We start from the raw sequence: 144,179 nt of genomic DNA on the forward strand, positions 1-144,179 counted from the left end.
ACTCATTGCTCGAGAAAACTTGTTGTGCTTTGGCTTGGGTTGTTCGCCGACTAAGACAGTATATGTTGAATCATACCACTTTATTGATTTCTAAGATGGATCCTATCAAATATATATTTGAGAAACCTGCTCTCTTCGGAAGAACAACAAGATGATTACTGAACTCTGCACACAGTTCAAAATAAAACACCATAACTCTTCTCCGTACCGGCCAAAGATGAATGGCGCCGTAGAAGCTGCTAATAAGAATATTAAGAAGATCATACAAAAGATGACAGTAACATACAAAGACTGGCATGAGATGTTATCATTTGCTCTTCATGGTTATCGCACTTCAGTACGCACTCCGACAGGGGCAACTCCTTTCTCTTTAGTCTACGGAATGGAAGCCGTTTTACCAGTGGAAGTTCAGATTCCCTCTTTAAGAATTATGAAAGATGCAGGTTTAGATGAAGATGAATGGATTCAGACTCGACTCGATCAGATAAATTTGATTGATGAAAAGAGACTTGCGGCTGTGTGTCATGGACAAATATATCAGAAGCGCATGACCCAGGCATTTAATAAAAAAGTCAAGAGACAGGTGTATCAAATTGGCAACTTGGTGATAAAGCGTATCATTCTACCAGAAGGTGATTCTAGAGGCAAATGGACTCCCACATACGAAGGGCCATTTGTAGTTAAGAAGGTATTCTCTAGTGGAACCCTGATGCTTGCTACAATGGATGGCGAAGACTTCCCACATCCCGTGAACGCGGACATAGTTAAAAAATACTACGCATAAAAGAGACCCGCTAGGTCGACGTATCTAGGCAAAAGTAAGGACATCCCGGCGAACCAAAAGGGTTCGGCCAAAAATTAGGGATAAACATATAAAAATGTACACCCGGCAAGTCGAAAACCTGAAAAGGCGGCTTGGGCAAAAAAGGGTATCCTGGTGGACTGAAAACCTGAAAAGGCGGTCCAGGCAAAAATTAGGGATTAAAGCGTATGACTATGTCCCGTTCTCAGTCAGCTTCACCAAAGGCAAAGGGACTGAACAAGCCAATCACTTCTATCCGACAACAGGGGATGAGAGGCTTGAAGACATAATGACAGTAGTAGAATTAAAATCAACAGGGCTTTTCCTTCATAGCTTTTTCTTTATGTTCTCGACAATTTCCTCTTACTAGGATTTCTGTCTCCTTGTACACAAATTGCCTGTTTATAGGCCCTCTTTCAAAATCAATACAATTTCATTTCCAAAAAGATGCTTTTGTTTTACTTTCTCTGTTTTGTTTGCATAAACGTCCATTGATTTAATTCGAATTAATATATGCATTTGAATATGATTGATGTTTACCGAAAATACATGCATAAAACGGAAATAGCAATTACTAAAAGACTTCAGGATCGAGGAGAAGGTCTAACCATGCTTTCCAATGAATCCGGTTGCTAATTCTATTCCCCAGCAAAAACCAGCTATTCCCAGAAGAAATTGGCAAAACTAGACAGACTGGTCCTCTCTTCCATCCCCAGCCAGGCTCTGTTGAATATTTCTACCATCAGACAGAAATCAAGTATCCCCAGCTAAGAAAGGGTCATCAATACAAATATCTCCAACCAGAATATGGGGATTTATTTTCCCCTGGCAAAAATTCTCAGACGCATAATTCATTCATGCATCATTTTACATCATATACATGCATGCAATGTTCGCATTTATTTTCACAAGCATAAAACATCTCATGCATCATGACATGACATGAAGCTAACTTTATTTTTCAGGTTAATTATCCTCCTAATGGTGGCATCTTTAAGCCCATCCCAGACATTTATTGAAAATGCAACAGATACAACATATGATTCCTTCAACTAGTCCAATACGGTCTAGCGTACGACCCATTTGGATGTTCTTTCCTCAGATACTACCTAGCGTACGGTACATTCCGAGGTGTAGTCTAGCGTACGACTACTTTTGGTCGGATACAGCCTAACATACGACTCATTCTGCAACTCAGATACGATCTAGCGTACGATCCATTCTGATCTTCTTTCCTCAGATACTACCTAACGTACGGTACATTCCGAGGTGTAGTCTAGCATACGACTACTTTTGGTCGGAAACAGCCTAACATACGGCTCATTATGCAACTCAGATACGATCTAGCGTACGATCCATTCTGATCTTCTTTCCTCAGATACTACCTAGCGTACAGTACATTCCGAGGTGTAGTCTAGCGTACGACTACTTTTGGTCGGATACAGCCTAACATACGGCTCATTCTGCAACTCAGATACGATCTAGCGTACGATCCATTCTGATCTTCTTTCCTCAGATACTACCTAACGTACGGTACATTCCGAGGTGTAGTCTAGCATACGAATACTTTTGGTCGGATACAGCCTAACATACGACTCATTCTGCAACTCAGATACGATCTAGCGTACGATCCATTCTGATCTTCTTTCCTCAGATACTACCTAACGTACGGTACATTCCGAGGTGTAGTCTAGCGTACGACTACTTTTGGTCGGATACAGCCTAACATACGGCTCATTCCGCAACTCAGATACGATCTAATGTACGATCCATTCTGACCCTTATTTTTCGGATACAGCCTAATGGATGGCTCATTCTGCAACTCAGATACGATCTAACGTACGATCCATTCTGACCCTTATTTTTCAGATACAGCCTAATGGACGGCTCATTCTGCAACTCAGATACGATCTAGCGTACGATCCATTCTGATCTTTCATCCCCAACGAAGTCACCTGCCTAATGGGCAACTCATTCTGCTACTCAGATACGATCTAGCGTACGATCCATTCTGATCGTTACCTCTCCAGATGCAGCCTAATAGACGGTTCATTCTGCAATTCAGATACGATCTCGCGCATGATCCCTTCTGATCTTTTATCCCCAGCAGCATACGATCCATTCTGATCTTTCATCATCAAACTTCTCGGATGGCATCTCTAAGCCCATCTCCATCGAGACTAACTTCTAATTAGCAAGTGAAATTTTTTGGGGCATTCTAAGTGTTCAATAATCTTCCACCTCCAGACCGCGAATGGCGCACATACCATTCTAACTCTCTCGGTTTAAGAATATTGAATAGGAGCAGCTGTCATACCCCAAAATTTGCCCGTTAACCGTGCAAGACATTTTTCAAGGCACTCCAACTCATTTTTCAAGACATTGATATTAAAGGAACAAAGACCCAGCACACAGGTTGCCAAATCCAGAAAATGACTTAAACTGGCTTGCTCGCTAGGCGAGCAAAATCCTTCGCCTAGCGAACTCTACGCTGCACTACTCGCCCAGCGAAGCTTACGAATACCAGAAATTTTGGGCTTCATTCTGAGCCCATTAGGTCACAAAAACTATTATAAATACCAAGACCTCATTCAGAAAAAGGGAGGAGAAAAAACAGAGACAGACAGCAAACCCTGGAGGCTAACCCAGAGAATTCAGAGCAACCTTGAAGGAAACCTTGAAGGAAACTCATCTGCATAAAGGTACTTCCGCCCACTCGATCCGGTATAAACCCTAAGAGTGATCTGCCAATTCAACGGTGCAATTCAATTGCAAACAGGTTTTCTATATCTCTACTATTTTTATACTTCCAATTTGAAATTACTAAATACATAAGGCATTGAATTTCTGAACGTATCTCAGGTTTTGCCTGTGGGTTTAAGTATGTATGAATGTGGAAAACAATATCTTGAATGTTTAACCATGTAATTTCTGTAAGGGATGCCATAGGGTTTGGAGCTTGCTGAAATCGTACTGTTATTAAACTCAAAACCCGCAACCGTTCGCTAGCACATCGCCAAGCGATCATGTAGCGAGCGTTCGCCAAGCCTTCGCTAGGCGAGGCAGGAGCGAACATGACAGCCGCTGTTTTTTTTTGTTCTGTTCTATTATGTGCTTATCTGACATATTCTATCATAGTTGTGTATTATTTGCCTGACATTACTACTGCTGCGATTCCTTTGTTTGGTGCAACTCTTGATTGCACCTCATTTGGTATTCTGACCTGTTTGCTGAATTTTGTGAGGGGCTCACATACTCCAGAAGAAGGTAGCTTGCTAGGTATTCCACCTTATTTGTGGGATACCCTTATGGAGATTCCTCCTAATTACCTAACCAATTACAAACATTGCCTTTGAATATATGATCTTGACCCCCTCTTTGTCGCCTTACGGTATTGCGGTCATGTCCCGCGAATGTGGGGATACACCTAGCAAAGACCCTTCGATTAAATCATCATGTCCCTATAAGATAAATCATAGTCCCTCGGATGTTGCCTGCGAATATATGATTTTGTCCCTCGATGACCCTTCGTTGTATCCTACGAGTTAATGATGATTGTCTCTCTGAATGCTAAGGTATCCTTACAAATGTTGCCTTCAATGACCAATCGACGACCCTACGATGTCCCTTTACATCCAAAGGGTAAGACTACTTATTTCTCAATAGTAAGGACAGTTTTACCCTCCTAAGGACAGGAAATACCAATAAAGACCTTGGGTAGGTATAACTCTTAAATGCTGACTCACAACTTAAAATACTTTTCACACCTCACACTTTGCAAAACATCTATTGGAAAATCACCACTTGGTATACATTCGTACTAGAATCATTGCCAAGTTATATTTTTCTAAACAACTTTCAAAATTAAACGAGATAAATACTTTGTATACATTCGTACAAGAATCATTACAAAGTTAAACTCTCTTTTCAAAACATTTTCTAAGCAGTTCACAAATACTTTTTTCAGACAAGAAAGACATAAGTGATCAAGCAATTAAGAGCCCATGGATAACCATGGGTACAAAGGGTGCTAACACCTTCCCTTTGTATAATATACCTCCCGAACCCAAAATCTAATCAAGGTCTTTCCTGTTCTTTTCCGCCTTTCCTTATTGGATAAAAGAAAAGTCGGTGGCGACTCTTGCTATCCGCGACATTTGCTTTCCAAAGCAAAAACACACAAAAGTCAGTTCATCGTATGACAAGATGTCCTCCTCCCCCCAATCAACTTTCTCAAATCGGAGACGTCCTTCATCCATCATTCTCTGAATCGTCTCCCTCAGCATTACACACCCATTTATAGTGACGGTGCAGGCAGCACAACGATTATCACAACCAGGGAAAACACCACTCTTCATCAGAAGTCTCTTGACCACAGACATTGGAGTCCTCAACTGGTTCACATCCATCACCTCTATTTTTCTCTTATCCCCTGACATCACATTCACCCCCATAGGGCCATGTATCGGCATGGGGTTAGTATTAACATCTGGCATCGGTGCAAAATTGATGGCTTTAGAATCCACCAAATCTTGAACGACATGCTTAAAAACTTTACACCTCTCAATGTGATGTCCGGGTGCGCCAGCATGGAACTCGCACCTGACATTCTCATCGTAACTTGCAAGCCTCTGATCTGGTCTCACTGGAACCAATGTCCTTGGCTGCACCAACCCAAGATCCTTCAACCTTTTAAACAGAGAGGCATAAGTCACGGGCAGCTTATTAAAATGACGATTTATCGTCCTTCTTCTCACTTGGCACCCAGCTTTCTGTGTTCTCTGTTGAGGTGACTGCCATTGCTGTAGTACAGATGAATTACCAGCAGGAATAGCCAATGCAGCAGCATACGGGTGATAACGATCTTTACCCCTTTTGGCATGCACATCCCTTGATTCAACCTCCTTCTTGTGCTGACTACTGCCAGAGGATTTCGTTACTCCAGACGACAGAGAATCTCCCTGGATTTCCCCCATTCTCAGCCACTGTTCAATCCTCTCCACCTTCTCGGCGATTGCTTTCTGTCCCAAAGCGAGCCCTCGCACAACATTGAACAACTCCCTCATCATCTCTTTCAATTCGAGAATATCGGCGTTGGGTGGATTCATCATTCCTAAGTCAATCAAACATGTTAGAGACTGACACTTGCAAAATAGAAGACAAGTTATTATGATTCATGCATGAATGCAATGTCTATCCATATGAGGAACACTCTGTCTTTCGATCCTGGTTTCATCAAGACAGATAATAACTCGGCAGCAACATTCTGACATTCATCGAATGAGTTCACCATACGGATCAGAGATATATGATTTAGCAAAGGTACCACCTAACCATGTGTGTGCCATGAGAGAGCATACAGGAAAGCAAATAAAGCCTGAATATCAATCACTGAATGAAAATAACCACTGTATATCAAAAGTGCACAATAAGTGCAAGAGTCATACATCAGGCTGATACAAGTCAAATACAATTCTCCAGAATCAGAAAGAAAATACAAGCAAGTGAATTCTGTCAACAGGCCTGACGTTAATCCACACAAATGATAAAAAAGACTACACTGAAGAACGTCCCACAGACGGCTCTGCATCATCAACCATCTTGGTAAACTTCACCGCGAACCTAAGCTCAGTGTTTTCCTGCTGCCATCTCCCTATCTCCTTCTGGCAAATCTTCATCTGTCTGAAGTAATGATCTCTCTCCGCAATATAATGATCTCTCTCAGCAACGATCTTCACTTTCTCAGCTTCCCATTATGTAGCAAGAACTTTGGCTCTGGCATCTTTCTGATCCCTCACAAGGATTTGTCTCCTCTTCTCATCTTCAATGACCTTCGAAGCTCTAGCCAACCTCTCATTGGTGATGTCGTACTCCTTTGTAGACGACTCCAAAGCTTGGCTGATCTTCCGGTAATAGGCAGTGTCTATCTCAAAGCGCTTCGCTTCCATGGCATGTTTCTTATCCTGATCTTCCATCCTCACTCTAATCTCCTGATTAGCCATCTGAATCCTAGCAACACTCATCTCCAATTCAGTCTTCTCTGCTTGCAGCTGATCTCTGGCTTTCTTCATCTCAAGGAATTCTTCCACACTGACAGAAGAACATGGCCCCTCAATCAAAGGACACCAAGGATCACCTCCAGGAAATGATAGATATGTGAGCACAATCCTCTTCCTAAGCCAATCATCAAATGGAGGAAAAGACCTGCTGTTAACCTTGCCAAAAGGAACCTTTCCCTTCCTCTGAATGTCACGCCACTGATCCGACACTTGCCTCAACTTTGTCTGATTGCCCTCAATTGGGAAGTATAAAAACTCCTGAATCTCTCACCCGAGAGGAGGACCCTCCACAGCAAATCCCATCTGTCTCCTAAGAAGCACCGGGTTGTAATTAATGCAACCTTGAACTCCTATAAGAGGCACATTGGGAAGACTCCCACAACTGTAAATGAAATCTCGTCCAGCCATACCATTGTGAGTCCAAGCTATGTCCTTGGCCCGCAAACCCATCAACCTGACTGACCACTTGACAGTAGGATCAAGAGCGACAAAGGCACCTCTAGAAGGCAAATACCCCAAGAACCATTTGTACAACAGCTGAGCACAACATCGGATCAATCCCCAACGCCGCTTCTCGTTCCGATTATGGACCGAGTAATATACATCCCCCACCAGAGTAGGAACAGGATTCCTCTGCATAAACAGCCTGATAGCACTAATGTCCACAAAGTTCTTCTGATTAGGAAACAGAATGGTCCCATAGATGCTCACAACGATCAAAGCACAAACGGTCCTCCAATCACCCACAATAACATGCTCCTTGGCTTTAGCCTCCAAGAAACTCAGATGAAAACCGGGTAACTTTCCCTTCTCCTTCAAACCCCCCTTGGTCACCTCTGGGCTCAAATAAAGAGCACGAGAAATCTCAGCCATATCAGGCTCCCCCTTAGTGGCATAGAAAGGAATCTGATCTCTGATCGAAATACCCAGGATGTTGGCATAGTCTTCCATCAAGGGTCCCAACAAGTAATCCGAGAAAATGAAATATCTCAAGCCTGGGTCATAAAACTAGAGAAGAGTATGGATGGCGCTCCTATCACTGTCTGTGAGCCTGAAAACCGACATCAGAATACCACCGTATGCCTCCCGGAACATCCCCACATGGTCAGGTGTAATCAATGCTATCATATCTCTCAGCACACTTATCTCTGGGTCGAAGAAACTGTAGACAACATCGTCCTTCAAACCGGTCCTCATGTCTGGAACAAAGAAGTCTCTCAACCAGGATCTCAATCAAAAATGTCCCTGCATATGGATAAACATGAGTTAGATGCAGATAAATGCAAAATGTGAATGATGTTGATGCATGAATGCAATGCATTGTGCCATCCTCCAAGTCATCTGAACAACCACTGCACTGAGTTACAGCCTCTGAACTGATCATCACCCTCTGAGATACTGAGCAACCACAAATCCAACTTGGGAGTTCCGAAATAAACGGAACTTGAAAGATACATCACCATCATCACCAGAGATTCTCTGAACAGATAACCATAAGACTCTCTGAACCAGCCCGGGGAATCCTGAAATAAACGGATCTCCACTGATAAATAATACGGATAGAACTCCGGCGTCTCAGAAATAAATGTCCATAAATCCGACTTATAAATAGGACTCTGATCAATAACGAAACCATTAATCACCATCAAAGTCACCATCAGAACATGCATCTGTAAGAATCAACCCTCCCCTCACAGGTGAATTCTAATCAGGTCATCCTAAGGCGGATAATGGTCTCGACAATCGGGCAAAGATACTCAACGGGTTTGCCCTTTTGGGTGTGCCGTTGTAGCTCTCTTAAAATCGTCTAAACCAAAGATCCGGGAAAGAACGGTCACCGAAGTCAATAGTTCGAATGAAGTGACTCAACCAAAGTGGATACTCCAAAAAGGAAGAGCACCCTCAAAAGAACCTCGTCCGGCTTGTGGTATGTCACGTCGCCAAAAACATGTTGACCTAACATGAGAGGCAACATGAGACCACGCTAATCCTAGGTGTATACTCGGGCCTGGGTTTTAGCTCCACTCAGAACACCCCCCCAAATTAGAGGAACCACCTGTACAGAAGACAACACAATGATAGTATGATGCATGCAAACATTTATGCAAATATATACACAACATAATAATCATAAATGCAATAAATATAGCAACACAAGCAACCTAAACTACCCTAGAGAACGCTAGGAGAGACTCGCTTCGGGAAGATGGACCAACAGAGGTCAACTTCTAGTCCCCAGCAGAGTCGCCAGCTGTCGCATCCGCGAAAAACAACTGGCGGGCAAAAACAAAACAAACAGAGCCGCCACCGTGCGTTATTTATCCCAAAAAGGGAAAGGAAACGCTCGAAGTAAACCTGGAAAGGAAATGGTCTTACGACCGGAGATTATAAGGTACGGGAGTCGGTTATGCGAAGGGAAGGTATTAGCACCCCTACGCATCTGTCGTACTCGACGGGATCCACGCTCAAAAGGATAGAAGAAAGGTTGCTAAAAGAAACTGCTCAAAACAATGCACACACACACTGGAAACAACGCAGGTGGGAGAAGAGGGGAACGGGCTCGCTAGGATATCGCATCCTATGCCTACGTATCTCATCTGGAATGAGAATCAGAGCTACCGTAGTTCGGCTCACGCACGCCGAAACAAAACACACACAAACAGGCAAACATGGAAACCGAATGCCAATCGCTGGACTTACATCAGACTCCGAACCAACAAACACACACAGGAAACAAACTGCCAATCGCTGGACTTACGTCAGACTCCACACAAACAAACACCAATAGGATACGGAATGCCAATCGCTGGTCTTACATCCATCTCCTAACACACACAAGGAGGATAACAAACAAACAAGTTAATAGGGAGTCTGGAACTCGAGCCTAATAACTGTCAAGCAAACACACACAAAAAGAAAAAGGGTGCCCGGAGAGATCTCATACGATCTCCTGCCTACGTACCTCATCTGGTATGAGGATCAGGGCAACGTAGTTCCCCTTAACAGGGGAACTTTCTCCTAACCAGAGACTGGGAAATGACAAACTAAAAGGGAGACTGACTCGAGCCTAATAGTCATCATGCAATCCACAATGGTCCTAAGTTGAGGTTTCTATCTAGCTTGCACAGGCAGCAAGCTATCCTAAACAACACAGGCAAAATCATACAAGCACAAAAAGCAAGCACACACACTATATGCAAACAATTGGGCTCATACAAGGTTAGGCTGTGAAACACAAGCCCACTGGAATCGGGTGTAGTTAGCTCTTAACCCTAACATTGAGAGTTAGGGTGAAGCAGATGAAATGGGAAGTGAGGGTAAGACCTCACAGCTCTTATCCCTGGCCTGGGAGAGCTTCAGACAAATGAAAGTGTGGGAGTTCAGAAAGTTGGAACTCTTCTCCACATATGACTGACACAACAAAGATCTTGGGTTATATCCACAATGCATCAACACAAGGTGTGTGAGCAAAGTGGATGACACACTGAATAGCAGGAGATGGATTGCACATCTCTTTTATCTGCCAATTGCCTTATCAAAGGACTTTTCCTGCTTGGCACAACAATAAACATTCACAAGCATTGCCTCTTAAGGAGGGCTTCAGACAGGTGCCCACCCAAGTAACAGGACAGGTCTTCCAGACTACATGAAGTCAGAAATATTATACCTATGTGGTTAAGCAACCAAGCAAAAGCAAGTTCAAAATGAACTTAAGCAACTTATGTACATGTGGAAACATCAAACAAATCAGTTCAATTGTACAGACAAACAGACAATCATGAATATCAAACAATCAAACCCAATGAGCAAAGGCATAAGCCAACAAGTCAAACTCAAATGAGTTAACAACCCTACAAAACACACAAGGTTAGTAGTCAAAAGTAAACATCAAATGCTCAAGTGATAGAGCACCAACAATTATGGAATTTGAATGCTCCACCTGAAATCAAAGCTCAAACATGAGTAAACAACCACTAGGTCAAAGCCTAGGGTCAAAGATGGAGAAAAAAATCAAAACAGAACATGAAATTTCACATGAATCAACTTCAATCCATCAAGAACTCATTCCAAAAGGTCTCATGTCAATTTCATTCACCAAATCCATTTCATGAACCAAACATGGCAAGGTATGCACATTGTAACCACATTGTGACATCAGAATGAACAAATGCACATTAAATCAAGAATGCCTCAAATAATCTTGGCAAAATTCATGGGTAAACAGAACATACAACATGATCATCACAAAAAAAATTAGAGCATTTGGACAACATTAGGCATGGTAATCAAATTGCATAAGCCAAGGCAAGCATAATAAGCACATGTGTGACACCAACTTGTCATACCAACTTAGGACAAGCATAAAACAGAGATGAAACATGGTAAAAACCTCAAACCAAAGCCACAACAACATTCAACATGTCTAGAAATAATGTGCAAAATTTCACATTCATTGGATAAAGAACAAGCATTTCATGAATGAATGAAGTTCAAGGCAAATTGAAAGCTCAAATGTGACCAACCAGAATGAAAAATCTCAATTAAATCAGAAATGATCCCAAAAATTCCAAAGAAATTCGTGCACATTCACAACATCCATAACATGCATCATACACAAAATCAGGACATTTAGAATTCATTTGGCATGGAAAATTCATCAATCAAGTTGAGCATCACAAGGTGTGACACAAATTGTCACACCTAACTTAGAAAAATCATAAATCAGCAATGGCAATTGATAAAAATGCAAACTCAACACCAAAATTTCAAGCAAGATGTCTAGTTTCTACATGTAAAATTTCATGAGCATTGGATTAAAATTGAGCATTTCACAAAAGATATGGCAAGGCAATGTCAAGAATGCATACATGTACACAAACCCTAACACAAATTATTTTCCAACCAAGCACAATTTATGGAAAAATAATGACAAAAAACTAGAGAGAAAATGCGACATAATGCAAAAAACCTCATATTTTTTGGATCAAAACTCAATTTGATATGATTTTTTAAAGATTGAAATGAAATGAAATAAAATGTAGCAAATTAAATGGATTAATTGAAATTATTTAATTAATTTGAAAAAAGGATTTGGCGCCAGCAGCGAAACGCTGCGTTCCACTTATGTGGTGGCAGCCAGGCGCGCATTCAACAGGAACCGGCCAATCAGAACGCAAGCATGGGCGTCTCATGCAGCCAATCACGTTCCAGCCCTAACCAAACACATATGGCAACGCTTTTCCATGGCAGAATGAATCAAAACCGTTCCCTTAGACCTGGAAATCATCTTCTTCATCGTGTTCATCACTATTCATCAACCTCAAGAGCAATTTTCCCAGTTTTCACAATTAAGCATATGAACATGAAGATCTTTCAATGTACATCACGAATCCATGCCTAGTTTATCCTAATTCCATCTAACATGAGAGAATCGAAGCCAACAAGTTTCATGCATGAATCTTTAAATCAACATAACTCAATGAATATGGCATGAAAAATCACGACTCAAAGCTCAGTGTTACCAGCGCAAAGAACTCTACAAATATATCCTAACAATTTTAAGAATTAGAGAGATCGAAATTGTGACCTCTTGATGAGCAGTTTTGGAATTCAATGGATTCAAGCCTTGCAATGCTCCAATGCTTCTCTATGATGCTTGCACAGTTGATTGGAAGAGAAATTGAGGATTAATTGTGCTTGATTCCACTAGAATTTCAATTTTCCATTGTTGTTTCCAAGCTTCATATGCTTCAATGCTGCACGATCTCCTTTGGATCTTCCTTCAAACTTGCTCACAAATGCTACCAGATGATGAATTGATCAAGAAAAATGGAGTGTGTTTGAAAAATTTGAAAGAAAAAAGTGAGAGAAATTTTTGATGAACTTTGTGATTCTAGATCTAAAATTGGGAATTGTGAAAAACAGTTAGAGATTAGGCTTATATATGCAATGCTAAACATGATTAGGAAAGGATTAAGGCAATGCTAATGGAATTAGTGAATTAGGGAGTGTAAGTGCAAAAATGAATTTTCACCCTATGCATGAAAATGTATGGTGAATAGTGCACGAAATTCCCTTCAAATTCACTTCAAAAAATGTTTTTGAGCCAATGGTGATGGTCATATGTGCAAATGATGTACAAAATTTAAATTCCAATTTTTCCCTCCAAAAATGCAAGAATTTGCAAATGATTATGTGATGACAATTGGTGTAATGCAATGTATTTTTTGGAAACTATAGGTTAAAAGGAGAATTTAGCAAAAAGAACCACTTGAATTGGAGTTTTGGTTGAGAAGTTATGCCCATTTGAAGTTCCATGTTCACTTGGCCAAGATTGAACCATATCTCCTTAACCACACATGCGAAATTGATGATCTTGGACTTTTTGGAAATGGGAGAGAAAGATCTACAACTTTCATGTTCAAAAAAATTTCATTTGAAGCTTTTTTCATGATGTAATCTTGAGTTGAAAACCTTTCTATTTTTGGCAATTTCAAATTACAGGTCACTTACTATTTTTGGAAAGTTTTGACCTGACTTTATTTTCTTCAATATTGATGTTTGAAATGTCAAATGAGACTTGTTTGAACATGAATGAAGTATTTCTAATCACTTCCCACCTCCAAATCCAACAGTTGACCATGCAGTTGACTTTTGCAGTTGATAGATGACTTGGCCATGCACTGATGATTTTGAGCCTCAACCTCTTGATGAAATGGCTCCAAGATGAAACCCTAGCTTATACAAGCTCAATAAAATCACATGATGATCTCCATCTCAAAAAAAAAACCTCATCTCCTTGAAAAACCCTGATTGGCATAATGCAACTGATTAGGGTTGACCAGAGGTCAAAACCCTAATCTCAAGGAACATGATCAGAAACAATGAACCAAGATGATGATGATGTGCCATTTCAACCAAGATAATGATCAATCTCCTTGAGTAACCAAGAACCCTAATTGAAGCACAAACCCTCAGATGATTGGTGACCAATTCATGAAACCCTTAGGCTTGCATAACCTCTCTATCTTCTGAGAAAGACTTAGGAGGATGACTTGCTCATTGTTTCCACATGATATGCAAAGATGTAATGCCTAATGTCCTACAAAATGAAATTCAATATGCTAAGCTAGTCCCAAGAGAGAAGGGAAAATTTTGAGGTGTTACACTGTTATGGTTCAGTATTTATCACAAGCTATTTTTCAGGAGAATAACAGACCCAGCATATAGCCTAGTGTATGGATGTCAAACTGAATGTTATGACATATATTCCTAACAGCATATGCTAAAGTGTAGGCTAGTTAGTTTTTTTGTTGTGCTTAAGGATTTATTTTAGGCTGTTTTTCAGGGATCTAACAGTTGAGCTAAAATCCAGGAAACTAACAACTATGCTACAATTAAGAGGCCTAGCAAATAGCCTATTTGTTAGCACCCTAATATATGGAAATTAGGTTAACTTGCTTAACCTTAATTTTAGGAAATTCAAGTACAAGGCCCAAGTGTTGCATTATAAAAGGAGGGCAATCCTACTTTCAGCAACTCAGGGGTTTGAAGCGTGAAGCATTTATTAGATCATCATATTTCATTGCCGTACTTTAATTGTGTTTTGTATTAGGTCGTATTTGTGATCCAAGCAATTATCACCTAGATGATTACATTGGACTAGGGTGTTCATTGAGTTGTAATTGTTGTGTCACTCTAAGCTTTTAAGTGTGAGTGCTGTGTTTCTTGATTAAAGCTGTTAAGCACAATCAAGAGTTGTTTGAAGTATAACTTCGCCATTAACTTTAAACTTATTAAAGGTTGTAATCACTATGGTGATTGAGGGGGAGTGAGTAGGAACTTTGGTCTTAGTTTAAGATTGAAATTGCATTGGGTAGGTCTTAAGTGATAGGATTAAAAAGTTGGTTTAAGTCCTGAATTAATACTGCTTATAGTGGATTTCCTCCCTGGCTTGGTAGCCCCCAGACGTAGGTGTGTTTGTCACCGAACTGGGTAAACAATTCTCTGTGTTATTTATTATCCTTTACATTTACCTGCTGTATACATTCCTGTCTGTGCAGAATTGGATGTCATAACATCCAGTGTGACATCGATAGTCTGTTACTAGAATTTCATTTTTTAAATATTATACATTGATATAGTCAAATTAATAGGTAACTATTTTGTGTTTTAATTCACAATTTCTTCGTAATATATTAGTTCATTTTATGTTAAATATTTGAATATTATTTTATACAATATCGACATGTAATCCAAAAACATATTAAAGTATTTATAAAATTAATATAGTAATTAAATATCGACATGTTAATATTATAAGGTTTTTCTTTTACTTTTTTTGTAAAAAATTATTTTAAAAAACTCGTCTAAGGTCTGGTAGTCCGAAGCCTGTATGGGGTCAGATTCTGGTAGTAATATTTGAGCCGATATTATAATATGTTTTTTTTTGACATGGTCCTTAAAAGTCTGAGGTCCACCAGGACCAGCTCATTTAGGGTCGGGTAATCCGTTTTAATATTTTGATATGCATTGCACCAATTCTGGTACGTACTCAGTACGATTAAATATGTAATTTTGTATGTCAAAGTAGTGTGTGTTTGACAGAGTCGAATTGAGTCTATATTAAGTATATTCTATAGAAATTCAAAAACAACTTATTGAAATTTATGTTAGTTAGTTACTTAACAACTTTTATTGAGAAATGGAAAAAGTTTACTTAAAATCCGTTACTTAATATTTTTGGAATACGAGTAGTCGTTTCTCCGATAATATCCGAAAGATGGGATGATGACTATGGGAACCTCTTGTAGAACATGTTTGGCAGGTTAAAACCTAGTACACTCCCTTTGGGTGGTTCCTAACCGAGACCCCATGCTCGTGACTTGCAACAAACCCTTGATTCATGGTTGATCCGTTCATGTATCCTTAATATCAATGGAACTTGGGTGTTGATAAAGTGTGAACCATAATCCACCAAAATGGATGATTGATATTAAGGATAATATGATCCATCCCATGACCTTTGTTTGGTGTGCTTTATTTGATCCATGAGTGTGGTTGTTACATTCATGCACCCATTTGCATCCATATCATCAAAATAATAAGAAAATTTTCAAGGATCTTAAGAGGTCTATTTGCAAAATTTTCAGACATGGAAAGACAAAGAAGGAATACAAAGAAGTACAGCTTCAGATAACCAGACTTGAAAGAGCTAAGGAATTTGACATCCTATGTATTAGATCCTTTGGGTTTCAAAGCTCGTTTTGGGAAGCTTCTTTCTCTTTTGACTACTCAAGTGGACGAAGGATTGATGAGTGTATTGGTGCAGTTTTATGATCCTTTGTACCGTTGCTTCACATTTCTGGATTTTTAGCTTTTGCCTACGCTTGAGGAGTATGCCTATCTTATGGGTATACCTATTCTAGACCAGTTGCCGTTCAGTGGCTTGGAGAGTATTCCTTCTTCTCGAGAGATAGCTGATATGTTGCATATTAATGAATCTCTGGTTGGTGCTCATATGACTACCAAAGGTGGAATTCAAGGTCTCCCTTCTGAGTTCCTCATTGCTCAAGCTACTATGTATGGGAAGGCCATGAGTGAGGATGCCTTTGAAGTCATATTTGTACTTCTCATCTATGGGTTAGTGTTATTCCCCAACATCGACAAGTTTGTGGACGTGAACTCTATTAGGATTTTCTCTACTCTTAATCCCGTTCTGACTCTGTTGGGTGACACATATTTTTCTTTGCATATGAGGAATGCAAAGGGTGGTGGTGTCATTGTGTGCTGTTTGCCTCTGTTGTATAAGTGGTTTATTTCTCACTTACCACAGACGTTCGCTTTCAAGGAGAACAAGGGATGTCTACGGTGGTCCACGAGACTTATGTCTCTCACTAATGATGATATCTCTCGGTACAACCGCGTGTATGATGGTGTGCATATTATCGACTCTTGTGGAGAATTCTCCAATGTTCCTCTTCTTGGTACATGTGGTGGGATTAACTACAACCCTATTTTGGCACTTCGTCAGCTTGGGTTCCCCCTAAAATATAAACCCAATAACATTCTGTTAGAGGGTGTGTTCTTTCAGGAGGGTAAAGATCCCCAAGGCTTGAAAGCTAGGATAGTCCGCGCTTGGCGCAAGATTCATAGGAAAGGAAGGAAGGAGCTGGGACCAAAGAATTGTGTCACTTTGGAGCCTTACACTGCTTGGGTTAGGAAGAGAGCTTCTCAGTACCTCATGCCGTACAAGTATCAGAGACCTACACCTATGGTTATGGCTGGGCCTTCAACGCTCCCTGACCAAGGAGTAGAGGAGTTGAGAGATGAAGACCGTTCACGTGCTTGGATCCGTGAACGAGAAGAGTTGCTTCAGCAGATTAAGGAGAAGGATGCTTTTATTGAGTTTCTCGAGCATCAGGTTATTGATGATCCTGATGATGCATGGACTTCTCTACTTCCTCAGTCTTCTAGGTTCTGGAAGAGGAAGTACGATCGACTCACCAAGGAGAAGGCAGATATGGAGGCAGCCTATGAGGAAGAGGTGAAGAGACTTCGTGCATCTTATCCTCCTGTGTCCCGAGCTTTAGATGATTGTTTCTAGGGATCCATAGGACGATCATTTTCCTTTTCTCTTATATTGTATTTGGTTACCAATGCTGTACTTCTTTGGTGTAAAAATATTTTCCAGATATTATTGATGAGACATTTCCATATGTGATAAAAGCATAATATTTCCCAAAATTTGCAAATAGAACCCTAAAAGTTCCTTTGATATAAAAAACAAATCATATGCACAAACATTGCATGCATCATGTGCATAAGCAGGTTTTGTTCCAGGCTTATTGTCCTAAGGTCTAACTCTGTGTTCTTCATTTATTTTGAAGACAAGCTGACTCACCAGTACTACACCAGAGCCAATTCTTCGAGACTGATGGATCATATAGAACAAGAGAACCGCGAGCTGAAAGAAGAGGTAGCTAGGTTGACTGCCTTGATGGAGTCATTCTTGGCCGCTCAGAGCCAGTCTTCTCCAACGCCATCAACTCCTCCCCAGAGGACGATCATTTCTGAGGTCGTGACTTCTATTGTGCCTGCTGCAACTGCTCACTTTGCACCATCTATGCCAGTCGGGTTCCCGTGGGGAATGCCCGCCAACTTTGTACCAGAGGGTTTCGCCCCTACTCTTGCTTCTTTGCTGGCATCTAGCCCAGTCCTTTCAGTGCCACCTCCCGTTGTGCACACTTTACCAAGGGTTGAAGATACCATCTATCATTCTGAGCCATCTGAGGGCCTAGACGTTTATGAGAAGATGGATGATATGAAGGACCAATTCCTTGAGCTTCGCAAGGAACTGAAGACTTTGAGGGGGAATGACCTCTTTGGTAAGAGTGCTGCTGAGTTGTGCCTTGTGCCCAACGTGAAGATCCCTATTAAATTCAAAGTGCCAGACTTTGAGAAATATAAGGGAAACACATGCCCTCTCAGCCATCTTGTGATGTATGCTCGCAAGATGTCAACGCAAACTTATAATGATCAACTGCTCATCCAATATTTCCAGGACAGTCTGTCCGGTGCCGCTCTCCGGTGGTACATGGGTATGGAGAGTTCGAACATCCGATCTATCAACGATCTTGGCGAGGCCTTCGTCAAGCAATATAAATACAATGTGGATATGGCCCCGGATAGGGACCAATTGAGAGCAATGTCACAGAAAGAGAAAGAGACCTTCAAAGAGTACGCCCAGAGGTGGCGCGAATCGGCAGCTCAGATAGTGCCTCCCCTTGAGGAGAAGGAGATGACCAAGATTTTCTTGAAGACCTTGAGCTCGTTTTACTACGAGAGAATGATAGCCAGTGCTCCCTTGGACTTCACTGAGATGGTGAATATGGGAATGAGACTGGAGGAGGGGGTCCGTGAAGGACGTTTAACTCGAGATGAAGGCTCTTCAGCAAAGAGATATGGAAGCTTTGCGAAGAAGAAAGAGGGAGAGGTGCATGTTATGTCTTCCCATGTCAAGAGAAGACCCTCTGTGAAGAGGAAGATTGCTCGCCCGGTCAATAGTCAGCATCAAGTGGCTCATATAGCACCTGTTTTCAGGGAAGCTCAACATTATCAACAACAACCACAAACTCAGCAATATCAGCAACAACAACAGCGGGCCTACCAGCCTCGAAACAACAACAACAATGCCAACACCAGCTATGAAAGGAAAATGGTCACTTTCGATCCAATTCCGATGACTTATGCTGAACTCTATCCATCTCTGATTGATAGAAAGTTGATCACTCCGCGAGACCCTCCCGCTGTACCTACTAACCCCCAGTGGTGGTACAAGCCCGAGCTTCATTATGTATATCATTCCGGTGCCCCCGGACATGACGTGGAAAATTGTTATCCCCTGAAGACCAAGGTGCAAGACCTTGTGAGAAGTGGGATTTTTTTTTCGAGGACGTAGGTCCGAATGTGAAAAAGAACCCATTGCCCGAGCATGGGAAATCTGTTAATATGGTCCAGGGCTTCCCTGGCAAGTACAAAGCCAAATACGTCAGCCATATCCGACAATCGTTGGTTGAAATGCGTCGTTTGCTATGTGATTATAGTCATTATGAGCATGACCACGACGGATGTCGAATATGTTCTGTCAATCAGAGGGGTTGTTGCCAGGTGCGTAGAGATGTGCAAGAGATGTTAGATGAGGGAGTTATTGAGATCCTTCAGAATAGAAATGTTGATGAAGATGCTCTCGAAGTCAATGTAATTTCTCCGGTATTCCGGATACCTGAGCCTGTTGTTATCAAGTATGATGGTAGCAAGCAGAAAGTTTCTCCTACTCCCGTCATCAAGCCTGCCGGTCCTGTACCGTACTCTTCTGAGAAGGCGGTTCCCTATCGCTACAACGCTATAGCAGTAGAAAATGGGAAAGAGGTGTCCTTGCCCTCTTCGTCTGTTGTTAATATTGTTGATGTCAGTGGATTGACCCGTAGCGGTCGTGTGTTTTTGGCTCCGTTGAAGCCTCAAGCTGATGCTCGAGGAGGTGTTGATACTGATTTTGTTGAAAGCCCGATTGGGAATGCCGTGAGCACTCCAAATCCGGCACTTGTTGTTAAGCCCTCCTCTATATTGAAAACTCCTGTTTCTATTGGCCCAAGTGGCAATGTGAAAGAAGACTGTGATGAGATGTTGAGGCTCATCAAAAGGAGCGAGTACAACGTTGTAGACCAACTTCTACAAACGCCATCCAAAATATTTGTGTTATCACTGCTTTTGAATTCAGAACCACGCCGAGAAGCTCTGCAGAAGGTGTTGGATGTGGCGTATGTGGATCACGACGTCACGATAGAACAATTTGATAGCATTGTTGCAAACATCACCGCTTGTAACAATTTGAGCTTTTGTGATGCTGACCTCCCCGAGGAGGGAAGAGACCACAAATTGGCATTACATATATCTATGAGTTGTAAAGATGACGCCATGTCCAATGCGTTGGTAGACACTGGGTCATCATTGAATGTATTGCCGAAGACCACTCTCGCAAAGTTGTCATATCAAGGGCCTCCCATGAGGCAGAGTGGAGTAGTTGTGAAGGCTTTCGATGGGTCTCGCAAAACTGTGATTGGTGAGGTTGATCTCCCAGTCAAAATTGGACCAAGTTATTTCCAGATTACCTTCCAGGTTATGGACATTCACCCATCGTATAACTGTCTCTTAGGCAGACCTTGGATTCACGAGGCAGGGGCCGTGACATCCACCCTACACCAGAAATTGAAATTTGTAAAGAATAAGAAGCTGGTGGTGGTAGAGGGGAGAAGGCTCTCCTGGTAAGCCATTTGTCTTCCTTCTCTTATATAGATGCTGAGGATGAAGTTGGAACTCCGTTCCAAGCTTTATCTATTGCTGAACCTGTTGAGAAGAGAACTCCCTCATTTGCTTCCTATAAAGATGCGAAGTTGGCCATTAAGCATGGTGCAACTGCTGGATTGGGGCAAATGATCAAGTTGGAAGACAACAAGTCCCGGGCTGGCATAGGCTATTCTTCTGGGGTCTTCAATAAGCATGGTTTGTTCAAGAGTGGAGGCTTCATCCACACCGGTCAAGAAGAAGAGGTTGCTGCCATTTTGGAAGAGGACGAAGAGGATTTTGGCAATTTCATCATCCCTGGAGGGATCTGCAATAATTAGGTCGTTGTGGATATTCCAACAGTTATCTATAAGTCGAAGTAATGTTCATTGTGTTTAAAACCCCCTCTCCCATGCCAAAAGAAGAAGTGATGACATTGTTGGCGCATAAATTCAATGATATTTTCATTCAATAAATTCATGTTACATGTTTGTTTTTCCAATTATTTTCCCTTTTCGCTTTTTGCATGAAATTGGTGATCACAAAAAACCCTAAAAAAAAGAAGAATAAAACCAATCTTTTCATCTGCATAATGATTTGCCTTGTTCGAATTCTAAAATCCTTTCATATCCAAAATCATTATGCAGGTTAATCAAACCCATTGAACATAATGATCCAACATCATCTCCCAACTTTGAATTCCCTGTATTTGAGGCAGAAGAAGATGATGTTGAAGAGATTCCTGACGAGATTACCCGTCTACTTGAGCATGAAGAGAAAATCATTCAGTCGCATCTTGAGAATCTGGAAACAGTCAACTTGGGGTCTGAGGATTGCGTGCGAGAAGTGAAGATTGGGGCACTCCTGGAAGAGTCTGTTAAGAAGGGGTTGATTGAGTTGCTACGAGGATACGTTGACGTCTTTGCCTAGTCATATGAAGACATGCCTGGTTTAGATACTGATATCGTGCAACATTTCTTGCCTTTGAAGCCTGAGTGCGTGCCGGTGAAGCAGAAGCTCAGAAGAACTCATCCCGATATGGCAGTAAAGATCAAGGAGGAAGTTCAGAAGCAAATTGACGCGGGGTTTCTGGTGACTTCTACATATCCTCAATGGGTGGCCAATATTGTGCCCGTGCCTAAGAAAGATGGAAAAGTCCGGATGTGTGTGGAATATAGAGACTTGAATAAAGCTAGTCCGAAAGATGATTTTCCTCTACCACATATTGATATGTTGGTAGATAATACAGCTAAATTCAAGGTCTTCTCGTTTATGAACGGATTTTCTGGATATAATCAGATTAAGATGGCACCCGAGGATATGGAGAAGACAACATTCATCACACCTTGGGGAACATTCTGTTATCGAGTGATGTCGTTCGGTTTGAAGAACGCCGGAGCCACGTATCAACGAGCTATGACTACCTTGTTTCATGATATGATGCACAAGGAGATCGAGGTTTATGTTGATGATATGATTGCTAAGTGTAGCGGTGTATTCGTCGCTATATGATTTATCGATTAAACCATAAGCAAAGCATACAATGAATTTCGAGTCGCCACCGCACTTTTATTTATCCAAAGGACTGGCTAAAAAGCGAACAAAAGCCTAAGAAGTTTTACACGTAGAAAACTAATAAAAAGATCAGAGAGTCTGGGTAAGGGGTAAATTACGCAATGGGAAGGTGTTAGGCACCCACTACGTCCTAGGTACTCCTAGGGAGCCCTTTTCACACTTGTTGTATAAAATTGTTATTTGTTATGACATAAGTATTGTGCAAACATGATTGGGATGATGAGAAAAGAATGTACAAGTTAGTTATTTTTGTGTTCGAACGGATGAACCCGTTGCCTACGTACCTTCCATCAAAGGTAAGGATCAAAACGCCGTAGTTCGGCTAAAAGATTTCCAAAAGTTAGTGGATTCAATTTTAAACACAAGCCCTAAGGTCTTACGTTATCCACGGGAGAAAACTCAACCTTATGAAACCACAGGTCCACCATGTGAGAAAAGCTTCAACTTGCTAGTGAGGGGTTAACCCTATAATAAGCAAGGAAGACTTACAATTCAATCAACTAAGGACAAATAGGTGAGATTGACATCAACCAACTAGAATAAATCAAACCTATAGCTCATGTATGAAAACTTAGCAAGAATGGACAAAGCCAAAACAATTGAATGGGTGAAGTTAATTGATTATGATTATGAAAGTGGAGTCAAAGTATGATTAAGATTAATTCAAAGAAGTATTATGAAATGGAGTTTGAAAAAAAGTCAAGGACTTGGGGTCCAGGTTTTTAATTTGAAAAACATGAAGAAGTTTGCACAATATCTATGTCAAGTTTGAAAAGTAAAGTGTGAAAAGGTTTAGGACCTAATGGGATGAATGGATGAAGATGGAAAGTAAAACTTCTTAGAAGGTTCACCTCTTGAAATCATATAGGAAATGATTCAAGTGTGTCCTTTGGAATGGCAATGAGTAATAACAAACAAAGCAAAGGAAGAAAAGAAAAGTCAACAAAAGCGGATACCGGATGCCAATCACTGGTCTTATACCAATCTCCTAAAACAAAACGGGATATCAGAAGCCACTCTATGGACTTACACTAATCTCCTTAACAAAGAAATGAAAAGAAAGTGGATACCGGATGCCAATCACTGGACTTATACCAATCTCCTAAAACAAAATTAAACTGGGATACCGGATGCCAATCATTGGGCTTATACCAATATCCAACATATGGTCATGGGAAAACAACTGCCAAACTACACGGACTTACAATTGTATCCTCACATACAAACAAACAAAACAACATATGATCATAGGAAAGCAAATGCCAACTTACAGGGACTTATAATTGCATCCTCACATAAACAAAGAAAAGCAAAATATGGATGTCAGATGCCAATCTATCTGGGCTTACTCTAACCTCCACAGTACGGTCCTAGGAATACAAATGCCACATTACAGGGACTTATAAGGAAACACCCATGCTGGGGAAAACTGCTGCTGGAGAAAACGAAGTCTTCAACAACACTCTGCTTGCGACTATACTGGGGAACAACCCCACCAACAACTCTGTTTGAGGAACAACCCCAACAAAGATCTGAAGAAAGAAGATACAACCAAACCAGGAATATGAACAAATGTCTTACCTGTTGGAAATCATGCCACCCTCGGGAGAGCACTGAGATATTCTTGAGTATCCTTTCAATCTTGTGAATGTTCACTTTGTTTTAAAACAATATTTTTAAAAAAAATTTATTTGTTTAAAACAATGATATTTTATCAATTAAAACATGCAAAACATTTGTTGATTTGAAACAAATAAGAGTGCAAATAATTGGATAAAAAGCTCAAATTGATTTGATGGAATGGTAGCCTGCAAATGGCAAGACTCCGTAGATTTGTACAAATTTGAAATCAGTGATATATATTGGAAGAGGGCTACATTGAACATAATGATCCTTTCTCTACCAATTTGAATCTCGATGTATCCGAAGCTTCGGTTGACGACGAATCGAGAATCTTCTGACGAAATGACGACTGTGGAACAGAAAGTCTTGTCAGGATGCAGTTACTTGCCAAATCCCTAATTTTTGCCTAGATTGCCCCAGGGTGAGGTACTCAATCTAGCGGGATGCAAACATTCTCTTTTTTTTCAAGTCTCTAATTTTTGCCTGGATTACCCTTGCGGGTTCTCCACCGAGACGCTCATTTTTGCCTAAGCCGCCCTTTCGGGTTTTCAACTTAGCGAGCTATTCTGTTTTTTTTTTTCATTTGCATATACTTTTTTTTTCTAGGCAAAGTATCTCTTGACTGCATCTGAATTCACAGGACGAGTGAAATCCTCCCCATCCATTGTTGTAAGCATCAAAGCACCGCCTGAAAAGGCTCTCTTAACAACATATGGACCCTCGTAGTTTGGAGTCCACTTGCCCCTAGAATCGGGCGCGAAAGACAAAACTTTCTTGAGCACGAGGTCACCTTCTCGGAACACACGAGGCTTGACCTTCTTATCGAATGCTTTCTTCATTCTCTGCTGATATAACTGACCATGACACATGGCAGTTAAACGCTTCTCTTCAATAAGATTCATTTGGTCATAACGACTCTGAATCCACTCAGCATCAGTCAACTAGGGACTTGAGGGTATAATTTTTCTTTTTTCTTTTGAAAAGATTTGAAAAAAAATTCCTGATTTTTGATTTTTCTCTTATTTTTCACCCTCTTTCTCTTTTTTTCTTTTTTTTTTTTTTTTTGATTACATTTGTAATGCCCCAGTTTGACTGTTTTGCTGATTCTTCATGATACAGCTGAATGAGCTTCTTTTGTGCTCAAGAAGACGGGTAATCTCGTCAGGAATCCCCTTCGACATCATCTTCCTCTGCCTCAAATACAAGGAATTCAAGATTGGGAGATGGCGTTGGATCATTATGTTCAATGGGTTTAGAAATCCCTGCATAATGATTCTGGATAATGAAGAAGCTTTTGTATTTAAACAAGCAAATCATTTATGCTGATGAAAAAGTTGTTTTCTTGTTTTTCAGGGTTTTTTGTGATCACTGATTTCATGCAGAAAAGCAAAAAGTGAAAACAAAGGAAAAACAAATGTTTAACAATGCATTAATTGAATGAAAACATCATTGTATTAAATGCTTTGCCAACAATGTCATCACTTCTCCTTTTGGCATGGGAGAAGGGTTTTGAACAAAGTGAACAAATCACGCTGACTTATGAATGACCGTAGGAACATCCACAGCGACCCAATTGTGGCAGACACCACCAGGAATGATGAAATTGTTCAGGTCCTCTGCATCCTCTTCCAAGATAGCAGCAGCAGCCTCTTCAGGTTGATCATCACGGATGAATCCTCCACTTGTGAACAAACCTTGCTCATTACATGCCCCAGAACAGTAGCCAATGCCAGCCCGGGATCGGTTAACCAGGAATAAATCCATCAACAGCATTTAGTCTGGCAAATATCTCTCTGAGTTCACAACTCTCTTGTTCAAGATAATCCATAATCTGGCAGAATCGGCTCTGGTATAGTACCGGCGAGGTGCGTCTTCAAAATAAATGAAGATCGCAGGGTCAGACCATAGGACAGGAGACCGGAACGAAACACCCTCTGATGCAAATGATGCATGAAGTGTTTGTGCATATGCTTGTTTTTTTATTTCAAAGAAACTCGAGGGTTTTATTTGCAAACTTTGAAATATTTAAGCATTTTGATCATATATGAGAATATCTCATCAGATATATCAGGTGAAATTTTTTTCCCGGTTTTTTCATTTTTGAGAATTTTTGCAAATAAACTCCTTTGAGTTCCTTGAAAATTTTCTTTTTTCTGATGATATGGATGCGGATGAATGCATGAATGCAACAATCACACTCAAGGATCAAGCAAGTCACACCAAACAAAGGTCATGGGAAAGCTCATTGTATCCCTAATATCAATCATCCATTTTGGTGGATTTAGGTTTTCACCTTATCGACACCCAAGTTCCATTGATATTAACGGTACATGAACCGGCTCAAACATCCTTAATATCAACCAGCCGCTTTGGTGGATTTTAGGTTTTACACCTGATCCGGGTTCCATTGATATTAAGGTTGCTTGAACGACTCAACCACGAATCACGGGTTTGTTGAGAGTCACGAGCATGGAGTCTCGGTTAAGAACCACCCAAAGGGAGTGTACTAGGGTTTAAACCTGCCAGACATGTTCTATCAGAGGTTCCCATAATCATCGTTCCATCTTTCGAATATTATCGGAGGAACGAATACTCGTATTCCAAGAATATTCTCAAGAGAAACTCTTATGAGTGTAGTATCGCGTGACAATCGTATCAGAACTGACATCTGAACGACCTCCGCACTACGGTCCTAAAAATAGGCCAAGATGGGTTTGGTAAACTACGGTCCTTGGCTTCTGCGGCACATGATTGAAAGAATAATGCCTAACCACAAATAACTTGTGTGACATTATTAATTCAACATGACCTCCACCAAGTGAATGGACTCGCAAGTCAACTGGCTAAGGAATACTCCACACCAGTCAACAAGACTATGCCATTCTCCTATCCTAGAGTGCACTCGAGTTCGGGTATAGAACTCATCTCACAGATCACCAAAGCAAACAGCAATTGTATATCAAGCAATTCAAGCATTACAATCAATACAGTCATCCCAAATTGTACAAAAATATGTCAAATAACAGATAACAAAATAGCACAACAAGGGTGAAAAGTAGGCAATACCACCAAGGATCGGTTCTCTCCCCAGTGAAGTCGCCACTTTTCTGTAGCGGTGTATTCGTCGCTATATGATTTATCGATTAAACCATAAGCAAAGCATACAATGAATTTCGAGTCGCCACCGCACTTTTATTTATCCAAAGGACTGGCTAAAAAGCGAACAAAAGCCTAAGAAGTTTTACACGTAGAAAACTAATAAAAAGATCAGAGAGTCTGGGTAAGGGGTAAATTACGCAATGGGAAGGTGTTAGGCACCCACTACGTCCTAGGTACTCCTAGGGAGCCCTTTTCACACTTGTTGTATAAAATTGTTATTTGTTATGACATAAGTATTGTGCAAACATGATTGGGATGATGAGAAAAGAATGTACAAGTTAGTTATTTTTGTGTTCGAACGGATGAACTCGTTGCCTACGTACCTTCCATCAAAGGTAAGGATCAAAACGCCGTAGTTCGGCTAAAAGATTTCCAAAAGTTAGTGGATTCAATTTTAAACACAAGCCCTAAGGTCTTACGTTATCCACGGGAGAAAACTCAACCTTATGAAACCACAGGTCCACCATGTGAGAAAAGCTTCAACTTGCTAGTGAGGGGTTAACCCTATAATAAGCAAGGAAGACTTACAATTCAATCAACTAAGGACAAATAGGTGAGATTGACATCAACCAACTAGGATAAATCAAACCTATAGCTCATGTATGAAAACTTAGCAAGAATGGACAAAGCCAAAACAATTGAATGGGTGAAGTTAATTGATTATGATTATGAAAGTGGAGTCAAAGTATGATTAAGATTAATTCAAAGAAGTATTATGAAATGGAGTTTGAAAAAAAGTCAAGGACTTGGGGTCCAGGTTTTTAATTTGAAAAACATGAAGAAGTTTGCACAATATCTATGTCAAGTTTGAAAAGTAAAGTGTGAAAAGGTTTAGGACCTAATGGGATGAATGGATGAAGATGGAAAGTAAAACTTCTTAGAAGGTTCACCTCTTGAAATCATATAGGAAATGATTCAAATGTGTCCTTTGGAATGGCAATGAGTAATAACAAACAAAGCAAAGGAAGAAAAGAAAAGTCAACAAAAGTGGATACCGGATGCCAATCATTGGTCTTATACCAATCTCCTAAAACAAAACGGGATATCAGAAGCCACTCTATGGACTTACACTAATCTCCTTAACAAAGAAATGAAAAGAAAGTGGATACCGGATGCCAATCACTGGACTTATACCAATCTCCTAAAACAAAATTAAACTGGGATACCGGATGCCAATCATTGGGCTTATACCAATATCCAACATATGGTCATGGGAAAACAACTGCCAAACTACACGGACTTACAATTGTATCCTCACATACAAACAAACAAAACAACATATGATCATAGGAAAGCAAATGCCAACTTACAGGGACTTATAATTGCATCCTCACATAAACAAAGAAAAGCAAAATATGGATGTCAGATGCCAATCTATCTGGGCTTACTCTAACCTCCACAGTACGGTCCTAGGAATACAAATGCCACATTACAGGGACTTATAATTGCATCCTCACATACAAAAAACAAGAGCAAAGAAGATATGAGTGACCAATGAGGTCTTACACTCTATCCTTCCATATCATAGGAGCAATGGCCAATGAATGGTCTTACAATTGTCCTCAATGGGCAAGCAACAAAGATATGTCACAGAGACAAATGAAATGATCATGCATTAATGAGCAATTAATGATGATGATAAATGCATAAAGCATGCAAGCAAACATGTGCATATGAAGCAAGCAATCAATCAATGAAGTCATTCAGCACACACTATAACCAAACAATGAGGCTCATACAAAGGGTAAGGCACTGAGGCCAACTGGAATAGGGTTACTGGTGCTCTTAACCTTGCCATTGAGGGGTTAAGGTGAAGCAGATGAGAGGATATGAGGGGTGTGCCTCATTGCTCTTATCCCTGGTCAGGGAGAGCATTTGAATATCAGAAGGTGTGGGAGTTCAGAAAGTAGGAACTCTCTCCACAGATTATTGACTCGATAGATCTTGGGTTTGGATCCCAATGCTACAACCATGTAATGGGAGCAAGGAGAAGACTCACAGAATAGTAGGAGATAGGTTACATATCTCTTTGATCTACCAATTGCCTTATTTAAAGGACTTTTCCTGCTTGGGACAAATGTAAACACACACAAGCATTGCCTCTTAAGGAGGACTTCAGACAGTTGCCTGGCCAAGTAACAGGCCAGGTCTCCCAGACTACATGAAGAAAAGGGATTATACCTCAATGCAAATTGCTATTAAAGCAAAGCAAAGCAAGTTCTTAAAGAACTAAGCAACTAAAGGTACCTGAAATAGTCAAACAGAATCAGTACACAGCTCAAAGTTTAAATCAAAAGGAGATAAGATCAATAGTCAACACAATTGATTAAAAGGTGCAATGCACAAGGCTCAAAGCTTGTGAACCAAGCAACCTACAAAAACAACAAATTAGTCATGATAAACAATCAAGCTTAATCAAATTTGTATGATCTCTTTGAAGCAATGTTGCTTAACCTGAAAAAATGAACTCAAACATGAGCAACAGGACCACTAGGACAAGCCTAGGGTCAAAAGGGGATGAGAAAGTCAAAACAGCAAGTGATATCCAATCAAAATCAAGTTTAAACAATCAAGAAGCAAACTCAATTGGTTTCATGTTCATATCATTCATCATTATGATTTCATAAACAAATTAGGTCAAAACATGGCAAATGAAAGCTCATAGAAGTCAACAGCAAGACTTGACTCAAAACCAATCATAAACAAATCAATAAATTATCAAATAATTCATGATCAATCATAATCCATAACATGACATGCATATCAAATTTCAACTCATTTGGATCAAGGGAAGTTGGTCAATGAAAATCAGAAAGGCAAGGCAAGTTTAAGCATGCTCAAAGAAGTCAACCAAACATGTACCAACTTCAATAAATCATAAATCAGTGATAACATATGAGAAATGAATGGGATCAAAACCATGACAAAGCTTAAGATGTCTACTAATCACATGTCAAATTTCAAGTTCATCCAATAAAGTATGAGAATTTCACAAATGAAATGGGAACATGTATCACAAAAGTCAACATTTTGGTCAAACAGGGGAGAAAATCCCAAAAAATTAGGAAATGCCACAAATAATTCCAGAAAAAATTCACATGTAAACTAGACATCCACAAGTATGTTCATGCAAAAATTCAAAGCAATTTGAGGTCAAGAAGCATGGTAATGAAAATCATCAAGTTGTACATCAATGGTGTGACACAAATTGTCACACCCTAATTCAAAAAATCACAACTCATAAACCAGAATAGATAAATTCACAAACTCTATATCAAAATCACCATGAATGTGTCTAGTTTAAGCACAAAAAATTTGGAAGCCATTGGATAAAGCATCATCATTTCACAAATGTTTTGGCAAAGTGTACATAAAATGAGCACATGTCACAAACCCTAGCACAATTTAAAAACCATTCATCCAAAAATTCTGGAAAAATCATGACAAATAACTAGAGATCGAGATGAACAATTAGCAAAAAGTTTCATTAATTTTGGATCAAAGATGAATGAGCTATGATTTTTCAAAGATGGTGTAACAAATGAAATAAAAATTGTGGAATTAAAATGATTTAAATAAAAAATAATCCGGCAATGGCATTGTGGTAATTAGCTGAACGTTTTAATGAAACGCGCGTATGGTTTAGGGAGGTGTCACGCTGGGATAGGTCATGGCAATGTAACAGTAGCATACAGCATGCAACACGTTCAAAATAATTCTGGGAATTGGCATGAAGAACTAGGGTTCATGTACAGTAGACCTTCATCATCCTCACCAAATCGAAAAAAATTTCTTGCCCAGAAATGGACCAAAAGCATACCATTAGACTCAGCAAGCAACACACATCATGAATCCAACAATCATTTTCTATGAATCAAGCTATCCAGCACGAATCGAGCAGAAACAACAATGCACAACAAAATTCATTTCAGCATAACTTCCTAATTACTCAACCATTTTTAATGATTTAAAGCTTAAAATGCTCATGGCAAGGAGATCTATAAGAAGCATATCATGGTTTTGCAAATAGTGAAAATCGAATTCTTACTTGATCTTGAAGAAAATGATGAAACAGGTGTTGTTTGGATGTGTTAGCTCAAAACAGATGCACAGGGAGACTCCAGGAAGTGAATGGATGAAGGGTTTTGGCCCAAGCTTGCTCGATTCAGCTTCAACTCAAAACTGCCATGGGAGGAGGTCGAGGAAACAGAGCTGGGAAATGGCTTTACAGCTGGGGAATAAGGCTTGCAATGAGCTCAACAAGGATGGTACATGATGCAGCAGCCAAGGCCAACTCGAGTTCTTTGCAATTTTTCAGTAAAAGTATCAAAAATGAAAAATGAGAAATTGAGAGAACAAGGGTTTTCTCTGTTTAGAATGTGGCTGCTAGGGCTTCTGCAGAGAGAGATTGAAGAATATATATGCTGTTTAAGGTTCTAAACATGATTAGTTTAGGTGGTAATTGGCATTTTGCAAAATGAAGGTATTTTGGCTAATTTGATGATTTTCACTCAAGTGACATGTGCAAGGCTTACAGCTGCGAAATTGGGCCTCTAACAAATCCAAAATATCATTTCAGAACTTATCCAATTGGTAGAATTGGTTGGAAGTGGTTATTTTGCAAAGTCATTTTTCCACCTCACTTGAAATAATTCATGCTAGTTCAAAAATGCCATTTTGATTGGTGAAGTTTTGGTGAATGATGATGACATATTTGGAAAGAGGGGATCAAATGTGACTTGTAGGAAAAAACCCCACCCAATTTGGCCAAATGGTTTGGAAGATATGGCCTTTTGAAGTTCAAAATTTTTTGAGAATGATTTGATCATAACTTGCCAACCATACATGGGAATTGAGTGTTCTTGGACTTTTTGGAAATGGGAGAACAAGATATTCAACTTTCATGTTGGGCAAAAATTCATTTGAAGCTTGTATGATGATGTAGATTGAGGATCAAGAAGTTTCCATTTTTGGCAAATTCCAATTACAGGTCAACTTTCTATTTTGGGAAATTTCTTGTTTGACTTCAAATTCTTCAATGATGATGCTTGACATGACATATGAGGCTTATATGGACATGAATGAGACCTCTCAGACCAAATCCCATCATCAAATCATTGATTAAATGGACAGTTGACCAAGGTTGACTTCAGTTGACTTTTCTAGGGTTTTGCTTGACTGAACCATGTTCTGATGAATTCCAAACCCTGATTCCTTGAGATCTTGATTCCAAATGATAAAACAACTCACATGAACTCTTGATGAATGATCATGGTGCCCAAATTCTGCAAGAATGGCCACCATCCATTGCTTAATGAATGATTTGACTGTTTGACTGTAGATTGCTTCGGCTGCAAGTAACATGGTTAGATGACAATATTTTTGTACTTTTGGTTAGTAAATAAATGAAAAGCAAAGATATACAAATGCAAAACATGCTTGGTGATCAAGAACCACACTCACAAGGTAACCCACCCACTAGGAGGGAAGCTAGGGCATGCAATGATCCTTGAGGCCATGATATGATATGATATGGGCCATGAGGGATCTTAGGGCCAAAATTGGGGTCTTACAGATGCCCCTATTTAAGGTCATTCTTGCCGGAGAAATGAAGTTTAGAAATCTTCATCTCGACGCGGTAGAATGGGCTTAAATAACAGTAATGAGACAAATTTTGGTCCCTAAGAGACCTCATGATGCAAATGCATGTATGCAAAAGACACAAATTCTGTGGGGAATATGATTCACACAGAAGAAAAAGACGATCCATCGGAGTAGTACACTCACCAGGAACAGAGACTCTACAGGACTCTAGTTGGGGATAGTAAAAGAAGAAGAAATGCGTGAACAAGACACGACTCTGATTAGGAGAACAAAAATCAGACTGGAGACCTCACTGGGGGAGTGAAGGACTCACACTGGGGAAAAGAATTCCAAAGGAAAATAAATTCATTGAAGAGACACAAGCTGACTCCTGGGGAGAAGCAAAAGGGAACTTCACTGAGGAAGCACCAAAGAAATGAGATATTACCGGTATAAGGGTAACAAACTCAGGAAGAATGAATATCTAAGACCGGTATAAGGGTGAGAGATATCAATCAACCGAACATCTGAGAAAGACCTGAAAAAGGTACATAAACTCAGGAAAATCTGACTCCACAAGGGACCAAAGTCATAATAGGGAGCAGAAAAGGGAGGAACACCAGGGATACCGAGGTATATAATAGGTGACCGACCGAAGCGTGAATTGGTATATATGCCAAAACACTCGTCATCCGAAAGGAGGGCTTGAAAAAGCAAATCGACTTACAGGATGGACATTCGAGTCCGCAACGGGAAAACGAATCTTACTCTAATGGGGACACAAACCCAAAGAGTGCATGAGATACAATATCCATTACCGGCAGACCGTGGATAAGAAACTCGCATGAGATGTATTATCTATTACCGTCAGAACGTAGATAATAAACTCGCATGGTAAGAAACACCAGAGATACCGGTTACTGGGTATATAATAGGTGATCTACCGAAAACATGAGTTGGTATTTATGCCAAAACACTCATCATCCAGAACATAAACTGGTTAAAGGATGGATATTCGATTCTACAAAGAATACGAATCTTGCTCAGCTGGGGAAAATCAACAAAGGATTCCAACTAAAGAGCGCATGAGATATATTATTCATTACCGGCAAACCGTGAATAATATACTCGAAAGGAAAAGACACCAGAGATACCGAAGTATATAATAGGTGACTATCCAAAACAGAGAGACAATCGATACCAAGCATCCGGGTAAATGAAAGACAACTCAAAGGGATAAATTGCAAGCATCCGGCAATTATCCGACAACAAAGGAATATTCGATTCCACAAAGGGGAAATAACGAATCTTACTCAACAAAGAAAACACAAAAGGCTTCGACTGAAGAGTGCATGAGATATATTATTCATTACCGGCAGACCGTGAATAGTATACTCGCATGGAAGATTATCCACAACCGGTTACTGGGTTAATAAAGGATAAATCAACCGAAAAGAAAGGCATCGGGATACCAAACTAGGTATATAATGATGACCAGTCAAAGGGAGCAACAAACATTTCCAACAAGAGGGTAAATGAAAGAAGACTCGCTGGGATGCATTGATGACAATCAATGATCCGGGGAACACAATCACTGACAAAAGGTGAAAGGACCCGCTGGGGATAAAATTGCTAGCATACGGCAATTATCCACAAAAGACTTGATGGGGATATAAGTGCTTATCTGAGCAACTTATCCAAGCGAAGGAAAAAAATCAACATCAAACATTAGATGAAGATAACCACCAAGAGGGAATTGTCATCGGTTGGGATGAACAACAAAGTTAACTCTGCTAGTGGAGAAAACAGGGTTTATGACTACCGGTTTGTAGGTAGAAAAAACCGCAAAGATAGGACTTACGACTGCTGGTTTGTAGGCAGAGGGCCAAACTCTGGTGGGGATAACCACAAAATTAGGGTTTACATCTACCGAATACGGGGTAGAAGACCAACAACTCCGCGTGGGGATAGGACAAATCACAAATCCGCACGGGAAACCAAGATAGGGTTTATAACAAACCACAAACTGCTGGAGAGCAGGAAAATAGGATTTACAACTACCGGTATGAGGTAGAAAACCAACAACTCTGGCTGGGGAATAAAAGGTGTATAACCACAAATTCCGCCAAGAAAGCCAGGAAACATAGGACTTATAACTACCGGTATGAGGGTAGAGGCCCAAAAACTACTCCACTGGGGAACAACCCACTGGGAAGCACAAGACTTTTGACAAATGGCCAATTCGGGAATAATCCGAAAAGACGGACTGAATCAAGACATGTCCTAATGAGGATGTAACTCAAATAGGAACATCCATCCCAATACATGTGTTGGGGAGGAAACGGAAGAAACCGTCATTCACGAGGATATATCTCGGTGGGGAACTGCAGAAGGAAAGACAACAGACATTTTCTGCTTATGGGGATGACTCTATATGGAGAGATTTATAACACCCGACATCTGCTTTGGGAAGATCTATAAAGAGATCTATATCACCCGTTGTAGGAGACACGACAAACAAAAGATATATGGCAAGAAATGCAACATGAATATCTGAATGTTTATGAATATGCATGAATATGCGTGATTTATGTTTGATGAATGCTGACAAAACAGACAATTCTAACACAACAGGTCCAAGAATCAAACGCCCGGTATTATACTTCCAGGGGAAAAACCAACTGGAGAGCCAATCTGTGGAGATCCATATGCTGTAAAGCAAAGATCTGCGGGTACTGCTGGAGAAGCAGAGGATCAGAGATATCAGGAAACAACCCAATCCAGGTACAGAAAGTCACAACGGGAAAAGCAGCCACCAAGACAAATCTGTAGGGGAACAAGAGAAGTCCCAAAGTATCTGCAGGGGATCCCAGTGTCAACTGAGAAACAAAAAGTGCGTTGCACAAGCACGAACTGCTGTAGAAGCAAATCCATATAACTCCGCTGGGGAACAACCCACTGAGGGAGAAAGATATCATCCAAATAGAATCTGACTGCATAAGCAACTCTACTGGGGAAAACTGTCGGCTACTTTCTTGGGGAACAAGCCACTGAGGGAGGACAGATCACACAAGTAGATTCTGCAACAAACCACTCTACTTGGGGAGAATACACATATCAAACTGATCACAACAAGTAGATTCTGCAATATAAGCCACTCTACTGGGGATCACAAACAGTCAGGAAATCAATCCGTTCTCTGGATGCTAGAGCCATCATCCTACCATATTGGGGATTGAAGGAGCATTCAAAAGGCGAAACTGCCACAACAAATGTTATGCACACTATGTTGAGGAAAAGATGGATGAACATATTGGGATATCAACCCAATCAACCACCGATTAGGAAAATAAATCCTGCTCTACTGAGGAGAATAACTCTGATGGAGAGATAGCAACAATTCCGCAGCCGACTTCGCCGGGGAAAAGGTAAAGTACCGGGTATCAAACCGCTGACTTACCGAGTCTTTAAAAAGAAAGCGATCGTGCCGAGGAAACAGACAATTCCGCTGGCAACTGCACTGGGAAGAGTGACAACAACTCTGCTCGCGACTCCGATGGAGATATCAATAACAGCTCTACTCGTGACTGTGCTGAGGAGACAAATAAAGTCTGGGGCAGGCGACCCACTGGAGAAAGTGACGGGGCACCAAGATGACAAACCAATCAACCGCCGAAACTCACAAGGAAACACCCATGCTGGGGAAAACTGCTGCTGGAGAAAACGAAGTCTTCAACAACACTCTGCTTGCGACTATACTGGGGAACAACCCCACCAACAACTCTGTTTGAGGAACAACCCCAACAAAGATCTGAAGAAAGAAGATACAACCAAACCAGGAATATGAACAAATGTCTTACCTGTTGGAAATCATGCCACCCTCGGGAGAGCACTGAGATATTCTTGAGTATCCTTTCAATCTTGTGAATGTTCACTTTGTTTTAAAACAATATTTTTAAAAAAAATTTATTTGTTTAAAACAATGATATTTTATCAATTAAAACATGCAAAACATTTGTTGATTTGAAACAAATAAGAGTGCAAATAATTGGATAAAAAGCTCAAATTGATTTGATGGAATGGTAGCCTGCAAATGGCAAGACTCCGTAGATTTGTACAAATTTGAAATCAGTGATATATATTGGAAGAGGGCTACATTGAACATAATGATCCTTTCTCTACCAATTTGAATCTCGATGTATCCGAAGCTTCGGTTGACGACGAATCGAGAATCTTCTGACGAAATGACGACTGTGGAACAGAAAGTCTTGTCAGGATGCAGTTACTTGCCAAATCCCTAATTTTTGCCTAGATTGCCCCAGGGTGAGGTACTCAATCTAGCGGGATGCAAACATTCTCTTTTTTTTCAAGTCTCTAATTTTTGCCTGGATTACCCTTGCGGGTTCTCCACCGAGACGCTCATTTTTGCCTAAGCCGCCCTTTCGGGTTTTCAACTTAGCGAGCTATTCTGTTTTTTTTTTCATTTGAATATACTTTTTTTTTTCTAGGCAAAGTATCTCTTGATTGCATCTGAATTCACAGGACGAGTGAAATCCTCCCCATCCATTGTTGTAAGCATCAAAGCACCGCCTGAAAAGGCTCTCTTAACAACATATGGACCCTCGTAGTTTGGAGTCCACTTGCCCCTAGAATCGGGCGCGAAAGACAAAACTTTCTTGAGCACGAGGTCACCTTCTCGGAACACACGAGGCTTGACCTTCTTATCGAATGCTTTCTTCATTCTCTGCTGATATAACTGACCATGACATATGGCAGTTAAACGCTTCTCTTCAATAAGATTCATTTGGTCATAACGACTCTGAATCCACTCAGCATCAGTCAACTAGGGACTTGAGGGTATAATTTTTCTTTTTTCTTTTGAAAAGATTTGAAAAAAATTTCCTGATTTTTGATTTTTCTCTTATTTTTCACCCTCTTTCTCTTTTTTTCTTTTTTTTTTTTTTTTTTTTTTTTTTGATTACATTTGTAATGCCCCAGTTTGACTGTTTTGCTGATTCTTCATGATACAGCTGAATGAGCTTCTTTCGTGCTCAAGAAGACGGGTAATCTCGTCAGGAATCCCCTTCGACATCATCTTCCTCTGCCTCAAATACAAGGAATTCAAGATTGGGAGATGGCGTTGGATCATTATGTTCAATGGGTTTAGAAATCCCTGCATAATGATTCTGGATAATGAAGAAGCTTTTGTATTTAAACAAGCAAATCATTTATGCTGATGAAAAAGTTGTTTTCTTGTTTTTCAGGGTTTTTTGTGATCACTGATTTCATGCAGAAAAGCAAAAAGTGAAAACAAAGGAAAAACAAATGTTTAACAATGCATTAATTGAATGAAAACATCATTGTATTAAATGCTTTGCCAACAATGTCATCACTTCTCCTTTTGGCATGGGAGAAGGGTTTTGAACAAAGTGAATAAATCACGCTGACTTATGAATGACCGTAGGAACATCCACAGCGACCCAATTGTGGCAGACACCACCAGGAATGATGAAATTGTTCAGGTCCTCTGCATCCTCTTCCAAGATAGCAGCAGCAGCCTCTTCAGGTTGATCATCACGGATGAATCCTCCACTTGTGAACAAACCTTGCTCATTACATGCCCCAGAACAGTAGCCAATGCCAGCCCGGGATCGGTTAACCAGGAATAAATCCATCAACAGCATTTAGTCTGGCAAATATCTCTCTGAGTTCACAACTCTCTTGTTCAAGATAATCCATAATCTGGCAGAATCGGCTCTGGTATAGTACCGGCGAGGTGCGTCTTCAAAATAAATGAAGATCGCAGGGTCAGACCACAGGACAGGAGACCGGAACGAAACACCCTCTGATGCAAATGATGCATGAAGTGTTTGTGCATATGCTTGTTTTTTTATTTCAAAGAAACTCGAGGGTTTTATTTGCAAACTTTGAAATATTTAAGCATTTTGATCATATATGAGAATATCTCATCAGATATATCAGGTGAAATTTTTTTCCCGGTTTTTTCATTTTTGAGAATTTTTGCAAATAAACTCCTTTGAGTTCCTTGAAAATTTTCTTTTTTCTGATGATATGGATGCGGATGAATGCATGAATGCAACAATCACACTCAAGGATCAAGCAAGTCACACCAAACAAAGGTCATGGGAAAGCTCATTGTATCCCTAATATCAATCATCCATTTTGGTGGATTTAGGTTTTCACCTTATCGACACCCAAGTTCCATTGATATTAACGGTACATGAACCGGCTCAAACATCCTTAATATCAACCAGCCGCTTTGGTGGATTTTAGGTTTTACACCTGATCCGGGTTCCATTGATATTAAGGTTGCTTGAACGACTCAACCACGAATCACGGGTTTGTTGAGAGTCACGAGCATGGAGTCTCGGTTAAGAACCACCCAAAGGGAGTGTACTAGGGTTTAAACCTGCCAGACATGTTCTATCAGAGGTTCCCATAATCATCGTTCCATCTTTCGAATATTATCGGAGGAACGAATACTCGTATTCCAAGAATATTCTCAAGAGAAACTCTTATGAGTGTAGTATCGCGTGACAATCGTATCAGAACTGACATCTGAACGACCTCCGCACTACGGTCCTAAAAATAGGCCAAGATGGGTTTGGTAAACTACGGTCCTTGGCTTCTGCGGCACATGATTGAAAGAATAATGCCTAACCACAAATAACTTGTGTGACATTATTAATTCAACATGACCTCCACCAAGTGAATGGACTCGCAAGTCAACTGGCTAAGGAATACTCCACACCAGTCAACAAGACTATGCCATTCTCCTATCCTAGAGTGCACTCGAGTTCGGGTATAGAACTCATCTCACAGATCACCAATACAGTCATCCCAAATTGTACAAAAATATGTCAAATAACAGATAACAATATAGCACAACAAGGGTGAAAAGTAGGCAATACCACCAAGGATCGGTTCTCTCCCCAGTGAAGTCGCCACTTTTCTGTAGCGGTGTATTCGTCGCTATATGATTTATCGATTAAACCATAAGCAAAGCATACAATGAATTTCGAGTCGCCACCGCACTTTTATTTATCCAAAGGACTGGCTAAAAAGCGAACAAAAGCCTAAGAAGTTTTACACGTAGAAAACTAATAAAAAGATCAGAGAGTCTGGGTAAGGGGTAAATTACGCAATGGGAAGGTGTTAGGCACCCACTACGTCCTAGGTACTCCTAGGGAGCCCTTTTCACACTTGTTGTATAAAATTGTTATTTGTTATGACATAAGTATTGTGCAAACATGATTGGGATGATGAGAAAAGAATGTACAAGTTAGTTATTTTTGTGTTCGAACGGATGAACCCGTTGCCTACGTACCTTCCATCAAAGGTAAGGATCAAAACGCCGTAGTTCGGCTAAAAGATTTCCAAAAGTTAGTGGATTCAATTTTAAACACAAGCCCTAAGGTCTTACGTTATCCACGGGAGAAAACTCAACCTTATGAAACCACAGGTCCACCATGTGAGAAAAGCTTCAACTTGCTAGTGAGGGGTTAACCCTATAATAAGCAAGGAAGACTTACAATTCAATCAACTAAGGACAAATAGGTGAGATTGACATCAACCAACTAGGATAAATCAAACCTATAGCTCATGTATGAAAACTTAGCAAGAATGGACAAAGCCAAAACAATTGAATGGGTGAAGTTAATTGATTATGATTATGAAAGTGGAGTCAAAGTATGATTAAGATTAATTCAAAGAAGTATTATGAAATGGAGTTTGAAAAAAAGTCAAGGACTTGGGGTCCAGGTTTTTAATTTGAAAAACATGAAGAAGTTTGCACAATATCTATGTCAAGTTTGAAAAGTAAAGTGTGAAAAGGTTTAGGACCTAATGGGATGAATGGATGAAGATGGAAAGTAAAACTTCTTAGAAGGTTCACCTCTTGAAATCATATAGGAAATGATTCAAGTGTGTCCTTTGGAATGGCAATGAGTAATAACAAACAAAGCAAAGGAAGAAAAGAAAAGTCAACAAAAGCGGATACCGGATGCCAATCACTGGTCTTATACCAATCTCCTAAAACAAAACGGGATATCAGAAGCCACTCTATGGACTTACACTAATCTCCTTAACAAAGAAATGAAAAGAAAGTGGATACCGGATGCCAATCACTGGACTTATACCAATCTCCTAAAACAAAATTAAACTGGGATACCGGATGCCAATCATTGGGCTTATACCAATATCCAACATATGGTCATGGGAAAACAACTGCCAAACTACACGGACTTACAATTGTATCCTCACATACAAACAAACAAAACAACATATGATCATAGGAAAGCAAATGCCAACTTACAGGGACTTATAATTGCATCCTCACATAAACAAAGAAAAGCAAAATATGGATGTCAGATGCCAATCTATCTGGGCTTACTCTAACCTCCACAGTACGGTCCTAGGAATACAAATGCCACATTACAAGGACTTATAATTGCATCCTCACATACAACAAACAAGAGCAAAGAAGATATGAGTGACCAATGAGGTCTTACACTCTATCCTTCCATATCATAGGAGCAATGGCCAATGAATGGTCTTACAATTGTCCTCAATGGGCAAGCAACAAAGATATGTCACAGAGACAAATGAAATGATCATGCATTAATGAGCAATTAATGATGATGATAAATGCATAAAGCATGCAAGCAAACATGTGCATATGAAGCAAGCAATCAATCAATGAAGTCATTCAGCGCACACTATAACCAAACAATGAGGCTCATACAAAGGGTAAGGCACTGAGGCCAACTGGAATAGGGTTACTGGTGCTCTTAACCTTGCCATTGAGGGGCTAAGGTGAAGCAGATGAGAGGATATGAGGGGTGTGCCTCATTGCTCTTATCCCTGGTCAGGGAGAGCATTTGAATATCAGAAGGTGTGGGAGTTCAGAAAGTAGGAACTCTCTCCACAGATTATTGACTCGATAGATCTTGGGTTTGGATCCCAATGCTACAACCATGTAATGGGAGCAAGGAGAAGACTCACAGAATAGTAGGAGATAGGTTACATATCTCTTTGATCTACCAATTGCCTTATTTAAAGGACTTTTCCTGCTTGGGACAAATGTAAACACACACAAGCATTGCCTCTTAAGGAGGACTTCAGACAGTTGCCTGGCCAAGTAACAGGCCAGGTCTCCCAGACTACATGAAGAAAAGGGATTATACCTCAATGCAAATTGCTATTAAAGCAAAGCAAAGCAAGTTCTTAAAGAACTAAGCAACTAAAGGTACCTGAAATAGTCAAACAGAATCAGTACACAGCTCAAAGTTTAAATCAAAAGGAGATAAGATCAATAGTCAACACAATTGATTAAAAGGTGCAATGCACAAGGCTCAAAGCTTGTGAACCAAGCAACCTACAAAAACAACAAATTAGTCATGATAAACAATCAAGCTTAATCAAATTTGTATGATCTCTTTGAAGCAATGTTGCTTAACCTGAAAAAATGAACTCAAACATGAGCAACAGGACCACTAGGACAAGCCTAGGGTCAAAAGGGGATGAGAAAGTCAAAACAGCAAGTGATATCCAATCAAAATCAAGTTTAAACAATCAAGAAGCAAACTCAATTGGTTTCATGTTCATATCATTCATCATTATGATTTCATAAACAAATTAGGTCAAAACATGGCAAATGAAAGCTCATAGAAGTCAACAGCAAGACTTGACTCAAAACCAATCATAAACAAATCAATAAATTATCAAATAATTCATGATCAATCATAATCCATAACATGACATGCATATCAAATTTCAACTCATTTGGATCAAGGGAAGTTGGTCAATGAAAATCAGAAAGGCAAGGCAAGTTTAAGCATGCTCAATGAAGTCAACCAAACATGTACCAACTTCAATAAATCATAAATCAGTGATAACATATGAGAAATGAATGGGATCAAAACCATGACAAAGCTTAAGATGTCTACTAATCACATGTCAAATTTCAAGTTCATCCAATAAAGTATGAGAATTTCACAAATGAAATGGGAACATGTATCACAAAAGTCAACATTTTGGTCAAACAGGGGAGAAAATCCCAAACAATTAGGAAATGCCACAAATAATTCCAGAAAAAATTCACATGTAAACTAGACATCCACAAGTATGTTCATGCAAAAATTCAAAGCAATTTGAGGTCAAGAAGCATGGTAATGAAAATCATCAAGTTGCACATCAATGGTGTGACACAAATTGTCACACCCTAATTCAAAAAATCACAACTCATAAACCAAATAGATAAATTCAAAAACTCTATATCAAAATCACCATGAATGTGTCTAGTTTAAGCACAAAAAATTTGGAAGCCATTGGATAAAGCATCATCATTTCACAAATGTTTTGGCAAAGTGTACATAAAATGAGCACATGTCACAAACCCTAGCACAATTTAAAAACCATTCATCCAAAAATTCTGGAAAAATCATGACAAATAACTAGAGATCCAGATGAACAATTAGCAAAAAGTCTCATTAATTTTGGATCAAAGATGAATGAGCTATGATTTTTCAAAGATGGTGTAACAAATGAAATAAAAATTGTGGAATTAAAATGATTTAAATAAAAAATAATCCGGCAATGGCATTGTGGTAATTAGCTGAACGTTTTAATGAAACGCAGCGTATGGTTTAGGGAGGTGTCACGCTGGGATAGGTCATGGCAATGTAACAGTAGCATACAGCATGCAACACATTCAAAATAATTCTGGGAATTGGCATGAAGAACTAGGGTTCATGTACAGTAGACCTTCATCATCCTCACCAAATCGAAAAAAATTTCTTGCCCAGAAATGGACCAAAAGCATACCATTAGACTCAGCAAGCAACACACATCATGAATCCAACAATCATTTTCTATGAATCAAGCTATCCAGCACGAATCGAGCAGAAACAACAATGCACAACAAAATTCATTTCAGCATAACTTCCTAATTACTCAACCATTTTTAATGATTTAAAGCTTAAAATGCTCATGGCAAGGAGATCTATAAGAAGCATATGATGGTTTTGCAAATAGTGAAAATCGAATTCTTACTTGATCTTGAAGAAAATGATGAAACAGGTGTTGTTTGGATGTGTTGGCTCAAAACAGATGCACAGGGAGACTCCAGGAAGTGAATGGATGAAGGGTTTTGGCCCAAGCTTGCTCGATTCAGCTTCAACTCAAAACTGCCATGGGAGGAGGTCGAGGAAACAGAGCTGGGAAATGGCTTTACAGCTGGGGAATAAGGCTTGCAATGAGCTCAACAAGGATGGTACATGATGCAGCAGCCAAGGCCAACTCGAGTTCTTTGCAATTTTTCAGTAAAAGTATCAAAAATGAAAAATGAGAAATTGAGAGAACAAGGGTTTTCTCTGTTTAGAATGTGGCTGCTAGGGCTTCTGCAGAGAGAGATTGAAGAATATATATGCTGTTTAAGGTTCTAAACATGATTAGTTTAGGTGGTAATTGGCATTTTGCAAAATGAAGGTATTTTGGCTAATTTGATGATTTTCACTCAAGTGACATGTGCAAGGCTTACAGCTGCGAAATTGGGCCTCTAACAAATCCAAAATATCATTTCAGAACTTATCCAATTGGTAGAATTGGTTGGAAGTGGTTATTTTGCAAAGTCATTTTTCCACCTCACTTGAAATAATTCATGCTAGTTCAAAAATGCCATTTTGATTGGTGAAGTTTTGGTGAATGATGATGACATATTTGGAAAGAGGGGATCAAATGTGACTTGTAGGAAAAAACCCCACCCAATTTGGCCAAATGGTTTGGAAGATATGGCCTTTTGAAGTTCAAAATTTTTTGAGAATGATTTGATCATAACTTGCCAACCATACATGGGAATTGAGTGTTCTTGGACTTTTTGGAAATGGGAGAACAAGATATTCAACTTTCATGTTGGGCAAAAATTCATTTGAAGCTTGTATGATGATGTAGATTGAGGATCAAGAAGTTTCCATTTTTGGCAAATTCCAATTACAGGTCAACTTTCTATTTTGGGAAATTTCTTGTTTGACTTCAAATTCTTCAATGATGATGCTTGACATGACATATGAGGCTTATATGGACATGAATGAGACCTCTCAGACCAAATCCCATCATCAAATCACTGATTAAATGGACAGTTGACCAAGGTTGACTTCAGTTGACTTTTCTAGGGTTTTGCTTGACTGAACCATGTTCTGATGAATTCCAAACCCTGATTCCTTGAGATCTTGATTCCAAATGATAAAACAACTCACATGAACTCTTGATGAATGATCATGGTGCCCAAATTCTGCAAGAATGGCCACCATCCATTGCTTAATGAATGATTTGACTGTTTGACTGTAGATTGCTTCAGCTGCAAGTAACATGGTTAGATGACAATATTTTTGTACTTTTGGTTAGTAAATAAATGAAAAGCAAAGATATACAAATGCAAAACATGCTTGGTGATCAAGAACCACACTCACAAGGTAACCCACCCACTAGGAGGGAAGCTAGGGCATGCAATGATCCTTGAGGCCATGATATGATATGATATGGGCCATGAGGGATCTTAGGGCCAAAATTGGGGTCTTACACTAAGTCAAGAACGGAAGTTGAACATGTAGAACACCTGTTGAAGCTTTTTCAGCGCTTGAGGAAGTACAAGCTTCGTTTGAATCCCAACAAGTGTACATTTGGAGTCCGTTCTGGCAAGTTATTGGGCTTCATTGTTAGTGAAAGAGGTTTTGAGGTTGATCCTGCAAAGGTCAAAGCGATACAAGAGATGCTTGCGCCCAAAACTGAGAAGCAAGTCCGAGGTTTTCTTGGCCGCTTGAATTATATTTCTAGATTCATATCCCACTTGACTGCCACATGTGCGCCGATATTCAAGCTCCTCCGGAAATATCAGTCTCATGATTGGACCGAGGATTGCCAGAAAGCTTTCGACAGTATTAAAGAGTATTTGTCTGAACCTCCAATTATGTCTCCGCCTGTCGAAGGGAGACCATTGATTATGTATCTGACTGTTCTTGAAGACTCGATGGGTTGTGTCCTTGGTCAGCAAGACGAATCAGAAAAGAAAGAGCATGCCATCTACTACTTGAGTAAGAAGTTTACTGATTGTGAGTCTCGATACTCGATGTTTGAGAAGACATGTTGTGCTTTGGCTTGGGCTGCTAAGCGCTTACACCAATATATGTTGAATTATACGACTTGGTTGATATCCAAAATGGATCCAATCAAATACATTTTTGAGAAGCCTACTTTAATTGGGAGGATTGCCCGTTGGCAGATGTTGTTGTCTGAGTATGATATCGAGTATCGAGCTCAGAAGGCTATTAAAGGTAGCATTTTGGCTGACCACTTGGCACATAAACCAATTGAGGATTATCAGTCAGTTTAGTATGACTTCCCAGATGAGGAGATTCTGTATTTGAAAATGAAAGATTGCGATGAGCCTACACTTGATGAAGGGCCAGAGCCTGGTTCCAGATGGAGTATGGTGTTTGATAGCGCTGTAAATCAATATGGAAATGGTATTGGGGCAGTGATTATTACTCCTCAGGGCACACATTTCCCTTTTACAGCAAGGCTAACTTTCAAATGCACGAATAATATGGCTAAATATGAGGCATGTATTATGGGATTGGAAGAGTGTATTGATCTTAGGATCAAGCATCTTGATTTTTATGGTGATTCGACCCTCGTTGTTAATCAGATTAAGGGTGAATGGGAAACGAATCGGCCTGGCCTTATTCCATATAGGGATTATGCGAGGAGGATTTCAACGTTCTTTACTGAGGTTGACTTCCATCATATTCCTCGAGATGAGAATCGGATGGCGGATGCTCTTGCTACGCTTGCTTCGATGATTGTGGTCAAACTTTGGAATGAAGTCCCCAATATCACTGTGATGCGCTTGGATAGACCAGCCCATGTATTTGCAGTTGAAGAAGTAAAAGATGATAAGCCATGGTATTATGATATCAAATGCTTTCTCCAGAGCCAGATTTACCCGCCTGGGGCATCTATGAAAGATAGGAAGACTTTGAGGAGATTGTCGGGCAGTTTCTACCTCAATGGCGATGTACTTTACAAGAGAAATTTTGATATGGTGCTGCTCAGATGCGTGGATAGACACGAAGCAGACCTATTAATGACTGAGGTCCATGAGGGTTCATTTGGTACTCATTCCAATGGGCATGCCATGGCTAGAAAGATATTGAGAGCAGGCTACTATTTGCTGACAATGGAAGCTGATTGCTGCAAATATGTGAAGAAATGCCATAAGTGTCAGATCTACGCGGATAAGATTCATATTCCTCCGACACTCCTGAATGTGATTTTATCACCATGGCCCTTCTCCATGTGGGGAATTGACATGATTGGCATGATAGAGCCAAAAGCGTCCAATGGACACAGATTCATTCTCGTAGCAATTGATTACTTCACCAAGTGGGTTGAGGCGGCGTCATATGCAAACGTGACCAGGCAGGTGGTAGTTAAGTTTATTAAGATACAACTCATATGCCGCTATGGTGTGCCAGATAAGATCATTACTGATAATGGATCTAACTTTTACAACAAGATGATGAAAGAGTTGTGTAGTGAGTTTAAGATAGCACATCATAATTCTTCTTCTTATAGACCCAAGATGAATGGGGCTGTTGAAGTTGCTAATACGAATATCAAGAAAATTATCCAGAAGATGGTTGTCACGTATAAAGATTGGCATGAGATGTTGCCATTTGCTTTACATGGATATCGTACTTCTGTCCGCACTTCAACAGGGGCAACCCCTTTCTCTCTTGTTTATGGCATGGAGGTTGTGCTCCCAGTAGAGGTGGAGATCCCATCAATGAGAGTCTTGATGGAAGCCAAGTTGACTGATGCTGAATGGGTTCCGAGCCGTTATGACCAGTTGAATTTGATAGAAGAGAAGAGATTGACTGCCATGTGCCATGGTCAGTTATATCAGCAAAGAATGAAGAAAGCCTTTGATAAGAAGGTAAAGCCTCGTGTGTTCCGAGAAGGTGACCTTGTGCTCAAGAAAGTTTTGTCTTTCGCGCCCGATTCCAGGGGCAAGTGGACTCCAAACTATGAAGGTTCGTATGTTGTCAAGAGAGCCTTTTCAGGCGGTGCTTTGATACTTACAACTATGGATGGGGAGGACTTCACTCGTCCTATGAATTCATATGCAGTTAAGAAATACTTCGCCTAAAATAAAAACAGAATAGCTCGCTAAGTTGAAAACCCGAAAGGGAGGCTTAGGCAACAATGAGCGTCTCGGTGGATTGAAAACCTGAAAGGGCGGTCCAGGAAAAAGTTAGAGACATAAAAAAAATGATGAATGAATATATCCCGCTAGATTGAGTACCTCACCCTGGGGCAATCTAGGCAAAAATAGGGATTTGGCAAGCAACTGCATCCTGACAAGACTTTGCTTTACGATTGTCATCCGTCAGAGATTCTCACTCAATCGTCATCAACCAAAGCTTCAAATACATCGGATTCAGAATTGGCGGAGAAATGGTCATTATGTTCAATGTAGCCCTTTTCCAATATATCACCAATTTCAAATTTGAAAAGGTCTATGGAGTCTTGCCATTTGCAGACTACCATTCCATCAAATAAATTTGAGCCTTTATCCAATTATTTGCACTCTTATTTGTTCCTATTTCTACAAATGTTTTGCATGTTTTAATTGAAAAATATCATTGTTTTATTCAAAACTTTCATAATTTGTTTTAAACAAAGTGAACATTCACGAAGATGAGGGTATACTGAGGATGTCTCCAGTGCTCTCCCAAGGATGGTAAGATTCTTGACAGGGTAAGACATTTGTTCATGTTCTTGGCATGCTTGTATCCTTTTCCTCCGGAGCCTTTTGTGGTTTTATCCCGAGCAGAGTGATTGGTAGGATTATTCATTCCTCTTTCCTGCAGCAGAATGGTGTTTCTTCCTCCTCAGCAGATGTGATCTCATTATTTGGGACAGTATTTGATGACCCTTGGAGACTTCTGATTGGTGGTTGTTCCCCACGGAGTTCCATGATCCCCTCTGATAATTTCCCCAGTTGAGTGCTTCCATGGTAGATTTCATTTGTATAATGATCCTTGCCCCAGTTGGAATGAATGATGCTCATTCCCCTGCAAAGATCTTTGTGGTCCTGGCTTTCTCTCTCGAGATGTAGTAGCGGATGTTTGTGCACTTGTTCGTTAGACTTGTTTGTGTTAGAAATGTCTGTTTGTCAGCATTCATCATACATAAACCATGCACATGTGCATATTGACAACATTCATGTCGCATTTGTTTGACATATACCTTTGATTGTTATCTCTTTTTGAGGGTATTTTGCTCCCCAAGCAGATGTTGGTGTCTGATCTCCCCATGTAGGGTCAGCCCCATAAGCAGGAAGTATTTATCTCTCCTTCCATATTCCCCACTGAGTTATATCCTCATGGATGTTGGTTGTTTCTGTTTCCTCCCCAACACATACATTGGGATGGAATTCCCCATGAAGTTATATCCTCATAGGGACAAGTTTTGTTTCAGCGTGCCCATCTAGTTTGATCCTAGACTGGCCCCTTTTGGCTGTTTCTTGCTCTACCGTGGTGTAAATGAATGTCTGCTCAGTAACCAGTAATCGTTCATCTCATCCCCGGCGGAGTCTGTGGTTTTCTACCTTCATACTGGTAGTTGTAAACCTTATTTTATCCCCCTGCAGAGTTAACTGTTTTGCTCATCCTAATTGATGACGGTTACTTTTCTATGGTTTTCTACCCATTATCCGGTAGATGTAATCCCCTCCTTGACGGTTATCTTTATCCAATATTTGGTATTGATATTCCCTCATCTTTTGGATTATTGCTCTGATCAAGCAATTTATCCCCAGCGAGTCATCTCTCGTCTACCCTTTGATGTTGGTGACGATTGCTTCTCCCCTGGATTGATCATCATTATATACCCAGTATTCGGTATTCCAATGCCTTTCTTTGTCGGTCGATTTATCCTTTATTAACCCAGTAACCGGTTGCGGATAATCCTCCATGCGAGTATGTTATCTACGTTCTGACGGTAATAGATAATATATCTCATGCACTCTTCGGTCGAAGCCTTTTGTTCTTCCCCAGTCGAGTAAGATTTGTATTTCCTTTTGGAATCGAATGTCCATCCTATATTTGAGTTTGCTTTTATCCCTCTTTTGGATGATGAGTGTCTTGGGAATATTCCCCAATTCAGGCTTTAGTTGGTCACCTATTATATGCCTAGTAACCGGTATCCCTGGTGTTCCTTCCTCCCTGCTCCCTATTATGACTTTTGTCCCTTGCGGAGTCAGGTTTTCCTGAGCTGAAGTATACCTTTTAGATCTTCCTCAGATGATTTCGGATGTCTGATATCTCTCACCCTTATACCGGTCTTAGATATTCATTCTTCCTGAGCATGTTGTTCTCTCACCCTTATACCGATGTTTAGATCACATGTCTCTTTGAGCTTATTACCCAGTAACCGGTAATACCTCATCCCGTTGCTTCCCCATAGGAGTTTTTGTTTGGGATTTCCCCAGCGAGGTCCCTTAGTGGATTCTCCCAGCCTGAGTCCGGATTTTTATCTGAAGTATCCGTTACGGATTATTTTTGCTGTATTGGCATATTCCCTAATACATGCGCCTTTGAGTCATCTCGGGTCTTTCCATTGATTTACTCCTTTTGGAATTCTGCCCCAAGCTTTGAGTCGTGCCCTGCTCACGCAATGTATCCCCTCTTCTATCCCCATAGGAGTCCTAGAGTCTCTGTCCCATCTGTGAGTATGTCGCTCAAGTGGATTTTCGGTTATTCCTAATTTCTTTCTTTGTGGACACATGTCTCCACAGAGTGTTACCTTTTGCATACATACATTTGCATCATGAGGTCTCTTAAGGGCCAAAATTCGTCTCTTTGTTATTATTTAAGCCCATTCTACCTCGTCGAGACGAAGATTTTAACCTTCACTTCTCCGGTTAGAATGACCCTAAATAGGGGCATCTGTAAGACCCCAATTTTGGCCCTAAGATCCCTCATGGCATCATAACATTGCATTTGCAAAGCCTCAAGGATCATGAGCATCTTGGTTCCCTTTGCCTTTGGGTGGGATCCCTTGGGAGTGGTTTGAGATCACCAAGCATGCTTGAATTGTATATTATTGCTTTTCTTATTTTGTTTACTAACCAAAAGCACAAAAATATGTCACTAACATTTCTTGTTTGTAGCTTGAGCAATCACAAGGTCAAAAGCTTCTAGGAGATCATTGGTGCAATGTTATGGCTGAGAGAAGATGAAAGAAAGCATGGTAATGGTTCCCAAAGCTCTCATCCATCAAATATGCCTCCCTAGTATCTCAATTCATCATTTTGATCAAAGCAAGTCAAAGGGTTTGAGGTTTGTTTCTCAAGGAAACCCTAATTCATCTATGTATCAAGTGTGCCTTGCTCATGAAGCAACCTCAGCCCATGGTCAAAAACAATCAAGGGAAGTTCTTTAATTCATAATTTCATGCATATTTGAACTTATTTTAATGCCCTCAATCATCAATTCATCAAGATATGAGTTGTGGATTTGAGAAGTTGATCAGTCAATTCATCTGACTATTTTGAAATGCACTGAGACCTAACTTCTTATGTGTTCGTCAAATGGAGATGATCCTAAAAGAAACAATGTTCTTAAGGACAATATGAACAACTTTCATGTTCATCAAAAATTTATTTGAAGCTTGTAAGGTCATCATCCATTCCAATACATTATAGGTCATTTTGACTGAAACCCTAATTTTGGGTCAACTTCCCAAGAACATAACTCATTCATTTTTTATGATTTTGAGGTGGGATTAAATGAATTGGAAATTTTAAGATGTCTACTTCAAATGTTATGTTGAATAAAGTTTCATAATCTCAAAGTAAATATATGTGATAATGCAAAACATTATAGGTCACTTTGGATCAAATGCATTGAAAGGCAAAAAAGTCCAACTTCAAGTGCCCATAACTCCTTCATCAAAAATACAAATGATGCAAAATTTAAGTCCATTTTTATTGTCTTGAATATATCTACAACTTTTATATTGGAGGTTTTCCCATTTGGGGCTTGCATCATCAAAACAGAGGGGCTTGAAGTTGGTCCAATTTGGCAAAATACTCAAAGGCATGTTTTGCACTATGAACTTCATGGCCTGTTTTCATAAATTTCCACATTCCAAATGAGTTTTGGTCCAACATAACATTTGTTCCTTATGTCAAGACCTTTCCAACCATTACCCACATGCCTATGTTTCAATTTTTCAAGTGGCATTTTCGAAGAGGTGAAGTTTTAGGCATAATTATGCATAACATGTTGAAACTCATTGCACAAGCCATTGCCTTGCCAACTACATGTCCATTTCAAGTTGTTTGGTCATCAACATGCAAATGCAATTGAGTTTGGGCCTTCTACATGATCATGCAAGCCCATGCAAGGAAAATCCACTTGCCATGCACACGAGGAAACTCACTTGTTCAGCCAATTCCATCTATAAATAGAGGTGCATACCTCCCTCATAATTCAACCTGAAGGCGCTTGATATGCTGCACAATTGAATCCCTAGCCATACCTAAAGGAACTAGTTCACATTTCTTCAAAATTTCATATCTGAAATTCAACTGAATTTGGTTGAATCTTTAGATCTAAAGTTCCTAAACCTTCCTCATCCAGTCCATAGAAGTTCTGTTTGGCAAAAGGAAGCAAGGAAGGTAGCTTAAAGCTTCACAATTCAAAGGTGTTCATCAACTGGTTTTTTCTTCGAAACTCCTTAATCTTTGATCTATTTGCCTGGTTGTTGTGTTGTCTGAAGTCCCCTCTATAGAGGCACCATTGATGTATGCTCAATTTTTGAAATCCATGAAGTTCAGCATGAACACCATATTTTTTCTCCTTCTGATTTCTCTTATTATGGGGATCTAGAAGAGAAATTAATGGTACAGGGGTGATGTACATCACCCCAGCTTTCCAATGATATGAGGATCGCTTCATTTGGTTAAGTTTTTATTGTCTGCAACTTTGGCCGGAAAATACAAGCTCGCCGGAGAAGACGGTGGTGTACACCACCGTCTCTTTGCCAAATCAATTGTGAGCCCTTGGATCTGATCTCCAGTTTGTATCATAGCCATCAGATCTTATGACTTTTAATAATGTCATGTGTTTTGCAGTTGACTTGGACTCACCATGAGCGCGTGCATGTGGAGCGTCTGATCAGCCACGTCAATTAATGAGGCTTGATCAGACGCTCCTGGTTTTTTATCTTTTTCTAATTTCTGTTTTATTTTCTTTTATTCCCTTTATTTTCAAAAATTCATAACTCTTTCATTTTTAATTCAAAAAATATGGGACCAATTGCATTCTTCTCCATTTTAATTCTAGTTTCTAAAAATGATTTTTAATATTTTTTATTTTATCATTTGATATTTTTTGTGAATTTTCTCTTTTCAGGTTATTTTTAATTTATTTTAAATAGTTTTTGATATTCAAAAAATACAAAAATATTTTCTCAACCTATTTGAATGATGATGGATCTATGAAAAACATTCTCATCAATTTTTTAATTGATTTGAGATTTATTTGAGATTTTAGTTCAATTAGGTTATTTTTATTTATTTTTTTAATTGATAAAAAATAGTTTCTGACTTTTAAAAATGCTGAAATTTTTTGTCAAACTTTGTTTGACCTTGTTGAACTTAGGATAAATCACTTGGACTTTTCAAAGTTGATTTGAAGTGATTTTGAAGTTTGACCTTTCTTTAATTTTTTAATTCAAGTTTATTTTAATATTAAAAATGCCTAAAAATATTTTGTTCATTTCTTGACTTCCAATCTTCATCTCACTTCTGTTTTTGATTGTTTGATTATGATCCTCAATGTCATTGGTCAACACTTGTTGATTGGTACATTCTATCTCATTTAATGCACTTTATTCTTTTCCATTTCCATTATCCATTATTCATCTTCTTCTTCTTCTTTTTTATTCCTTTTGATCAATGAGTTGAAGGTTGATAAGTTAGCATTGATTAGGGAAATTTAATCTTCCTTCATTCAAATCTAATTCATGTTGATCAATTGATCAAGTGAATGGCTTTGCATTAAGGATAGGTTGTTTCCTAAATCATGCAAAGGACTTAAACCAATACAATATCAATTCTCTTTTTCTTTTGGCATGGCAAGTTGTTGGAACTTGGTTCACTAATCAAGACTTCTAACTTATGTTGTTGCCTACATTATTATTGACCGGCCTCAGATAGTTGTGACTTCTACATAAGTCCAATTACGATTGCTTAACATAGCGCTAAATTTGCCTTATGGCACACTAACCACTAACCACTAACTATTAACATTCACTTTTTGCACTTTACATTTATGCAATTTACTATTCTTGTACATATTATTCATTTGCTTTTTCCTTTTCTCATTGGAGCACATGTTTATGTTAATGCCATTTGCCTTTTGCTCACTTGAGCATATAATTGTGTATATATCATTTGTGTTTGTGTTTGTCTGTTTGTTGTGAACCAAAATGCAAAGAATTGGACAAATGGACTTAGACTTTAGGACTTCACCCAAGCTAATGGAGTTTGAAGAGCAACTAGGCCTCATGCCTTTAGAGTGCTTAAATGTCAAAGAGCAACTAGGCCTCATGCCTTTAGAATGCTTAAAGCTTGAAGATGAACTTTGAAAGGACCATATTCTAAACTCCCTCTTGTCCATTCTTTGATTGTTGATAGAACCTTTTGATGTGTGTGCTTTTGTGCTAAGGATTCCAATATTGAGCCAAGTTGAGGAACCATTACCATGAGCTTCTAAGAGAGAGGGATCCAAGATACCTTGAGGAGCTTTTCCAAGAATTCACTGATTGTTGATTGCTTGAGTTTACCATTATTGTGATTGCTTATTACAAAGGATGGGAGCTACTTGGATCATCAATATGATCTCAAGAGAGGAATTCCCTTTGTGGTTTTGTTTCTTATCCCTTACCTCTTGTATGCTTAGAACTTTAGCCTTTCTTCTTCTTCTCTCCACTCTAACCCAAGCCAAAACTTTTGTGCAAACATTTAACACTTCCTTTCAAACATTAGAAACCTAAGCCTTATGCTTTTGATTTTCAAACCTTCTTTTCATAATACTTATTTTAAATTGAATCTTTTTAATCCACTTTGACTATATTTTGTAAATACTTTTCATTGGTAAATATAACCCATCCAAATGACTTTTTTTGTGGTTTCATTGGCCACTTCCTTAATCAAAAAATTTCATAACCTTTAGCTATTAGGTTTGAGTTATCCTTGAGATAGATGTAATACTCACCTTTATCCTTAGTGATGGACAATGAGTCTTCCATGCTTATTATAGGGTTAACCCCTCACTAGCATGTTGAAGCTATCCTCACATGGTGGATTTGTGGTTCTGATTTGAGTTTTCTCCCTTGGATAACAAAAGACCTTAAGGCTTTTGGACCAATCAATTCACTCATTTGTTTTGAGATTTTTACCCCGAACTACGAGGTTTTGATCCTAATCTTTTTTAAGATGGTACGTAGGCAATGGGTTCATCCATTCAAACACAAAAATGTAAATAAACCTATATATTCTTTTCTCATCTCTTCAATCATGTTTGCACAAATAAATTTTCACAAAATACCAACCTTACAACAAGTATGAAAAGGGCTCCCTAGGAGTACCTAGGATGTTTTGGGTGCTTAAAACCTTCCCATTGCATAACCAACCCCCTTACCCAGATCTCTGACATTTTTACTAGTTTTTGATTCGATAAAACTTTTAGGTTTTTGTTCGCTTTCTAACCATTCCTTTGGATAAATAGAAGTGCGGTGGCGACTCGACTTGTATGGTTTACCATGGATTTAGTCAATATCTCTAATGGCAACGAATACCCCGCTACACTGAGTGTATTAGCTAAATTGATTCTCTGCTTGGATGTGTGCTTTCTGCTGCTGTGAACTCTGTTGTGATGCCAAGTTGTTTTAGCCAAAAAGTTGCCAAAGGGGGAGTTTGTAGATGTTTTTGATTGGCTGCATTTTGTGTTAAAACAATTACTGTACTTAGATGTCTTGACTGATGTCATGACATGCTTAAGTAGTATGCTGCAGGATTAGCTAATACAAGATTTACTGAATGTCAAACTAGATCTTATGACATTCATCCCTGACAGCAGATACTGAATTATAGACTAATCAATTTTTCTGTTATAGTTCAGTATTTATTTCAGGCTGATTTTCTGTTCTGTTATGACAGTCATTCATGACAACAGTCTCTGAATGTCAAATTGAATGTTATGACATTCATTCCTGACAGGCCAATTAGTTTTTCTGTTATTTATCTCAGGCTGATTTTCAGGAAACTAACAGCAGGCTGATTTTCTGTTCTGTTATGACAGTCATTCAATACAGGATTTACTGAATGTCAAACTGGATGTTATGACATTCATCCCTGACAGCAGATACTGAACTATAGGCTAGTTGGTTTTTCTATTATGGTTCAGTATTTATCTCAGGCTGTTTTTCAGGAGAATAACAGACCCAACATATAGCCTAGTGTATAGATGTCAAACTGAATGTTATGACATATATTCCTAACAGCATATGCTAAAGTGTAGGCTAGTTAGTTTTTCTGTTGTGCTTAAGGATTTATTTCAGGCTGTTTTTCAGGGATCTAACAGCTGAGCTAAAATCCAGGAAACTAACAACTATGCTACAATTAAGAGGCCTAGCAAATAGCCTATTTGTTAGCACCCTAATATGTGGAAATTAGGTTAACTTGCTTAACCTTAAGTTTAGGAAATTCAAGTACAAGGCCCAAGTGCTGCATTATAAAAGGAGGGCAATCCTACTTTCAGCAACTCAGGGGTTTGAAGCGTGAAGCATTTATTAGATCATCATATTTCACTGCTGTACTTTAATTGTGTTTTGTATTAGGTCGTATTTGTGAGCCAAGCAATAAACACCTAGATGATTGCATTGGACTAGGGTGTTCATTGAGTTGTAATTGTTGTGTCACTCTAAGCTTTTAAGTGTGAGTGCTGTGTTTCTTGATTAAAGCTGTTAAGCACAATCAAGAGTTGTTTGAAGTATAACTTCGCCATTAACTTTAAGCTTATTAAAGGTTGTAATCCCTATGGTGATTGAGGGGGAGTGAGTTGGAACTTTGGTCTTAGTTTAAGATTGAAATTGCATTGGGTAAGTCTTAAGTGATAGGATTAAACAGTTGGTTTAAGTCCTGAATTAATACTGCTTATAGTGGATTTCCTCCCTGGCTTGGTAGCCCCCAGACGTAGGTGTGTTTGTCACCGAACTGGGTAAACAATTCTCTGTGTTATTTATTGTCCCTTACATTTACCTGCTGTATACATTCCTGTCTGTGCAGAATTGGATGTCATAACATCCAGTGTGACATCGATAGTCTGTTACTAGAATTTCATTTTTTAAATATTATACATTGATATAGTCAAATTAATAGGTAAATATTTTGTGTTTTAATTCACAATTTCTTCGTAATATATTAGTTCATTTTATGTTAAATATTTGAATATTATTTTATACAATATCGACATGTAATCCAAAAACATATTAAAGTATTTATAAAATTAATATAGTAATTAAATATCGACATGCTAATATTATAAGGTTTTTATTTTACTTTTTTTATAAAAAATTATTTTAAAAAACTCGTCTAAGGTCTGGTAGTCCGAAGCCTGTATGGGGTCAGATTCGGGTAGTAATATTTGAGCCTATATTATAATATGTTTTTTTGACACGGTCCTTAAAAGTCTGAGGTCCACCAGGACCAGCCCATTTAGGGTCGGGTAATCCGTTTTAATATTTTGATATGCATTACACCAATTCTGGTACGTACTCAGTATGATTAAATATGTAATTTTGTATGTCAAAGTAGTGTGTGTTCGACAGAGTCGAATTGAGTCTATATTAAGTATATTCTATAGAAATTCAAAAACAACTTATTGAAATTTATGTTAGTTAGTTACTTCACAACTTTTATTGAGACAGTGAAAAAAGTTTACTTAAAATTCGTTCCTTTTTAAATGTCATTTTTTCTTTACTTTTACCACATACCAATAAACCTAATCATTAGAGATGGCAATGGACAGGGTTTGAGCAATGTACTATAATACTCATTCCCATACCCGCGATTTGAAAAAATCCTCGTGTTCGAGCCCATACCAGCTTGGGTGTCAAAGTTAACACATGTACCCGTGCCCTATGGGTATGTAAGTATTCATACCCGTACCCGTGACCCGCATTCGTATTAAAAATAAATAGATCAATTATAAAATATCATATAATTTTAAGTTTTTAAAAACATTAAAAATATTTTCAAGCAATTTATTATTGAAATAAATGAATACTTATATTAAATATGTAATGGCTTAACATTAATATACATTTTATAATTGATAGACATACATTTTTATACAATAATATAAACTAAAATATATAAATAAAAATAAAAATACATAAATATATATTGTGCGGGTATGAGGCGGGCAGGGAACCAAGGTGCCTATACCCGCGCCCTCTTTTTTTATGGGTAGTTACCTGAGTCATGCCCGTATCCATTTTACGGGTTTTTACCCTACCCGTTGTGGGTAAATTTACGGGTGCCCATTGGGGATGAGTCAAATTGTCATCCCTACTAATTATTATTGTTATTTTTTCAACAACAATTCTTCTTTTTACCTAAAATACCCTTAGCTATTTATTATATTCATTTTACTTTTTCTCTCTCTAATAATTTTGACAAAATACAATCAATACTACCTTGAACTTTATAAATGACACTTAAAAAGAAGAAGTATCGATTTACATCAACCTTTATATTTTATTATACATTTTGATTTATTATCGATTATAAAATCATATCTATTTAACTTTCAATATTATCGATTTATTATCAATTACTAAATCATATCAAATATTTACACATCAATAATATAATCATATTTATTTGATTTTCTTGTACCCTATACATTTGGATTTATTATCAAGTATAGAATCACATCTATTTAATTTTCAATAGTACAGATAAAATGAATATAAATTTCATGTAATAGTATTGATATATTTTTTTTAATATCAATTATAAAATCATATATAATACAATATTTATCTATTTCATATTTAGTATTACCCTCTAAAAACAGTAAAATTAATAATATTTGTGTCCACAATTATTCAAATTTTATTTTAATTGTTTACATAAAACACAAAATTATAAATTATACATGATTATATATATATATATATATATATATATATATATATATATATATATATATATATATATATAGATCTATATATATATAGATCTATATATATATATATATATATATATATATATATATATATATATATATATATTAAGATGATACTTATTTATATTAACATAATATTCATGTAATTTCTGACAATAAACTAACCTCTTCTAAATTAAATTAATATTCATACCATATTCAGAATTTAAAACTACTTTTTCATTTATTTAAAGATTTTATATGTACATATTAACCATCACCATACTATATTTATTTACTATTTATTACGATATTGCGCAAACCGTGCGAACACAGAAGTAGATGACTACTTAATTATTTAATTTATGTTTTCTACCCAAATATACATTTTCGACATGCCGAGACAACTTAATTTGTGTATCTTTTATAAAAATTTATTAACCATCACTGTAATATATTTATTTACTATTTATAAAGACATTTCACGACCCGTGTGAGCGCACGGGTAGATGACAACTTTATTATTTTATTTATTTTTCTACTAAAATATACATTTTCGACGGGTCAAAAATACATAATTTATATATCTTTTCTATACATTTATTAACCACCACTATACTATATTTATTTACTCTTTATAACGATATTGTGTGACCAGTACAAACACATGAGTAGGTGACTACTTATTTTATGTATATTTCTTAAAACTCACTATATGATATTAATTTACACTTCTAACAACTTAAAAAAAATGACATATTTCATTAACAAAAAATATAAAAAGTTGGTGTTGAGAATCGAAGCAAGTGACCATCAATCACAACGGTTGTTATTAAGAACTATGATGAGATGTATTTCAATAAAATAATAAACAAACTTAAGACGAGCAAAAATAAGATATTATTATATTTTTTTAAACGGCCGTTGTAAGATAGTGGTACCAAAGATATATTTTGTAATAGTGACTATTATTCCTTGGTCTAAAGTTTAGAATAAGGCGGTTACGTCAAAAGTGGTGTGGAGAATATTTCAACATAAGATCCCAACCAAAGATAACCTTGCTAAAAGGGGAGTGATTTATCATAGGTGTGTGAGTTTCTCACCTTTTTTTAGTGCCCTAATTTTGTAGGTGTGTGGAATTGTATCCATTATTAGTTGGGAGTGTCTACTGCTATGCATAATGAATGTTGACAACATTTATTGCAGTTTGAATGGTTGTTGAGCAGAGGTAGTCAGTCGCCATCGAAGAATGTGATGTTATGGTTCGTGTGTGTGGGGACAATATGGGACGCCAAAAACGAAATAACTTTTCAAAATGAGGAAATAACTATTGTGAAGATGGTAAAGAGGCAAAAATTCTATCTTGGAAAATACTTTTCAAGCAGCACGTTGAATAACATTTCGCCGTGGTTCACACATCCAAGGGTGTGTCTCAGAATTTTGTATGATTGTTGACAGGTGTTATGGAATAACATTATATCTTTGCTTAATTTTGTTGGGGTTTAACATTGGTAATCGTGTATAGGTTGTTCATCAGTAGGAGAGTGTTCACTTTGTTCAAATATGAATGCATCAAGAACCATTTACTTTATCATTCCCGTTATTCTTGATATTTAGTGTGACTAGAGGAGAAAACTGATTGTTTAATAGTCTCCTGAAGCTAAGGGACTCACCCTTTGAATAAAGCCCCCTTCATCTAAGGAACTCACTTCAGGTTGAGAGACTCCCCTTTTTAGGGACACTATCAACCCAGAAACTCACTACTAAGGCAAGGGGCGCATCCTGAGCAAAAATGAGGTTTTAAAAACACTTAGTCCTTAGTAAAACCCCTAATGCGTGAGGTATTATGTAGTGTTATATTTATGAGCATACTATATTAGGACGCCCTCACCCAAGTATAGTATCTCTTGGGGGAGGTATCCTGACTAGAATAGGGGACTGATCTATGACTGGTGACGTGTATAAAGCCGCTGGTCAAAGGAAATAGAGTCCACCACCATTTCTTGAAGAATAGATAGTCAACAACCTCTCATGATCATGAGGAAGCCATTGCCGCCACTCAAGGGTACCCAAGCCCTTTGCCCGAAGGCCTCTATAAATACCTCCCTCATAATGGAAAATGGGAATCTTAAGCCATACCGATCATTACACCTTTTAGGAGCTTTTACCTAAGCAGTCCATATATCTATGTGGTCTTTCACCTCACGTGAGCATGACCCCGGAAAGAACCTTACAACACAACCATACATGGCTTCTCACCGTCGTGGGTAAACTCCACCATCGTACACATGTATTTTTTGACCAATAAAAAACATAAATCATTTCGTTTAATTATTTTGAAAATACATGGTTGTTTAATTAATTTTTTTTTCTACTAATCATATTATTTCATTTTAAATATATCAAATGAATCACATACTATATTAATTTGTTTAGTAAAATATATTACATATTATATATTTTATGAATAATTAAAAATGATATTTATAGGAAACCTGTACGAAAGCATGGATGTTTGCCTAATTACAATGAAAACGTAAATTAAGTAATGCTAATATTTGTTTAAAAATATACTAAATTATTAATTAAAAAATATCTGAACAAGCTCACTTATAAATTCTTTTTGGAGAGGACTTGTGAAAAATATCTATTAGTTTATCACGTTACAACTATGCTAATCTAATTTGATAATAACTATTAAAAGTTATAATTATACTGTATTAAATTTATTATATTAAATATCATTTATTAATACTAAATTGATGTTGCAAATTAGTTATCGTCGTCTTCAATTTTTAAATTTTTTATTCAATGTCAATCATATATCCACGTGAAGATGATCTTGTAAAACATTCTATTTTCTGTCCAATAGAACAATGTTTTAAAAACCGGATCGAACCGGTCGGTTGGTCAAGAATCATAGATGAATTCAATTGGATCAATATTTCAAAATTGTTAATGAGTCAAAATTGAAGTAAAACTGAATTGAACCGTCCAAAATCATTCGAACCAAAGTCAATTATGTAAAACCGATTAAAAAAACATAAAATTAATAATATTTTTATTTTTATTTTTATTTTAATACGTCAATGTCAAAATTTAACATTGTGCAATCACAAAAAGAATTTCATATTTCTTTTACAACCATATAAATTTCTAAATTTTGTCACTCAATTATAGTTTTTCTTTCAACTCCACTCAATCATTATCATGTCGTCTCTTTTAAGCATAGTCACGATGTATTAATTAATGTTCAAGTCAATATTATTTATTGTCAATTAAGACTTGTTTGTCGTACTTCAACTCAAATTCATTTTTTTGTTTAAAGAAATATATTATATTATTTATTTTTGATACTCTTCTTATTTAATTTATGTATTCTTAATTATTTTAGCTTTATTTTAGATATTATATGCTATTTTTTTAATTTTGATTTGAATTAGTTTAACTATTTTTATTATAATTTTTTAATTTGATCAAATTATTCTTAAGTGATGGTTGAAATGATTGTAGAACTATGTTATGTTATTATATGTATTACTGATATTATTGTATTAACTTTGTAATAGATTTTTAAAATATTTCTTTTATTAACCTATTGAACCAATTAAACTTTAAATCACAAGTTTCATTGGTTCAATCTCCAATTCGATTTTTAAAACATAGCTATAGAACACTAAACTAATCAAATTCAAACACTTAAAATTTAAACTATTATTTTTAATTAATTTTTGATATTTTTTGTATTTCAAAAATCTATAAACCATCTTCACAAATAAAAGTTTTTGAAGACGTTAAACAGATAAATATCAAATTTAAAATATAATTATATAAAAAAAGTTTTTTTTCTAACTTACATCATATTGTTAGTTTTGTCTCAATTTTAACCATAATTATTTTAGGATTTTTTTTAAGGAGTAAGAAATTTTAAAGAAAAAAATTACATATTGTTAAATTAGTACAAATGTTTGGGGACTATTTCATGCACTATACATGAAATAGTGCTTGGATGAGGGGATTTTTTTAAGACATGAGTTTGGTAAGAACAGGTCTTTACTTTTCCTATATAAATTTCTATATTAAATACTTACATCTAATACTATTCACGTATTTTATATATTAAACAGTATTTTTATTTATTTTTAAATAAAAATAATATTAATAAAAGAATATTAATATTTTTAAAATTATATTTATAACAATAAAAAATTATGATCAATCAATTTAATTATTATATTAACCATAAAAGTATAAATTATTAACCACATGTTTTACTTATAATTTATTAATCAAATTTATTACTTTATTAGTTAATAAATTTCATAATATTAACTAAATTTAACATTAAAATATTAAATAGAATAGAATATGATTGATTATTGTATGTCATAACTTAGTTAATGTTATAAAATTTATTAATTAATGAAATAATAAATTTGATTAATGAATTATAAATAAAATATGTGTTTAAGGACCTATATTTTGTGCTTAATATAATGATAATATTAGTTAATCACAAATTTTATATATATTTTATAAAATAATTTTAAAAATAAATATATTTTCTTATAAATACTATTTTTTATTTATAAATAAAATGAAAACATAAAAGTGTTTGGTGTAATACATTCTAAATATAAATAGTGAAAGGTGCAAATAAATTTGTGACAACTCATAGTTCAACCATCAATTAATATTGAGTTTCTTCAATAAAAACAAAGTTGAGAAATCTGTTTTAGAAAACACAATTTTCCATCATTTATAAAAAACTTACAAATCTTTGTAAGAGAAAACAATTTTCTACTTATATCTTTTTGATTAATATTTTTTTTTTATTATTTAATTATTTAATCTTAATTATTCTAACTAATCCCTACAGTTACGCTAATTAAAACCCTAACACTATCCTAATCAAAACCCTAATATTATCCTAATTACCAAATACTAATCACTTATTATTTTTTGGATTTTTATGTTAATTATAAGATGAAATGTTTTATTATAAAATGTTTAGCTATAAATTATATTAACTAATAAATTAAATTAACTAACTCTAATTATCCTAATTAATTATTTAAGATTAACCTAACAATGATCCTAAATAATAGTTATTAAAAAACAAAACAAAATAAATAAGAAAATAAACAAAGTCCTAAGGGGGTGCAGACCTAGTTATATTTAGTAAATGGGCTAAGCTGAGGTACGTGAATAGCAAAAAGAGGAAGCCCATTAGCTTCTTGGGACCCAACGTTGAGTGTGGTCTAGGAGAGAGACTCAAAGTTTAACTCTCTATGTGACGTGGGATCATGATCAGAAGGACCCTGTTGTGTGAGATCATAGCCTTTTATTAATCCTACTAGTTAAGGTATGTGCAATGGAGCACAAAGATGCAAAGTCACAGAAGGAGCATGGTAAGCGTGGATCCACTATGCCTCGTCAGAGTCAGCAAAATAATTGAATGGAAACATGTCACTTAAGCATGACCTGGACATAGACAGAGGGGGTATTTTAGTGTGAAACCTTCAGAACCATTTCATTTTTTCTTTCCTTTTCTCTCTCCTTATCTCACCTCTATCACTTTATTCTTTCTTCGTTCTCTCAAACGCACTTCTACAGTCACCCTCTATTCCTAACAAACAGTCATAAAACCACCTTATTCTCTAGTTTCTGGTTGAAGTTCAAGATGAAACTTCATACCTTCATCCAAAACTCCCATAACCCATTAAACCATATGAACCTTAACCTGAACTCTTCAAACCCTAACCCCGGGTGACAGACCCTAACCTTAACAATGAAGAACCCTAACCCTACTACATTTGTCCCAGACGAACCCTATCATGAAGAAGATGAAGATTTATCTTCTTCCCTCTAACTCTAACCTAATTTAACCTATATTTATCCATAAACCACCAAGATAAAGCCCCCGGTAACCCTAAACAATAGATCCAACCTTATTTGCAACCAATTAACCCCTCAAACATTTAACCTAAATCAAACAGAAACAAAACCTTGATCTACAATTCACACGCAAGCAACATCCATCAACACACTAATACAATATATGCAAGGATAACAATTATCATCAGGCAACAAGTAATGTAACCAACCTACTAAGAGGAGGGATTCTCCGGTGAAAAAGGTAAAACTTTCTTTGAATCTTCTTTTGTTGACCCGCTTCCCCTTTCCCTTCTGATTCTTTCATTCTTGATTCCAGGCCATGAATCCATTCAGATCCATTGACTTATCCCTTAAGAAATAGATAAAATCAGGTTAAATGAAATATTTCCTAAACGATTCAACCACATTCATTTTTAAACCTAACTTTTATCTATAAAAAACACATGTTTTCTACATTATTTCTCATCCACAATTTACATATTCATTTGAAAATAAATAGATAGATTAGAAACAAATAAAAGAGAAAAAACACTAAAAATAAGAAATGTGAGATTCAAACTCATAACCTCTCATACTCATAACTCCTTACCCATACTCTACCAACCATTAGACTATTGTACTCATTCAAAATTAAATTGACACTTCTAAATACTTAAATAAAAATAATAGTTTTATAATAATTTAAATACTTAGATAGCTAAAATATTTCCAGGAAATAATAACTAAACTTTTTGCCTAATTTTTAATAATAGAAAAGACCTCCTCAACCATTAATTTACAATTTCATTAAATAAGTAACAACATAATATAATATTTGTATTTAATTACCTTCTTAATAATATAATCTAATGAGATATAATATTCTAATTACTAATCCTATTTATTTTTCCTAAAAAATAATTTTAATAGTTATAAACATTTTTTTAGCATAATCCTACAAATTTTATTATTTTGAAAAGTCTAAATAATACCTCTAAACTAAAATCAACTCGTAAGAGGAACTAAGAAGTCAAAACGCCCCCCTTGACTTTGTAGGTCCCGAGGTTGAATATCTGACTATGTTAGCATGAAAGAAGAGGTGGTCAAAATTTATGGTACAACAAATGATATTAATAATAATACTATTAATAATTATAATAATCATTTAATTATCCATAACAATAAACATCTTTCAATATTATAAAACCAATGAGAATATAATAATATTATTATTAATTTTATCAATGAATTAAATATACTAATTACCCTTTAATTATCAAATAATAATTATCTTAATAATACCTAAATGATTAGTTTTAAATAAAGAGATTGATTTTCCCAATTAAAATATTTTTCTAGCAAGCTAATAATAATAACCTAGTAGCCTAATTCTTATTCTTATTAAATAATTGAATAAAAACTATCTATTAAAAGTAAAGTCCTTAAAAAGTCCTAAAATAACAACTAAACCGTAGTATAAAATCAAATTCCTTAAGGGGGTTAAAAAGTCTAAATAGTATCTCATTGACTTTTTAGGTTATTGGGGTTAACCAGATGACATACATGAGATTCTACTAAGTCAATGTACTATGTTCTAAGTCGGATAAAAGAGGAAAATGAGTGGTCAAAATTTGGGGTACGACGACAATAAAGGTGAATGGACATGCACTTATTTTTATCAAAAAAAGGGAAAAATATTGATGTTGGGATTCAAAGCTTGTCATCAAAATTCTATGACCACAATTGTTTTTAGGAACCTTGATGAAAAGTTTCTTAATAAAATAAAAAAACATGCGCGTAAAAATATGATATGACTACGGTGGAAAAGTGGTTATTTTAATATTGTGTCACCGAAGGTATATTTTCTAGTTGTGATTCCTAATTTCTTTCTCAATGTTAGGAATCTGTCGATCTTCAATCCTTTGGTGAAAATATCGGCCATGTGTGCTTCACTCGAGCAATGCCTCACTTCATGTTCACCTTGGTTTACCTTCTTCCTTAGGAAATGAAACCTTGCCTAAATCTGCTTACTCCTTCTATACAGAACTAGATTCCTTGCAAGATTAATGGCTGACTTGTTGTCAATCTTCCACACCAGAGGTTTCTTCACTTCGACCTCCATCTCTTCCAGCACAGATCCAATCTAAATTTTTTGACACACAATATTGCATCCTGCTATATATTCAGCCTCACATAATGATAATACCACCACAAGTTTCTTTCTCAAGCACCATAATATTGGGGCCCCAAATACTTGAAAGAAATAACCAAGTGTGCTTCTTTGATATTCCTTATCTCTACATCAATCAACATCTGAATAGCAAGTAATCTTAGCTTCTTTGCTTTCAGAATCTCATGGAAATAGAATTCTATAATTTATTGATCCTTTAAGTATCTCAAGATTCTTCTTACAACATTCGTTTGCGACACCTTTGATGTATCCATGTATCTACTCACTCATCTGACTTAGAAACTTATATCAGGTCGACTGTTTCGCACATATCTCAGAGATCTGACATTTTGTTTGAACAAAGTGACATCCACTTTATTTTCCTCTCCATGCTTCTCCATCTTCAAATTTGATTTGACAGGCGAAGATGTAGGATTCAAGTCTTCCATCACGAATCTCTTGAGTATCTTTTTGACATACTTTCTTTGATGTAGCACCATACCTTACTTTGAAATTTGAAATTCCATGCCTAGGAAGTATGACAACTTTCCCATATTCGACATTTCAAATTCCTTTTTCATAATCTCTTTGAACTTTAACATGTTCTCCAAGCTATTTGCAGTTACTAACAAGTCATCAACATATAAGCAGATGATTGTTATATCTTGTGCCACAAAATGAAAATAGACACCATACTTAGATCTGCATTTGATGAATCTCAATTCTACCAAGTATGAGTCGATCTTCTTGTTCCATGCCCTAGGTGCCTGCATGAGACCATATAGGGGTTTGTGAAACTTTTACACTTTTCCTTGCTTCCTCCTGTATCAGAAACCCGGGAGGTTGTGTGACATACACGACTTTATCTAGGGGACCATTCAAAAATTTTGATTGCACATCTAAGTGAAATTATTACATTCCTTGCTTGCATGCCAAGGCTACGACCAATCAAACAGTCGTGCATATGTTTCACATTAGTCATGTCATGCTCTCTGAAGAAATCCCCGAGCTACTAATCTTACCTTGTGTCTTGTAATCGAACCATCAGGATTTTGCTTCAGTTTGAACACTCACTTCACTTTGATAGCTTTTGTGTGTGCTGGCAATTCAACTAGCTCCCATGTATTGTTTCTTTTGATCGGTTGTAACTCTTCGACCATAACCTTCTTCCATTGTTTGTCTATAAAGGCCTCGCTATACTTGATTGGTTCAACACCTGCATGTAAAGAGAAATGAACCAAATCTCTATCTGGTGTGACTTAATCATCACCAACCACTTCACAGTCTTGAAGCCTTTCTAGGTGTAATATGGTTCTTTGAGGTCTTTGGCTTGTGCTACCCACACCCTCTTCAACTTTGATTGTGTCTAGAATATCAGTAACTGTTTCGACTTCGACTTCACCAGTTTCTTCATCGGCTCCATAACTCATCAAAGGCTTACTGATTGCATAACTTGAATTCCAAGTCAAGTCAGTGTTTTCATCAATCACAATTTATCGACTCATCATGGTTTTATTGTTTATTGGATTGAATAAATTCTATGCTCTAGTCTTGTGATATCCTACCAGAGTCATAGGTTCACTTTTCTCATTAAGCTTCATTCTCCTTGCATCAGGAACATGCTTGTAGAAATTAGAGCTAAACATCTTCAGATGACTCACTGATGGTCGTTTTCCACTCCACACTTCTTCAGGAACCTTATTCTCCATCTTCTTGGTAGGTCACCTTCTCAAAATATAAACAATACTAGTGACAGCTTCACCCCATAAGGATTTTGGCAAATTCTTTTGCTTCAACATGCATCTCTCCATATCCAATATGGTCATGTTTCTTCTTTCGGCTATTCCATTATGTTCAGGCGTGTAAGGAGAAGTTATCTCATGATCAATAACATGTTCTATACATAACTCCTCAAATATCTTGGATGTGTATTCACCATCTCCATCTATTCGCAGAATCTTGATCTTCTTTTCACTATGGCTTTCGACAAGCATCTTGAATATCTTAAAGATTTGAAATACTTCATCCTTTCACTTAATCACATAGATCCAAAGCATTCGACTATACACATCGACAAATGATACAAAATACATGTTTCCACCAATGGCATGATCTGCGAACTAGCCACATACATCTGAACGTACTACTTCTAATATGCAAGAGGACCTCATCGGCATAGTCGAAACAAAAGACTTTCTGGATTGCTTCCCGACCAAGAAACATTCACAGAGTTTGTTGGGTATATCAAGACTTGGTATACCAGTTACCATATCTTGACTAGTCAGTTGATCGAGTGACCTAAAATTCAAATGGCCAAACCTCAAAGGCCACAACCAGTTATTCTTATGGTCGGCAACTATTTTGATGCATTGTACCTCAGTCGAACTGATCATGATCTTAAATGTCATGTTCTTTGACAAAGGAGATTTTAAGACCAAACTATTATGGGTTTCGAACTGTTCAAAGGCTCCATCTTTCATAACCACTGAGAAACCTTTTTCGACCATTATCTAACACTTAGCATGTTGCACTTTATTCCAGGTACAAAGAGTACATATTTGATCATAGATTTTGCTCTATTGCTCCTTTAAATATCTATGTTGTTAGTGCCTTCTATTTGCAATGAGATTTTATCAACAAGTTTGACCTTGCTCTTCTAGTAGCCTATATCGAGGAACTAGATTTTGGAGTCGACATGGTCATTTGTGATTCTAGTCATAACCACCATATCTTCATAATCATCTGAATCTTGGCGTGCAAGGTTTGCTCCTTCATTCTTCCCTTTATTGTACCAATAATTCTTGGCCAAGTGACCCTATTTTTCACAGTGATAGCATTACACACCTTTTTTTATCTTCTTTGTCTTTTTGATATGAGTTTCCTTCTCCTCTTTTCGAGGATTCATAAGTCATATCACTGACCTTACATTTTTTAGGGTTCGACCAAGACTTCTTGCTCTAAGTCTTTTATCCCTTTCCCTTGAACTTGTTGGAACTGTAGCACCTCAAATTTGCACCCCCCATTTGTACACTCATTTCATTTTTAGGTCATTGACATTACACTAACATTTCATTAACATTGCATATAGCATTGCATCACATTCAACTGGCATGGGCATCAGGAGAATTCCTCAGTGCAAAAGAGCAAAGCATTTCATTGAGAAAAAGGCCCTATGGGTGTTCCAATGAGCTTATGTGAACCCAAGGTTCATTTTGAAACAACTTGACCAAGTATCAGAGGTTCAAAGTCCACAGTGCAGTTTCAGGTCATCTAGGGCCCATAAAAGTCAACTGCAAGTCAACTGAGGGCTAGGAGGTAGAGAAATGGTTTGAGACACTTCACTCATGTCCCAAAGAGGTTTATTCAACATGTCAAACATCTACCCTGAAGAATTTGAAGCCAGATCAAAAGTTTCCAAAAATGGAAAGTGACCTGTAATTTCAAGTTTCCATAAATGGAAAGTTTTTGGACCAAATTCAACTTGACTTTCCAACATCAAATAAGCTTCAAATGAAATTTTGTCCAACATGAAAGTTGAAGATCTTTCTCTCCCATTTCCAAAAAGTCCAAGATCATGAGCATCTGATGAATGGTTGAGGAGATATGATCAAATCATTGCCAAGTGTGCATGGAACTTCAAAAGGCCATAACTTTTGACTCATAACTCCAATTTGAGTGCTCCTTTTTGACAAATTCTTCTCATGACATGAACTTTCAAAATCAATCATCACATTCCATGAAAATTCATCATATGATCATATGCATATTCATGTCCATTTTGGAGGGAAAATCATGAATTCAAAATTGGTGCATCATATGGGCTTTTTAACCATTCCAACATGTTCATCACATGGTTTTAAGTGAAAATGCATGGCCATTGTTACTGTTCACGTGCATGTTGCATGCATGGGGTGAAAAAACCAAATTTTGCATAACACCTCTTTTCTCATTAAAGTTTAATTAGCCAAGCCTAAACATGATTAGGAAATGGATTAACATGTCATATAAATAGTTAATTATAACAAAATTTTCAGAATACATAATTCTAGATCTAGATCCAAAATTTCCCTCCAAAATTTCTCTTCTCCCAAATTCAAAAATTCTTCAAAGAACACTTGATTTTTATTGCATATTTGTGTTCTTGGATCATGATTCAGTATAGATCAAGCCATTGATTGCAAAATTTGGTGAAGAATTGAGCACTTGAAGATCAAGAACATGATAATGGAGATTCAAATCTAAGCTAGATCCAAGCCATTCCAAGCTTCAATTTCAACTTCAGAAGTCATTACAAGGTTGATAGAAGGGATTTGGATGCTTTTGGACACTTGAATCTACCACTGCCATTGTTGAAGCTTCAAGAAGGTCAGAATTTCGCGCGTCATAATTCTTGTTTTTATTTCCCTACTCTTGTAGTGCTTGTTCTCCTGATTACACTGATATAAAGAACTTGAAAAACGGTTAAGAAATGGCTAAGTTATGAGAAATCAAAGTTTGGATGTTAGATCTTTCTTGCTTCGATTTGCATTCGTTATTAGGAATCAAGTTTAATGGAGGTTAGATTTGTAATCCTCTTAACGAGAGCTTTCCAACCATCTATAGCATGTAAGTTTCTGCAAAAAATGGAGAAGGTTCATATGAAGCATCGCCGACGTTCATGGGGAAGACGGTGGTTTCCACCGTCTCCCACCGTCTGAACAGTACGCGCGCCCCCTGGTTATTAATGCTAGGGCTTGCTGCGTCATCAACCATGTGTGCACTTCGTTGGCATGTTGATTGGCTTTGGAGCGCTTTGACCAATGCCACATAGGCATTGAATTTGACTGGACGCGCCAGCGTGTTTATTTAAACTCTGCGTTTTGGACACCAACACGGTTCGAATCCTGGTGGTAGCACATCCACTCTTTTCAGTTCATTTCACTTATTTTCATGATTTCAATTTTTATTTCAATATTTCCATGATATTCAAAAAATCCTAAAAAATAGTAGAATAATCCAATTAATTCCAGGTTTTTTCCTACATGATCCTTAAAATGTCTAGAATTTTATGGTATTGATTTTGTGATTTTATCATTTCTGGAAATTAAATTGTGCTAGGCTCTTTGAACATGAATGCTTTTGTGACATAGCTCCATTCATCCTATCATAAAATGCTCAATATTGATCCAAATGCCATGAAATTTTGCATGATGATTGCTAACATGATGATGGATTTGTGTGATTTTATTTGTCATTTTTTGCTATTATCTTCACTGTTTGGGACACATGTACTTTAGGTGTGAAAATTTGTGTCACACAATTGGATGTCTTGCTTGTACATTTTCATTGCCTAGCCAATTAAGCTCCTCTATTTATGATTTTTGGAATGATGATTATGTTTGACATGTTGATTTCTCATGAATTTTTCCATGATTGTTTGAGTCGTTTCTGATTTAATATGGAATTTTGATTCTGGTTGACCAATTGTATGCACCTTTTGCTTGCCTTGCCTTCTCTTGCACATGAAATGACTTTGCCTAATGCTTTTGACTTGGTCCTTTCTAGGACATGTTCACATGTGTTTAAAGTTGCTTTAGGTTGATTATTAGCTTCTGTTTTGAATTTTCTCCCCACTTTTGACCCCAGGCTTTGACCTAGTGGTTTGGACTCACATTTGAGCTTTGAATTTCAGGTTCAAGCATTCATCTCCATGATTGATGTTGCTCCATCATTTGAGCTTGGCTATTTGATATTGTTTGCTAACATTTGGTTGTTTTATAGGCTTTGATGATAATTCACTTGAGTGTTTGCCTTATGGCTTGTTGTACATATTGGGATTGTCTGTCTGTTGAGGTCTATTAACTGTTGATTGTTTATCTGAACATAGTACTAATTGTTTAGCTTTTCTCACAGGTACTTTAGCCGCTTTAACTCATTATTTGAGTTGCTTTGCTTTGTTTGTGGTTGGCATACCACCTAGGTAACTTCCTATTCTTCATGTAGTCTGGAAGACCTGTCATGTTACTTTGGCAGGCACCTGTCTGAAGCCCTCCTTAAGAGGCAATGTTTGTGGTTGTTTATCTTTGTGCCTTGTACATTCAAAGACCTCCTAAGTGAAGAGGCATTGGCAGATAGAAGGGATGTGCAATCCATCCCCTGCTATTCAGTTGAGTCATTCATCTTTCTCACACCAGGTGTTTATGCACTTTGAATAAAAACCCAAAATCTTGTTGTGTCAGTCATAGTGGAGCAGAGTCCCACATTCTGGACTCCCACACTTTCATTGTTTCAAGCTCTTCCAGGCTAGGGATAAGAGCTATGAGGTCTTACCCTCATTTCCCATTTCATCTGCTTCACCCTAACTCTCAATGTTAGGGTTACGAGCTAATAACACCCCTTTCCAGTTGGCTTGTTTGTCGAGGTTGATATGACCCCTTGACTAAAGCCCAGCCACATGTTTGAGCCCCCTTGTTGGTGTTTACTCCATGTACATGTTTTTATGTGGTGAGTGTATCCCCATAGGATTGCTAGACTTCGTATAGTCTCTCGTTTGCATGTCAATTAAGGTAGCACGGTTCCTTCGTCTAGGACTTTCTTTCTTGCGTGGGCTGTCCTAAAACACAAACAAACATTATCCCCTCTTAAGAACACGTTGACTCCTTCTACTACAGGTGAGTAAGTCTCCCAAGGTCGAGCATCCGGTAGATTGTGTAGTAACGTTGTTCACTTAAAAAACACAAACCAACAGGAATAGTTAAGCCAAACTACGGCAACTCTGATTCTCATGTCCAGATGAGATACGTAGGCACGAGATGCGATGTCTTGTCGAGTTTGACTAACAACTAACTTTGATCCTTTTCTCTTGCCCCGGTTGCAATTGAGACCCTCCCTCTTGTGAGTGTGTTTGGAGTCTGATGTAAGTCCAGCGATTGGCATTCGGTTTCCAATTTGTTTGTTGTTTGTTAGGTGTCTGATGTAAGCCCAGCGATTGACATTCAGTTTCTTGTTAGCGTTTCTTTGCCTGGAGTTGGATGTAAGACCATCGATTGGCATTCCGTTTCCAGTTGTGTGTTCTGTTTGACGTCTCAGCGTCTATTTCAGTGTCTTTGTTTGGCGTGCGTTAGCCGAGCTACGAGTGCTCTAATTCTTTCTCTGGTCAGAGAAGATACGTATGCATGGGATGCGACATCCTAGCGAGCACGTTTCCCCTATCCCTGAACTACGTCGACTCTGATGTTTGTGTCTGACAAACTACGTAGGCCCAGGATACGATATCCTGCCGAGTCCGCCTTCTTCCGTCTTTCATCTGTGTTTCCTTCCAGTGTGTGTGTAGTTTTGAGCAGTTATCTAGCAACCTTTCTTCTATTCTTTCTGAGCGTGGATCCCGTCGAGTACGACGGATGCGTAAGCGTGCTAATACCTTCCCTTCGCATAACCGACTCCCGATCCCATCAATCTCTGGTCGTGAGACCATTCCTTTCCAGGTTTACTTCGAGCATTTCCTTTCCCTCCTTTGGGATAAATAACACACGGTGGCGGCTCTATGTCTTTTTCCCGCCGGTTTTTCGCGTAATGCGACAGTTGGCGACTCTGCTGGGGACATTAATTAAGTTGACCTCTTGCTGGTCCATCTTCCCTAAGCGAGTCAATCCTAGCGCTCTCTAGGATAGTGTTGGTTGCTTTCTGCTTTATTTATTGCATTCATTGTTATGATGTGATTGTATATATGTGCATTATGTGTTTGCATGCATCATTTATCATTGTGCTGGCTGTGTATCTGTTTCTCTGTTGGGTGGGAGTTATCAGAGGTAAAAGGCCCAATACCCAGGCTATGAGTGAACTTTAGGACACCTAGGAATAGAGTGATTCATGGGAAGTAGGTGGTATAGCGCCACTTAGCGGAACATGATATCACGAGCAGTTCAGATCCTGATGGGGTATTATCGATGCATACATCTGGTGTGTATATGATGATATTCTTGAAAGGGTTGTTTATCTTACATTTCTCTTGACCTTACCCTGGCCTAGATGACACCCGTGAGTGGGGAGGAAATGAATCATTGCAGGTACAGTTGGTGACTTGATCTGTTGGTGACTTGATCTGTTGGTGACCGTATCCTGTTGGTGACCTAGTTTTGAAGTATTGGGTCCCAGATGACCTTGGGTTCCAGATGACTTTGATCTGTGGTTTCCGGTTCCGAATTCATGCCGAAGCTCTGAACCTGTGCCTTGAGATGCACGACCAACCAATCATAGTTGCATCATTTGCATCACAGCATGTTTATTTTCGAAAAAATAATGCAAAAAAAATGATGATGGAAAAAGAAGAAAAGAGTTAACCCGCATGTGCATATCCTTTCTCAGGATCATTCTTGATAAAAAATAGTACCCATATCATGCATGTCATATGCATATCATTCTTGCATTGCAGACATGCTTGGGAGAGACTTCTCACTCTGGTTCCTGTCTTAGGCAGGATTGCTGATCGTCGTCCGCACCGCTACGCTACCAGGCTGAATCAACAGAGAAGTATGAACCAAGTTCAAGCTGAGTTGGCAGAGATGAGGGCTAACATGGCCCAATTTATGACCATGATGCAAGGGGTCGTTCAGGGGCAAGAGGAGCTGCGAGCCTTAGCCCAGAGACAGGAAGCGGTGATTCCAAATGTTAACCGTACTTCACCAGAGGGGGTCCTTGTTAATGACAACGTTGTTGCTGCCACTATTCCCGTCAACAACTATGTTGTGGGTGATGCTTTGAGGGGTATCAGAATCAATGGACAACTTATTTCTCCAGAGACTGCTATTGTTAGAGCAACCCATGCTCCTGTTCGTCATCCTGCTCCGGTGGTTGACAGACAGGAGGATATGTTTACTCTCCTCAGCGATGATGATGAGGTTGTAAGGACTGAAGAGAGGGATAGAAAAGTGGATGCCCTTGTTGAGAAAATCCGTGCCATGGAGTGTCAGAACTCTTTGGGCTTTGATGTCACCGATATGGGATTGGTTGATGGATTGAGAATCCCTTACAAATTCAAGGCGCCGTCCTTTGACAAATACAATGGCACTTCCTGTCCTCGCACTCATGTGCAGGCTTATTACTGAAAGATCTCCGCATACACTGATGATGAGAAGATGTGGATGTACTTTTTCCAAGACAGCTTGTCTGGAGCGTCTTTGGACTAGTACATGGATCTGAAGAAAGAATCAGTCAGAAGCTGGAGAGATCTGGGTGAAGCCTTTCTGAGGCAGTACAAACACAACATGGATATGGCTCCGAGCCGAACCCAACTATAGAGCTTGTGTCAGAAGAAGGGGGAAAGCTTCAAAGAGTACGCCCAGAGGTGGCGTGAGCTAGCCGCAAGAGTGCAACCTCCGATGTTGGAGAGAGAGTTGACTGATATGTTCATCGGGACCTTGCAGGGTGTGTTCATGGACCGCATGGGGAGTTGCCCGTTCAGTAGCTTTTCTGATGTCGTTGTCTGTGGGGAGAGGACTGAGAGTCTCATTAAAGCAGGAAAGATACAAGATCTTGGCTCTTCAAGTTCTTCGAGCTCCAAGAAACCATTCCCTGGGGCACCTAGAAGGGGAGAGGGTGGGACTAATGTTGTGCATCATCGGAGGAGTGTGAACAGAGGACAATATCGTCAGGTTGCTGCTGTGACTATTCCAGCAACTCAACCTCAACAACAGCAGAGAAGACCAACTCAGCAATATCAACATCAACAACAGCATCCTCAACAGCAGGCTTACAATGGTAATCAAACCAGTACGAGTAATGAGAGGAAGAAGATCACTTTTGATCCGATCCCTATGTCGTATGTAGAACTGTATCCCTCTTTGATAGAGCGGAACTTGATTACTCCCAGGGACCCACCGGCTATACCTGTCAACCCTCGGTGGTGGTATAAGCCTGATCAGCATTGTGTGTATCATTCGGGTGCTCCTGGCCATGATGTGGATAGCTGCTTTCAGTTGAAGAATAAGGTGCAAGACCTTATGAGGTCAGGTATTATGAGCTTTGAGGACTTAGGTCCCCATGTTAATCGAACTTGAAGACAGCAAATCCCGGGCTGACAGTGGCTTTTCTTCTAAGGTCTTCAACGAAAAAGGTTGTTGAAGAACGGAGGTTTTATCCACGTCAATCAGAGTGGGGAAGCTGCTGATGCAAAGGATTTTGACATTTGTCGTCCCTGGCGGGGTCTGTCACAATTGGGTCGCTGTGGGTGTTCCTACAGTCGTTCATAAGTCAGAGTAATAATCACTTTGTTTAAAAACCCTTCTCCCATGCCAAAAGGAGAAGTGATGACATTGTTGGCAAAATAAATACAATGATATTTTCATTCAAGTAAAAGCATGTTAAACATTTGTTTTTCCAGTCGTTTTCCCTTTTCGCTTTTTACTTGAAATTGGTGATCACAAAAAACCCTAAAAACAAGAATAAAAGCAATCTTTTCATCTGCATAACGATTGTCTCGTTTGATCTCAAAAAGCTTTTATATTCAAAATCATTATGCAGGTTGACTCTTAAACCCATTGAACATAATGATCCAACGCCATCTCCCAATTTTGAATTCCCTGTATTCGAAGCGGAAGAAGATGAGGTTGACGGGACTCCTGGCGAGATTTCCCGACTTCTTGAGCAAGAAAAGAAGATCACTCAGCTGTATCTCGAGAATCAGCAAGACAGCCAAACTGGGGCATTACAAATGTAATCAAAACAAAAAAAAAAGAAAAAAGAGGAGGGTGAAAATCAAATCAAAAAAAAAAATCAAAATCAAAATCAAAATCAAGGAAAAAGAAAGAAAGAAGCAAAAGAGAAATAGCACCCTCAAAGTCCCAAGTTGACTGATGCTGAATGGATTCAGAGTCGTTACGACCAACTGAATCTGATCAAAAAGAAGAGATCAACTGCCATGTGTCATGGTCAGTTATATCAGCAGAGAATGAAGAAAGCATTCAATAAGAAGGTTAAGCCTCGTGTGTTCCGAGAAGGTGACCTTGTGCTCAAGAAAGTCTTGTCTTTCGCGCTCGATTCCAGGGGCAAGTGAACCCCAAACTATGAAGGTCCATATGTTGTCAAGAGAGCCTTTTCAGGCGGTGCTTTGACACTTACAACAAGGGATAGGGAGAATTTCACTCGTCCTGTGAATTCAGATGCAGTCCAGAAATACTTCGCCTAAAACAAAAAAAAAGAGCAGAATAGCTCGCTAAGTTGAACACCCCAAAGGGCGACTTAGGCAAAAAGGAGCGTCTCGGTGGATTGAAAACCCGAAAGGGCGATCCAGGCAAAAGTTAGAGACATTGAAAAAAAGAATTTGCATCCCGCTAGATTGAGTACCTCACCCTGGGGCAATCTAGGCAAAAATTAGGGATTTGGCAAGTAACTGCTTCCTGACAAGACTGTGGTCTACATCTGTCATCCGCCAGAGATTTTTGATTCGTCGTCGACTGAAGCGTCGAATACATCGAAATTCGGAATTCGTATAGAAAAGGTCATTATGTTCAATGTAGCCCTCTCCAATATATATCACCGATTTCAAACTTGTACAGATCTATGGAGTCTTTCCATTCGCAGACTACCATTCCATCAAATCAATTTGAGCTTTCATCCAATTGTTTGCACTCCTATTTGTTTCAACTTAGCAAATGTTTTGCATGTTTTAATTGATAAAGTATCATTGTTTTCAAAATAAACAAATATTTCACAAATTGTTCTTAAACAAAGTGAACATTCACGATGATGGAAGGATACTTAGGAGATCCGCAGTGCTCTCCCAAGAGTGGTATGATTCCCAACAGGGTAAGACATTTGTTCATATCTCGAGCATAACTGTATCTTGTACTGTAGAACCTCTTATGGTTTCTCCTCAGCAAGGTTGCTCAGTGTAGTGTTGGTTGAAGTTGTTTATCTTCATGTCCCCGGCAGTGCAGCATTCTTCCTCCAAGCCCTATTAGCCCTACTATGGAGGGTCATCCCTAGTAGTTTGCTGCTTGAACACTTTTGTGGGTCGGTTCCCAAGCAGAGTGTTCGTTGAAGACTTCAACTTTCCTCTCTCCAGCAGAGCAGTCTTCCTCTCTCCCCTAGCATGGGTGCCCTTCTTTGAAGATTCAGTATTTGGTGGATTGACATCCCAGTACTCCGTCATTTCCTCGGATAGATCCTCAGCGGAGTTTTTGGCATGATGAGCTTTATCAATGCCTATCTATCCCCATCAGAGATCTGGTTTCTTCTTGGTATCTCTGATCCCTAGCATGAGTTGCTGTTGTAGCAGTTCCTGCCTGTATATTAAACTCGTTTCTTCGGTTGTGACTGATGATCCCTCCGGAAACCTCTGGTGGCCTTCCTCCCCTGCAGGATGTTGTTGTTCCCTGATATCCCAGTCTCCTGCAGATCTCGTTTTCTCTCTGGTGACTTTGGCCTTCCCTCCGGAAGAGTAGTACCGGGTGGTTGATTCCTGGATCTATGTGTGTTAGACATGTCTGTCTGTCAGCATTCATCATACATAAATCATGCATAATGCATACGCGCATAATCATACCATTCGGATATTCATGTTGCATCTGTTGCCATATATCTGTTGATTGTTGTCTCCTGCTAATTGGTGATACAGATCTCCCCAGTAGATCTTGTCGCATCACGCGAAAAACCGGCGGGAAAAGAAGAAACAACAGAGCCGCCACCGTGCGTTATTTATCCCAAAAGAGGGAAAGGAAACGCTCAGAGTAAACCTGGAAAAGACATGGTCTCGCGACCAAAGAGAATGGGTTCGGGAGTCGGTTATGCGAAGGGAAGGTATTAGCACCCCTACGCATCCGTAGTACTCTACGGGATCCACGCACAATAGAAAGGAAAATGGTTGCTAAACACTGCTCAAACTCACACACACTGGCTGAAAGAGACACAAGAAAACAGACAAGGCTGACTTGGCAGGATATCGCATCCTGGGCCTACTTAGTCTATCAAGCATAGACATCAGAGTCGAAGTGGTTCGGACTGGGGAAACGACACATGCTCGCTAGGATATCGCATCCTATGCATACGTATCTTCTCGGACGAGAGAAGAATCAGAGCATTCGTAGCTCGGCTGACACGCACACAAACAAACACAAATGGGCAAACGTGGAGCCCGACTGCCAATCACTGGACTTATGTCAGCATCCGAACCTAAACACCCACAAGAAAGCAAACATGGAGCCTGAATGCCAATTGCTGGACTTACATCAGCATCCGAACCAAACACACGCACACTGGAACCCAAATGCCACTCGATGGACTTACATCAGCTTCCGAGCACACAACAGCACAACAAGTTAATAGGGAGTCGAGGACTCAGCCTATAACTGTCAAACACACACAAAAAAGAAAAAGGGCGCCCGGAGAGATCAGCTCAATCTCCTGCCTACATACTTCATCTGGTATGAAGTTCAGGGCGATGTAGTTCCCCTACGGAGGGATAAAGGACTAGCCTAACCAGATAACAGAGGGAGACACAACTAGGGAGACTACGACTCGAGCCTAGATGTTATCATGCAAAATCAACCCTAAGTTAAGGTTTCTAGCTAACTGGCACAGGGAGCCAGCCTATCCTAAGTATGGCTTGCACAGGAAGCAAGCCACACACACATTTGACTTGCACAGGAAGCAAGCCAAGCAAAACCTACTTGCACAGGAAGCAAGTCTAAACTAATCCTAACTTGCACAGGAAGCAAGTCAAACAATCCTAACTTGCACAGGAAGCAAGTCAAACAATCCTAACTTGCACAGGAAGCAAGTCAAACAATCCTAACTTGCACAGGAAGCAAGTCAAACATACAAGCACAGATAGCACACACTATACACAAGCAAGTGGCTCAAACAAGGGTTAGGTTTTAGTCGAGGGGTCATATCAACCTCAACAAACAAACCTCTGGAATGGGGTGAGTGTTGCTCTTAACCTTGCCATTGAGGGGCTAAGGTGAAGCAGATGAAAGGTGAGTGAAGATAAGACTTCACAGCTCTTATCCCTGGCCTGGGAGAGCTCAAGACAAGAATGTGTGGGTTCAGAAGGTGGGAACCCTTCTACACATTTGATACTGACTCAACTGTACAATTGTACAAGATCTTGGGTTTGTATCTGCAATGCATCAACACAGTGGTGTGAGCGAAGCAGATGACACACTGAATAGCAGGGGATAGGTTGCATATCCCTTGGGTTCTGCCAATTGCCTCTTCACTTAGGAGGACTTTGACTCTATGCAAGGACAAAATTAAACATCCACAAACATTGCCTCTTAAGGAGGACTTCAGACAGTTGCCTGGCCAAGTAACAGGCCAGGTCTTCCAGACTACATGAAGACAAGGAGACATACCTCAATGCAAATTGCTTATACAAGCAAAGCAAAGCAAAAGTTCACAAGGAACTAAAAGCAACTAAAGTACCTGAAATCAGTCAAGCACAGTTAGTATACAAGTCAGAGTTAAATCAAAATGAAACAGACATCAACCAGTCAACACAAGCTAGTGAATGTGCAAGGCACAAAGCTTAAGGCATGTGAGCCAAGCCACCTACAGAACAAACAAGTTAGACAATGATATTTGAGCAAGCTCAATCAAATGAATTGGTCTCAATGGCCATTTGATGGTCAACCTGAAAACACAAACTCAAAGGTGAGTAACAGGACCACTAGGGCAAGCCTAGGGTCAAAAATGAATGAGAAAGTCAAAGCAGCAAAGGGCAAGTATCCAAAATCATGTTCAAACAATTAGGAAACAAAACCAGTTGGGCTCACATCCATATCAATCACTATCATCATTTCACGAACCATTTAGGTCAAAGTATGGCAAACAGAAACTCATAGAAGTCAACAGCAAGACTTGCTCAAAAGCAATCTTAAACATTTCCAAAAAATCACCAAATAAATCATGACCAATCCTAACACATAGCATGGTAAGCATGTCAAATTTCATCCCATTTGGACAAGTTTAGGAGGTCAAAAACATTTAATCGGGACTTTGTCAAAATTAAATCGAGCATTGTGTGCAAAATTACCCTAAGTGTCTAAGGGGACATGTTCCTACCCTAAATTGATTTCACACAAAAAATCCTAGGTCTGAAAGATCAAAATAACCACATGAAACGCACAAGATGACATTTAATCGATAGAACTCATAAAATCGGGATAAATTCACAAAATGGCCTAAAACGTCAACAAAGTCAAACATTCATATTTTTTTTTGTCATTTTTTCATGTTCACATATTTATTTCATGTTAAGTAAAATAAAAATCAAGAATAAAAATCAAAATGGAAATTTAAAAGAAAACATAAAAAATGCACATTTTTAAAAGGTAAAAATCACAAATGGGGGAGGTAGGATTCGAACCCCTCCCCCTGATAATTCAAATCAGCGCGCCCACCACTGGGCTATGTGTCACTTGGTGATTCATTTTCGCTTCCAGTCAAAACAAGCCAAGCAATATTTCTAAATTTAAAATTCGCGCGCCCTGGCTTCATCTTCTTCCTCAAACTCATACGAAAACATATTTTTTTCAAACTTCAACACCATGTACCTTCCTCTACAGTGCACGAAATTAAATGAAACAAAAACCAAAATTCATCTACTTCATGTGCTTAACACAACCATGGCCATGAAATTCAAAATGGTGCACTGTGCCTAGAGATATATCATGATGAGCACAGAAACCCTAACATCTAGCAGCAAAACTCAAAATCACACACAAGCAAAATTGGATGAAAATGGGCATTCAGTCATGTTCAGGGGGTTGAATATAGCATTTCCCATTTACACATCAAGACATGAAAATCATTCTATCAAGCATTTCGAAGGCAAATTGCTAACCTGAACAGGGCAATGTTGAATGTGATGCTGGAGATGCTTTCAATGCTTGACAGGTATCCAAATAGCTTCAAAGGGTCCAAGGCAAGCTGTTTGACACCTTACTTGAACTTGAATCAAGCTGGAAATGAAGATGGCCACTGAACTGGTTTTGCTTGATTTTTGAGAATGGTGATGTTTTTGATTTTCAAACAGTGAGCAATGGAGGTTTGAGACAGCTTCAATATACCCTATGGACCATGACAAACTAATTTGCTAAGCTCGGAATGACCTGAGAGTGAAAGTAGCTTTGAAAATGCAAATTTGACACAATGTGACAAGTTGAAAAGTGATTTTGAGTTCTTGATGTTTTCTGCAGGTTTTGAGGCTTTGGACATTTGCTATGTGATATTTGAGATGTGTTTGCAATGCTCTTTTGATCAACAAATGCTTAGAACAAAAGCTGTCATGTTTTGGCTATTTTGTGGCTTTTTTGAATGAAATGTGAAAATGAGATTAGAGGCTCTTTTGTTGGTTTGTGGCTGTTAGCAAGGTTTGGCAATGATGAATGGATGGTCAAAACACAATGCAAGGCTTGGTAACTTTTTGGAAGTTCTTGGACAGGTTTCTTTTGAAGTGCAAAAGCAAAGTGAATGCAGTTTTTAGGAGGAGTGATTTCTGTTGTGATGGATGCTAGTTAGGAGCTTCATTTGACAGAAAATGAGGAAGGGCCATGCTATTGGGTGTTGCTTTGTGGTCAGGTCATGCTTTCACTTTGGGAGTCTTGACAGATTTTTTTGATAAATGCTAAAGTGGAGTTTTTTGGAGAGTGAGTGAGCCAAGGCCTTTTTAGTTGATTATGTTGGCTGCAACTGGTTTACCATGGCAGGGAATGAGGTTCTTGATCTTCTGTTTGGTGTTCCTTCTTGTTTTTGATAGAATTTGCCATTTTGTCCAAATGCCAAATGGGAGAGAATGAGGATTTTAGCATGAGTCAGTTCTGTTTGATGGCTGCAGCTAGTAGTGCTAAGTGACAGAAAATCATGGTCTATGTCTGCTATGAGCAGTACCAAGCATGGCAAGGTTCAAGTTCTTTTGAAGTTTTGACAGCTTTTTTTGGAAAAATGGCCAAGGATGATTTTCTAGAGAGTGAAGTTCTATATTTTTTACTGTCAAAAATGTGGTTTGTGTGCCTGCCACTAGCCTTTGTCCTTGACAGAAAATGATGACCAAAAGTCTGCTGTCTTGTGGTCCTGCATCAAAAGTCATGAAAATGTGGATATGGCTATTGAAACATGTACTTGTTCTCCACATTTCAAGCAGCTAGGGCATGGCCTTCTTTCTGTTGTTTTGAGGCTGCAAATGAGGTTTTAATGACAGCAAATGATCTCTTAATTTTCTGTCTTAAGAGTACAAAGCAAGGTATGGTCCATGGACATGGTGAAAGTGTACCTTTCTTCCAATTCAAGCAACTAAGTATGGATACATGATGGGTGCAAGTACTGCATAATTTGACTTGGCAAACATGTTTTAAATGACATTTCTGAGCTATTTCAATTGGCCAAATGGTAGAAAAATGATTAAATCAAAAAGTCAACTCTTGGTCAAACTTGCATTTAAATGAGATAAGTCAAAAAATGCCATTTTGATTGGTGAAGTTTCGGCTCATGAAATTTATATTTTTGGAAAGAGGGGATCAAATGTGACTTGTAGGAAAAAACCCCACCAAAATTGGCCAAATGGTTTGAGAGATATGGCCTTTTGAAGTTCAAGATTTTCTGAAATCGATTCGATCATAACTTGCCAACCACACATGGGAATTGAGAGTTCTTGGACTTTTTGGAAATGGGAGAACAAGATCTTCAACTTTCATGTTGGGCAAAAATTCATTTGAAGCTTGTATCATGATGTAAGTTTGAGGATCAAGACTTTCCATTTTTGGTAAGTTTCAGTTACAGGTCCAGTTTCCATTTTTGGAAATTTCTGATCTGGCTTTAAATTCTTCCATGATGGTGTTTGACATGATATATGAGGACTATTTGGCCATGAATGAGCTCTCACAAACCAATTTCCATCATCAAATCACTGATTAAATGGACAGTTGACCAACAGTTTACTTTTAGGGTTTCTGCCTGATTGTGCATTGACTGATGAATTCCAAACCCTAATTCCTTGAGAACTTGACTTCAAATGATGTCCCAAGTTGTATGAACTCTTGATTATTGATCATGGTGCCCAAATTCCACAAGAATGGCCACCATCCACTGCTTTGACTGACTATTGACTGTCTAGGGTTCTTTGCCTGACTGTGCATGAACTGATGACCTCTGAGCCTTCAACCCTTGACTTTAACACTTCAAATGAACCCTCTAGTCATGTGAACTTGTTGGACAAACCCTAGGGCCTTGGCTCCTTGAGAATTGTGCTTGCTTGCTTGGTTGACTGATCTCCTGATCAGTTTGACCTAATTCTTTAATTGGCTTGCACTTGAGGCAAAAGGGGCAATGCAATGCTATGCAATGGACCATGATATGCTATGACCCAATATGAAAATGTATGTACGATGATAGGCGCAAATTTGAGGTGCTACAGCTGCCCCTATTCAATCAGCTGGGAACCCGAATGGATGAGAGCAACGGCTGTCAGACTTTCAGGGTAAACAGGGATTGAATACCAAAGAACCGTAGAATTTGCACAATACAGGGATCCACCAATGGAAACGTCCACTGGGATCTGATACTTATTACTGGGTATATATTTTTTTTGGTTTTGTTTTCAAAGGGTACGGCCACATCCAGACATCGCAACGACGATGAATGGGAAAAGAAATCACAACTAGATGCCAACGGACAACTAGGAAAAACTCGACGTTTACCGAGACCAACGGAGAGGTGACCAGACGTTATTGAATAACTGGAAGGGATACAACCATACGTCAACGGACGAAATAGGAAAAACTCGACGTTTATCAAGACCAACGGAGAGGTAAATCCACATGGGGATAGGTACAACTAGACGTCATAGGACGAAATAGGAAAAACTCGACGTTTATCGACACCAACGGAGAGGAGGAAACTCTACTGGGGAGAGTGAACACAACCAAATCATCGGCGGATGACCGGGAAAAAACTCGACGTTTATCGACACCAACGGAGAGGAGAATACTTCACTGGGGAAGAAGGACACAACCAAATCATCAACGGATGATCGGGAAAAACTCGACGTTTATCGACACCAACGGAGAGGAGGATACTTCACTAGGGAAGAAGGACACAACCAAATCATCAACGGATGATCGGGAAAAACTCGACGTTTATCGACACCAACGGAGAGGAGGATACTTCTTCGATTTGAGAATCGGAAATTGGCCTGAACGCCACTTCGGTCTGAATACCGGAATATTGGCCTGAGTGCCATAAGTACATCGACCTGATCGTCGGAAACTTCTTCGGTCTGAATACCGGGAAATTGGCCTGAGTGCCATGAGTACATCGACCTGATCGTCGGAAACTCCTTCGGTCTGAATACCGGAAAATTGGCCTGAGTGCCATGAGTACGTCGATCTGATCGTCGGAAACTCCTTCGGTTTGAATACCGGAAAATTGGCCTGAGTGCCATGAGTACATCGACCTGATCGTCGGAAACTCCTTCGGTCTGAATACCGGAAAAAACATAAGTACATCGACCTGATCGTCGGAAACTTCTTCGGTCTGAATACCGGAAAAACATAAGTACATCGACCTGATCGTCGGAAACTTCTTCGGTCTGAATACCGGAAAAATATAAGACATATTATCTATAGCCGTCCAAACATAGATAATACACTCGCATGGAAGATTATCCATAACCGGGTTGTAGGTTGTTAAATGGATAAACGACCGAAAAGAAAGGCATCAGGGTACCAGGCTAGGTATGCAAAAGATGACCAATCAAAAGGGGATAAAGCTGCTTACTCGGAGCAAGTATCCAAAAAGAAGGGGAAGACCCAATGGGGACAATACTGCTTGATCAAGGCAAGTATCAAAGGGGACGAGACTATCAATACCACAAAGAGGGGATTACATCTACCGGTTAGTAGGCGGGAAAACCACGGAAAAGTAACCAGTCATCCATAGGATGAACACACAGGGTTAACTCCACCAGGGGGATGAAAGTGGGATTTTACAACTACCAGCTAGTAGGTAGAAAACCACAAAGATAGGACTTACAACTACCGGGTTGTAGGTAGAGGCCAACAAATTCCGCTGAGGATGAAATGAATGAGTGCCGGTTAGTGAGCGACTATTCATTTATGCCCCAGGGCAGCACAAGAGATAGTCAACAAGAAGCCAATTTAGGATCGATCCAAAAAGGCAGACTGAATCAAGACCCATCCTAATGAGGAAAGAACTCAATAGGGAAAACCCATCCCATTAGGGAGGGAACGGAAGCAACCGTCATCCACGAGGATGTATCTCAGTGGGGAAATGGCAGGAAAAGATTGACACTTTCTGCTTAAAGGGTAGACTCTACATGGAGAGATCAGACACACCCATATCTGCTTAAGGAAAAAAGACCCAAGCTGGCAAGACGCTAACAATTGGGGAGTAACACTGCTGGGGATACCCACTCGACTGAGGAATCACCTGTTGGGAAAACACCAACCTCTCAACCATGCTGATGAACCCAATCCTGAAGCCGATCCAATGGCGCGATGCTAAACTCTTTCCAACAACCCGAGCTCGGCTGGTCACCACGGCCTAGGGTTAATGGATATGCTTGCTATGTTGATGCATGAGTTTTTCTTGTTTTACACAATGCCCCAGGATCATGGAAATGCTATGCACTAATGATGCGATATGCTATGCTTATCTAAATGCTGAATGCATAAACACACGTCTCCTTCAGAGACAACACCGGGGAACTCCAGGAACTGTGCTGGGGATCCTATAACCATGTCAACTCCCATCCCGCTGGGGGAAGACAAACCTTTGCTGGGGAAAAACCATCAACACAACCTCTGCTGGGAAGACAGCTTCAGACTTGGAAAACAGTCACAACTCCGCTGGGGATACGGCCACCTTTAGGCTTGCTGAGGAGACACTGATCTCGAATCTGTTATGGAGGTAACGCTCTCATACCTACTGGGGAAATACAACTTATAGACACGGAACACCTGTCGAGTCGCCGAACAGCGGCATCCATCGTCCACCCACAGTGTCGGCTTTCCTCTTTTACGAACTCCCAGACGCTTCTGGACTTTTCTGCTCCATCATCTTGTATTCCCAATCTCGTCCGTACTCCACGGGGATCGAACTCCTGGTATTCATACAAACTTTCCAATCATCAGACTTTGAAGAGTCTTCTTGATTAACTTTCCAGGACTGTCGTCGTAATCCTTCACTGTCTTTTCACCGTTCAACTATCCCTTGCCCCTGATTTGGCTCTGCAGGGATCTCTTGTCATGAAGGCTTCACATCACCACTGACAAGTGAATGAATACATCCAACAGTACTTGCACAAGAGATTGTTAGATAAAAACGTGCCCCAGGTATGACCCAGGTGTTCTGATATTTCAATACTTAGGTTACTCAAACTTCCGAGTAATATTTCCAGATTTCAATCTCACAAGCATGCATCAGAAGGGACCTCTATGTTTCAAAAATGCAAATATTCTTATCAAAATGAATAGATGTTTTCGTAATCAAAACAGTAATGACACAAAAACAAAATTTATTTGACCGAACACACGCTTTATTGACTGAAACAAAAGATGGCTCAGAATTGAGCAACACACAAGAAGCAAACCCTGGAAAGAGGTGATTGCGCACAAAGGAAAAAGTCTACCTTATTGGCAATGCGGAACCGTGATCTCATCGGGTTCCAACTCGGTTATACCTCATATGTCCTCAAGACTTTCTGCACTTTCTGTCTTCTGAACGAGACGCTTCCGATCGGTCTCTGTCGGAGATTAGCCAAGTCATCAAGAGCACAAACGATCATGCTGGACGCAGTTGTTCGTTTCATTCCCTCTTTTGCCTGGACCGCCCTTTCGGGATTCAGTCCACTGGGATACCCTTTTTTGCCCAAGTCGCCCTTGCGGGTTTTCAACTTGCCGGGTGTACAGTTCTTTTCTTTTATTTTTATCCCTAACTTTTGCCCGAACCTTTCTCTTTTTCTTGGTTCGCCGGGATGCCCGTTTTTGCCTGGACTCTTTATTCTTTTTGTCCAGCGGGTCTCTTTTACGAAGTATTTTCTAACTGCGTCCGCACTCACAGGGAATGGAAAATCGTCGTCATCCGTGGTCATAAACAACAAGATTCTGTCAGATGGGACCCTCTTGACCACGAATGGACATTCATAACTGTTTGTCCATCTGCCCCACAGTCGTCTTGAGGAGGAAGGATCCTTTTCAACCAATTCTTCCACGTGGTACGCGCGAGGTCACACTTCTTGGTTAACAACATGCTTCGTTCACTGGGTACCACTGCCCCATGCCAGGTAACTGTCAGCCCTCTCTCCTCAGTTGGGCTTAACGTGTCATACCGAGTCCTTATCCAATTAGCATTCTCTGATTTCTCGTACATCTGTGAGGAAGACACTGCCCCCGTTAGATACACATCCCTAGGTTCAATATCTAGGATACAGACTTTATGTTCAGCCTCCATTGTTGGTGCAACCAACTGTGATCCGGGAAGCACTACCTTATTCACCTCATCTCATTCCCCCTTAGACATCGGAATCCCTTCGGATTCGGGGTCAGACCCCTCCTCCGGGATCGGTCACTCTCAATCTTTCGATTTGAGTACCTCGAGATGTCCTCATCAGGGACCTCAAACTTCCTTGGTTGATAACTTTTCCATGGGTCGCTACTAGCTTATCAAACACATATCTGATCAGATCCATTTTGGACATCCACAAAGTGGTATGAATCAACATATACTGTCTCCGTCGGCGAGCAGCCTATGCCGAAGTACATCAAGTTTTTTCGAACAGTGAGTGTATTGTTTCACAGTCGATAAACTTTTTGCTTAGGTAAATTGCATACTCTTTTCGACAAGACTAGTCATGCTGACTCAATACGCACCTCGTAGACCCCTCGAGGGTTATCAAGTACCGGATTAACAGTTATTTCTTTCGCTGAGGTATCGGAATCAGAGGTTCCTACAACTTACCCTCTTTTTTTTTTTTTTTTTTTTTTTTTTTTTAGCAGGATCGACCTCGATTCCTCTGATTCGCTCACAACAAGCCTCGGTAGCTTGATGGACAACACTCCATAAGTGCACTGATTCAGACTCAAAAGTATGAGTTATCTCAACTGGTCAAACAACTTGCCCCAAGTCTACCGGATGCCCCTGCTCTGCTTGGGACTTCACCATCATGTCATCAACATGGCATCTGCTTTCACGATGAATCACATCATGAAACAAAGTCAACGTAGACCTCTGATACGTGGCACCGGCCTCATGTGACGGAACGATATTAACTTAGAACAAGAAGGTGCCCCTTGCGCGATGGACCTGGTTTACTTCATATCATCTGGCAACAATTCAATCTGGTCTTGGCCAAGAAGCCATCCACGAAGATAAACACTGAGACCTGAGCCATATGATCAACCAATACCTCATTGCGATGTACCGGGAATCCATCTTTCAGATTGGCTCTGCTCGCATCTTGATAGTCTCTTCACACCTTCTCTCTTTCTCATCCTTTGTCAGCCTCAGCTTTTGTACAGTCTCCTCCTGATGGTAGTTTATGCCCCAAAACACTGGTATCCCACCTTGGTGTATCTAGATACAACCAGACACATGTATCAACCTTCCCTTTCAAAAGGGGCTACCATTCTGCTCTTGACTTGCCTCTGAAGCGGCCTCAATTTTCACTTTCCCTTCTGACCTCGGCGGTACTTGGGATGACAAACTTGACTCGCTCCTCGCGCGGTTGAATCACCTTCTCCTCTTGTTTCAGCAACCTGGCTAATTCCAGCAAATCCCAATCTTCTTCGTCTTTTTCTCTTGGCATGATAGCTTGGATTGTCGAAGTCATATAGAGGTGTAACCAAATTGTTATCGATGAGCTCAAGAGAATCACTTTTAAGGTCGGAACCAAATGAATCAAAAGGAAAGAGAATAAAAACATTGCCATTTTTATTTATTTTTTTTTAAAAAAAAAACTGCAAAAATGAAAAACAGGGAACGCCGCTTTTAATTACAAAAAAACATCCATTTATTACTGATGTAAAATGTTGCAAAATGAAACACATGAGGTGGCCCTTACAATGGACCAGTACGCTTCGGGCAAAACGTATGGCTTTCATGCAAACAAAATTAAAACACAGAAATACTACACTCCTGGATGAGTGACAGTGATGCTCTTGGAGGCCTTCCAGTTGCCTGGTACGCACGACTTTATCCACGCCTCAAGCTCGCGGTTGCTGTCAACATCTTCATCCACTGAACGGGCATGACCAGGATCCAACATCCCTGCACTGACGAAGGTGTACGGCGGACGACATCCTCTGTTTGGTCTAGACGACTCTAAATCCGGCTGATATCCGACCCCAAACATGTCTGCTTTTATCACGATGTCAATGATCCTTCCCCAGCCTTGCGCCTCTTTGTTTCTCACCACTTCCAGAGCTTGTTTATAAGAAGAAATGGACAACTTCTTCTCTTTCTCAGCAACAAGGGCCTTCTCTACCTGGACGGTTTCAACTGCCAGACGGGGTGCTCCACACCTTACATCGTCCATTTCTACTTCCTTCATCTTCTGGGTCGTGTCTTTCATCAATACACTTCCTTCCATGGTGACGATCGCACAAGAATTATCACTAACAGGGAAAACTTCATCCTGCTCCAGAGGTTTTGGGACCACAGCCATTGGAACCTTTAGCTGATCCTCTTCAATCATCTCTATTCCTCTCTTGACCTTCTTAACCATCTTGACTTTTACAGGACCCCTTCTGGGCGCAGGGTTGACATCCCCCTTCATAATCTGGGCCAAGTTAATGGTCTCGGAGTCCACCATGTCCTGGACAACATGCTTAAAAGCTCTACAGCCCTCAATGTTGTATCCGGGTGCCCCAGAGTGAAACTCGCACTTGGCATTCTCATCATAGTTTGGTGGCCTCTTCTGCCGTTCTATAGGAATCAATATCCTTGGCCGTACTAAAGCAAGATCCATCAACCTTTGGAACAGATGGGCGTAAGTCACGGGTGGTTCCTCAAACTGACGATCCTCTTTCTTCTTCTTCACCTGGCTTTCAGCTCTCGGTGTCTTCTGTTGAGGTGGCAGTTGTTGCTGTTGAACAGGTGGATTGCTGACAGGAGTGGATACAGTGGTAGCATAAGGGTGATAACGATCTTTACCACATTCTTTCTTTGCGGGCACACCAACTGGCTCAAACTTCTTCTTGGATGGACCACTGTCGGAGGGTTTCCTTGCTACAGTACCGGAAGGTTTGTTCACTTCGGAGGACGGAGCCTTCTCCTGAACTTTCTCCACTATCAGCCATTTCTCAATTCTTTCCAATCTCTCAGACATGGCTTTCTGTCCCAAGGCAAGTCCTTGCACAACACTGAACAGCTCCCTCATCATTTCTTTCAGTTCAAGGATGTCGGCGTTGGAAAGATCCATCGGCTTGAATTTGTTGACCCCCAGCAGGTTATCTGAACAGACAAGCTATGCGCACCGGTTGAATACTGAAACCTACAAAACAGCAAACGGGTTAGTATGACTCACGCATGCAATGTTTGTCCGTACTAGGAATATTCAGTCCTCTTTTTTTTCTGGTTTCATTGAGACAGATGAAATTTAATCAACAACATTTTTTAACATCCGGATGTCTCTCAACCTGAGTCTTAGTTAAAAAAATAATGGACCCTGAGTACGGACAGACATGAGTTGAATGCAGATGAATGCGAGATGATATGATGCAAATGCATGAATGCAGGCCCTTGTGCCACCAAGTCAACTGTAGACCCTCTGCTTTTCTGAATCAGTCAATCTGTGGGATCAAGTCACCATAAATCCAACTTGGGGGGTTCCGAAATAAACGGAACCGGAGATTATATCACTTATCTTTACAGGAACAACCACTGAACGGGTGACAAACGGATCCTCTGAACAAGTATTCTCAACTCAGCCCGGGGATCCGAAATAAACGGAACCCGCTGATAAACCACGGACAGAACTCTGGCGTCCCAGAAATAAATGCCCCATAATTCACAGTCACCATCAGTACCAAGAGTCACCAACAAATCACCAATCAATCAGCAACTGTACCTGTAATGATCAAACCCTCCCCACTCACGGGTGTTATCTAGGCCAGGGTAAAGTCGAGAGAAACGCAGCATAAATAACCTTTCGCAGAATATCATCCTGTGCACACCCGATGTATGCACCAATAATATCCCACCAGGGTCTGAACTGCTCGTGATATCAATGTTCCGCTAAGTGGCGCCATACCACCCGCTTCCCATGAATCACTCTATTCCTAATCATCCTAGATTTTCACTCATGGTCTGGGTATTGGACCTTTTACCTCAACTGACTCCCCCCCACACAGAGAAAAACAGACAGCCAGCCAGTAATGAATAATGAATATGAATGCAAACATCAATGCACACAATCAATGCAAACAATAAATGTACATATATACAATGAATGCAATAAAATACAACAAGCAGAAAGCAACCAAAATCCTAACCTAGGGAGCGCTAGGAGAGACTCGCTCAGGGAAGATGGACCAGCAGAGGTCAACTTCTCTACGGTCCCCAGCAGAGTCGCCAGCTGTCGCATCACGCGAAAAACCGACGGGAAAAGAAGAAACAACAGAGCCGCCACCGTGCGTTATTTATCCCAAAAGAGGGAAAGGAAACGCTCAGAGTAAACCTGGAAAAGACATGGTCTCGCGACCAAAGAGAATGGGTTCGGGAGTCGGTTATGTGAAGGGAAGGTATTAGCACCCCTACGCATCCGTAGTACTCTACGGGATCCACGCACAATAGAAAGGAAAATGGTTGCTAAACACTGCTCAAACTCACACACACTGGCTGAAAGAGACACAAGAAAACAGACAAGGCTGACTCGGCAGGATATCACATCCTGGGCCTACTTAGTCTATCAAGCATAGACATCAGAGTCGAAGTGGTTCGGACTGGGGAAACGACACATGCTCGCTAGGATATCGCATCCTATGCATACGTATCTTCTCGGACGAGAGAAGAATCAGAGCATTCGTAGCTCGGCTGACACGCACACAAACAAACACAAATGGGCAAACGTGGAGCCCGACTGCCAATCACTGGACTTATGTCAGCATCCGAACCTAAACACCCACAAGAAAGCAAACATGGAGCCTGAATGCCAATTGCTGGACTTACATCAGCATCCGAACCAAACACACGCACACTGGAACCCAAATGCCACTCGATGGACTTACATCAGCTTCCGAGCACACAACAGCACAACAAGTTAATAGGGAGTCGGGGACTCAGCCTATAACTGTCAAACACACACAAAAAAGAAAAAGGGCGCCCGGAGAGATCAGCTCAATCTCCTGCCTACATACTTCATCTGGTATGAAGATCAGGGCGATGTAGTTCCCCTACGGAGGGATAAAGGACTAGCCTAACCAGATAACAGAGGGAGACACAACTAGGGAGACTACGACTCGAGCCTAGATGTTATCATGCAAAATCAACCCTAAGTTAAGGTTTCTAGCTAACTGGCACAGGGAGCCAGCCTATCCTAAGTATGGCTTGCACAGGAAGCAAGCCACACACACATTTGACTTGCACAGGAAGCAAGCCAAGCAAAACCTACTTGCACAGGAAGCAAGTCTAAACTAATCCTAACTTGCACAGGAAGCAAGTCAAACAATCCTAACTTGCACAGGAAGCAAGTCAAACAATCCTAACTTGCACAGGAAGCAAGTCAAACAATCCTAACTTGCACAGGAAGCAAGTCAAACAATCCTAACTTGCACAGGAAGCAAGTCAAACAATCCTAACTTGCACAGGAAGCAAGTCAAACATACAAGCACAGATAGCACACACTATACACAAGCAAGTGGCTCAAACAAGGGTTAGGTTTTAGTCGAGGGGTCATATCAACCTCAACAAACAAACCTCTGGAATGGGGTGAGTGTTGCTCTTAACCTTGCCATTGAGGGGCTAAGGTGAAGCAGATGAAAGGTGAGTGAAGATAAGACTTCACAGCTCTTATCCCTGGCCTGGGAGAGCTCAAGACAAGAATGTGTGGGTTCAGAAGGTGGGAACCCTTCTACACATTTGATACTGACTCAACTGTACAATTGTACAAGATCTTGGGTTTGTATCTGCAATGCATCAACACAGTGGTGTGAGCGAAGCAGATGACACACTGAATAGCAGGGGATAGGTTGCATATCCCTTGGGTTCTGCCAATTGCCTCTTCACTTAGGAGGACTTTGACTCTATGCAAGGACAAAATTAAACATCCACAAACATTGCCTCTTAAGGAGGACTTCAGACAGTTGCCTGGCCAAGTAACAGGCCAGGTCTTCCAGACTACATGAAGACAAGGAGACATACCTCAATGCAAATTGCTTATACAAGCAAAGCAAAGCAAAAGTTCACAAGGAACTAAAAGCAACTAAAGTACCTGAAATCAGTCAAGCACAGTTAGTATACAAGTCAGAGTTAAATCAAAATGAAACAGACATCAACCAGTCAACACAAGCTAGTGAATGTGCAAGGCACAAAGCTTAAGGCATGTGAGCCAAGCCACCTACAGAACAAACAAGTTAGACAATGATATTTGAGCAAGCTCAATCAAATGAATTGGTCTCAATGGCCATTTGATGGTCAACCTGAAAACACAAACTCAAAGGTGAGTAACAGGACCACTAGGGCAAGCCTAGGGTCAAAAATGAATGAGAAAGTCAAAGCAGCAAAGGGCAAGTATCCAAAATCATGTTCAAACAATTAGGAAACAAAACCAGTTGGGCTCACATCCATATCAATCACTATCATCATTTCACGAACCATTTAGGTCAAAGTATGGCAAACAGAAACTCATAGAAGTCAACAGCAAGACTTGCTCAAAAGCAATCTTAAACATTTCCAAAAAATCACCAAATAAATCATGACCAATCCTAACACATAGCATGGTAAGCATGTCAAATTTCATCCCATTTGGACAAGTTTAGGAGGTCAAAAACATTTAATCGGGACTTTGTCAAAATTAAATCGAGCATTGTGTGCAAAATTACCCTAAGTGTCTAAGGGGACATGTTCCTACCCTAAATTGATTTCACACAAAAAATCCTAGGTCTGAAAGATCAAAATAACCACATGAAACGCACAAGATGACATTTAATCGATAGAACTCATAAAATCGGGATAAATTCACAAAATGGCCTAAAACGTCAACAAAGTCAAACATTCATATTTTTTTTTGTCATTTTTTCATGTTCACATATTTATTTCATGTTAAGTAAAATAAAAATCAAGAATAAAAATCAAAATGGAAATTTAAAAGAAAACATAAAAAATGCACATTTTTAAAAGGTAAAAATCACAAATGGGGGAGGTAGGATTCGAACCCCTCCCCCTGATAATTCAAATCAGCGCGCCCACCACTGGGCTATGTGTCACTTGGTGATTCATTTTCGCTTCCAGTCAAAACAAGCCAAGCAATATTTCTAAATTTAAAATTCGCGCGCCCTGGCTTCATCTTCTTCCTCAAACTCATACGAAAACATATTTTTTTCAAACTTCAACACCATGTACCTTCCTCTACAGTGCACGAAATTAAATGAAACAAAAACCAAAATTCATCTACTTCATGTGCTTAACACAACCATGGCCATGAAATTCAAAATGGTGCACTGTGCCTAGAGATATATCATGATGAGCACAGAAACCCTAACATCTAGCAGCAAAACTCAAAATCACACACAAGCAAAATTGGATGAAAATGGGCATTCAGTCATGTTCAGGGGGTTGAATATAGCATTTCCCATTTACACATCAAGACATGAAAATCATTCTATCAAGCATTTCGAAGGCAAATTGCTAACCTGAACAGGGCAATGTTGAATGTGATGCTGGAGATGCTTTCAATGCTTGACAGGTATCCAAATAGCTTCAAAGGGTCCAAGGCAAGCTGTTTGACACCTTACTTGAACTTGAATCAAGCTGGAAATGAAGATGGCCACTGAACTGGTTTTGCTTGATTTTTGAGAATGGTGATGTTTTTGATTTTCAAATAGTGAGCAATGGAGGTTTGAGACAGCTTCAATATACCCTATGGACCATGACAAACTAATTTGCTAAGCTCGGAATGACCTGAGAGTGAAAGTAGCTTTGAAAATGCAAATTTGACACAATGTGACAAGTTGAAAAGTGATTTTGAGTTCTTAATGTTTTCTGCAGGTTTTGAGGCTTTGGACATTTGCTATGTGATATTTGAGATGTGTTTGCAATGCTCTTTTGATCAACAAATGCTTAGAACAAAAGCTGTCATGTTTTGGCTATTTTGTGGCTTTTTTGAATGAAATGTGAAAATGAGATTAGAGGCTCTTTTGCTGGTTTGTGGCTGTTAGCAAGGTTTGGCAATGATGAATGGATGGTCAAAACACAATGCAAGGCTTGGTAACTTTTTGGAAGTTCTTGGACAGGTTTCTTTTGAAGTGCAAAAGCAAAGTGAATGCAGTTTTTAGGAGGAGTGATTTCTGTTGTGATGGATGCTAGTTAGGAGCTTCATTTGACAGAAAATGAGGAAGGGCCATGCTATTGGGTGTTGCTTTGTGGTCAGGTCATGCTTTCACTTTGGGAGTCTTGACAGATTTTTTTGATAAATGCTAAAGTGGAGTTTTTTGGAGAGTGAGTGAGCCAAGGCCTTTTTAGTTGATTATGTTGGCTGCAACTGGTTTACCATGGCAGGGAATGAGGTTCTTGATCTTCTATTTGGTGTTCCTTCTTGTTTTTGATAGAATTTGCCATTTTGTCCAAATGCCAAATGGGAGAGAATGAGGATTTTAGCATGAGTCAGTTCTGTTTGATGGCTGCAGCTAGTAGTGCTAAGTGACAGAAAATCATGGTCTATGTCTGCTATGAGCAGTACCAAGCATGGCAAGGTTCAAGTTCTTTTGAAGTTTTGACAGCTTTTTTTGGAAAAATGGCCAAGGATGATTTTCTAGAGAGTGAAGTTCTATATTTTTTACTGTCAAAAATGTGGTTTGTGTGCCTGCCACTAGCCTTTGTCCTTGACAGAAAATGATGACCAAAAGTCTGCTGTCTTGTGGTCCTGCATCAAAAGTCATGAAAATGTGGATATGGCTATTGAAACATGTACTTGTTCTCCACATTTCAAGCAGCTAGGGCATGGCCTTCTTTCTGTTGTTTTGAGGCTGCAAATGAGGTTTTAATGACAGCAAATGATCTCTTAATTTTCTGTCTTAAGAGTACAAAGCAAGGTATGGTCCATGGACATGGTGAAAGTGTACCTTTCTTCCAATTCAAGCAACTAAGTATGGATACATGATGGGTGTAAGTACTGCATAATTTGACTTGGCAAACATGTTTTAAATGACATTTCTGAGCTATTTCAATTGGCCAAATGGTAGAAAAATGATTAAATCAAAAAGTCAACTCTTGGTCAAACTTGCATTTAAATGAGATAAGTCAAAAAATGCCATTTTGATTGGTGAAGTTTCGGCTCATGAAATTTATATTTTTGGAAAGAGGGGATCAAATGTGACTTGTAGGAAAAAACCCCACCAAAATTGGCCAAATGGTTTGAGAGATATGGCCTTTTGAAGTTCAAGATTTTCTGAAATCGATTCGATCATAACTTGCCAACCACACATGGGAATTGAGAGTTCTTGGACTTTTTGGAAATGGGAGAACAAGATCTTCAACTTTCATGTTGGGCAAAAATTCATTTGAAGCTTGTATCATGATGTAAGTTTGAGGATCAAGACTTTCCATTTTTGGTAAGTTTCAGTTACAGGTCCAGTTTCCATTTTTGGAAATTTCTGATCTGGCTTTAAATTCTTCCATGATGGTGTTTGACATGATATATGAGGACTATTTGGCCATGAATGAGCTCTCACAAACCAATTTCCATCATCAAATCACTGATTAAATGGACAGTTGACCAACAGTTTACTTTTAGGGTTTCTGCCTGATTGTGCATTGACTGATGAATTCCAAACCCTAATTCCTTGAGAACTTGACTTCAAATGATGTCCCAAGTTGTATGAACTCTTGATTATTGATCATGGTGCCCAAATTCCACAAGAATGGCCACCATCCACTGCTTTGACTGACTATTGACTGTCTAGGGTTCTTTGCCTGACTGTGCATGAACTGATGACCTCTGAGCCTTCAACCCTTGACTTTAACACTTCAAATGAACCCTCTAGTCATGTGAACTTGTTGGACAAACCCTAGGGCCTTGGCTCCTTGAGAATTGTGCTTGCTTGCTTGGTTGACTGATCTCCTGATCAGTTTGACCTAATTCTTTAATTGGCTTGCACTTGAGGCAAAAGGGGCAATGCAATGCTATGCAATGGACCATGATATGCTATGACCCAATATGAAAATGTATGTACGATGATAGGCGCAAATTTGAGGTGCTACAGCTGCCCCTATTCAATCAGCTGGGAACCCGAATGGATGAGAGCAACGGCTGTCAGACTTTCAGGGTAAACAGGGATTGAATACCAAAGAACCGTAGAATTTGCACAATACAGGGATCCACCAATGGAAACGTCCACTGGGATCTGATACTTATTACTGGGTATATATTTTTTTTGGTTTTGTTTTCAAAGGGTACGGCCACATCCAGACATCGCAACGACGATGAATGGGAAAAGAAATCACAACTAGATGCCAACGGACAACTAGGAAAAACTCGACGTTTACCGAGACCAACGGAGAGGTGACCAGACGTTATTGAATAACTGGAAGGGATACAACCATACGTCAACGGACGAAATAGGAAAAACTCGACGTTTATCAAGACCAACGGAGAGGTAAATCCACATGGGGATAGGTACAACTAGACGTCATAGGACGAAATAGGAAAAACTCGACGTTTATCGACACCAACGGAGAGGAGGAAACTCTACTGGGGAGAGTGAACACAACCAAATCATCGGCGGATGACCGGGAAAAAACTCGACGTTTATCGACACCAACGGAGAGGAGAATACTTCACTGGGGAAGAAGGACACAACCAAATCATCAACGGATGATCGGGAAAAACTCGACGTTTATCGACACCAACGGAGAGGAGGATACTTCACTAGGGAAGAAGGACACAACCAAATCATCAACGGATGATCGGGAAAAACTCGACGTTTATCGACACCAACGGAGAGGAGGATACTTCTTCGATTTGAGAATCGGAAATTGGCCTGAACGCCACTTCGGTCTGAATACCGGAATATTGGCCTGAGTGCCATAAGTACATCGACCTGATCGTCGGAAACTTCTTCGGTCTGAATACCGGGAAATTGGCCTGAGTGCCATGAGTACATCGACCTGATCGTCGGAAACTCCTTCGGTCTGAATACCGGAAAATTGGCCTGAGTGCCATGAGTACGTCGATCTGATCGTCGGAAACTCCTTCGGTCTGAATACCGGAAAATTGGCCTGAGTGCCATGAGTACATCGACCTGATCGTCGGAAACTCCTTCGGTCTGAATACCGGAAAAAACATAAGTACATCGACCTGATCGTCGGAAACTTCTTCGGTCTGAATACCGGAAAAACATAAGTACATCGACCTGATCGTCGGAAACTTCTTCGGTCTGAATACCGGAAAAATATAAGACATATTATCTATAGCCGTCCAAACATAGATAATACACTCGCATGGAAGATTATCCATAACCGGGTTGTAGGTTGTTAAATGGATAAACGACCGAAAAGAAAGGCATCAGGGTACCAGGCTAGGTATGCAAAAGATGACCAATCAAAAGGGGATAAAGCTGCTTACTCGGAGCAAGTATCCAAAAAGAAGGGGAAGACCCAATGGGGACAATACTGCTTGATCAAGGCAAGTATCAAAGGGGACGAGACTATCAATACCACAAAGAGGGGATTACATCTACCGGTTAGTAGGCGGGAAAACCACGGAAAAGTAACCAGTCATCCATAGGATGAACACACAGGGTTAACTCCACCAGGGGGATGAAAGTGGGATTTTACAACTACCAGCTAGTAGGTAGAAAACCACAAAGATAGGACTTACAACTACCGGGTTGTAGGTAGAGGCCAACAAATTCCGCTGAGGATGAAATGAATGAGTGCCGGTTAGTGAGCGACTATTCATTTATGCCCCAGGGCAGCACAAGAGATAGTCAACAAGAAGCCAATTTAGGATCGATCCAAAAAGGCAGACTGAATCAAGACCCATCCTAATGAGGAAAGAACTCAATAGGGAAAACCCATCCCATTAGGGAGGGAACAGAAGCAACCGTCATCCACGAGGATGTATCTCAGTGGGGAAATGGCAGGAAAAGATTGACACTTTCTGCTTAAAGGGTAGACTCTACATGGAGAGATCAGACACACCCATATCTGCTTAAGGAAAAAAGACCCAAGCTGGCAAGACGCTAACAATTGGGGAGTAACACTGCTGGGGATACCCACTCGACTGAGGAATCACCTGTTGGGAAAACACCAACCTCTCAACCATGCTGATGAACCCAATCCTGAAGCCGATCCAATGGCGCGATGCTAAACTCTTTCCAACAACCCGAGCTCGGCTGGTCACCACGGCCTAGGGTTAATGGATATGCTTGCTATGTTGATGCATGAGTTTTTCTTGTTTTACACAATGCCCCAGGATCATGGAAATGCTATGCACTAATGATGCGATATGCTATGCTTATCTAAATGCTGAATGCATAAACACACGTCTCCTTCAGAGACAACACCGGGGAACTCCAGGAACTGTGCTGGGGATCCTATAACCATGTCAACTCCCATCCCGCTGGGGGAAGACAAACCTTTGCTGGGGAAAAACCATCAACACAACCTCTGCTGGGAAGACAGCTTCAGACTTGGAAAACAGTCACAACTCCGCTGGGGATACGGCCACCTTTAGGCTTGCTGAGGAGACACTGATCTCGAATCTGTTATGGAGGTAACGCTCTCATACCTACTGGGGAAATACAACTTATAGACACGGAACACCTGTCGAGTCGCCGAACAGCGGCATCCATCGTCCACCCACAGTGTCGGCTTTCCTCTTTTACGAACTCCCAGACGCTTCTGGACTTTTCTGCTCCATCATCTTGTATTCCCAATCTCGTCCGTACTCCACGGGGATCGAACTCCTGGTATTCATACAAACTTTCCAATCATCAGACTTTGAAGAGTCTTCTTGATTAACTTTCCAGGACTGTCGTCGTAATCCTTCACTGTCTTTTCACCGTTCAACTATCCCTTGCCCCTGATTTGGCTCTGCAGGGATCTCTTGTCATGAAGGCTTCACATCACCACTGACAAGTGAATGAATACATCCAACAGTACTTGCACAAGAGATTGTTAGATAAAAACGTGCCCCAGGTATGACCCAGGTGTTCTGATATTTCAATACTTAGGTTACTCAAACTTCCGAGTAATATTTCCAGATTTCAATCTCACAAGCATGCATCAGAAGGGACCTCTATGTTTCAAAAATGCAAATATTCTTATCAAAATGAATAGATGTTTTCGTAATCAAAACAGTAATGACACAAAAACAAAATTTATTTGACCGAACACACGCTTTATTGACTGAAACAAAAGATGGCTCAGAATTGAGCAACACACAAGAAGCAAACCCTGGAAAGAGGTGATTGCGCACAAAGGAAAAAGTCTACCTTATTGGCAATGCGGAACCGTGATCTCATCGGGTTCCAACTCGGTTATACCTCATATGTCCTCAAGACTTTCTGCACTTTCTGTCTTCTGAACGAGACGCTTCCGATCGGTCTCTGTCGGAGATTAGCCAAGTCATCAAGAGCACAAACGATCATGCTGGACGCAGTTGTTCGTTTCATTCCCTCTTTTGCCTGGACCGCCCTTTCGGGATTCAGTCCACTGGGATACCCTTTTTTGCCCAAGTCGCCCTTGCGGGTTTTCAACTTGCCGGGTGTACAGTTCTTTTCTTTTATTTTTATCCCTAACTTTTGCCCGAACCTTTCTCTTTTTCTTGGTTCGCCGGGATGCCCGTTTTTGCCTGGACTCTTTATTCTTTTTGTCCAGCGGGTCTCTTTTACGAAGTATTTTCTAACTGCGTCCGCACTCACAGGGAATGGAAAATCGTCGTCATCCGTGGTCATAAACAACAAGATTCTGTCAGATGGGACCCTCTTGACCACGAATGGACATTCATAACTGTTTGTCCATCTGCCCCACAGTCGTCTTGAGGAGGAAGGATCCTTTTCAACCAATTCTTCCACGTGGTACGCGCGAGGTCACACTTCTTGGTTAACAACATGCTTCGTTCACTGGGTACCACTGCCCCATGCCAGGTAACTGTCAGCCCTCTCTCCTCAGTTGGGCTTAACGTGTCATACCGAGTCCTTATCCAGTTAGCATTCTCTGATTTCTCGTACATCTGTGAGGAAGACACTGCCCCCGTTAGATACACATCCCTAGGTTCAATATCTAGGATACAGACTTTATGTTCAGCCTCCATTGTTGGTGCAACCAACTGTGATCCGGGAAGCACTACCTTATTCACCTCATCTCATTCCCCCTTAGACATCGGAATCCCTTCGGATTCGGGGTCAGACCCCTCCTCCGGGATCGGTCACTCTCAATCTTTCGATTTGAGTACCTCGAGATGTCCTCATCAGGGACCTCAAACTTCCTTGGTTGATAACTTTTCCATGGGTCGCTACTAGCTTATCAAACACATATCTGATCAGATCCATTTTGGACATCCACAAAGTGGTATGAATCAACATATACTGTCTCCGTCGGCGAGCAGCCTATGCCGAAGTACATCAAGTTTTTTCGAACAGTGAGTGTATTGTTTCACAGTCGATAAACTTTTTGCTTAGGTAAATTGCATACTCTTTTCGACAAGACTAGTCATGCTGACTCAATACGCACCTCGTAGACCCCTCGAGGGTTATCAAGTACCGGATTAACAGTTATTTCTTTCGCTGAGGTATCGGAATCAGAGGTTCCTACAACTTACCCTCTTTTTTTTTTTTTTTTTTTTTTTTTTTTAGCAGGATCGACCTCGATTCCTCTGATTCGCTCACAACAAGCCTCGGTAGCTTGATGGACAACACTCCATAAGTGCACTGATTCAGACTCAAAAGTATGAGTTATCTCAACTGGTCAAACAACTTGCCCCAAGTCTACCGGATGCCCCTGCTCTGCTTGGGACTTCACCATCATGTCATCAACATGGCATCTGCTTTCACGATGAATCACATCATGAAACAAAGTCAACGTAGACCTCTGATACGTGGCACCGGCCTCATGTGACGGAACGATATTAACTTAGAACAAGAAGGTGCCCCTTGCGCGATGGACCTGGTTTACTTCATATCATCTGGCAACAATTCAATCTGGTCTTGGCCAAGAAGCCATCCACGAAGATAAACACTGAGACCTGAGCCATATGATCAACCAATACCTCATTGCGATGTACCGGGAATCCATCTTTCAGATTGGCTCTGCTCGCATCTTGATAGTCTCTTCACACCTTCTCTCTTTCTCATCCTTTGTCAGCCTCAGCTTTTGTACAGTCTCCTCCTGATGGTAGTTTATGCCCCAAAACACTGGTATCCCACCTTGGTGTATCTAGATACAACCAGACACATGTATCAACCTTCCCTTTCAAAAGGGGCTACCATTCTGCTCTTGACTTGCCTCTGAAGCGGCCTCAATTTTCACTTTCCCTTCTGACCTCGGCGGTACTTGGGATGACAAACTTGACTCGCTCCTCGCGCGGTTGAATCACCTTCTCCTCTTGTTTCAGCAACCTGGCTAATTCCAGCAAATCCCAATCTTCTTCGTCTTTTTCTCTTGGCATGATAGCTTGGATTGTCGAAGTCATATAGAGGTGTAACCAAATTGTTATCGATGAGCTCAAGAGAATCACTTTTAAGGTCGGAACCAAATGAATCAAAAGGAAAGAGAATAAAAACATTGCCATTTTTATTTATTTTTTTTTAAAAAAAAAACTGCAAAAATGAAAAACAGGGAACGCCGCTTTTAATTACAAAAAAACATCCATTTATTACTGATGCAAAATGTTGCAAAATGAAACACATGAGGTGGCCCTTACAATGGACCAGTACGCTTCGGGCAAAACGTATGGCTTTCATGCAAACAAAATTAAAACACAGAAATACTACACTCCTGGATGAGTGACAGTGATGCTCTTGGAGGCCTTCCAGTTGCCTGGTACGCACGACTTTATCCACGCCTCAAGCTCGCGGTTGCTGTCAACATCTTCATCCACTGAACGGGCATGACCAGGATCCAACATCCCTGCACTGACGAAGGTGTACGGCGGACGACATCCTCTGTTTGGTCTAGACGACTCTAAATCCGGCTGATATCCGACCCCAAACATGTCTGCTTTTATCACGATGTCAATGATCCTTCCCCAGCCTTGCGCCTCTTTGTTTCTCACCACTTCCAGAGCTTGTTTATAAGAAGAAATGGACAACTTCTTCTCTTTCTCAGCAACAAGGGCCTTCTCTACCTGGACGGTTTCAACTGCCAGACGGGGTGCTCCACACCTTACATCGTCCATTTCTACTTCCTTCATCTTCTGGGTCGTGTCTTTCATCAATACACTTCCTTCCATGGTGACGATCGCACAAGAATTATCACTAACAGGGAAAACTTCATCCTGCTCCAGAGGTTTTGGGACCACAGCCATTGGAACCTTTAGCTGATCCTCTTCAATCATCTCTATTCCTCTCTTGACCTTCTTAACCATCTTGACTTTTACAGGACCCCTTCTGGGCGCAGGGTTGACATCCCCCTTCATAATCTGGGCCAAGTTAATGGTCTCGGAGTCCACCATGTCCTGGACAACATGCTTAAAAGCTCTACAGCCCTCAATGTTGTATCCGGGTGCCCCAGAGTGAAACTCGCACTTGGCATTCTCATCATAGTTTGGTGGCCTCTTCTGCCGTTCTATAGGAATCAATATCCTTGGCCGTACTAAAGCAAGATCCATCAACCTTTGGAACAGATGGGCGTAAGTCACGGGTGGTTCCTCAAACTGACGATCCTCTTTCTTCTTCTTCACCTGGCTTTCAGCTCTCGGTGTCTTCTGTTGAGGTGGCAGTTGTTGCTGTTGAACAGGTGGATTGCTGACAGGAGTGGATACAGTGGTAGCATAAGGGTGATAACGATCTTTACCACATTCTTTCTTTGCGGGCACACCAACTGGCTCAAACTTCTTCTTGGATGGACCACTGTCGGAGGGTTTCCTTGCTACAGTACCGGAAGGTTTGTTCACTTCGGAGGACGGAGCCTTCTCCTGAACTTTCTCCACTATCAGCCATTTCTCAATTCTTTCCAATCTCTCAGACATGGCTTTCTGTCCCAAGGCAAGTCCTTGCACAACACTGAACAGCTCCCTCATCATTTCTTTCAGTTCAAGGATGTCGGCGTTGGAAAGATCCATCGGCTTGAATTTGTTGACCCCCAGCAGGTTATCTGAACAGACAAGCTATGCGCACCGGTTGAATACTGAAACCTACAAAACAGCAAACGGGTTAGTATGACTCACGCATGCAATGTTTGTCCGTACTAGGAATATTCAGTCCTCTTTTTTTTCTGGTTTCATTGAGACAGATGAAATTTAATCAACAACATTTTTTAACATCCGGATGTCTCTCAACCTGAGTCTTAGTTAAAAAAATAATGGACCCTGAGTACGGACAGACATGAGTTGAATGCAGATGAATGCGAGATGATATGATGCAAATGCATGAATGCAGGCCCTTGTGCCACCAAGTCAACTGTAGACCCTCTGCTTTTCTGAATCAGTCAATCTGTGGGATCAAGTCACCATAAATCCAACTTGGGGGGTTCCGAAATAAACGGAACCGGAGATTATATCACTTATCTTTACAGGAACAACCACTGAACGGGTGACAAACGGATCCTCTGAACAAGTATTCTCAACTCAGCCCGGGGATCCGAAATAAACGGAACCCGCTGATAAACCACGGACAGAACTCTGGCGTCCCAGAAATAAATGCCCCATAATTCACAGTCACCATCAGTACCAAGAGTCACCAACAAATCACCAATCAATCAGCAACTGTACCTGTAATGATCAAACCCTCCCCACTCACGGGTGTTATCTAGGCCAGGGTAAAGTCGAGAGAAACGCAGCATAAATAACCTTTCGCAGAATATCATCCTGTGCACACCCGATGTATGCACCAATAATATCCCACCAGGGTCTGAACTGCTCGTGATATCAATGTTCCGCTAAGTGGCGCCATACCACCCGCTTCCCATGAATCACTCTATTCCTAATCATCCTAGATTTTCACTCATGGTCTGGGTATTGGACCTTTTACCTCAACTGACTCCCCCCCACACAGAGAAAAACAGACAGCCAGCCAGTAATGAATAATGAATATGAATGCAAACATCAATGCACACAATCAATGCAAACAATAAATGTACATATATACAATGAATGCAATAAAATACAACAAGCAGAAAGCAACCAAAATCCTAACCTAGGGAGCGCTAGGAGAGACTCGCTCAGGGAAGATGGACCAGCAGAGGTCAACTTCTCTACGGTCCCCAGCAGAGTCGCCAGCTGTCGCATCACGCGAAAAACCGACGGGAAAAGAAGAAACAACAGAGCCGCCACCGTGCGTTATTTATCCCAAAAGAGGGAAAGGAAACGCTCAGAGTAAACCTGGAAAAGACATGGTCTCGCGACCAAAGAGAATGGGTTCGGGAGTCGGTTATGTGAAGGGAAGGTATTAGCACCCCTACGCATCCGTAGTACTCTACGGGATCCACGCACAATAGAAAGGAAAATGGTTGCTAAACACTGCTCAAACTCACACACACTGGCTGAAAGAGACACAAGAAAACAGACAAGGCTGACTCGGCAGGATATCACATCCTGGGCCTACTTAGTCTATCAAGCATAGACATCAGAGTCGAAGTGGTTCGGACTGGGGAAACGACACATGCTCGCTAGGATATCGCATCCTATGCATACGTATCTTCTCGGACGAGAGAAGAATCAGAGCATTCGTAGCTCGGCTGACACGCACACAAACAAACACAAATGGGCAAACGTGGAGCCCGACTGCCAATCACTGGACTTATGTCAGCATCCGAACCTAAACACCCACAAGAAAGCAAACATGGAGCCTGAATGCCAATTGCTGGACTTACATCAGCATCCGAACCAAACACACGCACACTGGAACCCAAATGCCACTCGATGGACTTACATCAGCTTCCGAGCACACAACAGCACAACAAGTTAATAGGGAGTCGGGGACTCAGCCTATAACTGTCAAACACACACAAAAAAGAAAAAGGGCGCCCGGAGAGATCAGCTCAATCTCCTGCCTACATACTTCATCTGGTATGAAGATCAGGGCGATGTAGTTCCCCTACGGAGGGATAAAGGACTAGCCTAACCAGATAACAGAGGGAGACACAACTAGGGAGACTACGACTCGAGCCTAGATGTTATCATGCAAAATCAACCCTAAGTTAAGGTTTCTAGCTAACTGGCACAGGGAGCCAGCCTATCCTAAGTATGGCTTGCACAGGAAGCAAGCCACACACACATTTGACTTGCACAGGAAGCAAGCCAAGCAAAACCTACTTGCACAGGAAGCAAGTCTAAACTAATCCTAACTTGCACAGGAAGCAAGTCAAACAATCCTAACTTGCACAGGAAGCAAGTCAAACAATCCTAACTTGCACAGGAAGCAAGTCAAACAATCCTAACTTGCACAGGAAGCAAGTCAAACAATCCTAACTTGCACAGGAAGCAAGTCAAACAATCCTAACTTGCACAGGAAGCAAGTCAAACATACAAGCACAGATAGCACACACTATACACAAGCAAGTGGCTCAAACAAGGGTTAGGTTTTAGTCGAGGGGTCATATCAACCTCAACAAACAAACCTCTGGAATGGGGTGAGTGTTGCTCTTAACCTTGCCATTGAGGGGCTAAGGTGAAGCAGATGAAAGGTGAGTGAAGATAAGACTTCACAGCTCTTATCCCTGGCCTGGGAGAGCTCAAGACAAGAATGTGTGGGTTCAGAAGGTGGGAACCCTTCTACACATTTGATACTGACTCAACTGTACAATTGTACAAGATCTTGGGTTTGTATCTGCAATGCATCAACACAGTGGTGTGAGCGAAGCAGATGACACACTGAATAGCAGGGGATAGGTTGCATATCCCTTGGGTTCTGCCAATTGCCTCTTCACTTAGGAGGACTTTGACTCTATGCAAGGACAAAATTAAACATCCACAAACATTGCCTCTTAAGGAGGACTTCAGACAGTTGCCTGGCCAAGTAACAGGCCAGGTCTTCCAGACTACATGAAGACAAGGAGACATACCTCAATGCAAATTGCTTATACAAGCAAAGCAAAGCAAAAGTTCACAAGGAACTAAAAGCAACTAAAGTACCTGAAATCAGTCAAGCACAGTTAGTATACAAGTCAGAGTTAAATCAAAATGAAACAGACATCAACCAGTCAACACAAGCTAGTGAATGTGCAAGGCACAAAGCTTAAGGCATGTGAGCCAAGCCACCTACAGAACAAACAAGTTAGACAATGATATTTGAGCAAGCTCAATCAAATGAATTGGTCTCAATGGCCATTTGATGGTCAACCTGAAAACACAAACTCAAAGGTGAGTAACAGGACCACTAGGGCAAGCCTAGGGTCAAAAATGAATGAGAAAGTCAAAGCAGCAAAGGGCAAGTATCCAAAATCATGTTCAAACAATTAGGAAACAAAACCAGTTGGGCTCACATCCATATCAATCACTATCATCATTTCACGAACCATTTAGGTCAAAGTATGGCAAACAGAAACTCATAGAAGTCAACAGCAAGACTTGCTCAAAAGCAATCTTAAACATTTCCAAAAAATCACCAAATAAATCATGACCAATCCTAACACATAGCATGGTAAGCATGTCAAATTTCATCCCATTTGGACAAGTTTAGGAGGTCAAAAACATTTAATCGGGACTTTGTCAAAATTAAATCGAGCATTGTGTGCAAAATTACCCTAAGTGTCTAAGGGGACATGTTCCTACCCTAAATTGATTTCACACAAAAAATCCTAGGTCTGAAAGATCAAAATAACCACATGAAACGCACAAGATGACATTTAATCGATAGAACTCATAAAATCGGGATAAATTCACAAAATGGCCTAAAACGTCAACAAAGTCAAACATTCATATTTTTTTTTGTCATTTTTTCATGTTCACATATTTATTTCATGTTAAGTAAAATAAAAATCAAGAATAAAAATCAAAATGGAAATTTAAAAGAAAACATAAAAAATGCACATTTTTAAAAGGTAAAAATCACAAATGGGGGAGGTAGGATTCGAACCCCTCCCCCTGATAATTCAAATCAGCGCGCCCACCACTGGGCTATGTGTCACTTGGTGATTCATTTTCGCTTCCAGTCAAAACAAGCCAAGCAATATTTCTAAATTTAAAATTCGCGCGCCCTGGCTTCATCTTCTTCCTCAAACTCATACGAAAACATATTTTTTTCAAACTTCAACACCATGTACCTTCCTCTACAGTGCACGAAATTAAATGAAACAAAAACCAAAATTCATCTACTTCATGTGCTTAACACAACCATGGCCATGAAATTCAAAATGGTGCACTGTGCCTAGAGATATATCATGATGAGCACAGAAACCCTAACATCTAGCAGCAAAACTCAAAATCACACACAAGCAAAATTGGATGAAAATGGGCATTCAGTCATGTTCAGGGGGTTGAATATAGCATTTCCCATTTACACATCAAGACATGAAAATCATTCTATCAAGCATTTCGAAGGCAAATTGCTAACCTGAACAGGGCAATGTTGAATGTGATGCTGGAGATGCTTTCAATGCTTGACAGGTATCCAAATAGCTTCAAAGGGTCCAAGGCAAGCTGTTTGACACCTTACTTGAACTTGAATCAAGCTGGAAATGAAGATGGCCACTGAACTGGTTTTGCTTGATTTTTGAGAATGGTGATGTTTTTGATTTTCAAATAGTGAGCAATGGAGGTTTGAGACAGCTTCAATATACCCTATGGACCATGACAAACTAATTTGCTAAGCTCGGAATGACCTGAGAGTGAAAGTAGCTTTGAAAATGCAAATTTGACACAATGTGACAAGTTGAAAAGTGATTTTGAGTTCTTAATGTTTTCTGCAGGTTTTGAGGCTTTGGACATTTGCTATGTGATATTTGAGATGTGTTTGCAATGCTCTTTTGATCAACAAATGCTTAGAACAAAAGCTGTCATGTTTTGGCTATTTTGTGGCTTTTTTGAATGAAATGTGAAAATGAGATTAGAGGCTCTTTTGCTGGTTTGTGGCTGTTAGCAAGGTTTGGCAATGATGAATGGATGGTCAAAACACAATGCAAGGCTTGGTAACTTTTTGGAAGTTCTTGGACAGGTTTCTTTTGAAGTGCAAAAGCAAAGTGAATGCAGTTTTTAGGAGGAGTGATTTCTGTTGTGATGGATGCTAGTTAGGAGCTTCATTTGACAGAAAATGAGGAAGGGCCATGCTATTGGGTGTTGCTTTGTGGTCAGGTCATGCTTTCACTTTGGGAGTCTTGACAGATTTTTTTGATAAATGCTAAAGTGGAGTTTTTTGGAGAGTGAGTGAGCCAAGGCCTTTTTAGTTGATTATGTTGGCTGCAACTGGTTTACCATGGCAGGGAATGAGGTTCTTGATCTTCTGTTTGGTGTTCCTTCTTGTTTTTGATAGAATTTGCCATTTTGTCCAAATGCCAAATGGGAGAGAATGAGGATTTTAGCATGAGTCAGTTCTGTTTGATGGCTGCAGCTAGTAGTGCTAAGTGACAGAAAATCATGGTCTATGTCTGCTATGAGCAGTACCAAGCATGGCAAGGTTCAAGTTCTTTTGAAGTTTTGACAGCTTTTTTTGGAAAAATGGCCAAGGATGATTTTCTAGAGAGTGAAGTTCTATATTTTTTACTGTCAAAAATGTGGTTTGTGTGCCTGCCACTAGCCTTTGTCCTTGACAGAAAATGATGACCAAAAGTCTGCTGTCTTGTGGTCCTGCATCAAAAGTCATGAAAATGTGGATATGGCTATTGAAACATGTACTTGTTCTCCACATTTCAAGCAGCTAGGGCATGGCCTTCTTTCTGTTGTTTTGAGGCTGCAAATGAGGTTTTAATGACAGCAAATGATCTCTTAATTTTCTGTCTTAAGAGTACAAAGCAAGGTATGGTCCATGGACATGGTGAAAGTGTACCTTTCTTCCAATTCAAGCAACTAAGTATGGATACATGATGGGTGCAAGTACTGCATAATTTGACTTGGCAAACATGTTTTAAATGACATTTCTGAGCTATTTCAATTGGCCAAATGGTAGAAAAATGATTAAATCAAAAAGTCAACTCTTGGTCAAACTTGCATTTAAATGAGATAAGTCAAAAAATGCCATTTTGATTGGTGAAGTTTCGGCTCATGAAATTTATATTTTTGGAAAGAGGGGATCAAATGTGACTTGTAGGAAAAAACCCCACCAAAATTGGCCAAATGGTTTGAGAGATATGGCCTTTTGAAGTTCAAGATTTTCTGAAATCGATTCGATCATAACTTGCCAACCACACATGGGAATTGAGAGTTCTTGGACTTTTTGGAAATGGGAGAACAAGATCTTCAACTTTCATGTTGGGCAAAAATTCATTTGAAGCTTGTATCATGATGTAAGTTTGAGGATCAAGACTTTCCATTTTTGGTAAGTTTCAGTTACAGGTCCAGTTTCCATTTTTGGAAATTTCTGATCTGGCTTTAAATTCTTCCATGATGGTGTTTGACATGATATATGAGGACTATTTGGCCATGAATGAGCTCTCACAAACCAATTTCCATCATCAAATCACTGATTAAATGGACAGTTGACCAACAGTTTACTTTTAGGGTTTCTGCCTGATTGTGCATTGACTGATGAATTCCAAACCCTAATTCCTTGAGAACTTGACTTCAAATGATGTCCCAAGTTGTATGAACTCTTGATTATTGATCATGGTGCCCAAATTCCACAAGAATGGCCACCATCCACTGCTTTGACTGACTATTGACTGTCTAGGGTTCTTTGCCTGACTGTGCATGAACTGATGACCTCTGAGCCTTCAACCCTTGACTTTAACACTTCAAATGAACCCTCTAGTCATGTGAACTTGTTGGACAAACCCTAGGGCCTTGGCTCCTTGAGAATTGTGCTTGCTTGCTTGGTTGACTGATCTCCTGATCAGTTTGACCTAATTCTTTAATTGGCTTGCACTTGAGGCAAAAGGGGCAATGCAATGCTATGCAATGGACCATGATATGCTATGACCCAATATGAAAATGTATGTACGATGATAGGCGCAAATTTGAGGTGCTATAGATCTCCCCAAGCAGATGTTGGTGTGTCTGATCTCTCCATATAGAGTCAGCCCTTTAAGCAGAAAGTGTCTGTCATTTCCTTCTGCACTCCCCACTGAGTTATATCCTCGTGGATGACGGTTGTTTCCGTTCCCTCCCTACACACATAACGGGATGGGTTTTCCCTATTGAGTTCTTTCCTCATTAGGATGAGTCTTGATTCAGTTCGCCTTTTTGGATCGATCCTAAATTGGCTTCCTATTGACTGTCTCTTGTACTTCCCTGTGGTATAAATGAATAGTTTCTCACTAACCGACACTCATTCATTTTATCCTCAGCGGAATTTGTTGGCTTCTACCTACGAATCGGTAGTTGTAAGTCCTATCTTTGTGGTCTTCTACTTACCAACCGGTAGATGTAAACTCCATGTTCTCCCCTTTGTGGAGTCAACCCTTGTGCTCATCCTAGTCGATGACGGTTTCTTTTCCGTGATTTTCTACCTACTAACTGGTAGATGTAATCCCCTCTTTGCGGTTATCATTACCCAGTTTTCGGTATTGATATTCCTTCTCCCTTTTGGATATTTGCTTTGATTAAGCAATCTTATCCCCAGCAGGTCTTCCCCTTCCTTGTGGATAATTTCTCTAAGTAAGCAATTTTATCCTCAGCGGGTCCTCTTTCATTCACCGTTTGCCGGTAATGTTTGTTGTTGTCCCTTTTGATTGGTCATCTTTACATACCTAGTCTCGGTATCCCGATGCCTTTCTTTTTCGGTTGATTTATCCTTTAACAACCTACAACCCGGTTATGGATAATCTTCCATGCGAGAGTATGATCTATGTTTTGACGGCTATAGATAATATATCTCATGCGCTCTTCGGTCGAAGCCTTTCGTGTTTCCCCAGTCGAGTAAGATTCGTTGTCCCTTTGCAGAATCGAATATTCATTTTACCCCAGTTGTTTGGATAATGGCCTTGTTTGTGCAAGTTATCCCCAGTGAGTCATATCTCGTTTACCCTGTTATTGTTGGTAACGATTGTTTTTCTTTTCGGTTGATTTATCCTTTAACAACCTACAACCCGGTTATGGATAATCTTCCATGCGAGTATATTATCTACGTTTTGACGGCTATAGATAATATATCTCATGCGCTCTTTAGTCGAGGTCTTGTCCTTCCTCGTTGAGTAAGATTCGTATTCCTTGTGGAATCGAATATCCATCCTTTAACAAGTTTGCTTTCGCTCTCTTCAGGATGATGAGTGTTTTGGAACACACACCAATTCACGATTTTGGTCGATTTATCCTTTGTCAACCTACAACCCGGTTATGGATGATCTTCCATGCGAGTATATTATCTACGTTTTGACGGCTATAGATAATATATTTCATGCACTCTTTGGTTGAACCCTGTGTTTGTTTCCCCAACTGAGTAAGATTCGTATTCCTTGTGGAATCGAATGTCCATCCTCTAACAAGATTGCTTTGCAAGCTCTCTTCAGGATGATGAGTGTTTTGGAACACAAACCAATTCACGCCTTGGTCGGTCACCTGTTACATGCCTACAACCCGGTATCCTTGGTGTTCCTTCCTGTCTGCTCCCTATTGCGACATTGGTCCCTTGTGGAGTCAGATTTTCCTGAGTCGAAGTATGCCTCTTCAGGTTTTCCTCAGACGTTTGTTGGTGGATTGATATCTCTCACCCGTACACCGGTCTTTGATATTCATTCTCCCCGAGTCTGTTACCTGCTAACCGGTAACACCTCACCCCTGTCTCTTTCTCCCAGTCATCCGTTGATGTCTGGTCGATTTTTCCTATTCGTCCGTTGGCGTCTAGTCGTGGTTTCATTCTCCCAGTCATCCGTTGATGTCTGGTTGAGTCCTTCCTATTCGTCCGTTGGCGTCTAGTAGTGGTTTCTGTCTCCGAAAAAATATCAAAATCCCCAGTAGGGTCGTCGGTAAACGTCTTGTATGGTTCCTGTTGTAAATATCTTGTTCATCTCCCGCAGAGCGCAAATTCCAGGTTCTTTTGGTATTCAATCCCTGATTACCTTGAAAGTATGATAGTCGTTGCTTTCATCCATTCAGGTTCTTAGTTGATTGAATAGGGGCAGCTGTAGCACCTCAAATTTGCACCCCCCCATTTGTACACTCATTTCATTTTTAGGTCATTGACATTACACTAACATTTCATTAACATTGCATAGAGCATTGCATCATATTCAACTGGCATAGGCATCAGGAGAATTCCTCAGTGCAAAAGAGCAAAGCATTTCATTGAGAAAAAGGCCCTATGGGTGTTCCAATGAGCTTATGTGAACCCAAGGTTCATTTTGAAACAACTTGACCAAGTATCAGAGGTTCAAAGTCCACAATGCAGTTTCAGGTCATCTGGGGCCCATAAAAGTCAACTGAGGGCTAGGAGGTAGAGAAATGGTTTGAGACACTTCATTCATGTCCCAAAGAGGTTTATTCAACATGTCAAACATCTACCTTGAAGAATTTTAAGCCATATCAAAAGTTTCCAAAAATGGAAAGTGACCTGTAATTTCAAGTTTCCATAAATGGCAAGTTTTTGAACCAATTCAACTTGACTTTCCAACATCAAAGAAGCTTCAAATGAAATTTTGTCCAACATGAAAGTTGAATATATTTCTCTCCCATTTCCAAAAAGTACAAGATCATGAGCATCTGATGAATGGTTGAGAAGATATGATTAAATCATTGCCAAGTGTGCATGGAACTTCAAAAGGCCAATACTTTTGACTCATAACTCCAATTTGAGTGCTCCTTTTTGACAAATTCTTCTCATGACATGAACTTCCCAAATCAATCATCACATTGCATGAAAATTCATCATATGATCATATGCATATTCATGTCCATTTTGGAGGGAAAATCATGAATTCAAAATTGGTGCATCATATGGGCTTTTTAACCATTCCAACATGTTCATAACATGGTTTTAAGTGAAAATGCATGGCCATTGTTACTGTTCACGTGCATGTTGCATGCATGGGGTGAAAAAACCAAATTTTGCATAACACCTCTTTTCTCATTAAAGTTTAATTAGCCAAGCCTAAACATGATTAGGAAATGGATTAACATGTCATATAAATAGTTAATTATAACAGAATTTTCAGAATACACAATTCTAGATCTAGATCCAAAATTTCTCTTCTTTCAAATTCAAAAATTCTTCAAAGAACACTTGATTTTTATTGCATATTTGTGTTCTTGGATCATGATTCAGTATAGATCAAGCCATTGATTGCAAAATTTGGTGAAGAATTGAGCACTTGAAGATCAAGAACATGATAATGGAGATTCAAATCTAAGCTAGATCCAAGCCATTCCAAGCTTCAATTTCAACTTCAGAAGTCATTACAAGGTTGATAGAAGGGATTTGGATGCTTTTGGACACTTGAATCTACCACTGCCATTGTTGAAGCTTCAAGAAGGTCAGAATTTCGCGCGTCATAATTCTTGTTTTTATTGCCCTAGTCTTGTAGTGCTTGTTCTCCTGATTACACTGATATAAAGAACTTGAAAAACGGTTAAGAAATGGCTAAGTTATGAGAAATCAAAGTTTGGATGTTAGATCTTTCTTGCTTCGATTTGCATTCGTTATTAGGAATCAAGTTTAATGGAGGTTAGATTTGTAATCCTCTTAACGAGAGCTTTCCAACCATCTATAGCATGTAAGTTTCTGCAAAAAATGGAGAAGGTTCATATGAAGCATCGCCGACGTTCATGGGGAAGACGGTGGTTTCCACCGTCTCCCACCGTCGTGAACAGTACGCGCGCCCCCTGGTTATTAATGCTAGGGCTTGCTGCGTCATCAGCCATGTGTGCACTTCGTTGGCATGTTGATTGGCTTTGGAGAGCTTTGACCAATGCCACATAGGCATTGAATTTGACTGGATGCGCCCGCGTGTTTATTTAAACTCTGCGTTTTGGACACCAACACGGTTCGAATCCTGGTGGTAGCACATCCACTCTTTTTAGTTCATTTCACTTATTTTCATGATTTCAATTTTTATTTCAATATTTCCATGATATTCAAAAAATCCTAAAAAATAGTAGAATAATCCAATTAATTCCAGGTTTTTACCTACATGATCCTTGAAATGTCTAGAATTTTAAGGTATTGATTTTGTGATTTTATCATTTCTGGAAATTAAATTGTGCTAGGCTCTTTGAACATGAACGCTTTTGTGACATAGTTCCATTCATCCTATCGTAAAATGCTCAATATTAATCCAAATGCCATGAAATTTTGCATGATGATTGTTAACATGATGATGGATTTGTGTGGTTTTATTTGGCATTTTTTGCTATTATCTTCACTGTTTGGGACACATGTACTTTAGGTGTGACAATTTGTATCACACAATTGGATGTCTTGCTTGTACATTTTCATTGCCTAGCCAATTGAGCTCCTCTGTTTATGATTTTTTGCATGATGATTATGTTGGACATGTTCATTGCTCATGAATTTTTCCATGATTGTTTGAGTCACTTCTGATTTAATATGGAATTTTGATTCTGGTTGACCAATTGTATGCACCTTTTGCTTGCCTTGCCTACTCTTGCACATGAAATGACTTTGCCTAATGCTTTTGACTTGGTACTTTTTAGGACATGTTCACATGTGTTTAAAGTTGCTTTAGGGTGATTATTAGCTTCTGTTTTGAATTTTCTCCCCACTTTTGACCCTAGGCTTTGACCTAGTGGTTTGGACTCACATTTGAGCTTTGAATTTCAGGTTCAAGCATTCATCTCCATGATTGATGTTGCTCCATCATTTGAGCTTGGCTATTTGATATTGTTTGCTAACATTTGGTTATTTTGTAGGCTTTGATGATAATTCACTTGAGTGTTTGCCTTATGGCTTGTTGTACATATTGGGATTGTCTGTCTGTTGAGGTCTATTAATTGTTGATTGTTTGTCTGAACATAGTACTGATTGTTTAACTTTTCTCACAGGTACTTTAGCCGCTTTAACTCATTGTTTGAGTTGCTTTGCTTTGCTTGTGGTTGGCATACCACCTAGGTAACTTCCTATTCTTCATGTAGTCTGGAAGACCTGTCATGTTACTTTGGCAGGCACTTGTCTGAAGCCCTCCTTAAGAGGCAATGTTTGTGGTTGTTTATCTTTGTGCCTTGTACATTCAAAGACCTCCTAAGTGAAGAGGCATTGGCAGATAGAAGGGATGTGCAATCCATCCCCTGCTATTCAGTCGAGTCATTCATCTTTCTCACACCAGGTGTTTATGCACTTTGAATAAAAACCCAAAATCTTGTTGTGTCAGTCATAGTGGAGCAGAGTCCCACATTCTGGACTCCCACACTTTCATTGTTTCAAGCTCTCCCAGGCTAGGGATAAGAGCTATGAGGTCTTACCCTCATTTCCCATTTCATCTGCTTCACCCTAACTCTCAATGTTAGGGTTACGAGCTAATAACACCCCTTTCCAGTTGGCTTGTTTGTCGAGGTTGATATGACCCCTTGACTAAAGCCCAACCACATGTTTGATCCCCCTTGTTGGTGTTTACTCCATGTACATATTTTTGTGTGGTGAGTGTATCCCCTTAGGATTGCTAGACTTCGTATAGTCTCTCGTTTGCATGTCAATTAAGGTAGCACGGTTCCTTCGTCTAGGACTTCCTTTCTTGCGTGGGCTGTCCTAAAACACAAACAAACATTATCCCCTCTTAAGAACACGTTGACTCCTTCTACTACAGGTGAGTAAGTCTCCCAAGGTCGAGCATCCGGTAGATTGTGTAGTAACGTTGTTCACTTAAAAAACACAAACCAACAGGAATAGTTAAGCCGAACTACGGCAACTCTGATTCTCATGTCCAGATGAGACACGTAGGCACGAGATGCGATGTCTTGTCGAGTTTGACTAACAACTAACTTTGATCCTTTTCTCTTGCCCCGGTTGCAATTGAGACCCTCCCTCTTGTGAGTGTGTTTGGAGTCTGATGTAAGTCCAGCGATTGGCATTCGGTTTCCAATTTGTTTGTTGTTTGTTAGGAGTTTGATGTAAGCCCAGCGATTGGCATTCGGTTTCCTGTTAGCGTTTCTTTGCCTGTAGTTGGATGTAAGACCATCGATTGGCATTCCGTTTCCAGTTGTGTGTTCCGTTTGACGTCTCAGGGTCTATTTCAGTGTCTTTGTTTGGCGTGCGTTAGCCGATCTACGAGTGCTCTGATTCTTTCTCTGGTCAGAGAAGATATGTATGCATGGGATGCGACATCCTAGCGAGCACGTTTCCCCTATCCCCGAACTACGTTGACTCTGATGTTTGTGTCTGACAAACTACGTAGGCCCAGGATGCGATATCCTGCCGAGTCCGCCTTCTTCCGTCTTTCATTTGTGTTTCCTTCCAGTGTGTGTGTAGTTTTGAGCAGTTATCTAGCAACCTTTCTTCTATTCTTTCTGAGCGTGGATCTCGTCGAGTACGACGGATGCGTAGGGGTGCTAATACCTTCCCTTCGCATAACCGACTCCCGATCCCATCAATCTCTGGTCGTGAGACCATTCCTTTCCAGGTTTACTTCGAGCGTTTCCTTTCCCTCCTTTGGGATAAATAATGCACGGTGGCGGCTCTGTGTCTTTTTCCCGCCGGTTTTTCGCGTAATGCGACAGGAACCACCATGTTTCTTCCATGTCCGAGCTTGTAGATCTTGTATCCAATCTTGAACACTTTTCCTTTCGATAATCCTCATCTCATGTGCCTCAAACAAACCAATAAAATCTTCCAATTTCAATATTTCAAGATTGTTGGATTCTTGAATAGCAACAATAATATGATCAAAGTGAGAGGTCAATGCACACATTACCTTCTCAACTATCATCTTATCATTTAGGGTTTCACTACAACCTTTCAAGATATGGACCTAATTATACACCTTCGAGAAATATCCTACAATCTTTTCTTCTTATCCCATCTTCAGTAATTCATACTACCTTCACAACTTCTATGATTTGACGACTTTAACCTTCCTACCTCATTCATAATTCTTGACAAGAATATCGCATGCCTCCTTCACCGATTCAGCATGACAAATCCTATCAAAGTTTGCCGCGTATAACACCGATTAAATACAAAATAAAGTCTTGCAATCTTCCTTCTTGGCCTCCTTGTTTGTGACTCTCTGAGCTTAAATTGCATTCTCAGCAAGCTCAGGGACGTCATTAGTAACCACTTCAAGGATTTCATGAAAGTCAAACAAATATTGCATCTGCTTTCTCCATCGGATCCAATTCTTGGCGTCAAGAATTGGAAGAGAATTTGAAATTCCATAATTACCATTCATCTTTTTAGCAAACACGATTAACAACCCACGATCCCGGAAACATGATCACCAACGTGTGATTCTTGAAAAGACAATCAAGAAACTAATCGAGCTCTAGATACCAATTTGTTAGTGCATGGGGGCACTTTTAGTAAGGAGAGAAAGAAAGGGAGTATGAATATATAAGGATTGTTATTATTGAAAGGCTAATAATTGATTTACAAAGTATCTATTTATATACAACTAAGTGACTTGACTACTAAGTAACAAACCCTAACCCGAACTAACTTGGGCTTGGGCCACAACTTGGATTATATCATAATATACCCCTTATAACATACCCAAGTTGTATCAATATTATCACAAAAGGGTAGGGATTTTAGATGGAATTCCATGTTCACCTAAAATATTTGAGAGCCACATAATTTAAAAATTGGTGAGAATTAAATGATCTCTGTGCATTTGGGACATTAATTGCAATCATGGATTATCGAATGAGTTATTGTTGTTAATTAATCCAAAAAGGGTGTGATGTTGAACAGAATTTCATGCAATGAGATTAGAGATTAGTATGGCTAGTTATAAGGTTCCTCTTCATGTAAAAATTATTGCATAAATCCCTTTACATGTTACATAAAAATTGTCTGTATTGATATACGATTCCCCCACATGTAAAAATTGTTGAATGTTGTTGGACTAGTTTTGCTCTTCTCTTACTCCTTGTTCTATCTCTTTTATTAAACAATATTTCATCACATAAATGACACCATATTGCATCAATTGCAAGCTTTCTGTCTCATATGCTACTGTTGATTTTATTGTTATGCATGTGATTGTAGGTTACATCCAAACAATGTTGTTATCGCGGCGATTCCAAAAATTGTAGAAAAGATTATTGGGGAACGTTCAACGTGAGCTTAAAGTCCAAGGAAGGGAAAAAGAGAGAAAAAAGTGATTTGGTATGTTTAAAGTAAGAAATGTAATTTCTTTTTTAGTAGTTTGATGATAATAATGTAGATTTTTTAGAGTTTGACTTACTAGTAGATTTTGGCAGTCGCTTGTATCATTAGAATATTATGATGATGCTAAAATGAAATACTTGTTTCATTAGAAATATATCAAACGAGTGATTGATATATTTAAAAAGGTTAGAGATAAGAATGAAAGGTCGCCTGGGACAGGTGTAGATGCACAAACATATCTTCTTTATGAGTGGAAGAAAGAAGACTTCAAAAAACTCTTTCAACCAAATAAGACTAATTAATCATCAAGCAGAGGTGGGGCAGTCCATCTGACAAGTCGTAGGGCTCACCATGGTGTTGCTCTGAAATTGATGTATATTCTATTTGTAATTACAATGCGTTAAGATAATTATATCTAATATACATTATAATCATATATATTGTCTTTGAGTATAGTCTAATAAACTCAACCGAACCACACATTTGGATGACCTCTTCATCGCCACCCATAAAAAGAAGAATGGGGAGTGGGTTAACATTCGTGCACAACAACACTTGTAATTTTATTAGCATGACAATAAGCCTATTAGGATGAATGTAAATTGAAATCTCTATGTGAACTTAACTTAGCAATTATTTCTTCGTATCTAAAAAAGATAAAATGAGTTAGGCAAAACCTCTCTTTCAACTAGTAAATCTTTTTTTTTTCAAAAAATGCCTAGTCTACATGAAATATCAAAGGGGTGGCAAGTGGATCCATTAAGACAAAATTCATCCATCAACAAATCCATCGAATTCATCCACTACATAAAAACTAAGTTAATGGATTGAATTAAATCCATCCATCTATGAGTATGGATTGATCCAATCCATCCAACACATTTTAATAATCCAATATATTTTTTATATCTAGTTTTATAAAAATGTTTTTTTTTAAATATTAAAAAATTATATTTTTAAAAAAATACAAAATTATTTTTTTTTCGGAAAAAAACGATTTTTTTTAAAATACAAAAAATTGATTTTTCCCAAAAATTAAAAAATCGTTTTTTTTAGAATTACCAAAATTCTATTTTATTTTCAATTTTTTTTTTACGAATATGAAAAAATATTTGTTTTCGAAAAAAAAACAATTTTTAAATTTATTTTTCTGAAATTACAAAAATATGTTTTTTTCCCAAAAAAAACTTAATTTTTTTCATTAAAATATAAAAAATTAATTTTTTCCAAAAAAATAAGTGATTCAGTAAATTGTTTAGTTCCTTTTTTGGTTTTTATAATCACAAAATGTTGCATGAGGCTCAAGTTGAAAAACGCATACGCATGTGTCGATTTTTAGTGGAAAAAGTCTAAATTTATACTTCTAATAATTTTTTTTTCATAATAATATTATTATTAATAATAAATTTTGTTAAAGTAAGGATAAAAATAATTATTTAGCTACGAAACCTATTTATAAAAAGTTTGTATTGGGAAAAATAATTAATAAATTAATTTTATATTTTTATTAAAATCAATCCATAATTTTTAATATAATATTATTAATTAGTTTTTAACTTGTATCTTTAGGTCACAAATTAGTATTATCCTATAAAATATATCGGTGCGAAAAGAATTATAACATGATATTAAGTTTGTGATTGGACACATAAAAATAAGGTCAGAAAGTGAATAGATTGATTGTTACTAGTTTGTAGCATAGTTTATTTTCTAATTGGTTTGCAAAAATCCATTAGAAATATGCATGATAAAAATAAAAATAAAAATAAATAATAAAGAAAAGTAGTCTTTTAATGCATGTTAATGAGTGTGAGGACACAAAGAATAAAGATACTCGATAGTGGAAAGGACACCAGCACCACAAAAAGATTACCTTTATAATTCTATATCATCACCTCTTCATTAAAAAAGTGATGTTGGAAACTTCAGATTTTGATCCTACGCCACGTTGTATTTATATTTTTTTATAAGAATTTTTCATTCTTAATCATAATATTATTCGAATCTCAAATATAACCAACAAAACATGCCTTTTGCATTATACTTAACTTATTATTAGTTTTATAAGATATTCAATTCTTTTCATTCTTAATCATAATATTATTTGAATCTCAAATATAACTAGCAAAACATACCTTTTGCATCATATTATATAAGAAATTAAAAGAAAAGAATTATGTAAAGAATTCATACTTTACTCATTAGGTACTATCATGTATATATACAACCCAAGTAAACATAAAAAACCTAAATGGAGTGAGTCAGACTAACAACTTTTCTATAAACTCTCCACTAATTAGTATAATGGGTCAATATCATATTTACAAATCATAATAATTAAAGAAAATTAAATTCTAATTATTATTATTATTGATATCATCCGCAAGTTGTATGGTCTGAATGAGAGATGCAATTTGGACAATAAGTAATTGAACTGAGGATGAAGCGGGGGTTTGGTTAGAATATCAGCAAGTTGATCATCGATATAAACAAAGGATACGAGAAACTTGCCATGTTGAACATTTTCTCGGACAAAGTGGTATGCTAAGGCAATATGTTTCATCCGAGAGTGAAAAACAGGATTAGCACTAAGATGGGTAGCACTGAGATTGTCACAATAGATTATTGGATTGGTTGTTGGAGTATGGCTAAGTTCGATTAGTATGGAAAGGACCCATAGCAGCTCACTCGCCGTGTCAGCCAAGGCTTTATATTCTGCTTCTCTGGAAGACCGAGCAACAAAATGTTGTTTTCGAGAGCTCCAAAAGTAGGCATGCTGCGAAGATATAATAGGTAGTCAGTGGTAGAAATATAGTCATCCTTGTCACCTGCCTAGTCCGCATCCGAGTACCCATGGAAATTTAGTGGGCCGGTCGCCGAGATGAAGACACCTTTGTCACATGAACCTGCCAAGTATCTGAGCACTCTTTTGAGTGCAGTCCAATGCGTCGTTATGGGGTTCTGCATGAATTGGGCTAGTTTGTTGGTGTTGAAGGCAATGTTTGGGAGAGTAAGGCTCAAGTATTGGAGGTTTCCTACGAGCGCTCGGTACTCGGTTGGGGAGGGTAGGAGATTGCCTAAATCCTTGAGTAACTTATATGTGGCAGACATTGGAGTGGATGTTGGTTTCGTATCTATCATGCCTGATTTATTTAGTAGATCAGTGATATATTTCCTTTGTGAAAGGAATATACCCGTAGTAGAGAGAATCACTTCGACCCCTAAGAAATAGTTAAGACATCCAAGATCTTTCAAAGAAAAGCGAGCGGCAAGGGTGTCGATAAGTGTGGAGACCTCTGCAGGAGAACTCCCAGTGACAATGATATCATCAACATATACTAATAAGTATAATGTAACTCCTAGTTTGTGGTGGATGAATGAAGAGGCATCAATAGTGGAGTTGACGAAGCGAAGGGATAATAGTAATACTCGGAGCTCCATATACCAGGCACGTGGTGCTTGCTTTAGCCCATAGAGTGCCTTTTTGAGGCGACAGATATGATCAGGGAAGTTTTTGTTGATAAATCCAGGTGGCTGTAGCATGAATACTTCTTCCTTGAGTGTCCCTTGGAGGAACGCATTATTGACATCAAGCTGACGAAGGGACCATCCTTGGTGAACTGCAAGTGGGAGGACAATTTGAATAGTCACCAGTTTAACAACTGGACTGAATGTTTTTATGTAGTCACAACCAGGGCGTTGATGAAACCCTTTGGCGACTAGTCGTGCCTTGTAACGATCAATGGAGCCATCCGGATTCCGTTTGATTCGAAAAACCCATTTACACCCAACCAAATTCTGAGCAGAGGACCGACTAACAAGATCCCGGGTGTTATTGTTGTGTAATGCATCAAATTCAGCTTGCATAGCTGAGCGCCAATCAGGGTCACGAAGGGCTTGAGTGATATTATTGGGTTCAATGGGACATAAGGGGCGAACATGAAGGTTAAGCTTTTTGATGGGCTTAACGATGTTGTTTTGAGAACGGGTGATGATCCCACCGCCGTTGGTCGACTGATTTTTGTGTGGGCGAGCAGTGGGTGGGGGCGGTGGTGGAGGCATTGGTGATGTAGTGATGTGGGCCAGCTCATTGGATATTGGGGACGGGGGAAACGACATTTGAATTTTTTGAGCGAGCTCATTGGAGTTTGGTGAAGAGGGCGAATACGTTTGAGTGGGTTCGGCGAGCTCACTAGAAGTTTGTCAGAAGGGCGACTGCTGTTGAGTGGTGTCGGCGAGTTCATTAGGGATTGGTGACGAGGGTGCAAACGAGTGAGTGATATGGGTGATTTCATTTGTGATTGGAGTTGCAGGCTTTTGAATGATTTGAGTGAGCTTATTTTGGTTTGGCAAAGCGAGCGTCGAGTCTGGAGCGAGGGCCTGTGTTTGAGTGGCAAGGGATCTAAATGGAAATTCCGATTCAACAAACTTTACATGGCGAGAGGTGTAAATTTTTCCTATTGTGGGATCGATACATATGTATGCATGTTAATCAACCGATTAACCTACAAAAACACACATAGTAGACTTTGGTGAAAGTTTATGGCTATCATATGGTTTAATCCAAGGAAAACACAAACATCCGAAACATTTTAATTTATTATAGTCCGGCTAATGTTGTGCAATTTGAAGTAGGGTGACTTGTACCCAAGAATGGGAGTGGGAAGGAGATGTATGAGGTAGGTTGCAGTAGTCATGGCGTGAGGCCAATAGGTGAGGGGTAGGTCTGAGTGATGGAGAAGGGCGAGACCAGGCTCGACAATGTGGCGATTCTGGCGTTCTGAAAATCCATTATGTTCAAGTGTGTGAGGTGGAGTGGTGTGATGACTTATACCATGATTGCTTAGAAAAGGACGAAGACCAATGTATTCACCCCCATTATCTGTGTACAAGATTTTTAGTTGTTGTTTATAGAAATTTTCAACAAGTGATTTAAATTTGGGAAATATGACTTGTACATCAGATTTGCGTTTCATTGGATAGAGCCAAATATAACGAGTGGAGTGATCAACAAACATGCAATAGTAGCGGAGACCATCAATTGATAAAATGGGAGAAGTCCATACATTTGAAAAAATTATTTCTAATGGATAAGACGATATAAGAGTGAATTCATGGATAGGAAGCTTGTGACTTTTACTAATTTGGCATGAATTACAATCAGATTGCTGGAATTTATGTGTGCCTAAAGAAAAATGTTCGGAAATAAATTTGAAAATAGAGGATGAGGGGTGTCCAAGCCTATGGTGCCATGATGTGGGTGAGTCCTTGTGAACGGTGTGAACAGAGGGTGTGGGGGCGGGCCAGCGATAGACTCCATCGACACATGAGCCTTTATGGGTTGTTTGACCAGTCTTTAAGTCCTTCACATAAAAAGAATATGGCAACACTACGCCAAAAACTGGAATAGACAGCGCCCCTTACAGGACGCTTTATTACAAAAGCGCACTCTAAAGTGAAGAGAAAAAATAAGGAGCATACTATTGGAATAGACATCGCACTTTAGAGGGCGCTTTTGTAACAAAGCGCACTCTAAAGTGAAGCGAAAAAATAATGAGGAAATGGAGGGACACCAATAGAAGACGCTTTATTGAAAGCGCCCTCTAAGGGTAATCTTAGAGGGCGCTTTTTAAAAAGCGCTCTCTATGTCCATGTACATGTCCAGTTTATAAGGCGCTTTTGGAAAGCCTTAGAGAGCGCTTTTAGAAGTGCCCTCTTAGGCCCCCTTTAGAGGGCGCTTTGGTAACAAAGCGCCCTCTAAAGTGAAGCCAAAAAAAAAAATAATGAGGAAATGGAGGGACAACAATAGAGGGCGCTTTAGTGAAAGCGTCCTCTAAGGTTACCCTTAGAGGGCGCTTTTAAAAAAGCGCTCTCTAAGTCCATGTACATTTCCAGTTTAGAAGGCGCTTTTGGAAAGCCTTAGAGAGCGCTTTCAGAAGCGCCCTCTTAGGCCCCCTTTAGAGGGCGCTTTTTTTACAAAAGCGCCCTCTAAGGTCCCCTTTAGTAAACATTAAAATTATAACATATACTGCATGTCTCTTTATTTTCCCTCTCTATAAGCTATTTCGTTTACGTAACTGGGTTTTCTCTCTACTGCGATTACTCTCGTCCTCCGTTCGTTCTCCCTCCCTCACCGTCATCGTCGCCGTCGCCTTTTTCTGCTGCTGCGTTCACGTTCACTGAGTTATCTGCGTCCACCGTCACTGTTCACTTTCTTCTCCATCGTTACCGTCACCTTGAAGGTATTTCTCTTCTCCATCGTTACCGTTCACTTTCTTCATGTGTTTGATTAGGGCATTTTCTAAACTTAGTTTTACATTTTGTGCATTATGTTGATTAATGTTGTTTAGGGCAAACTGAGTTTTTTATTTCTGATTGAAAACTGATATCATTTGAAGTGTGTTTGAGCTTGTGCTTGGAAGTTTGATGATTATGGATGCAAGTTTGTTCATGTTCCAAACACCATAAGTTTGCATTGGTCTTTTGAATGCAGTAGGTGTGTGTGAGTTTGTATTCAATAATGATAAAAAAAAAAGAGTTTAGATTGTTGTAACATGAGAGAAATGGAAGGTATATGAATGTGTTCACGTATTGAATCATTGTCTTACTTGGGTCTTATTGAATCATTTCTATATTACAGATAAAATGGCTAACCAAGACGATACCCATGACGCGAATGGATCACGTAACAATGTTGAAAAAGAAATCAAACGAGGATTGACTGTTATGAAGTCAATCATTCGTGCAAGAGACAAGGGTGTAAAATTTGAAGTACATTGGAGTGCTGAAGACCAACTAATTGAGCCTAACGGTTCAATGTTGGCAAGTTACATTGGTTTCCTTGTTCGACAACATATTCCGATTACATGTGATAATTGGAGAAGTCCGGACTTGAAGGTTGGCAAAGAAAAAATATGGTCGGAGATACAGGTACTTACCATATATTGTTATATGTTTTTTTTGTTGACTATTTGTTGACCATATATTGTTATAATATTACTTTATAATAACACACTCCATGTGTATGTTTTTTAGAGATCCTTTCACATCGATGAAAGCCGGCAAAAATATTGTATTCAATTGGACGGAAAAAGACTCTGAGGATTTCGATCCTTTTTGTCCAACAAATTTCTCAAGGATGAGGAAGGAAAATTTGTTGAAGCAGAACGGCCAATGAAGTATGCCGAGATTATTTCAGCCGATGAATGGGATAACTTTGTCGCCAAACGAAGAAACGAAAAATTCCATGTAATGTCTATTAATTATGGTATTATACAATTGTTAAGTTACTTGGTTCTAATATGCCTTAAACTTTTTTATCCAGGAAGTAAGCGACAAAAATCGGAAAAGGGCATCAAAACCCGCGTATCCGTACAAAAAAGGGCGTACGGGATATGCACGGTTACAACAAAGAATTGTGAGTATATTCAAATGCTATGAGCTTATACATTGTCATAATATGTTATAATTGATGATCTTATAATCTAATTCAATGTGTAGCTAGCCGAGGAGAAAAGTGACGCAACATCTCTTCCGGAGCACGTATTATGGAAGGCTGCTCGGGTTGGGAAGGATGGGGCTGTCGTTGAAGCGGTCCAAAATGTTTATGACGAATGTGTAAGTATATGTAACATTATTTCTTTAATTATATCGAAAATTTTGTTAGACATATAATTCATTTTTAATCTCCTCTAATAATATTTCAGGAGACTTTATCCCAAACCTTACCTTCAACCGAGGTCCAGGATTGCAGGAGCGTACTTAGTCGAGTACTAAATGTTCCTGAGTATTCCGGTCGTGTGAGGGGTAAGGGTTTTGGTGTGACTCCGTCGTCATTTTATAAAAAACCAAAAACAAAAAATCCTACCAACAAAGAGGTGATGGAGACCTTGGCGGAGTTAAGGGCACAAGTACTCCAACTGCAAAACGAGAATGCAAGGTATAGAGAGGAAAGGTGCGCTTCTGAGGCAAAAGATACTAGTGACCGAGCTAGTATCAATTGTCAAACGAAATTTCCCGAGGTAATTATATATGTTATTATGAAATTAAAATAGCACTTTTTTACTTGACACATATACACATTAACAATAACATTTATTATTGGTTTAGGGCATTTCACCTTGTCAGCTGTATCTATCGTCACCAACTTATCGCATAGTTGGCAAGGGAAAAATGCACAATACTTCGGGTGAATTACTTCACCATAATCCCCTCCCGGTGGGATATATGAAAGTTTCGGTTGACCTTGTATTAGATACGAACGCCCTTCTACCATTACCTGACGTTGTTTCAGAGACAACGTTGATGCGAGATGCAGTCGGATCCTTTGTTGGTTGGCCGTCAGATCTAATTTTCCCTGATGCCGAGGTATATATGTTCTAAATGATTATGAATATTTAGTATTCACATTTCAATTCAGCTACAATTATGATATTTAATCAATCCTTATTACATGGTAATGTTAGACTCCTACAAGACCCACACATAAAGTTGGTAAAGGGATTTCAAGACGCATCGAGTCGGTTGCATCTCAAAAAGAGGTACAAATATATATACCCATTGAATTATATACGCAACGATTCTGTTGCATCACAAAAAGTCATGATTTATTTTATATGAATTTTTAGGTTCCCGGTCGAAAGTTGAAAAGCGCTGCTAAGGATATTCCAACGACGTCCGGGACAAAATCTCAAATTATGATGCGTCTTGAGAAAATGGTGGATGAGTCCGATATTATGCACGGGGCCATTCGTAGTATAGATTTTGATGAAGGTGTTTTCGGAGCTGCTCATTTCGAAATAATTGCAAAGGAGGACATGCAACAACTTTTTGAACACGACGAATTGGGCATCGCTGTCATTCATACATACATATGGTACTCCGATCAATCTATAATTTACTTAGTTGAACAATTTATTTACACATTTCAATGAGTAGTCTAATGTTTATTATGTTTCTATTTAAGGTACATGTATGTAACATTGATGCGGGGAACTGAATTGTGTAACCGTTTCAATTTTATTGCTGCTTCCCGTATCAACGCAACGTTAATAACGAAAAATCCAACATCCGTAAAGAATGATCTAGTCGATAGATTCATGGCGGCCGGCGATAATACTACACCCAGTTTGTATTTTTTACCGTTTAATTCTGGCAACGGGTTAGATTTTCTTTCTAATAATTTCATTCTAATCTATGTATATCTTTTACGTAGAAAATTTTCATTCATCTAAATTTTTGTTTTATTTTACAGTGGTCACTGGGTGTTGGTTGCTATGGATCTTTCGAGACTAATAGTGTATTATCTCGATTCGTTATCGGGTGATTGGAGTAAATATCCGAGTATGAAGAAGACGGTTGACGCGTAAGTGAAATTCCCCTAAATATTCGTGTGTATTTGTATATTTAATTATGTCTGTCAGATTGATCTCAATATACGTTTTTATTTTGTTAGGGCAATAATAAAATTTAGATCGAAAAAGAATTATCGTAATAGGAAGGACATTACCTGGGTCAGAGTTCAGGTATATATTAAGTATCTTATTTTTGCTTATAATAGTGTTTGTTTTTTTGCTTATAATAGTGTTTGTAAGAAATTAACTATATATATATTGTTTGTTTTTCTGTGTAGTGTCCTCAGCAAAATAATTCGGTCGATTGCGGATTTTTTGTATTGAGATTTATGAGAGATATCATTGCGTTGAATCGTATAGACATCCCAAAAATGGTATGGAATAATAACTTAGGGTTTATTTTAATATTATCGGATATTTCATCTAATTTGTTACTAAATCATGAATATGTTTTATTCTCTTAATTGTAGTACTTTGAGGAATACAAATCTTACTCAAGAGCTCATTTGGATGAAATAAAGGATGAATTGTGTCAATTCATTGTTGATCAAAGAATCATATAGCTAGGTTGTATATTGTTGTACATATATGTATGGAATGTTGTTGTTGTATGCTGTTGTTGTATATATGTTGTATATTGTTGTTGTACTTTTACTAAATCATGAATATGTTGTTGTATATTGTTGATCAAAGAATCATATATTAATGTTGTATATATGGAGGATTAATGTTGTACATAAATGGATTCATGTTGTATATATCAATGGATTAATGGTGTATAACATTGGATTAAAGGATGAAATCAATATGAATTTTACACTTTTGCAGCATGCGAACAGGTTACCAATTAAATATCCACTGTTTTTCAAACAATTTTTTTTAAAATAACTAACACTTTAGAGGGCGCTTTGTCCAGAAAGCGCCCTCTAAACACTTTACATTGACAACTTTAGAGGGCGCTTTTTCCTGAAAGCGCCCTCTAAACACTTTACATTGACAACTTTAGAGGGCGCTTTTTCCTGAAAGCGCCCTCTAAACACTTTACATTGACAACTTTAGAGGGCGCTTTTTCCAGAAAGCACCCTCTAAGGTGTCCCTTTATGGACCACTCCAGAGGGCGCTTTTTTCTGAAAGCGCACTATAATGTGGCCACTTTAGACAGCACTTTCTCCAGGAAAACAAAGCGCTGTCTTTACCTATGCCAGCGCCACTTTAGAGGGCGCTTAAAAGCGCTGTTATAGGCCAAAATAAGCGTCCTCTTTTCCCTTATTTGGCGTAGTGCAAAAAGAGAACAATTGAGTTAGTTTATTTGGTAAGTTGGGAGACAAAAATAATTTGTTGTTTCATGGAGGGAACACACAGAACATTAAACAAGGATAAATCATTAATTAAAAGTGTTCCAGAGTGAGAGATGTTTAAACCTGAACCGTTGCCCATAAGCAGTGAATCAAGACCCATGTAGGGGGTGATGAATTGTCATATTTGCAAGGTCATTTGTTATGTGATGTATTGCTCCACTATCAACCAAATAATCAGTTTGTGGGAGAGCAGCAGTTGTAGTGTTGACTTGGGGCGAGTCTCGAGGAGGTGGCAGGATACCAGAATGTTGTTGTCTGAAGGTGCGACACTGGGATAGAACATGTCCTTCGACATTACACCACTGGCATTTTGCGAGGAAGGGTTTGCGATTTCCAGGGAATTGATTTGGTTGTGCAGGGAGTTGGGCAGGGCGTGGCTTGCTGTTGTTGTAATTGGGTCTCGCCTGAGCATTCAAGGTGGTGAGTGGGGCAGGGATCTATTGCTGAACAACGACGATTGAGAGTTCCTGGATGATAAGCTTCTCAAGAAGGTCATCAAAGGTAATTGGGTTATCCGTTGCATTCACTTCGTCAATGACAGCGCGATAGCCGTCGTCGAGGCCGCACATGATATAATCAGTCATGTCTTCAATGGAGACAGGTGATCCAAGCGAGGCAAGGAGATTTCCTGTTTGCTTCAGGGATGCATATAGGTGGTGATGGATTGAGTACTTTTTGATGTTGTTCGGAGACGCTCCTTTAGTTGCTTGAGATGGCTGCGAGAAGCCTTGGCATATGTGTTTTTGAGGGGGGTCCAAAGATCGTGCGAGGTCTTTGTCTGGGACACCAGGGAGGCGATCTCATTTAAGAGGGTGGTGAGGAGGCCGCCATAGATGAGGCGATCCTGTCGTCGCCGTGTTTGATAGGCGTGATTGGTTGTTGTCACTGGAGTTGTGGCAGTGGTTGTGGTCGTTTTGGGCGGCACCGGTAACGATCCATTTGGGTATTGGAGGTGATCATAGCCATCAAGGAAAGCTTCAACCTGGAGTTACCAATTAAGGTAATTGGTGGGGAGAAGTTTGGTTACACTGCCAAGGGTGATGCAGGCGGGTGGTTTGGATGGTTCATAGGGGTTGGTGATTGAGGTATAGTTGTCGCTGGCCATGGCAGCAAGGATGGCAGTAGGGGTTAGGAACGGCGTCCTGATTTAGAGGGGGAGGGGGTTGAACTGTTTCAACTCTGATACCGTATAAGAAATTGAAAGAAAAGAATTGTGTAAAGAATTCATCCTTTACTCATTAGATACTGTCATGTATATATACAACCCTTAAACATAAGTAAACATAACAACTTTCTTATATTATACAGATTTTTTTTAAGGAATACAAATTTTAAAGAAAAAAAATACATATTATTAAATTAATACAAGTGTTTTTGGAATTATTTCATGCGGTCCAATCATCTCGGTTCACACATTCATTCATATTTGGTCATCCAATTTTGATCAAATCGTTTTAATTTAAAAGTAATAATTTTGAGAAAATCAAATTTGTTTTTTATGAGCATGCAGGTATCAATTTTGTGTTTTTGCGAAGTATACAGTTGTCCTCCACCATGCTATGCGAGGAATAGACCATCACCAAACTCTCACACTTTACACCAATTAGACAATAAATATTTTTAATCAATAACTTTTCTAGCAAAATAGCTTTCAATAAATTTGATGTTGTTGGTACTATTCTGGAAATTTGATAAAGAAAGAAGCTTTAATATGAAAAAATAAATCCATGATGAAATGATTATGTGCCTAGTGCTTGGATGAGGGGGAAAACTTTTTTTTAAGACATGAGTTTGGTAAGAATACGGTTTTACTTTTCATTCACAAATTTCTATATCAAATACTTACACTTAATACTATTAAGGTATTTATATTTTAAACACTATTTTATTTTTCTTTCAATAAAAAATAATATTTATAAAAGAATATTCTTATTTTTAAAATTATATTTATAACACAAAAATAAAATTTGCAAAATTTTATTATTATATTAATCACAAAAATGTAAATTATTAACCACCTATATTACTTATGATTCATTAATTAAGTTTATTACTTTATTAATTAATAAATTTTATAACATTTAAAATATTAAATATAATAGAATATAATTGATTATTATATTTCATATTTTAATGTCATAACTTAGTTAATATTATAGAATTTCTTAATTAATGAAATAATAAATTTGGTTAATAAATTATAAATAAAATATGTGTTTAAGGACCTATATTTTGTGGTTAATGTAATAATAAAACTAGTTAATCACAATTTTTTTATTTATTTTATAAAATAATTTTAAAAATAAATATTTTTTCTTATAAATATTATTTTTTTATTTATAAATAAAATAAAAAACAAAAGTGTTTGGTTTAATACATTCTAAATATAAATAGTGAAATGTGCAAATAAATTTGTCACAGCTAATACTTGAGACTTGAAATTTCCTTGATCAAATATTTAGTTTATCCTTATCAAAATAAAGCAGACTTTAGAAATATAGTTATTTAAAAAGACTCTTTCAGACACACGTAATCTAACTATAAACTATCGAGTCATTGAAATTTTTTCGATCGCATTGTTCATTTATTCCAATTTGAAATAAAAGTTACTTATGAGTTGAAGTTTCTAGGGTCATGCAATTTAGTCTCTCCTTATTATGATAACGATGACTTTAAAAACACAGTTATCTTGAGAGGATCTTTCAATCAAAACTAATCTAGTTAGAAATTTTATAGTGATTGAAACTTTCTCGTCCACAATGTCCATTCACGCCCATTTAAAATAAGAGTCAGTTAAAAAATTAAAATTGATCTAATTTGACATATAATCTCTCTCTAAGCCAATATCAGAGAGAGAGAGAAAGAGAGAGAGAGAGAGAGAGAGAGAGAGAGAGAGAGAGAGAGAGAGAGAGAGAGAGAGAGAGAGAGAGAGAGAGAGAGAGAGAGAGAGAGAGAGAGAAATATGACCTGCTCTGATACTAAATGTAACACCCACATATAATATATGTCTAGAATACATATTATACATAGTGTAATACTGATATTGAAATACATAAGGCCTAGCGGCACAGTGTACATATTTACATGCCCTAAAGGAAACACTACATGGCACAAACATACACAAAAGTGCCCAAAATGAAAACTAGGAGCTAGATCATTATAGAATGATCTCAAAAATATCTACACAGCGGAGTAGCCAATCAAAACATCAGGTAAGCAAGACATCACTCTATCTCTTCCTTACCCTTCGTCTACTTAGAACTACCTAAAAAATAATCAACAACATGGGATGAGATAATAATCTCAGTGGGTTCCCTATCTTATGGGTCCACTCGGCTCTACAGAGTTTTCTAATCAATATCCAACTTAAGTCAATAAGGGAAATAAGACTTAAGTGATGAGGAACTAACTCACAATGTATGGCAACATGCTCCTGAGTTCTCACAACTCAAAACAAGATCACTATTCAGACTCACGAAACATCAATCCCTGAGCGGACCTATATATATGGCAAGCCTAGTTCATGCATGTTCGTATGATTCGACTTTCGCGGTGGATATCGGGGCCTCTATGAGTTCCAAACTCATTTCAAGCGACCATCACCCTTATGGGACTCTAACCCACTTAGGGTATCTTTCACCGTATGGGACTCTAACCCACTTAGGTGTCCACCTCTCCCCCATGTCTGCCGTGGTTGGGGCTCAAACCCAATTGAGGCACGAATCATCGGTATCACATCTTATTGCTTACTCATCTAAGCATATCAAATAGGGATATGCACCACCAAGGGCAAAACATTTTGAATACGTGATTGGTTCCACAAAGCATAACAAGATTCATCAATCACATGTGACTTCATTCACCAATAGATACAAGCAATAACATGGCCTGTTCCATACAAAGCGTCTCACTCTCAACTATGGCAACCATTCATTTACGACCTCCACATAACCATCGTACGAACGAATGCCGCGTTCTAATGTTATCTAAGTTATAAGTCTAACTTATTTCCTAAAATGATCACTAGGTTAACTCACTAGATTCAATATATACTTCTCAAATTTAACATTGATTCAATTCAAGTATAACATCATAAATGATTAATGGTTGATGAAATGAACTTAGAAACATTTATGAAATGAATTTTGAAGTTCTTGGTATAAGCCAATCTATTGGTTGAGGAAGCCCAATCGATTGGTCCCTCTCACATTTCTATTTTTCAAAGAATATAGAGGATCAACCGATTGATCCTCACTGTCAATCGATTGGCAGTTTTCCGAAATAGAAAGTTTATGCAATCGATTGGAATCCCCTGTCAATCAATTGGTTCTGCTAAAATTTCCTTTTCTGCAAAATAAAAAGTTGACACAATCGATTGTCATCAAGGACCAATTGATTGGTCCTAAGCATTTGCCATTTTTTCATGCTGTAGCGGGGTATTCGTTACCATTAGAGATATTGACTAAATCCAAGGTAAACCATACAAGTCGAGTCACCACCGCACTTCTATTTATCCAAAGGAATGGTTAGAAAGCGAACAAAAACCTAAAAGTTTTATCGAATCAAAAACTAGTAAAAATGTCAGAGATCTGGGTAAGGGAGTTGGTTATGCAATGGGAAGGTTTTAAGCACCCAAAACATCCTAGGTACTCCTAGGGAGCCCTTTTCATAAGTGTTGTTCTAGTCTAAAGGGTGTAGGTATATCTAAAGTACTATTTACTAAAAGGAAGGTTAAAAGAAAATGACTCGCCAGGATGTCGTATCCACTGCCTACGTATCTCATCTGAGTATGAGAATCAGAGTCTTCGTAGCTCGGCTACCTATGGGTTAAAGAGAAGTGTGCTCGGTAAGACGTCGCGTCTTATGCCTACGTATCTCATCTAAAATGAGAATCAGAGAAAAACGTAGTTCGGCTAACTAGGGGTTAAGGATTGCCATCTGAACATGGACTTACAAAAGAGGACACCAGCTATGTCAAAGGAGGGTGGGCAGTGTGTTCAACGTCCTAGCAGTAGGTGTCGCAGCTCGCTGAATTGAGTCTTGGGCAGTTACCTCTTTGTAATAGAATGGACTGACATGCCACAAGATCGGAGACGCACGGAAGGTCTAAAAGTGGGGAAGCTCTTCTCTAGAGTTGTCATGCAATATGGACCTATGTGTTAGGATTTACAAAGGGGAACATCTACCTAATGTTAGCATGCAAAGAATAAGGGAATTCTACCTATGTTATCATACAAAGGGTTCTACCTAATGGGTGCTACCTAAACGGAACAAGAGTCGACGGATGGAGCGCGGAGAGGAGTTACAAATAAGGGTAGATGGCGATGCCGGAGGCAATCGACTTACAAGAGGATGGATGGATGCGTGCTGGTTCTGTTAAGTTTTGAAAATGATTACTTGACGTTGGATCGAGCTTTTGATCTTATTTTGAAATGGTTATCAGATGTTCGTTTTAATTCTTGTATTAACAGGTGACTAAAGAAATAAAGAAATAAATATTATACACTTTATGGGAGAGGGGAACATTTGTTATGAATGGGGATTTTTCATGGCAAACAAACAATAAGAATATATGCCTCATACATCATACAAGTAGGCAACAGTTATCAATCAGATCGGATATATAAAAACTATATAATCAAACCAAAGAATCAAATAATTGAGCATTTAAACAATGCATGGGAGTATGAACATGTTAAATAATCAAGCAATAGAAAGCATGAATGAGAGAAACAAGTATAAAAGATAACAGATGAATCAAACAGATGAAAATATGCACATGAAGGGTCCACTGAATAATTTAATCAGGAAATGAGGTAAGGACCAAATAAAATCAAGGTAAAAGGCCTCTAATACATGGCATATGAGATGAACGAGGGAGGATCAAAAGATCTCTTCAATTGCCGTAAGCAATCCCTAAGTCAAACATCGATCATAAAGAAGTTAACTGAAATTTCAAGTCAAGTTAAAAAATAACAAATAAATAGCAAATTAATCAATAAAATTATAAAAAATTAAACTAAATAAGGTGGGGTCAGGACATCATCATCCCCCAAAAATATTTTAAAAATAATGAAAATTGGCACGTGAATTAATTAAAACAAAACATAGGTCAAACCAAAAGTCAATTAATAAGACTAGGTTAGAAATAAATCAAGAATAAATAGTAAATTAATCAAGAAAATTATGAAAAATTAAACTAAATAAGGTGGGGTCAGTACATCATCATCCCCCAAAAATATTTTAGAAATAATGAAAATTGGCACGTGAATTAATTAAAACAATACATAGGTCAAACCAAAAGTCAATTAATAAGACTATGTTAGAAATAAATCAAGAATAAATAGTAAATTAATCAATATAATTATGAAAAATTAAAATAAATAAGGTGGGGTCAGGACATCATCATCCCCTAAAAATATTTTAAAAATAATGAAAATTGGTACGAGAATTAATTAAAATAAAACAGAAGTCAAATTAAAAGTCCACCAACCAAACTAGGTCAAAACAAAATCCAAAGTAAATTGAAAATATGAAATAAAATTCCAAGAAAAGGTAAGGTTGACCATGAGACAGTGGTCAACCTTCATCCCAAAAATCAAATGCTAACAATAATTTTAAGTCATAAAAATAAAATCAATAAAAAAGTGTGTTAAAATGGACCATTTAGAATAAATATTTAAAATAAAATATTAATATTAAAAAAATACGAAAATAAAAATTATATAAAATTAAATAAAACGTTAAGAAAAGTGAAAAATATTTTGGGTAATTTTATGGACGAAGAAAATATTTTAAATAAGAAAAAGAAATATGAAAATGGAAGGATTAATGGTGATGAACATTGTAAGCAAGCGTAGATATATCAAAACATGGCCATGGAAGAGATGATTACCTAATGGAAAATAGAAGTGGAATGGAATCTAATATGTGATGAAGCTTTGCTTCCTTGCCACGAAATTCCAATGCTTCTTTAGGGTTAGGGTTTCAGCTTCTTAAATAGGGTGGATTAGGTGTTCTCATAGGCTTTTTAATAAGTGATTTATCCATAAGAATAAAAGTGTGAAGTGAGGTGTAAAATATTTTTATTTTGGGCCAAACTTAAGTGAATGGATGTCCAATGCATGGCCAAAAGAGGTAAAAAACGTGACTGGTTTGTGCAGCATGCTTAGAAAATCTGATTGGGCCAGCCAGGCCCAAAATCTGCCTAGAAAATCAAGTCATGGTGCCCACTTTAAATGAATGTATCTCTCAAACCATGGATCCAAATGAGATGATTCCAAAAGGATGTGAAAGAGGACATGGCAAGGTACAATTGTTGTGAAGAAAATATTTTCAAATAATTCCTTGAAGTGCAAGAAAACTGGCCAAGAAGTCTTGCCAAATTTGAAGATTTTGGACTTAGAAATTTTTCTAAGTGTCCTAAAAAAATGTCTCACTTTGACTAAGCATAACTTTCTCAATTCTAATCCAAATGGAGAAAACTTTATATCTCTAGAAAGCTTGGAACAAGAGGAACAACTTTCATGTTGGATAAAGTTTCAAATGGAGCTTTTATCTTGATGTAAAATGGGCTTAAAGTGAGTGCAACGATCATGAAAACTTGCCCTAAATGGAAAGTCAACCATTTCCAAATTAAGTAACTTTTCCAATTCCTGATTAAATGATGAATCCATGATCCAACCTTGATCAAATTTCACATGTAGGATCCCCTAGGCATGGATTTTGAGATTCCACTCTCAAAATGTCAGGAGTTGACTTTTCTGGCCCTACAGTTGACTTTTCCCAAACTGTCTGATTCCCGATTCAATGATCAATTGAAGCACTTCTGGCTCAAATAAAGAGATGATTTTTTGTACCTAGACCCTTGTGGAAATATGGAGGGCCATGGAAAAGAGTTTCACCCAAAGAATCAGAAATAAATTGATTTTACACCAAACCCTAATTTAGGGCAAAATTGATCACGAACTGATTGCACTGATTGTCAATGGATCTTTCTGAGATAATTGTGAGTCTTCCTAGGCCAAGATGCCTCTCTAATCATGACATGGATGAGCTCCTCTACTTACAACCAAACATTTCCTGTTGCAGGTAGCCATGAAACCCTAATTTCTGATTAAATCCAAATGAACACTCTGATAGCTTTGAATCTTTCACTGATAAACTGAGGACCATAATAAGATACTTGGACCCCCCTGAGACCCTTGAGACTTGTATACTTAGAAAATGAAGTCCAATTCTCAATCTTGCTTTGTGTGGGCTCCTTCTGTTAAAGAGTGATCGATCAAAACCTGATTTCCATGTCATTGATGCAGTATGCAATGAGTATGACCTAGTATGATGCTAATGAAGTGTGAAACAAAATCCCATGCTTCCGGGAAAAAAATGAAGGGTAAATTTTGGGGTATTACAGTTGCCCCTATTCAATCAACTAGAGACCCGAAAGGAAGATAGCAACGTCTTTCGCACTTTCGAAGTATCAAGTGATTGAATACAATAAAAAACCCAAAAATTTACACTGAAGTGAAGAATGAAGAATAAAGTAATAATGCCTGTCAGAATCGGCAAAGAGGTGGTCTTGAAAAAAGAATTTGTCTAGTACGGTGAGAGTCGGTCTAAACACCGAAAAAAGAGAATGTTAGCCTGAATACCAAAATAAATGATAACACGGAAATAACCATGGCCTGAATGCCACTCATCAATCTGAATACTGGAAATGACTTCGATCTGAGCATCGGAAGATACTAGATTATCAAACATCGGTCTGAACACCGGAATATTGGCATGAATGCCACTTCGGTCTGAATACCGGAAAATTGGCCTGAATGCCACGAGTTGCGTCGACCTGAACGTCAGAAACTTCTTCGATCTGAACATCGGAAAATTGGCCTGAATGCCACATCGGTCTGAATACCGAGAAGCTGGCCTAAATGCCACAAGTTGTATCGACCTGAATGTCGGAAACTTCTTCGATCTAAACATCGGAAAACTGGCCTGAATGCCACTTCGGTTTGAATACCGGAAACTAGCCTGAATGCCACAAGTTGCGTCGACCTGAACGTCGGAAACTTCTTTGATCTGAACATCGGGAAACTAGCCTGAATGCCACTTCAGTCTGCATACCGGAAACTGGCCTGAATGCCACAAGTTGGGTCGACCTAAACGTCGGAAACTTCTTTGATATGAACATCGGAAAACTGGCCCGAATGCCACTTCAGTCTGAATACCGGAAAACTGGCCTGAATGCCATAAGTTGCGTCGACCTGAACGTAGGAAACTTCTTCGATCTGAACATCGGAAAACTGGCCTGAATGTCACTTCGGTCTGAATACCGGAAACTTTCATGCCTGCCAGCATCGGCAGAAATAGGGAAAATGATAATTGAGGCGGCGCGTGGGCCAACGACCCCTGCTGGGAATAATAAAGATAAGTCATGAACAATTTTCAGTCTGAGTACTGGAAACAACTTCTGGCTTATCACTTGGGATACCGAGAATGCCTTATGCTTTACATGCGTATGTTTGAATTTTTTAATGGCGTAATGCTCCATGAAAATGGAAATGCTACGCAATTTGGGAGGATGCAATGCAATATGATTCTACATGCAGGGATGCGAAATGCTTGATTAAAGAGAACGCCAAGCTGAGGCAAGGAATTCTGCTGGGGAAATGATCACCATCTTCTGGACCCTGGCAAGGCTGTTGGAGATGCACATCACAAAGAACTCTATGGGGAAATGACCCGCCACACGGTGTTCTGGCAAATAACAAAATACCGTGGCTCTGACTTGGGAGAGAATGACACTGAAAACTTGCTTCTGAGGAAAGCGATAGTGGTTCTGGCAACCATAATCTGCGAGAGAGACGACTCAGCAGGGGAAGCAAACACCGATACGGTACCGAGATTCTGCTTCAAGGAAAGAGACCATGGGTCTAGCGTCGAGATCATCGATCTGGCACCGAACTCTGAGGAGCAGCCGCTTCTGCTGGAAAGATACAGTCTGGTACTGTCAACTCCACTGGGGATATACAGTCTAACATTGTCGACTCTACTGGTGAATGTATAATCTGAAACAAATGCTTGGGGAAGTACATCAGTCAGAGCCTGCTGGGGATTGAAGAATCCAACGCTCGGACCAACTCTTTAGGGATAAGATACCAAAATCCAACTGTTGAGTAAAAACATCCGCGATCATTTGATGGGGACCTTAAGGAAATGCCCCGAGTGTACCTGTTCTGAATAGACGATCCAAAGCACTTAAAATTTACAGCAATTTTCAATGTTTATTAAGCACGTACCTGTAAAGCTCTTATGTTTCATGATGCAATGTTTATCAAAAATTCGGATGTCATTTTTGCAAACAAAACAGTAAAATGAAAATGAAGACAGAGACGTACTGAATAACATGATTTTATTGATTGAGTGGCCTCTGAATATGTATTTACATCAGGAAGCAATCCCTGGAAATAGGTAATTACACAACAGATAAAAACAGAAATTAATCTAATGGCAATGTGAAATGGATTTCTATCGGGTTCCAATTCTGCTATGACTCGCTCGTCTTCAAGATCCTCCAAATGATCAGCTTTCTGAAAAAGGTGACTGGATTATTTCTTATCCTTCAAAAGTTTCCAGTTATCGACACGAGATGAGATTCAAAACTACTCAAAACGCAGTCATTCACTTAATCCCTAACTTTTCCCTGGATCGCCCTTTCGGGTTTTCAATCTACCGGGATACCCATTTTTGCCTAAGTTGCCTTTTCAGGTTTTCAACTTACCGGGTGTACAATCTTTTCATTTTTAATCCCTAACTTTTGCCCAAACCTTTTTTATTTTCTTGGTTCGCCGGGATGCCCATTTTTTGCCTGGACTATTCTTTTTATTGTTCAGCGGGTCTATTTTATGCGAAGTATTTTTTAACTGCGTCTGAGTTCACAGGGGATGTGAAGTCTTCACCATCCATAGTTGCAAGCATTAAGGCTCCACCATCAAAAACCTTGATGACAATGTATGGTCCATCATAGTTAGGAGTCCACTTGCCCCTGTGATCTGTCTGAGGAGGAAGGATCCTTTTCAACACCAAATCTCCGACTTGGAAGCATCGAGGACGCACTTTCTGATCAAAGGCTATCTTCATCCGACTCTGATACAACTTCCCATGACAAATGGCTGCCATTCGCTTCTCTTCGATAAGACTCAACTCATTGAACCTTGTCTGAATCCATTCAGCTTTGTCTAACTTGACATCCAACATGACTCTTAGAGAAGGAATCTCCACTTCAACAGGTATGACTGCTTCCATACCATACACAAGGGAATAAGGGGTTGCCTCGGTCGATGTACGTACTGAAGTACGGTACCCATGCAAGGCGAAGGATAGCATCTCATGCCAATCTCTGTACGTAACGACCATCTTCTGAACAATCTTCTTTATGTTCTTATTTGCTGCCTCAACAGCATCGTTCATCTTAGGACGATAAGGGAAAGAGTTATGATGTTGAATGTTGAAGTTCTTGCACAACTCTTTCATCATTTTGTTATTGAGATTAGAACCATTATCAGTAATGATTCTTTCGGGAATCCCATAACGACAAATGATTTCTTTCTTGATGAATCAGGCAACCACATGTCTGGTGACCTTCGCAAATGACGCTGCTTCGACCCACTTGGGGAAATAGTCGATGGCAACAAGGATGAAGCGATGCCCATTGGAAGCCGTCGGCTCAATCTTTCCAATCATATCAATGCCCCACATAGCAAACGACCACGGCGAAGACATCA

The sequence above is a fragment of the Lathyrus oleraceus genome, chromosome 1, assembly GCF_024323335.1.
Source record: "Lathyrus oleraceus cultivar Zhongwan6 chromosome 1, CAAS_Psat_ZW6_1.0, whole genome shotgun sequence".
Lineage (NCBI taxonomy): Eukaryota > Viridiplantae > Streptophyta > Magnoliopsida > Fabales > Fabaceae > Lathyrus > Lathyrus oleraceus.